Raw genomic sequence first — 144,179 nt, 5'->3', positions numbered from 1 at the left:
TGCTTCTGTCAGATTAATAGCTCTTCTTGGGAATACAGGAAATTATGGTACACTTGACAGTGGTTTTTCAGTGCTCCCATGAAAACTGAAGGAAACTGATGCAAAAGAAAAACCAAAACAATACAAGCCCTACTCCTCCCTGAATAAATGAAATAATAAGCAGAGTTTATTTCATCTCAGAAAGCGCCTGCAAGCCTTGTCATATCAGATATTAGAGAGTAGAGCACATTCACCCTTCAAGGAAAGGCATTTTAAAATTCATTTCAGTCATTGCTTGTAATTGAGTTTAACAGCTGAAAATCCTTCAGTTGACCTCTTGTCTATCTTTGTTTCTTCTTCTAATACAGTTACCCAGAGAGCAAAATATCAACCCAAACAATATGGAATGACAACAGTAAATAAATATATAGATAGATAGATGGATAGATAGATAGATAGATAGATAGATAGATAGACAGATAGATACCTGTATTTGTTGTATACGTGCAAAAATTTCTATATTGAATTGTTTTCATATACATATATAGGTACAATAAAATGTATATTGTTAAATATAAAAAAGGTATATTTATATATATTTAAATATATCAACCATATGCCTACACAAAGAATATTAAAACTGTCAAAGCCATCTGGTTTGGAATGCTAAAACTGATGCAGGCAAATAATTGCAATTGCCTATATTGTTTGGGTTTTTTCCATATACAAAGAAAATTTCAGAGCCACATGGTACAAAAAGTTCACATATGGAAACTAATTAAAATCCTGTCAAAGCGAGCCTATCATCTGGACTGAAGTGAGTGTGCAAGAAAATGGAACAACTCTGCTATAAATTTTGGCACAATAAGTTGCTTTTTTTTGAAAATACCTTGAAAGAATTTAGAAGCTGAAATATGCACTTGAAAACAGTATTTTAAAGCTGGTATTCTTCTTTCTACTATTCTTTCACACCTTGAAGTTTCTAGCTATAAAATACTACAGCCTTATTAGAATAGTATCCTAACATCACAACTTCATCTGGTTTTGACAAAAACTTGTTCTACAGAAGAAAGATATGCAAGGAAGTAGAATATGGACAGCACAAACCAGATGAAAATGCTAGCAGCAATTCTGGGTTTGCTGCCCTTTAAAGGAGAGCCTCCCAAAGGGTCAGTCCCACTGCCCCATCAAACCTTTGGGAAAAGCACCAGGAATTATCTAATTGCCTAAATGGTTGCCAGCTCTATCTTTCTAAGGTTTTCTTAATTTATTTTGGGACATTACTTAATAGTACTGGTTTTGCACATAGCAAATAATTTCATTTCAGCTTTGTCCCTGTCCTACCAGTATTTCTTCTTGAGATATGACCTAGGTATTTGACTAAGTTAATAGCTAAACTACACACTTCTGAGGAAGGCACTTGCAACTACCCCACCTTTGAAAAATAAAAGATGAGGAAAAAAGAAGCCTTTACTACTTTTTACAAATATATATTCTCAGACAGTGTGCAAATTAAATTTCTGCTTATCTTTTTACCTCATTTCTTTCCCAGCTACAAGAACAGCCTGATTCTTACTCATAAGGAAAGACCAAATACAGTTTGACATCTCTCTACTGATGTTTTAATCATCTTTGATAACCTCAGATTGATCTTACTGAACAAAAAAAAAGATTATCACCTAGATTTTCTCTCTCTTTACTCCAGTATTTCATCCAGCTCCATTTCTCATGCAACAACCTCCTCTCTAAGTTATCTCCACCATAAAAGACTTTAATAACCTGAAGTTTTTCTTTCACCAGTATTTTTCCCAGTGCCCTGACCAGACTCACTTGGAACCTCCACCCACACCAGTCATCCCAGGAACTCTATTTAAACACAGTCTGGGGCATACCAGAAATGTTGGAGGCTTCAGGTCAGCTATAACCTGGTTATAGACCTACTGATCCTGACCTACAGACTGCTTTCCTTGCTCTGCCTTGTCAAAACTTATGTTAGTAAGTTGCTGTATCTCATCCTGACCTTGTCCTGACTTGACCTCTGTGGCATTGAATTACTAAAGTTTTAATTTGATTTATTGATTGATTTATTGATTTTAATTTAATTTACTTACAAGATGGAGAAGTAGGAGACAAACCTGTGAGAAGAACCAAGCAAAAGAATGCAATCTCTCCTGCGATTATGTAGGAGAGAATGATGTAGCAGTGCTAACTTCAGTTCAGTCAAAGTCCAATTTATTCTTATGTAACTTTTGCAGGTTTCTGTTTCTTTCATGTCAATAATGAGCACAGAATGGAAAGTTTTGGTTACTAACCTTAACTGTGGATTCTATGTGGGTAACTTCTGCATCATTATTTGTTTGCTGACTGAGTAGCAGAGTTTGGAATTTGTCTTTAGTTCCTGAAGAAGAGCTGCAGATACACTGTTTATGTATAAGTACTATGGACACGGTTTAGGATAGATGAAAATATATTTTCTTAACTAGTATTGACTTATGAATGGTGGCTGGAAATCAAATCAACAAGTGCATTTTTAGATTATTTCAGATGTGAAGTCTGAATGGTGAGTTTGTGTTTGCAAACTGGTTTCTCTCTTCCCATTTAGTTACTGTTAAAAATATGATAATATCTCATTTTTCTTCCTTGGTTGCAGGACTTCTGGACTCCCCATTAACATTTTGAGCACTTTTTGTGCTTAAAGAAGGCAAAACTTGTTTCTTGTAGTTAATATATACTGACTATGTTAATATAGCCTGACTATGCCTAGGAACTCTGGTCTAGAACAAATATGATTAGTTGATCTGTACAGCCTACACTGAATTTGAATATAGTCCACTGAGAAAACTGCATCCTGCTACCCTGTAAGATTTCTCGGATCCAGACTTTGTTCAGCAGTCGCACTGAAGCAGGACCAAAATAAATCATTGAAGAGTCTCCAAGCCAACAGATATCATTAGACTTGGAGTTACAAGCTTAGACAGATGTCCTGAGACTGCAGTATGCATCCATCTGTAGTCAGAGAGAATGAAGAAGAAAAATTCCACTTGCACCTCTACAGTGAATACAGATTGAATCCAAAAAGCCGTGTCACTTCTGTCCACCTCTTTTGAGGAGCTCTGACATTGCTTTATGTGGGGGACCTAGACTGTGTTTGCATATTTACAAGTGATATGCAGATATTAATCCAGGAAGACTATTTAGAAATCTATGTCTCACAGACAGCAGTCATTCAGCGCCGCCCTCATATTCAGGAAGTGTGAGGAGGAAGGAGAGAAAGAAGATTTTATCCTTTCATTACTTTGTGGCTACAGAATATCAGCTGAAAGGTTTCAACAGCTGTCAGAGTTTTTCTTCCCTGAAATATCTTACAAGAAATAAAAGCTCAAGTAACATTGGATTTCCAATTCTACCAGTAATGGGTGCACTGGAAGACCTGCCAAGCCAGTATTTTCGCAACATTTTTATTTGGTTACAGAACAAAGAAACTCAAAGCATACACATATGAGATTAAATGTAGATTTTGTCCTTCAAATTACATTTTCAGTGCCTTTAAATTTCATCCAATCAGCATTCCTGATTTTCAGAGCCTTTCATTATAACCTTCTTGTGACAGTTTCCTGACACCTCTTGCTGTCATCCACATTCAATCAAGATTCAGAGAGAGCGCTTGTAATTTATATTTTAATTTGATTCTTTTGAAAAGTAATTCTGATTCTGTCTCTCAGAAGGGACCGGCACATTAGGCAAAACCCAAACAAACAAACAATAATTGGAACAACTAGTGAATTTGAATTTCTATCACTTTTATTTTGTTCTATTTGATTTTTTGCCCTCATTTACAGAGTCAGACAACATATCCATAAAATTTCACTCTCTACTCCTCATCAAAGTTATTGCTCCATTCATATGTTAAAAAAGCTTCACAAAGCTTTCATATCTTTATAGAACACTGGATAAATTAACTAACACATTACAGTGAATAAATTTATAATGAACTCATCTTGTTGCTATGAGTGTATCTGTCCAATAATTATGTTCTGCTCTCACTGGATTGATTACAAAATCACAGAATTACAAGGTTGGAAGAGACATTAAAGATCATCAAATCCAACCCCTGCGCTAACACCTCAACTAAACCATGGCACCGAGTGCCAGCCAGATCCAGTATTTGTTTAAACACATCCAGGAATGGTGACTGCACCACCTCCCAGGGCAGGCCATTCCAATACTTTATCATTCTTTCTGTAGAAAACTTTTTCCTAATATCCAACCTGTATTTCCCTCCATGCAGCTTGAGACTGTGTCCTCTGGTTCTGTCAGTTGCTGCTGGAGAAAGAGATGAACCCCCAGCTGACTACAACCACCTTTCAGGGAGTTGTAGAGAGCGATAAGGTCACCCCTGAGTCTCCTTTTCTCCAGGCTGAGCCACCTCAGCTCCCTCAGTCATTCCTCACGGGGTTTGTGTTCCAAGCCCCTCACCAGCCTCGTTGCCTCCTCTGGACGCACTCAAGTGTCTCAATGTCCTTCCCAAACTGAGGGCCCAGAGCTGGACACAGCACTCAAGGTGTGACCTCACCTGTGCCGAGGACAGGGGGAGAATGACCTCCCTGCTCCTGCTGGCCACACTATTCCTGACACAGGCCAGGATCCCTTGGCCTTTTTGGCCACCAGGGCACTGCTGGCTCATGTTCAGGCAGCTGTCGACCAGTCCCCCCAGGTCCCTTTGTGCCTGGGCACTGTCCAGCCACACCATCCCCAGCCTGTAACATTGCACCCACCCTTTTTGTGAACAGGTATCACACTGGCTGGCTTCCAGTCATCTGGAACCTCACCAGTGAACCAAGACTGTTGGTAAATGATGGAGTTAAAAGTAATTTAACTTCGATTTCCATAGCATTCATGCCAGTAAAGAGCATTTCTTTAATGTCTGTGGAAAATAAATATTAAAAATCTTGGAATTTGTCTAAATGATTAATTATAATACCAAGGAATGCTCCTAAGAGATTTTGGATTGCTCACTGTAAAGTTCTTAATATTAAGAACTGAGGTTGATCCTGGGCATAACTCGATGCTGTAGTGGGCAAGGAGACTGAGCTGAAAAGAAGTCATTATATTGCATCTTTTGGCCATACTTTTCAGCTTTCATTGTACAGTAACAATTTTTAATAAACTTGAAAAGAAGGAAGATTTCCTACATATGTCTCTGGTAAATCATGCTGAATATTTAGAGCAAACAGAAAACAGTTGCATCGGTTTTTGGACTAATCTGGTTGTACAGGAACGACATGACACTCATTTCTAGTACTGAACACTGAATTTCTTTACAGATGTATTTTTTTAGGTTTTTTGCCCTTCTAGTAAACTTCTTTTCAAATAAAATGAAAGAAATTACGTTAGGTTATTGGAACTCCTTTCTGAAATGTCCTAGGCAGGTTGTATTTTATTTTGATACTGTTAAATTAGAATTTTCTTCTGTGATCTCATGTGAGAGAATATAGAGTGTGTTGATTGAAACAGAAACAAGCCTTATTTCTCATGTTTATTTTATAGCTGCTTAATTGAAGGATGGAACATAAGACACAGAAAGCATTAAATAAAATTTCTGATACAACCTTTAGAATTGACATTCCAAGTTTACAGAAGAACTACCTTTAAGAAGGAAGGAACTGGATAAGGAATGAATGATTTCAGTGGTTTTTAGACTGAATTCATCAGTATGAATTCTTACTGTTGCTGAAAATCATTCTGTTCTTTAAAATTTAGGTCAATGGTTTGCCATTTCCCCATAAGGGCAGTAGTAGCATATCTTTACATCTCCTGTAGTTTACCAGAATGCAATTCATCTCTTACTTCAAAATGCCTTGCTGCCTCTATTTATAACATTAACAATTCCCAAGCAGGCCAGACAGGACTGTAGAAATTAAATGTAGCTATAAAAACACTCAAGATTTTTTTTTTCTTTTTAATTTCATTTGTTTTCTCCCTGTGTCTGAGAGAGTAGACTTTGAATATATCATGGCACTGCAATAAAAGAGGAACAATTTCTGAAGAGAAGTTTTAAGCCAAGCTGATGATCAGCTGAGGCAGCTGTCAGTTCTTGGAACGGGGAGCAGATAGAAGTACTGGGCAACTGCTGAGATGACTAGCAAACAAAAAAATGTTCACATATGTTGGAGTCAAGAAAAGAGAAACATACTTTAAAAATAACAGTAGAAGAAAAAAACCCTACTGATTTACCCAAATTCATTCATGACAGTCTAATTTCCTAAAGAATAATTCCTGATTCTTCTGTTGCTACTCAGGATTGCAGTGGTGTCTGTATACCCTCCAGTAGGAATATATTTCTTAATTCTGCTGTACTGAACTGGAAGGGTCAAGACCTTTCAGTGACAATCATGGGAGACCTGACTCATTGCAATTTCACACAAATATTTACATATTCATATGTATTTAGTCATTTATACCAGAATTCTCATACACTGCTATAACAGATTTCATGTGTCTCTCAGGAGAAAATTAATATTCTAGCTCAGTTTTTAACCTGATACAAAACTTGAAAATAGGTTAAGTATGGAGATCTGCTCAGAAACCTCAGCAAGCAGTCACATTATCTGCCTAAACAATGCCATCTGACATTGAAAATAAACTGGTTTATCCGGGATATTCTTCCCTTAATTTCCTCTTATTGTGTGTTAAATGTTTACACTCAAATGCACATCCAACATGCCCATATATGCATATCTAATGGGTTTTTTTTTGTTGTTTCCAAGGTCTTTGGTTTGAAGAAACCCTTGGATGACAATTTGTGCTATTTTCATCACATTCTTTCTGAAATATCTGTCTGGCTTGGTTTTGACGACATCATCTATTTTGTCCTGTGAGCTTCAGGGCAAAAATTTAAAAGAAATTTGAGAAAAATTTGTCACCAAAGTCTAAGAATGAGGTAAGTAGTATGTAGCAGTGGGAAATCAGACCTCCCTGTCAGTTCCTGTTCAGGATCTTTACAAGTATAACACTTGTTATCTTAGTTTTAATCCAGCCTTTAGTCTTGAAGCCTCAATACATTTTTTAACTATCTCATGCCACCAAATTGGCTTAATGACAGTTTTATAATTTGCTCATTATTGTGAGTTTGCTCTCAAAATGATTAGTAAGCAGTTACATGTGATATATTCTAAATTTATCTTATTTTAAGAAAGAATCAGAATGTATGTTACAGAACAATCAGATTTCTTGACCCTTTCATTACTGAGAAAAGTTGTGCCTCAGATATTGTATCACAGGGGCTTGAATTTATTCTTACCTCTTTTGTATCATAGGATCACACCTGCTATTTTTGTGAAAACAGAGAGGAAAAACTAAAATAATTTTAAATAATACAGTTCTATTCCTTCTCTCTCCTGTAAAGAAAAACATGAGAAAAAAAAAAAAAATTGGTGAAAAATTACTAAGCAAAATCCTGTAGTATGAGTTGTGGTATGGTAGTTTGAGGAGTGATGAGTGAAAGTTGGCTAATTTTTCTTAATTTTAACCAAAATGTACATGGTATGTTCTGATACAAATGCTTTGAGCTATTCTTGCAGCCTGACATATCCCAGCTTCCCCTGTACACCTCTCTGTCAGTGATGCTCTTTCTTTTGCCTCGTGCTTTGCTGGTATTTGGGGGAAAATTGGGAGTTTGTTCAATAACATGAAGATATTGTTCTTCCAGTCCTAAGTAGCCAATGATATGATCTATTTTTTCTCTCTTATCTGAGGGCTCTAAGCAAGTACAACTCTGGAATGTGTTAAGAGATTAAATTGTACTCTAGATCTGCAGTGAATGGTGAGCGACTGGTGAAATATCCTCATTTTAGTTCTGACATATAATTAAGCACCTATTTCATCAAGGAAAGAGGATGTAAATAGATGTATATGCATTTGTGCACCTTTCATATATTCTCAAGGAACTCTTTTTAGATTACTGAGAAAAAACAAGGCTGTACTAATGCTGTTAAGTCAAAATTTGAAAAAAACCCTTAAACTTTGGTTTTTTCTCTTGTGACTCATTGAACCCTAGAACTGATAAATTCCAGTTGGGGAATATATTAGCATGTGTAGTGCCTGCCAAAATTGTTTCTGGGACTTCATAATAAACCAGTCTTTTAAAATAAATTCTTCATGTTTCATATTGAATGGTTTTACAAAAAGAAGGAAAGATACACAAGAAAGTGGTACAATAGGTAAAAAATTGTTGGGTTTTTTAACCCTAAACATTTTTATCATCAGTCTGCCTCATCATCTCTAAAATTAAACAGCAAGATGAACTAATTAATATTAAAATACATCTAAGAAAAATGAAATAGCACACAAAATTTTCAAGAGGAATTCCTTCCTCTCAATGCTACTAAGTATTCCATTTTTAAGGCATAGTAATAAAGCTGAAACAAAAAAGTCAATCTGTTAATTTGAGGCAAATTTGGTACTTGATTTTAAAATGCAGAAGGAAATATGGCATAGAGTTTTCATTGAAGCTAATAACATTGCTGTCCTCCCAGAGATTTCATAATCTCTTCAAAGGTTAATAAACAGAATTGATGAAAGAGCTTCAGAGAAGTTCATCTTCATTTAAAATTTCTAGATAACAAAAAATAATTGAAATGTTGAAGTTTCCCCATATTTGGTGGCTGAAATATTGGTGTCTTTTATATCAGTGAGATCAGAAGTTCATCTGCAAGTTATGAGGTTGCTGTAACAATATCTCTAACACAGAGATATATTTTGGAGTCTTCCACATATTTTTTCTGAGCTATTGCCATAAGTTAGAAAATTCCAGTCAATCTGTATTTAAGAGTTTGTACATTTGAATTATTTTTAAATTTTACAAAAATCTCCTATAATGATCTCCTCTAAAACTTTGTTCATGCAGTTTTTTAGAACTATAGACTGCAATTAATACCGGAAAATCTTATATTAAAAAAAAAAAATTGTAAATTTGTAGATCTTATTTGTTTTGCAGTATTCCCAAAATTATGCCTGTTCAATACTATTTTTAGCACACATAGGCAGAATGAGATGTAACAGCCATGCATTATTTAAAAGTCATACCTTGACAAGTGATGACAATTGAGCATGACAATTTTGGAGATTCTTATTTTTTAAGATTTCATCATAATCACTTCTCAGACTTCTTCCAAAATTCCTGTTGAATAATAGTTTGAAGCAGCTCAGCGACAGTACTTTATTCTTTTAAACTGGAAAATTCCTCCCCAAACCATCTGGGCTGGCAGGTGCTCATCACCAGATCTAGGTTGCTATGAGACAAGATTTGCTTATACTAATTAGTCACGTAGCATGAAACTCCAGTTTTGCTCATTTGAAACAACTTATGTCTGCAAGGGCATATTACCAGTACCTGTAAAGCTCAAGGTGTAAGACCCAAGTTAATAATGTCAGAAAAAGAGAAGACAGGAACTACTCATACATGTAAAACCTTCCAGGTTTGCCCCTAGCTCTCTGACCCGTGGAGAGTAGCTTATTATGAATGATGTGTTAGTGTTTGCCTCTGTGACACAGATGAAGTCACAAGGCCAGCTCAGTCATCCTGTTTAACTAACAGAAATTAGGAGTGTATCTCTGAGTTGGAGCCGTTGCCATGTTGAATTTTTCTCCTGAGAACCTTCCTAATGCTTTCAGGCCTGGAAGAGGAGAAGACAAGAAATACTATGCAGTTCAAATACTCAAGTTATGATTTTTTCATTATTTGCATTATAATGAAGCCCAGACGATTAAGGTAAGGTTAATATAGAATTCAGCAGCCAACATTATAACCCGCCAATAGACTCGCTATGGGATTTTCCATACTAGAGCTGAAATAACCAAAGGATAAAATTGAGACAATCCAAAATCAGCATAATTTGAGATAAATTCAGGCAATATACTCTCCGACCCTGGCAGCATTCTAAGTAGAAGATGATTCCAATTTTGAATAAAAAACTTCCCCACACACTTGCTCACAAATGCTCCATATAACCATCTAGCCACTTAGTGACTGTAAACTACATCAAAATTCCAGGACAGGTTGGAGGATGTATTCAAGCACTGATTATCTTCCCACTCAGCTGAAGACCCTAAAAGGGATTGAGCTCATTCTAAAGAACATTTGTCCAGGATTTCAGAGTCATGGTAGTTTCATTTAAGGAGGCATAATAAATAATGTAATTCAATGGTTTCAAAAACAACTTCTTATGCCTGTGTCCAGGGGTGCATGCACCTATTTTTCTTTAGTACAGTAAGTGTAAAGGTTTCTAAGAGACTAGAATATAGGCCTATATTTAGAGACTTTCTAACAGACTATATCCTCAGGCCACTGGTATATAGTTCAACACAGTCTTCCTTATCAGTTTTTTTTGCCCCATAAGTGTTACAGGGCTTGCAGAAGTGCCTTTGACAGGGAAAAGGCAGATTGTCACAGTCTTACACATAACTGGACAATACTCTAAGTGAGGAATTGAGTCCCCACTGAGTCCATTGAATCCCCATTACACTTACCACAGTTTCTCTGGGTATTTTCAAATACTCAAAAACGAAGTTATTTTTCTCTTTAATGCTTGTTTTCCTGTACTGACACCCAGCTAAGTGATTCCTAACGAGCAGCTTTTATTCAACTGCCAAGGCATCAGAGATCACCTTAGACACGTTCTTTGCCTACCCTTTTCCATTGCCTTGCTGTAGCTGCTCCATGCTAAGCCTGCAAGAGCACTGAATCCCTCTTTGAGGATCATGCTGGATGATAGATGACTGAGCCTCATGCTGCTGAAATTAAGTCAGATTCAGTAGCAGCATCTGTATCTCCTGAGGTCATATATTCCAGATATGTAATTAGTTCAAACAGCATAACAAAATACTTGTTTTGAAGTTTGTTTTTTTCTCTTTCATTCATGTTGTGTTGATTTTTGGTACTCAACAAAACTTGTTTGGACCGACTCCAAGAAGGTGACTCCAGGGAGTTGTAGCTTCCCCAGTGATTAATACTTGATTCTATCTCTTCCAGAAAAAGCATGCATCTGGTTTAATTAGTATATAGGGGCTCAGATTATATTTTCCTTTCTCTTGATGGCACACAGTCACCTTGACAATAAAGCAATTAAAAAAAAAATACTGTATTTAATGTGACAGACCAGTTTATGATGAGCACAAGAATCTGTTAGACTTTTAATTCCTAATGTTAGTAAGCAACAGACAGCTTTCCAAAGGATCAGAGATTTTTAGCGTGTAGTTTACACAGTTTTTATCTTTTTTTTCCCTGATTTGACTGCAGGCTGGTAGTCATTCAACATCCTACTGAGGACCATCTCAAAATCTGTCTAAATTGGCAAGTCATATGCAGAACAGAAGTGGATCCTCAAGAATGAATCACATTATTCTGAGGACTTGAAATCAATATGTGTTTTGGAGGTTGAGACAGGGCTGTTAGAAATGGTATATTTTATTTCACAAAATTCTAATACTTGACTGAGGATGTAATTTTGAATGTCAGTGCATTCATTAATTTTCATTGTCTCAAAATACTAAAAGGCTTAAAACTCCAGTAAACAATGATCACTGAAACTATTGGAATAGAAATAGAGAGCAGAGCCTCTCTATTTCAGGTTGAAAAGAAATGGTCCCTTCTGTCTCCCAACCTTAAAAGTTTTCATAATAAAAAAAAATGTTGAAAAGAATTTAAAAAATAATCACTACAGCAAAAACTGTTGTGGCAAGAGATGAAGCCATGTAAAGTGTCCCGCTGTATTGTTGGATGGAAAAATTTGCTTGGAATCATTCAATTCTTATTCATTCATGCAGCAAGCAAACTGGGAAACATGCTGATTCAAGGGAAATGTGATTATTTCATAAGCATCCTCCTTCAGCCAATTAAGGAGTAGCAAAATTTGGTTCTGTCTTGATGTGGGGGACAGAAAAACAGGCATTTAATTTTCTGGTAGCACATAATTGTACATTGAGAAGGAAAAAATATCTTAAAAACCCCCAAATTTATCCTGACATTTTTTGCTGAATGAAGTACTCAATGTTTTTCTTTATAAGGTTAGTGAAATGTAAAAATTGTGAGATATTGTGAGAATTGCATAAATTATTAGCTTCTTATATTAACTTACCTGCAGTTGTGAGATTGATAGTTATCCCACTGGCATTGCACCATATGCTTTTTTGTTCTTTATTTTTACTCACAGGGAAAAAAAAATGATCTGCAATTTGTGCACAGCATAGTACAAACACTGGTTTTGTCCCTCTATACCTGCCTCGGGTGGTCTGAAATGCATGAGTTACAACAGGACAAGGAAGTTAGTTTTCCAAGCCACTGAACAATCAATTAAAATGAGTAAGGAGGAGGAATATGAGTATCCTTTGCACACAAAGGTCTTTTGCTGGAGAGCATTTGTTCATCAAACAAAGAGTTCACCATGTAGTTGGATAATAAGACAATTTGAAAGACTGGACATGGCTCAACATGAACTCTGTATAACTGCACTCGTGCTGACACAAGGTAATGAGTTCCTGACTAATCTAACCAAAGAGCTGAGGCAAAGGAGGAAAAGCACAAAGAGTTCTTTTCTCAGGAAGTGCAAAACTGGGAAGAAAAGAAGAAAAGGTGCCATAGAAACAGAATAATACTATTTCTGATTTGTGCAGTATCCTTCCAAAAATATGAAGGCTGTTGAACACTTTATCACACTGTCCTCCTGTGTTCTCATTAGCATCTTGTCTTCTGAAGTGCAGGTCACTTAATTCCCAAACAGTAATTTTAAAAACAATATTTGTTACTTTTAAACAAAGTTTTCATGTCAGAATGACCATCCTTACAATTTATTTTCAGAGATGTGAGTACGCATCACTGTAGGCACAAAAGGGCAAAGAAATAATGCCTTTTCTATTGTCCTCTTAGATGTCTTCAGGCAAACATCTTTTCTATCTGTTAAACCAAAGTTAGATGCAGCCATGAAGCTGAGATGCTCTGTAGCTCCAGAAATAACCAGTCCAGACAGCTGTCAGAAAAGGACCTAAAAAGAAAACTTTTTTTTTCATTCTTTAGTAATGAATATATAACCTGGGGCTTATCTTTACTATTACTAACATAGACCAAGACAGCATGTGTTTGAAAATGCACATACATAACCACCCAAGGCAGGAAGAAAGAGCAGGTGCTGAAATAGTTACAATCACAAGAAGGATGAAGAAGATGGTGTGGTGAGTGTCACAAACCTTCTGCTGGGCATAGAACACTGGTTTTGCATAACTAAAAGACTAATGAAATGAAAAGGGGAGACTGGAAAAAAAGTCCTGACCTAAAAGAAGGAAAGAGAGAGAGAAAGAGAGAAAAAGAGGAAGAGAGAAAGAGAGAGAGAACAAAAAAAACCTTGTGAAATATATAGAGCATGAACTTGAAAAGTAAGCTAACAAAACACATACCTAGGAATTTTGCATGATTTTATCAGAAAAAAAAGAATTTGATGGTAAATTAATAGACAAGGTTATAAAAATAGATAGCTTTTTACTTATAGCCCTAATAGTACCTGCTTACAATATGCTAAGCTCCCTCAGCCACCAATTTATAATGGTAATATTTTTATTTAGCATGATTTATTTTATGTTTATCAAGCGTTAAGGATGAGAACTCTTCTGGTAGCTATCTCTAAAATATTAGTCAGGTTTGGAATTGTAAGCACTCAAAATTTAGGAAAAGAGGACAGTTGTTTTCAGATGTTTAAATCTGTGAGATCAACTCAGAGCTGTTTTTTTCCTGCTTGGTGTTAAATGGAAAAAAATTGCCCTTATTTTTTCTAAATCTTTAACCTTAATTTTTCTATGAAATTCCAGAACCTTTTGAGGAGACAAGTAAAAAATTAACATGAAAATATTAATACATTTTAATTACATAATATTAATACATTATAATTACAGTTCAATATTTGCCATGTTGTTAAAATGCGAGGGAATCCGCAAACAAACAAAAAAACCAAAACCACAAACAAAAAGACCATAAATGCAACAGAACCTGTTTTATTTTTACTAACCTGATTTGCAGGACAGCTCTCTCAGTAGTTCTACAAGTTCTGTCCCCGATCTTAAAGGAGAAGCCAACAGTGCAGTATATTTCATGAACAAGACCTATCATTCATAGCTTCAGAAAACACTCTTTTGTGTAGCAGATGTTCTCTAGATGCAAAGTCTCCAGAGAGGTTCATTAGCAATGGAATTCATTAATGTATGAATTCCAGCTTTCATCCGCCTTAGATCATGGATAGATATCAGTATTGCAACTTCCTGTGGAAATGAACAAGGAAACTTTGGGACCCTGTCATCTTTTCTATTTCTGTTTCCCCTTTATATTTTCACCTGGAACTGCTTAGAAAAAATGACCCTAACCACAGATAATCAGATATATAATCAGCTAATCTGGATTGAATGTTATTTTTTTGTATTTAGATTCAGCAAGCCTCTTACAAAGCCTAGCAAAATCATACATGAGTTTATTACCTTGTAGTACAGAAACTTTTTAAATAAACAGAAAAAAACCCCCCACATTTATTCTGCAAACATGTGCATCCTTTTTACAAAGAAACACTATCAAAATGTAAAAAAGAAACATTACTCAAATGTAAATCTGAGGTATGCTTTCATAAATTATTTTCAGGAACAATGTGAAACATAAAGATAACAATCAAAGGTACTAGCTATATGGACTTACAAAACATTTGATCTACATGCAAGAGAACTCCATAGCAAAATGTGTTCATTTCACCACACTTTTAAGTATGGTGCATTAAATTTAAAAAACCCCACTAAGTCTGTGGGAGAAAGATCTCTAAAAATACATAATTTTAGTTCTTTTTTTATTTTTCAATACTTACCTGTTGGTTACACAATTGCATATAAATGCAATTTGATCAAAATGAAAATGTTTTCTTGTGAAAGCCAGAATGATGTTTACAGAGGAAATTTTCTAATTTCCCATCAAAGCTTCACAACAGATAGTAGACTTCCATTGTATGCATACAAGTATTTCTACTCTCTCCTAGAGAGCCACCTTCTCTCATTTTAAAAGTCATCAGAATTGGCATCCCAAAGGCAGGTGAAGATTGAACAAGTTTCTTGATTGCAAGCATGTAGAGCACATTGCTTTGCATCAAAAAAATCACAAGTGCTCCCTATTAGACTAAATACAATTTTCTCCTTCAACTCCTAGGAGGTTTTGAAGATGATTCCATTCCTATAAATTTCAGAGACATGTTAAATTATAATTTTCAATAAATTAACTTTGTTTATTCAAGTTCAATACAGTGACTTTCAGGAACATTTATCTTTGGCATAATCAGTACTCATAAAATTCTACAACAATTAATTAAGCCATATTTAATCACATTTAACCACAAAAGTACTGCTTCTTAATGAAATTAGGTTGCTGGAAAAAGAAAGTTGTACTATTTTGCTATTAGACTTCTAATATCAGTGGTTTTAAAATGGAACTGAAAATAAATTTCAACAAGTTTGACAATGCACATTGGCACACAGTGCAAGCATTGCTGCAGATAACCACAGGAGTCCGTTTTAGGAACTGGCATGTGATTCCTCTTTGGGACACACAGCAGCAAAAGGCTAACATTCACAAATATCTTCTCCAAGTCTTTTGATATGACTGTGGGAAATGATTAAGTTAAAAACACTTAACTCTCATTTTCCTTTGTAAACAAAGACAGCATGTAAACAAAGGCTTTCAGAGATTAAGTGAGATGTGTTGACTAATAGCATCATTAGTACCTCACATTCCACATGCCTGGACTTGAAGAATATATTTATGATTATAAACATGCAGTCAGAGTAAAAATAAGTAAATAGAGTTTACTCAATAGAGTAACTCAATAGAGTAACTCAATAGAGTAACTCAGTAGAGTTAGAGCATTGTTGAATCACTGAGCAGTTGGCAAATTGACAAAGAAAGTTTGACTTTCGTAGCTCTCTCTGACAATGGGAATTTCTGTGGGATTTTTCCCAACACATATTTGTGACAAAATTATCACACCCAATTCTGTATTGAGAAGTATGTTCATCTAATTCTAATTCATTCCAGTTGTGAAGTGTCCCATTAGGTAACATGACAAAAGATGGTGCCCCACACAAGAAAAACTTTACAGCTTGTGATGTTCAATTAAACTAATGAAGAAATGCAGGATGAATTTCATATAAACATTTAGCAATAAAGACAAAACTTTTAATGTTATTCATAGTAATTTTTGATATACAAACACCAGTAGCGTAATATTGACCCCAATTTTCTGCATTATAGAAAACCATACTTACTAAGATAAAAATTCCAGAATTTGTTTTGTATTGTTTTCAGCTTTAAAGAACAACTTTCAAGAAGGTGAATTGGAATTCTTGCATCCAATACCAGGTCATTATCTTAAAATAAACAAACAAAAAAACAAAAAGAAAGGATGATCCTGTGGTTATACCATTTTTTCAACTGGACATGTACATAATATTAATCATTATAGAAAAAGAAAAAAAATATTAATTAGATGACTTACAGAAGTCCAAAGTCATCACTGAAATTAAACTGTATACAGCAGTTGCTTGCATGACAATGTTTTTTACAGATGCTTTTTGATGTGAAAGTTCCTCTGATTTCTTCACACCTGGTTCTGGTGCATGCACCTGGACTTGTGAAGTTGACTTTTGCTTAAGCATCAGTGAATTCTAAAGACTATAGGAATAACCCAAAGGTCACTAGGGATGTACACTGACACCTTTTCCTCATGTGTGATGATACTAACAGGAATGAGGCATTCATGAATGGAAGGCACAGGTTCTTGATACTACACAGTCTACACACCTTAGTGATTAGACTCTCACAGTATTAAGTATATATTTATTTTTCTGCCTTGAAGGGAGAAGGAAAGTCCTAAAATTATATTTCTGTAATTTCTGTATTTCTTACAGAAAAAGGTTTAGTAGACTGAATAGCCTCCTCCTCAGAAAATAACATGAAAAACTGCAGTTTAATTGTTAGACTACTATGTGTCTTCAATGTTAGTAAGGACAAGTCCTCAAGCCCTTCTTCAGTTTGCTTTATACTGCTATTGAATGAACCAGCAACAACAGCAGCAACAACAACATCAACCACAGCAACAACAAAAATACTGGCAGACCAAAAATCCCTTTGGCAGAGAAAGTTAAATATAAAACCATAGAATTTTTTTCTCATCTACTGCCTGCAGGACAAGTGTCCATCATCTCAGCAATTACACAGGAGAGAGAAAACATTCTTAGTTGCTAGATAGTCTTTCTGCTGTAAGTTAAGGAACTTTCTTAGCATGCAGAACTTTGAATCCTAGTTTCCCCTGGAATGCTGAACCAGGGTATCACTCTCATTAACAACCATTTAATTAATATCAAAAGTACAAGCAACCCCCAAACTTCTTGTACCATTTCCATAAAAACAAAACAAAACAAAAAGCAACAACAAAACAAAATAAAACAAAAAAAAAAAAAAAAAAAGAAAGAAAGAAAACACCAACACTAAGGAAACCCCCAAAAACAAAACCCAGAAATACCCCCAAAACCCCACAACAATAACAACAAAAACCCCAAAAAACAAACCAAAAAACCCAACAGATGCATTCTAAGTAGCAATACTCTGAATTTCAGGCTCCGGTTTCTAAGCAGTAGTTTTAATACTTGACATACAGTAGAGTAGTGTCCAGGAGCTGATGAGTAGCTCAGTCTGATCACAACTCTGGAAAGGAAGAACAGTTTAAAGGTACAATAACTGCCTATTTAACTTGAAAGCACCTAAACATTTAATTGGATCTTGTCTAAGAAGATATTTGCAGGACAATCTTCTAACATGTAACCATCTCTGCTTAAATGTAAGGGGCAAACACAGCTGAACGAAAAATTGGTACTACCTTAACTGATAGGTTGCTCAAGTTACTATCCTTTACTATTTTGAGAAAATTATTGTTCTTTTCCATTTGATTCAGCATCAAGTGGAGATTATTTTATGCTTTGACTCAAAGAAAAGGTATTATCTAATAACTGCCAGAAGTAATTCCTGGATCATGCCTATTTTCCTTGATAGTCTCCAGATTGAATGCCTTCACCTTTCCATTCATCCACACGTTAGTTATAAGATCTCACAGGATGGCAGTACACTGTCATGTGGCTGCAGGGCACATAAATGAATATTAAACACCTATGAAGGGAATTTATTTTTCCTTGTAACAGTAAATTTTACAAATGCAAGTCAGAAGATTCTGCAGACACTCCATAGCACAAAATGTGACAGAACTTGCCAATAATCTCTCAAAGTGGAAAAACAGTCCTGAGGCCGGGGCAAGAGCTCCTGCCTCTGACTGGTGCATTGAGATCTGCCCATCATGGCGTTTCTGTGCTATTTCTGGGTCAAAAATTGGGTCTTTTAACACACCATGAGGTTAACATAAGCAGGGTCTGCAGAAGTGCTCAAAGAATGGTAGCACAAAAACCTGCATTTTTCTTCCATCCTCCAAACTGAGGGGGGCACAATTCCAGGTGATTCCATAAAGATTGAAGACTCCCTTTTCTCAGATTTGAGATCTCATTATCATTCCACAAATCAATTTTGCTAACAAGTACCCTTTACACACAGTCTTCTTAGATTAGTTAAAAGAAGAAATACAGTTTGTAAATGTAATATTCTTTTCCTGTCTTCAAAGTAATTTTCTCAATCCCATCAAACACAACTAGTGAGACTGCATTTCTCGAAGTAAATAAAGATTTTATGTTTTAGAGTGTATGTGGAACCCTGCTGGGACAGAAAAGAGTGGTCCTAGAAACACTAACATTCTTTTTTGTCTCTATTTTACATTAGCCCATTCCTTGAAGTGTCAGATAAGAACAGTTCTTTACACATTTTTAGCTATAACTTTTTTTTTATTTTAATAAACTTTTCAATTCTGACATATGCATACTTTATCTGTATGCCATGACATTCTTAAAGTGTTTTATGTTCATATTAACCCTGTACAGAAAAAGCATCCAGATTCCATTAAATATGTATATGTCATTACATTGTTCAAAAGTTTCAGGGTCTCATTAGAGTCAACAATAATAATTAGGAAGAGAGAAAAGAACAGTTAAAAACTCCATAAAAGAAGAAAAAAGAAAAACAATCTTGAAATATAATTATAGACTTAAGGTTGAGTAAATGGGTGAGAAAAGATGAAGCATAAAGCAACAGCCATTTTTGTATAACTATAGTTCACTAAAATTAAAGAAATAACCTGATCTCTTTTTTAGAAATTAGCTGAAAAAAGGCGTTTATACTAAAAGTATTTTTGTGTAGGAGATGTTGCTTAGGATTTTTTGGAGAACAACATCCAAGATAATGTTCCATTATTCATGCTAATCATAAACAAAGGTCATCTCTCAATGGTTTATTTAGAAATACTTGTTTCTTTTTAAATAAACAGTATAGTTCATTCATATGTTATTCTGTTATAATTTCGGATTTAATTCTTTCTGATTATTACAAAGGGAAAGCAAATTGTACTTTGTAAGCACATATTCCCTTAAGACAAATGAGGATTAATTTATTGCTTATATTTTTTGTTTTGAATTGGATAAATTATGAGGGATGATGCAAAGACCAGTGACGGGAAGCACTTTTCAACTGCTAATGTAGAGATTTGAGTTCAGTACATGGATGGCAGTTGCCCTTGTTCTATTTTCTCTAACCCCTCAATCCTTGCCCACACTGCAGTCATTTATAAGTGCCAGTGACAAGTGAGAAAGAATTAGGAACGAGGGAAAACAAAAGGGTTTTTATTCCCTTTGAATTTGTAGAAGTGGCTGAAGTGAATTCTATGATTTGTCTTTTATGATGCCCAATTCAAAAAAAGAAAAGAAGAAAACACAAGCAACAAATAACCACAATATCTCTATACACTATAAAACATCACTTACTGCTGAGAGAATCATTTCAGTGGGACAGAGGATCTAGAAAAAATTTTGTAGCAGAAGATGCATAAGAATAAACTGAGAAAAAAATTATCAACTAGAAAAAACTTGCAACTAAAAAATTAAAGATCTTGAGTCTAATTTAAAGATGCGTATATGAGTCAATTCCTGTTTTTGTTTTAGATTTGATTATTCTCTTATACTTGGTTCAGCAGAATCTTATTCTTAACAATGACCAGGGGGAAACAACAATCACCATTACTTCTCTTTCAGGTCTGAGATACTGTAGTAAAAACCAGCACATACCTGTAGAGTGTTAAAAATTAAGTTCAAAAATACAGAAAAATAGAAGTGACAGGAGAACATGGCTGGGAGAGGAGGAAGAATCTTTGCAAACTGGAAAAGATTGAAAAAGTCATATAGATTCTGGTCATTTCTTTAGTGACTAGTCTTTAGAGACTAGATAGGGTGGCAAGCCATTTTGGTTTTCTTTCTGTTCCTCATCAAGGCTGACCCAATCTCACACTTCCTAATTACATCTCTTTTGTCAGAAAACAAAAGTGCACCTTTGAAGTGAGACTCCAGGAGCCAATTAGGCAGATTAGTTTCAAAGCACACAGGATGCAGCAGCTCTCATTTATTGACTCTTGGATAGCTGTGCTAATGGTTTTGTCTCTAAATCATCAATGTATTAGTTCACTTGCAGCTACTCTAGTTTTTAAAAATGTTAGGAACTTCATTAGCTACCCCAGCCCTGCTGGAATATGTGGGCTGACTGTTGAGCTGTATCATCTGTTGCTCAGTTTAAAAAAAGAGGACAAAGTCAATGAATGGATTGTCAGCTCAAAGTCCAGGTCTAAATGTTCCTAACTGTGATTGCTTTAATTGGCTTTATCAACAGAAATTTGCTATGTAAACAATGTATTGTTTATCTAAGATAGAGCCAGCAACACCATTAGAAAAGGTACACATTTTTCTCTTACTATGTGGAAGTGATGAATGAATTCTAGCTTGATTTATTTTTTTCAAAGCTTTTCATTTCTCTATTTTAAAATTCCATATCATGTTATTTGTAGAAAGATAAGGAATCTACAGCCATCCCTTTCCCTGGTAGCTACGGACAATAGTAAGCTTGCTAACAAAGTTAATATTTCAGTTTAATATTTCAACAGGAATAAGTAAGTATATCATCATATAATACCATATCAGATCATATAATTCATCAATTATATGATAAATATAAATAAATATTAGTATTGAATCTATTTAAGGTCAAGAAAAAACTAAGAACTGAAACATGATGATCTTCAGTAAATACAGAGGAATGTGAAGGTTACTACATCATTTCCATTGTTGCTAACATTGTAGGGAAAAATACTACTACACTAAATTTCTGTTATCACAAGTGTGCTGGTGATCACTGTGCTATGAAATCCATTAGACAGTTCCTGAAGGGAGAAAAAAACAGTTCAGGAAGACTGTTCTTTGAAAAACATCATCAAGGTCAGAGTTCTGTGAAATTTAAATTTATGAACCTCAGCCTGACCTAACCCTACAGCAGGGGTAAACTGGGTTTGTAATACTGAATTCTACTGCTTGATAAATAAATAGGTCTTAACAGACTTTTTACTTTCATAACTTTGTTGGTTTTTTGTTGTTGTTGATAACTCACAAAACCAATGTTTTAATTATTTGTAATGAAATCTGAACACTCTGAAGAAAACCTAAATTTTGCAGAAAGAAAATTAGTTAAAGTGAAGGAAAGGGAGAAGGCCAGGGACATGGAGAGGGATAGGGACTGGGACAGATATTCCACAGTCACAGTGTGCAGGAGGAGACACATCTTGAAAAGTAAGTTACTTAGAGCTCTGAGGACAGCAGAAATCCTCTTCTAGAATCTACGACAACAGAGAGAAAACTGACTTGATGTGTTAAATAGCTGAGGTATCAAATAGTAGCAGTATACTAGTTGAGAGATATTTCCAAAACTAGTTCAGTTACCATAAATATCCATTAGGTTTATTGTTAATAGGGTTACAATGTCAGATCTATCATGTAGCCAATGCATTTCTAGTGAAAATGTTTCATTTAGTTACAGAGCTCACGGGGATTAGAAACTCCATTTATTTTGTTGGAATGCTTTCCACTGTGACTTCTTCAAACTTCATAAATCCCATGCTGTAAACTTTCCTCTTTTTCTTGCTAGCTGGGTGTAATTATTATGTGGGAGAAAAAAATTTTAAAATAAATACATTGTGCTTGTGCTGTGCAGAATTGGAGTAATAGTGCTGATTTACATCAGGCAAAGATCTGAGTTCTCAAATGCCATTACTTAATCAAGCTATGAATACAGTTTTACTTGGATCTATTTTTACTTAAAACATGTGTTGATCTTTCCTGTATATATTCAATCACTTTCACAGTTTAGCATGTGACATATCAAATCCTCTCATTTTTTCCCAAATTGTTTATGACAAATTGACAGCTCTTAGCGCCAGGCTTGTAGTGCTTTATGTGATGTATGACTTAAACAGTCAGTTCCTCAAATGGTCAAATATCAGTTGATACAGCTCTTTTATACAGCAGGCAAATCTCATTTAATTCTGGGAGGGTAATCTTAGCTATTTCTGGCATTCTATCGGCAATTTTTTTCTCCTCATAGTGTTGCATACAAATACCTATGTTGAGTACAAATATCTTCCAGAAATAAGCCAAGAAACTTAATGGAAACTGCTTTGCCTCTGGAGTGAAAAGAAACTTTTACTACATGAGAGTCATGACTAAGACATTTTCCATAATGCTGAGGAAAAAACCTGAAGGATTGCTTCCATTGCACAAGTATTTACTGCAATGCAATGGGCAGCACACCAGAAGACCAGGTTAACAGAGAGGGTCAGAAAGTTGTAGATAGCCATAAAATTGAAAATTCTCATATCCTAACATAAAGAGTTGCTTCAGCACATTAACCTGGTCTTCTTTGATGAGCCTTTTTTTTTTAATGCGTACAATTGGCTGTACTTTAGTACACCTCTTGAAACTACTTAAAAAGATGTAGAGAGTCCCAACTGGACTTCTTACAAGAAGACTTGCATCACTCTTTAAAGATTTAAAACTAAATTTCTATTCTCCTGAACTCAATTCTAAGCTGCAGTTTTGAAGTTTGAGAAGGCCAAAGATGCCTTTCATTTCTTTTGTGAAAGTATGGATTTCATGAACAGAGCAGCAAGTATGCTTTTTGACTTTACGCAACTTTGATTGCCAGAACATTTCAGGGCCATTTCTTTAATCTTCTGAGAAGATTCTCTTGATGACTCAGATTATAAAGATAGATCTCATTTACTGATCCGTGCAAGCAGATGAAGTTTCTGACACTTTCATATATAATCTTCCTAACAGAAGAACTTAAGTAGATGAAATATAAAATAGACAGTTAATTATGAATATAGAAAAACTGCCTGAATTAAATGAGGATTGTTCCCTATGAGCAGAAAAGCTTTAGAAGTTGAGATATGAAACTTTTTTAATGATTAATATTTTAAATTGAAGGGAATCAAATGGAAATTCAGCTGAAAGTTACCTGGAGAGCTCCATAGAAATCGTATATTTAGTATAGCAGATTCTTATGGAACTTTGTGCATACATGCTAAGGAAAATGAAAGTGAGGAGATAAAAGCTGTATTCAGAATGGAGATTTTAATTTGATTGGGATGAGAATTTTTTTGTGTTAGTGATGAGAGAACTTGACTGACTCTTTTTACAACCATATTTTCTTTAAATGTAAAAAGATCAGGAAAATAGCTCTGTAAAGTATTTACTTTCTGAAGCAAACTAATCATTTTTTATGTTTGTGTTTGTTATATATGTATAGATATATACATAATATTCCTGGGGAGTAACTTAAAAATTGAAATTCTCTGCAGTCACAGTCAGTTTCCAGAACTGCTACCTGCATAACAGCTGATAGATTTCAATGGTAAGATTTACTCAAAGAAATATATGCTGGTAGTTTCAAAGCTACTCCTGACATCTCCAGCTGAGAGCCATCAACTCATTTAAATCAAGATGCAATCAAGCAAAAAACCCTGTTGAACAACTCTGAAACTTCTAGAGCTCCATAAAGACTCTTGGTTTTCATAGGTATTCAGAAATTCAGTAAATCCAATGCTTTGGATGAACACTACAATGGCCATGTCCATTCTTGCTCTGTATTAAAAGCTTAACTCTAGAAGGCCACAAGCTGTCTTATTAAAGGTCTATTTGTTTCAACTCTTCTATAATGTAATTGAAATCATATTGCAAATAAAAAGTGATGGTCAGAATTGCACCACAGCAGGCATAAACTGGGCATTTAACCTGTCAGTCTGTCATGTATTGCAACTGAAGGCAGGAGGCTAATTGTGATCTCCATTAGTTCATAAAATGTTTCAGAAACACTACTGTTAACTGAATCAGAGACTGTGACACTTTGCACTTCATAAATCAGACCTTAACTAAGAAACAGAGCTGATTGTGTCCTCAATGGATTGCACTCATTGTTTCCTTCCTCCTTCTTCTTTTTATTTGTGCTTTTGAAATCAAGGCTTTGGAGAGCCGCCTTGCTAATCCTGAGAGGACACCAGCATTTTAGTTGTAGTGTTCCAACCAGCAACTCATTTTTGATTGTCTCACAGGCACATGTGGGTTGGAGAAGCTGAAGCAACCACAGCATGTAGCTCTAGAAGACCTCCTCACTCCCTCTGCTCACCTAATAGTCTTACTAACAAAGCTACTTTGGAGTGCTGCTCATCAGTCCATACTCCTCACACGCACAGCCTGTTTCAGGAAAATGCAAATAGCAATAATAATTTGTGGTTTCGAGAGCTGTTTGCTTGCTGATGTGGATAGCTGGGCTTAAGGATAGCAGAGCAGAGATGGTGTGGGTGATACTTAAACAGAGATAATCTGTTTCTCTATTTTAGGTAATCTGTTTCTCTATCTTGAAGCAAGTGGCTACTGTGACATAAATATTTCACTGAGTGACTACAACATAATGCGTAACAACCTGTCATGCAGAGGCAAAACCATCTTGCAGTAAGAATGCTACTCAGCAGTAATCACATATATTTTCAGTTAGAAACCATTTTGAGAGACACAACAGTGCATTTAGAAAGTCCCTGTGAAAGAAAAATGTGAGAGAAGAACTAGCCAGGTAAAGACCAGCTCCTAGACTCCACTTACCTGCTTTTAGCTTAGATATTACTCACATGTTAATGGGAAAGCAGAGATTTTCCCCTTTGTTGCATCTTATCTCAAGACTAGGAACTATGAAAAAGTAATATAGTTATAAACACCATTTAAAAAAAAGGCACATGAATAGAGAAATGTCTTCAAATTTATCTGATTTTTTTTTTCTGAACCATGAAGATCTTTTCAGGCCAGAGGTGTTAGAAAGTGAGTAGCTATGTTGTACATATTCTTCAGGGATGTAGCAATTTCATGCTGAGAACTTATTGCCTGCACTTCTGTAACAGGGGAAGTGGTTCTTCAGCTGCTAAAAGGTGACATGGAAAACAGCATGTGTTCTGAGAACATAAAAATATTAGTGATCACTGAAATTATCCCTTGAATTCATAGGTTTCACCTTTCTTTACTGAGGTCTCTAGCCATGACTTCTTGTATACTTATAAAGTAATTATACAAGGTAGGAAAAGAGGCCTAGAAAGTTGCTTGGAAATTTCCTGTAATAATTCATAGTACAGACATGAAAAAAAATTAAATTATCTTGCATTTTAATTTCTTTTTATTTATAATGTGATTCTATTCAAAAGGACAATTTTCTAAAGGTATAAGCTATCCCCTAAAGTACCTATAAAAAAAAAAAAAAAAAAAAAAAAACCACAGCATTTTTTTAGGAGTGGAAGAGAGATCTATGGAGGTGTTCTTCTGTGATTTTGTTTTTTGTTCCTTCCAACCAGCCTAAGGTAATTTCAGCATGTGATTGCTAATTTTCCCAGTCACTTGTGTTGGTCAAAAAGTTTTTGACCAAGAATGTATTTTTCCATAAGGCGACCAAACACTTCTTAGCAGAGAAACCCTCCTAGGTACAGACACCTTTATGTGCAAGAATCTATTCACAAAGACCTTTGATTGATTCATGTGAGTTTTTTCATGCTTTTGGTAAAATATATCATAAAGAGAATTCCCCAAATTAAAAACCTTACTTTTTCCCTGTCTATTATGTTCATCCACACTTAAGCTTACAAACACAAAAGAAAGAACCACACAAACTATTTAGCCTGAAAGTTTTGTGATTATCCCTTGGCAGGGTTTGGGCAGAGTGAGGAAGAGTCTGGACTGTGTTTAAACCAGATACTTCTTGATGTACCCCAGTGAGACAAGCCCCTGCCCTGAGCGCCTTGCAGCACTGAGGCAAGGCATTGCTCAGCGGTGTGTTGTGGATGCTTAGCTGTATTCTGGAGAATGTGCAAAAAGTGTGAGGCCAGCAATTTCCACTTCAGGCTCTACAGTCAGCTCTCTTGTCAGCACTCCGGGGAAGGTGAGACAAAGGTTGTCCTGCATGCCTAGCAGTGACTGTTGTTTCAATAAACAGAAAACACATTGCTGAGTCTGAGGACACAGGTGTGGGAGTAAGTTATTAACAGATATTCAAACAGGGGTTATAAATGGCTTCACGGTGATTCATGCTTGTTGTTGATGCCCTACACCAACTGAAGTACTTAAAACTGTTCTCTGGTTGTAAACTCGTGTTAGTGTCACTCTTAAGGACAATGAAGTATATCACACTCTCAATACCTAGGCCTACATCTGCTAACAGCCCACTTGCAACCCTTTGCCAGATGCACTGAATCTCCAGGTTGCTGCTGCTGCAGTTACAAAGACAGAACTTAAAAATGAGATTTAAATACGTTTCCCTTGATTAATTTTAACAGAAAAATCTTTCTTTAATAAACCTGAGTGGAACCCAGAACTAAGACCATTTAATGACACTGTTACTTGTGGGAATAACATTGCCAGGAAGATTAACACCCTTAGAAAATAATTGCTACTTTGAGGCAATTTCTCATTTTCAGTAGCCTTTTGTATCCAGATGAAACTTTTATGCCTCTGGGTTTGTGGGTGGGAAGAAAAATACCTAGTTCTGTGCAGCAGTCATTTTCAATTAGCATGTCCTGGCAGCCAGGAGGGCCAGCAGTGTCCTGGAGCACGTCGGGCACAGCATCGCCACCTGAGCAAGTCCTGCTTTGCTCTGCACTGGTGTGGCCTCACCTTGAATAGTGTGGGCAGTTTTGGGTGCTAGGGATATAAAGCTATGGGAGAGTGCCCAAAGAAGGGCAACAGAGGTGGTGAAGTGTCTGGGCAGGAAGCCTTGAGCAGAGGCTGACATCATTTGGTCTGTTCAGCCTGGAGAAAAGGAGACTGAGGGTAGAGCTCATTGCAGTCTGCAACTTCCTCATGAGGAGAAGAGGAGGCGCAGGCACTGATTTCTTCTCTGTGGTGACCAGTGACAGGACCAAGGGAAATGGCCTGAAGTTGTCAGGGGATGTTTAGGTTGGGTATTAAAAAAAAATTCTTTACTGAAAGGGTGGCTGGGCACTGGAACAGGCTCCCCAGGGAAGTGGTCATGCACCAAGCCTGACAGAGTCCAAAAATCATTTGGACAACACTCTCGGGCACATGGTGTCTTTTCCAGGGCTGGAACTCAATGAGTTGAACTTGATGACCCTTGTGGGTCCCTTTGTGAAATTGTACCTCAAACAAATACAATAAAGCAAATGTCCAATCCAAAGTTGTTCCAGATTGCAAGGCAAGATGTATTCTATTGCCATCTGTATGGCAGTTGTCTGGTGTCAAGTGGGCAATGTTCCTTATCTCTCTCTGAGTGATCATAATTAACAGGGGACATCTGCTGACAGTGTTGTTCTAGTGTATTGCATTGTTGTATTTTATCATTTTATTTTTTTTCCCTTCCCTATTAAAGAACTGCTATTTCCTGCTCCCATGTTTTTTGCCTGAGAGCCCTTTATTCATAGCAATTCGGAGGGGTGGGGAGGGTTGGCATTATCCACTTCAGGGGAGGCTCCTGTCTCCTTTAGCAGGCAACTGTCTTTCCAAACCAAGACAAAAGTAAACACACACACAAAAAAGCCCCTATGGATTTTATTAATACCCAACAACAAGGCCTTTTTATTATTTGCAGTGGACATCAGCTGAGTAAAAAGAAATAGATTACCAATGCCAATCTTCCTTTTTTTTCCAGTCTTTTAAAAGCTGTGGGTATTGTGACTTTTCCAAGCAATGCATGTGCTGTGAGACACTCAGGGAATTGTGAATCCACTGGGGATTTTTGCTGTGCAAAAGCAATTTTTTGTGTACTAGCAATTATTTTTACTGGTGTTCCTTCACTTTGCATAAAATATTTTATGTTGGAAGACATATAGTCCAGATAGTAGAGTGTCACTATGCAAACTGAAATGAAAGATTGCTCACTTCTGTGGCAGGAAAAAATATGAGTAGGAGAGAAACTCAGTCCTGAATCCCCAGCAGCTTTAGAAGAGGGAATCATGGGGTCATTCATGTCAGCCAGAAGTGAATCTGTCTCTCAATATGTCTTATGAATAATGTGATCATTGCTAAACTCTGTTGTTTCATAAATTGAATCCAATTTTCCTTTTATGTCCATTTAGAAGGTTCAAAATGGAATTGAAAATCTTTGTTTTGCAATTAAGGCAAATAAGCACTTTTTCTGTGAGGGAAAAAAAGCCTCTTCATTTCATACTCAACCATTTCCCCCCAATTATTCAGTTCAGTGATTGAACTGACAAACTATGGTGCCTAACTGCTATTCATTTATCATTCAGGCAAAACTGGAATGGCTGTTATTAATCAAAGTATATTATGATGGTTGGCAAAATGAATTAGTGTTCCTCCAAAATAAACTCTTTGTAAGTAAAAACTGATATATGTATGATGTATCAAAAAATGTTGCCATCCCTTTTGGTACCTAGTGACAGCTTTAGGGTTCTACAGGACCATTTCAGAAAATATTTATTTTGTGGCAAATACAAGCAGAAACAAGTTTAGCGACGCCTGAACTAGATTATCTAAGATAAATGTTTTCTCTTAGTGTTCAGTTAAAACTATTTCAAAGGAAAGCTTTGAGAGTTCTATTATGTTTTTATAAAACATTTTCCTAAATATTTCACATTAATTTTTTGCTGAGAATTTAATGCCATATAAAAGTTTAATTAAATGCTTGTGTAGTTTGTAGGTCTTCATGAACTTTCATGAGGATGATAAAAAAGAAACAGATTGTGCTGATAAACTTCTGCTTGTCTTAAATTAAGAAACAAGTAAAGCAGCATTAGCAAATTTTCCATTCCAATTCCGTAAACATTAAAGTATTAATAGACTATGCACATTTCCAGCTTATGGAAAATGATATGAAGGGGAAGTAGGAACAGCAGTAAGAATTAACTTCTACTCTATATCATTTATATACAAGGCATGAAAATTATTCTGCTGTCAGTTTATATATATATATATAAACATATATTGCTTGATTAACTATGTTCACACAATTTCCAGAGATAAAAAATTATAATTAAATTATGAAAAAAAGAAACACATAAAATAAAACAGTTCATAGGTGTTTTTTAATTAAAAAAAAATCCTTGTATAGATATTGCTCTTAAATGCACTCAAATTAAAACTGAAAATTTGCAGGCAATAAAATCTAATTTGATCTTGAATTGAAATAATATTATCAGGATTTTAGGATGATATCTGTAAATGATGAGCAGTATCTCCTCCGGAATGCATTTTGATTCATTTTTTCTTTTTGGAGACTTCAAAATTTTCAAGAAATTTCTCAGAGGTTCCTTTTATCATATAAGGTCCAAACTGTTGGAGAATAAGTTTATTTTTGTGTTTTGTTGTTTGGGTTTTGTTTTTTTTTGTTTTCTTACAGTTGTTGTTGTTGGGAGATGTTACAACTGAGACAGTTGGTGTATGGGTGTTAACTCATTCCGTCATACCCCAAAAAACTCTCTTCCTCTCCCTGACCAGCAGGGTTAGTGTGCACAAACCTGGCCTTGGCAGATGAGCCTGTGGTCTGTGGCCTCCCCCATGAACCATGAACCCAGGCAGAGATGATTTTCAGCACAGATGCTGTTTGGCTTCCCTAGTGTACTCATTCTTCTCCCTCAGCCTTGTTTATTTCTCCTTAGACCCAAGATATTTGGACAGAAGTACCACCTTTATCTCATTTATATATTTTTTTATTTATTTTATATTTATTTTATTTATATTTATTATTTATATATTTTATATATATATTTATCTTATTATCTTATTTCAAGTTCTCATCAGAGTCCAAATTCCTGCCTGGAGACATATGCAGGGAGGGGTGGCCTTCAGTGGACAGCAGTCCCTACAGTGGGCAAAGGTACTTCCACGATCTTAACAGTGTTTAAAAAAAAATCATTGATTCAGTCTCTCGCCTTTGCATGATCAGTATCAGTGACAAAGTTAGGAGGAGAAGAACATATGAAAGAAGGGAAGTAAATTAATTACCTTCCAGGACCATTTACTCTAAATTCTGACTAAATCCCAGAAAAGGAAATCATCTAATATGAATATGAGTTTTGACAAATTACTTTAAATCCTCATATATTAATGTGAAATGTTGATTTGAGGTAATTTTCAAATAATACATAAAATCTGGGATTATAAAACTTCAAACTGAATTCAAGACAGTACAGTCCCAGATGTTTTAAGATCCATTTGCACTAACTGATAAAAAGTGGGTAAAATGTCCTAAAAAATATAAATCTGACTCAGTGTTCCTGGATTTTGTCCAGGTGTATCATCTTTTATATCTTGTGAGAAAAAAACCCAAAACTTTGAATTAGGTCAAGAGTTCCTTTGTACAGAAAAAACAGCAAGACTGAGGTCTCATGCTAGTCAAAAAAAGAACAGAATCATATCCTCACATATAAGTTCTGAGGTGAGAACATCATTATGTTATACAATAGGATGCTGTCAGAAGCTTCCATGACAAAAACAGGCCTTCAGCAAATGGATATATTTTAACCAAGTTTGATTTCACCAGGTATGGGTAATTACAAGGCACCTAATGAAGCCGAACTACTTATTCAACCAGTGGATCACAATCACCAATTATGTGACTCTTGTTAATACACTCTATATGTAACTTAATTTTCTTTGACTTTTGATTCAGACTTTATATTTAAAAAACTATGCTGGTACCTCTGATCTCTGTCTGTAATGTAAGAAGATGAAGCAAGACATAATGTGCTATGGCAAATGCAGATGCTTGCCATCCTCTAGCCACTTGTGTCCTCTTCAGATTCCCAAGACTGTTGAAAAACAGTTGCTAGAGGTCTTGCAATGACATCAGCCAGCACTTGGAGTATTCTCAGATTAATCCCATCAGGTCCCATAGACCTTTAGGGAACCAGCTGGCACAGCAGATCCCACACAAATTCAGGGTTGACTGCATTTAAAAGATTAGGAACTTCAATGAAGGATAATGTTTTCAATGTCCTGATCAGAGGAATACAACTGAGGAAGCTATTAATGTTGAGTTGCAATAGCAATGCAATCTATTTACTTGACTTGGAATAACTAGCAGAGTTAAAAGGGCTTATTACTAGAATAAAATAACATTTGTTGGAAAACAGTAACAGCTGATATTAGAAACAGACTACAGACTGTCTCCATTTATCTTGCCATGACACTATCAAAATACAAATCCTCAGTTATAGGAATGATTTTTCTGAAATCAGTATCTATTTCTCAGCAATGCATTTTAGTCATGCATTTAGATTCAGTGAGGCAGCATATCCTTAGGCATAAAAGTAATATCAGCTGTGTCTCTGAGCAGGGTTAAATATCATATCTTGTTCATTGTTTCAAAGAGACAATTTTACTACTAGATTTTTTTAACTTTTTTTTGGTCTTTTGCTTGGTCAATGCCTGAAAATAGATTTTTATAATTATTAAAACAGTCAGATATGCAAATATTACAAGAGTCCATAATCTAAACAAAATCTAAACATATTTTGGTAGCTGAATCAAAACTATGTATCAAGAAGATTATATGTCTAATTCTTTGAAAATAGATTTTACAGTTATGAGAAATATAACAATCGTTTGCTTTGATAAAGTTATTTCTTTCTTCTTTGATAGTTCATCTTTTATTGCTTTGTTTTCTAGTAGCCTACTGCTCATCTACCTGAAAGGTGTGTAGATAGTATGCAAAGGTGATCTTAATACTGTCTCTAACACCCCCCATAGTACCTTAATTTTAATTATCCAATCATATTCTGTAAATAACAATTTAACTGGAGCAAGCAATCATAGACTGAAGTCAATTTACAAAAACACAGGATTAGATAACATTCAGAGGATACAAAGTAAGACTTATCTACATGCACTATTTCAAGACATGGATAAAATTCTCTTCTGTAGCAAAATGAGTATTGGTGACTAAGGAATAACATTCCATGTACATGGAATATAGGAACACATCCAAGTCCAAGTAACGGGGAAAAGAAACACTGATGTCCAGACAGCATTTGAGTTATGTATGAGAATAAATCCTAATTATGGTGAAATTAGGAATAGCAAGGGGTTGGTACAATGTTCTGTTACTAGTAGTAGCTTTTCTCCACAGGAAATCTTGAAGTTCTCTTTTTGTATGCAACAAGAAGTGATTTTGAGATCTCTGCTATAACAGATTAGTGAATCAATCTAAGTATCTATGAATATTTGCACACTCTGAAGGTGTAAATAATATGCTATTAAGAAGACTAAGAAAATAGAATTTACATCCTTTCAGAAAAACTTTACATGGAAATTTTATTTTCATTTTTCTTTTTTTCTCCCAATTGCTTATTATACACAATTTTCATTGTAATTTCCCATAAATATGTGTGGACAAACTTGACATATTACACAGTAGTACAAGCCTGGAATAGAAGTTAATGAACAAAAATGCATTTAAATACAATTTAATGCAATGCATAAGCACTTTACAGGGTTAATATACATTATGAACAATGAATTTTCTCAGGTCAAAAAAAAGGATTTGGCATCTAGAAAGTTATCATTCACTCATATCTCTTTGGAACATAAATAGCACCTCTAGCTAATAACTGATTGTCAAAAAAAAAAAAATCTAGCCAATATATTCAAGTAAAAACCATACAGTATTGCAAAATACAGAAAGGAAGAAACAACTTTATTAGTCAAAAACAATGGTTACTGCATGTTTAATTATTGCATAGCAATACCAGGTTCTGTTGATAAAACTGCAGATACGGTGAACTTTCCAAGTAGGCTGTAAGTGGAAAATGCATCTGTATCACTCTCTGAGGAAGGGAATTTATGTAAATGACTTATGTACCACTCTGAAAAATCTCCCAGTAATTTTAAGGTATAACTTTTTTCTAGAGTGAGAGCCAAATGTAGACTTTTCATGGGTTTGCCTACTTGCAGACGAATTAAAACCACCAAAACCTGTAAAATATATGATTTATTGTCAGTTTTTAAAATGACTAATGTTTTGGAGAATTTCACATATTAATCTAACAGGAATATTGTTTGCAGGGGCTTGAATATTCTCACTTTCCATACTTGTTACAAAAAATATAATGTCCACCAATATTTTGTATTAACTGGTCATACATACCACATTAGCTGAAAACTCAGTATATTGGTTGCAGTCTGTTCAGAGATCATTTAATTAATGTTTCCACCGCAATGACACCCCACCAACAAGTTCACCAACAATGTAGGTTTTGCCATCTACCTCAATAAACATTCTCAGTGATCTTAGGCTGCTTTGAACTGAGTCATGGTTGGAAACCAGTGTTACATAATACTGCAGCTTTTTGAATTAATTTCTACTATAAATAAATCTAGCAGGAACTGAAAAATAGCATATGCTCTTAAAAAAAGCTTCAAATTTTTCTGCCATTTGTGGAAGTTTTTTATTTGCTTACAATTATGTTTCATTTATCAGGCACAATATGCAACTTACTCTAAAATATTATATATATTTTATATATACATAAATATATATAATATATATAAATTAGAGTTTTATATATAGGGGAATACATATATACACACATACCATATCTGCATATATATTCCCTTATATATGTCCATATATACATTCACAGACGACATAAACCATTTTCTCTGGAAATAAGAAAAATGAAGGTTATACACTGCTCAAAGAAGGCTTGAAAGGAATAGATAATTTCCTTTGGGGTTAACAGACTTGTTTGGATATTTATTCAGATATATCCTCTGTATTTTATAATCTACATTCAGAGTGTGTGGTGGGATTTTTTTAAAATTTATTTACATAGACTATTAAAATAATACATATTGTGCGTTAATTTAGGGACTGATTCATTGGGAATATTATGCAGGCATAGAAAATTTGCCAGCTGTAACAAATCCTGTGTTTGCTGTGTTATATCTGATGGTCCTGAGATTTGGAATGGAGAAAATAAGGCTGAAATCTCCACTGAAGCCACATCACCTCCAATGTCAGGTAAAGCTCTTTGATTGGTATTTTTGTGTTGGCTTAAGTGGACTATGTACTAGGTCCTAGAAGGCAAGAATGGTTTGAAGAATATCTTTGAAGGAACAATCATCTCTGGTTTTGTAAAGACTATATGAAGAATAATCATAATTCCTTGACCCCAATCTAGTATTTTGTAACTACTTCCTTCAACTGCCCCATAAAAGGAAAAGCAAGCTAAAATTTGCTATTATTTCTAAACAGGAAACACTTTTTTTTTTTCTTCAGGGATGCAAAATGCAAAATGTTCTGTAATAATTTGATAAACTGTTTGGATATATTAACTTTGTTCATTTCCCTAACTCAGAAATTGTAAGAAAACAAAAAAGAATAGCGGGTCAGCATCTCACAGAAAGATCATTAGACTTTGGATACCTAAATGACACATTGAGCTTTTAAACCAGATCAGTGATGTAAAAACTTCACAGGTTAGGGTTAAGATTAAAGATATGTGAACTGATGCAAAGATGTGGACACAGATTTGCCCTGCCTTGAAAACAGAAGTGTAAGCAGCTTTAAATATTTGGGAGACTTTCTAACAGGCTGTACAGGTTTTACCATTATGCATTTTGTTAACTCTATTCTTCCAGGGTTGTGCAAGTCTCCAAACTTCAACTGAGAGGTAGATGATGAGAAAAATTTGAACTGCAAAACTACAACATGCAAATTATGTTGAAATCACACAGCAATGCTTTTGCAAATTCTGATCAAAAATGTGATAGCACATGCAAGCACTTTCATTATATATATATTTGCACAAATAACAGAAGTGCACCCACCCCAAAAAATTCCAAACAGCTTTATTAAAACTTGGTAAGCCATCTCTGAAAATAATTATTTTAAAATTCCCTTTATATTCCTCTCTCTGAGTAGAAAAATAGTAATCTATAGAGAAACTAACAAAAATTGCCTGATTCAATTTTGTTATAGGCAAAATTGTCAGCGTCATTTATAGCATGTTCATCTATAAAAGTGGTGACTGGCTTTGTTTAGTGAAATCCTGATAGCAGTCCAAAATCTGGCTGCATGTGGTATCTTTACCTAAGTATCCCAGTAATACCTCTCCACTAATATTCACAACCGGACATGAAAGAAGGAAGTGAAAAATGTTGCATTTGGCAACATAGAAAATGTGTCATTTCAGGAAAAACACAAGAAATAATTAAGTATAAGTCACTACATACCCTGTCCAAAATTTTTGTTACATCAAAATGAAGTATGGGGTGGTGGAGGTGGGGAATGTTTAAAAGGAATGAGAAATCTCTGGGGGGAATAATCATGTACACATTGCCAAATGTTTTTTAAGCACAGTGGATGCTGATATGCATCATGACCATTAAAATTCATGTGAATTCTGCATCCATGTCAGTGAAATTGCTGCAATTCACTTCAGCAGTAAGTAAAGCTGTACCTCCTCTCAATAAGGACAGCATCACTTAAAAAAAACTATTTGAAGATGAAGTAAAATTTTCCCTAGCTCTGTCAAAGCAGTTCACGAAACACAATCCCGAAATAAAAGCATTGTAGTCTTTCATATAAAATGATGCTTGTCTGAACTTCATGGAAATACAGAATTAACAATTGCAACCACAGTTTAATGGGGAGAGATTGGAGGGGTGAAATTTTGATACACTTCTGAAAGAGTACTGAGAATTACTAGCAAAGAGTCCTTCTCTGGAGTTGGAAAGGGCAATACAGGAGAATTCTACAGCTAATAGAGTATATGACATAAAGAAAAAAAAAAAAGAGAGAAGTATCTGGATGTGTACTTTAAAAAAACTTGAAATTTAACCCTGATATGAAATTAGGGAAAATACTTCCTACTAGTTTTAAAATTTTCACATTATTTTTTCTAGAAGAGAAAAAGGGCAATCAGGTTTAGCAATACTGTAGTAGAGACATTAAAAGAATGACGTATACATGAGTATAAATGAGAACAAGACCAATTAAGGGTTTGCTTGCACTGACTGAGACTACAGATTCTTAGAGTGCATAAGAGACACATGTGCTAGAAAGTTGGAGTACATTTCTTCATCACTGATCAGGGGAATGTCTTAGTCCTGACCCTTCAGTGGTTCAGACTGAGGGTGAGGTAATTAAGAGAAACCAGAGCAATTCAGAGAAATTATGTATATACCTAGGTCTAATCTCAAAAGCAGAAATGTAGAGATGAAATGATTTAGAGTACAAATTACAGGTCAGTGCAAGTAGGAGTGATATTCAGGAGTTTGAAGGCAAGTTACACTAATTTCACTACTTTGATGTTCAGAATAAAGTTGATTCAAGGCAATTTATTATTATCATTACTTTTAGAAATAAGAGCTACCTATACTAGGCAATTGCCCCTTTAGGACCTGTTATTTGGAAGAAATGGGTTTTTATTTTGAGGCAGTTTTTGCATAGATACAGTTCCAATTTTCTTCACTCATCTCTAGGTTTTAACTTCTTTAATATTCAGTAGTATCAAGAGTATGCTGATGGGTTTTATTTTGTTGTTATTATTAAGAGAAAGAGTAATGAAAGGGATGTAAGGAAATGTTTAACTTGGCTTTTCCTACTTTATATTGCTCTAGTTGCCTGCCACATCATTTTGCCTTATGGGATTAAAAACTGCACATTGGTAAATTGTGGTAAAGCAGCTCTTGCACTCCTATTCCCTTTTAACATAATGGACCAGAGATGAAAGAGTAGCATTTCTGTAGAGTGTTTATAGAATTTTTTTTCTCCTCTGAGATAGTGAGATAATTTTTTGCTACTAGTGGTCAGATGTGTCTATGGCTCGAGGAACTTTGTTTTTCCCTTATTTCCTATGCCATATTGTTTTGTATTCTGAGATCCTGCATAGAACAGGCAAGTTGCCTGCATATTTCCTGAGAGACTTTTTTTTAACATCATTTTTCTAAATCCCTTATTTACTCAACAGCAACTTTTAACAGCCTTCAGTCAAAAGTTGACACTTCTTGTATTCTACCATTATTCTTAATCATGCTCCTTTATTGCAAAGAGATAACAATAAGCACCTACAATTTTACCTCAGACATTTTGGTTCAGTTCCTGTATTAATCTCTTTTCAAATAATCTCTGCATTTCTATCAGTGGCTATTGAGAGCAGAGTGATATTCCTGATGACCACTCTTCAGCTAAAATTTCAGTTCATCTTTCACAATCCAGTATTTATAACTGATAATCCTCACTGTATGGAATCTTAGTGCCTAAGAAACTCATCCCTTTCTGGCTATGGGCACACAAGGCCTTCACAGCTCCTGGAATTCACTCAGTATGTTTGTACAGCCAAAAAGAGAGCAATGCTTCATGTCATGGGGCGCTGGCAAGGCTAAGGTTCAGGTGGAGGTGCAATGTATTTACTCCCTCTCTGAAGCTGGGGCTTGGGAGAGGAACTGTAATTTTACTGGGACTGAATCATTCCTCTTTGCAAAGCACACGGCTTGAGTCTGAACATGCAATCCATAGTTTATCCCAAAACTCTGAAATGCACATATTTTGATTCTGATGCTCCTAAAAATTTACAGGATTTGTTGGAGAGGTTTGGTTTTCCTGAATATAACTAGGTAAAAAGTAGGTATTAAATTCTGTACCATGACGAGAGTAGATTCATATTTCTCCCCAAAACAGTGATGAGAAAATTTTAAAAAATCAGCATTACTATGGAACTGTATAAAATGAAAAACCAGTGAAACAGAAGCAAGCACTTTCAACATTTTTAGAAGAAAAATTAAAATAATATTGAACAAAAGAATATTAAGAAATTACTTTCTTCAAAGCCCTCCCATATCTACTAGATTTTACTGTTGAGTTTTTAATTTTGTTATTGGCACTTCAAAGTGTGTTTATCACAGTTCCCTCTCTGTCCAATATATTTCCAACTTTTTGAGATTTAGAAGAGGACTAAAATGAATAATTTTCTTTTCCTGGAATTGAGTGTAGGTGTATCCTGCATAAACAGTGCATAAATGTTTTATGAATCAGACCCTTAATTTTCACAATTTTTGAGGCATTTATAAGCATCCCTCCAAAATGAATAGCACCTTTCCTTACCTAAAAATAGAACAAAAATGATTTCACATATTATCTTCAGAAGCTTGCACTTTTAACTTTCAAAGCAGTACTAAATAATTTGTGTAAAGTAAAATTGTAGGTTTATGCCTTGTCTTGTCTAAAGGAAGAGGAACAATTGTGTACATTTTTATTTATATGATGGTCTGCATGAAATTGTAGACACAAGACTAAACATCCTGCATAAAACTGATGTGTCAATTCAAAGCTTCCAGACTGGCATTGTCAAGGTGCCTTGCAGCATTTTTGCTCAAAGCAGCACTACAAAAAAAAGAAGTAGCTTTTCACTAAATTCCTGGGAAAGGGAAGTGGGAACTGGGAAGCTACCCATCTGCAAAGATCTGAAGTTAGATCTTAAATCTCCTCTCAAGAAACCATCAAACAACTAAGGACTTGTCAATAAAGCCAAGCATCTACTTTGAAGTCATTGTCATGAAACTCATTAAGGCCACAAAAGCCAAGGGTTAGTATCCTTTTAACATCAGCAGATTATGAATTTAGTCCCTTTAGGAAAATGGCTTCACAGTCTGATCCAGATCCTTCAGCTACACAGGAATACAAAGTCAAACAAACTGATTGCCACTCTTGTTAGAAATGTAAATCTTGGGTTTAAAACTTTTATGTACAGCAGATTTTAGCTAGTTTGAATTAGCAAGGTGTGAACATTGAATTCAAATGCATATGTTGAAGTACTATGTAATCAACTATCACTGGAGGAAACTACTTCTGGAATATATTATAAATCAACTTTTGATTGCATTTTAGAGGAGTGTTCACCAATTATATGTCTCCTACACAACTTTTATGTCCATAATTGCTTACACAGCCATATTTTTTCTCTAGTGGGTGTACAAAAGAGAAAAATGTTTCAGTATGCTACAGTCAGGTATTATGTCTCTTGAAACAAATTTTTGACTTTATGTTCTCTTTAATATTAATGGTAAGTAGAATTTGGACAGATTATTTCAAAAGACTTTAACCACATCGTAAAGATGAATGCAAGTATCTTCCCAAATAAGAGTAGGAGATACTCTTGCTCTACATACATTTCTGAAACAAAACTGTTTGTCATTGGAAGGCTTTATAGCCTGGTTTATCTGACTCATGATTGTCCAGAGACAAAATTTAATGGACTCATTTGCATTGAGTCACTACCACTGTAATCATAATTTTGTATCACTGAAACAAATAAACTGTAGATAGAAATTTAGCTTTGAGTCTTGCCATTGGGTAAAAATCTGTTCCCATCCAATATTGTGACTGATCATTATTACCACAAAACCTGGCCTGTGTCTTGAAGACATATTCCTAATGGAAGTCATAAATGTCGCCTTCTGAGCTATATTTCAGATTAAATATTGGTTTCTCTTTCTGATGGATCTTCAAGAGCTTTATCAGCTCTGCTGGAAGCATCTTCATTCTCATTGTTTGTTAATGGTTCTGCTTCCTTTGGGTCAGCGTTCTTCTGTGCTTTCTGTTTCTCATCTTCTAACTTCTTTTCTTTTGCCAAAAGCCTGTAGTTGATGGCATTGCCAATGAACAACCAGATACTGGCCACAGTCACAATCACTCCGCAGACAAAATACATGTACTTGTATTCCCCAGTAACATCTACTAACCAACCTGAAATACAAAGATAAGAAGAGAGAAAAAGAGTATTTAGACTAGGATACCAAATAAAATCCACATCTTTCCCTTGGTGAAAATATCTATATATTTTTTCATTTTGAAGTTGGAGCAGAAATGCATTTTCAACATGTTAAATCTGTCTTTCACAGACAGTGGAACTCTTAAAAAACTCCTGTATTAATCAAGAAAGCAATTGCTGTTGAGGACACTGACAAGAATAAAACGTTGAAGAACAAAGTAGGTAAAGCTTAATGAATAATGACAGTTTTTCTGCTCTTTTATTTTCATTCTTTCATTACCTTACTATTTTATTCACCTCCTAATTGTGTTTTCCTATTGTTTGGAGTGACAGTCTGACACTCACTGAGGCTGCATAAAGACAATAGGATGAAGAGGTATGTGCCTTTTTAGGCTGCTGCCTCTGTGCATCAGCTGCCTGCTTTTCACTTTTACTTTCCTCTGACTGGTGAAAGAGATAGAAAGGCTTCTCCCTTCAGCATCACGCTCAACTGCTGAGTTTTAAACTCTGAACCCTGTGCCTAAAACTTACATTCAGACCTCTGAGATTAAATTTCTTTATGACAAGGAGAGAAAAATATAAGTTTTTCCAATTTATGAGACATTCCCTCTAAATTTTCCCAATTCCCAAATTAACATTTGTACATATCCAAGTATTTAGCTCTGAACTTTCCTACACTATAATTGAAACTCACAGGGTGAGCTGCACACTTCAATTTAGTATGCATTTAGATGCTTTTACTGGGCTGAAAGCATAATGCCAGCCTATTCACCTGATACCCGTTTACAAGCCATGAAATTATTCCAGAATTTTCTTTTTTTTTTCACAAACCTAGTATTGGGACAGACTCAAATAGCACTGCAAGTGTACAATTCACTTATTAGTGTAAATAGTGCAATTTGCTGATTTTTATTAATGAGCAGTCTCATAAAAATATATTTAAAAACAAAATTCTGAATTATCAATGCTTCAGCATACTATTTTAAAACATATGAACTAGTCAAAACTGCAGCTTAGCTTTTCCATATATTCACGCCATTTGTTGCCTCTGTTTAACAAATTAAATCAATTATTCATGGTGTTATAGCACAAAAAAATATGCTTTCCAACACTCCTGAAAAGTTTATACACTGAAAAAATAAATAACTGTGTAAGCTACTGCTCCATAAATATTGGATTTAATACCTTTTAAGTTGCTACTGATTTCAGAAGCTGACTGGAAAGGCTGGACTCCAGTGGTTACAGGTTCAGACCCCCCACTAGGTGGCATAGAAAGAGTCTGTGTGAGGATATATTTTGCTCTACCTTTGCCAAAGTGGATTTGTATGTTAAATGATGAGAAAAATAGGGAATGCCTTAAGTTGTATTAAAAATTTACTTGTATAAATATTATTTTACTGAAGTGAGTGGAACTGTTTTGGCATGTTCAGAATTGCACACAACAATGCTATTTTCACAGAGATACTGACAGTAATCTGAAGTATTTTGGTATATATAAATGCTTTTAGGCACACAATCCTGCTGACATCTAAGGCAGTGCTAATGTGGGTACAATGCTAATGCAATCTCCCTATCTTTATATTCTCATATTGTTGGGCTTATACTGCAACACATACACCAAGATACACACCAATGCTTCTCAATAAAATTAGAGCATCTATTTTTTTAGATCTCTTATATCATCAGAAATCTCAATAATATAAAACTTACAATCAGCATTACTGAATACTGAGAAACACAAAATACTTTCTGAAAATACTGTTCATTTTTGCTGCTAGGAGCCCAAGTGTTATGAATATAGTCTAAGTGATACACCTAGGCTCCCTTTAAGCTCCCCTTACACTTGAAAAGAGAAGTTGGTGACACTAACATCTTTCAGTCAGTTCACCCTCTGCATTGCCTTGCCCCCATCTATTAGCTACAGAAACAGGCTAAAGGGCTGGCTGTGAGCAGAGCTGGGGTGTGAAATCCTGCCAGGCCACAATGCTCCACAGCACCCTGATGGACTCCCACCATGTGTGCACCCTGCCTAAAAGGCTGAACAGGCCTGTGTTTCTTCTGACACTTTCCTGATAGTTTTTCCTCTCTGGAAATGCCCATTCTCTCTGTTTAGATAAACTAAAGTGGTTTAAGCAAGGGCAAGTGACCACCCTTCAGGCTGCCCCTAGGTTGGAGAAAAGTAACTGATGCAGTTATATTTTACTATCAGGCTGTTATGGTACAATTCTACTAACAGTAAAAACATTATATTAATTCAATGTTACATTGCAAGATTATGCCCTAATGTCTGAAAAAAATGGAAAGAAATAGATTCTTACCTCCTAGAGGAGGGCCTATGAGCACAGGGCAACATTCCACGATGGTGACAAGTCCCACTGCACTGGAAAATCTGGCAGCTCCAACAAGGTCCATCAATGTCTCAAAAAGAACGCTGCTAACCATTCCAAATGCAAACCCAAAAAATACAGCATATATCACCAAGCCAGTGTAATTTTTTGCCAGAGGGCACAAGATATGACAGACTCCATTGTACAAGACAGCAAAACTAAAAAAATACTGAATCTTTGGCCGGATAAACCTGGAGTTTGCTACAAGTCCCATGGAAGGCCTAGCAAACATGTCTACAAAGGCTAAGATAGAGAGCAAAAAAGCAGCAGAATATTCATCAATTCCCTTGTGCTTGGCATAAGGAGCCAAGAATACTATTGGGGCAAAGAAACCAATAAACATAATGACATTTCCTGACAAATATATCAGAAACCCTCTGTGTTTGAAAAGGGACAGATCTAGATACTTATTCATAGTTTGCCAACAAGACTTCTTGTTGTTTTTGTGCAAGGCAGAATCTCCTGTGCCTTTTTCAACATCTTTTTTCACAGGAGGAACTTTTTTTGGTCCAACAGGTCTCATAAGTGACCCAGCCACACAGCAGTTCAAAAGAAGTCCTCCCAGAATAAGAAAGCTTCCTTTCCAGCCAAAAGCATTAAAGAGGAATTGATTGAGAGGCGCCAATGTGCTCAGAAACACCGGACTTCCAGCCATTGCCAATCCATTAGCGATGGGACGCTTCTTATAGAAATACTTGCCAATCATGGTCAAGGCAGGCTGTAAGTTGAATGCTAAACCCAGACCTAAACAACACATAAAAGACAGTATTATTGCAGATCATGCAGTGAAAACATATCCCAGCTCTTTCAAGTTATTTTTAAAATGACCAGTATCCAATCCAGTGATTCTCAATATTGAAACCAACTAGCATCAGAGAATGAAATACAGCCTCATTGATGTCTATGAATGTTCATACCAAGACTGTCAGGGTGGCATTTGGTCATTTTCCCCTGCAGCAATGCACTGAAAGCCAAAACTCCTTTTTGTGTTTCAGCAATGATAGAGACAGGGGAATCATATACAGAAGAATGATGGTATCCATGCCTTGACTCACCATTTTTTTATTTGCTAAACTCTAATACGATTCTCTCCTGGCTCATTTAACAAACGTTATTAAATGTCACCTCAGCTACAATGAATGTAGGGTTTATTTAAATGCATAAATGTCCTAATTTCCTATTTCCAACCCTAATTAAGATCCAACTTGTCTGTAAAACTGGAACATAAAATGGCAAATTATCTTCCAGCACTTTCAGCTCTCCTTCCCCCGACCACTATTAAGGAGTTGTAAAGGAAACACGTGGGAGCAGACCACCTACCCAGATCAGTTGAGTGTATCAACTGAAGCCAAAGCTGAACTTCTAGGCCTTCTCTCTGCATTAAGACATCTAAGAAATAAACTCTAATATGCCTCTGCTTGATGGTACAGGAGAGAAACTCTCTTCCTTGATAGGCCCATTCCCAGATTCCAACGTAACTCTTTCAGTAGGCATCAAGTTTAGGATGTCAAAAATAAGACTTTTAAGGATTAATCACTGAATAAAACCAGACTCCTTTAGTCCAAACATCAAGGAAGATGAGCCTGAATATATACAGGTATTATCTCATTTATTACCTGCAATATTTCATCTCTTCTTCCTTATTCCGAGAAGGGAGTAAAAAAAACCCCACAACTTTTAATAAGGAGATTCTTTCATTTATTGGCATTACAATGATTTTAAGTCATTGCTTTAGGTGATATCTAGGCCTGTGATAGATAATTATGAATAATTTTATTTGGTGATTGACCCTGGGGGATTTGAAACAAGAAACTTTTGAACTGAAAGTTGTTAGACTTTTCTGTGAGATTATGTGTATGTAACAAATCTACAGAAATCTGGTACAAGCTTTCACAATTCTACTAGAATTTGGCTAGCTTCTGCCACCCTGTTTGCAGTGCAACATGATTGAAAGCTAAAACAACAAATGTGAAATTGTACATAAATGACTGTACTAAGTGCTGTCATGAGCCAATCAATTTTTATACCACAATTATAGTGCAATGTGGAAAAGTACATATGTACAGCATTAATTGAATTAATTCATCAGTTGTTTCTGAATTGTCCTAAGAAATAATTTAACATCATACCAGTTAATTCAAAGGATTAGGCAGCTGAAATTAACTGATCTTACTACCTTTTTGGATTGCATCTCTACGCAGAGAATTTTTGATCAGTGAAGCTCATTTGTAGAACAATAGTAGAAATAGTTTGATATAACATAATATAACATAATATAACCTTTTAAACAGGACTCTTACCTCCAACCACACCAATGCATATATACAGCTCAAGGACACTATTGCAGAAAGAGGATGCAATCATTCCAAACGAACAGAGGATACCCCCTGCTATCATCACAGGCCGGCTACCATACTTATTCACCAAAATGCTGCTTATGGGACCTGTTGGTAGAAAGAAAATGCAATTTCAGCTTACAGATAACTCTATCTTTGTATTTACAGCATGTTGGAATGCTTTCCTCTTCCATTCCAGAAAATGTTAAACTGTTTCTATACCAATCTGTCTTACAAACACCCTGTGAGTTTGCAGACACAAGACTAGATGTGGATATACTGCCTCCATGACAATATAAATATTGATTAGTTATGGAGATGGATAAAAAGATTAAAGACATCAGACAAGCAAGAGGGATTGTTGCAGTTCATGAACAATCAATACCAAGATCGGTCAATGAAAGTTTTGAAAGTGCAAGGACTGAAGAATTTCAAGTATGAGACAGGTATCAAAACTCCACAGAGCAAGAGGAACCTCCAGGCAAGCAAACTAAAATTACTTAAAAGAGCAGCATGGCCTTCACCCCTACATAGAACCACACACAGATTTAAAAATATTGTCAAATCAGAACATAAATCTCTGGCCCCTGTGGCTTGCTTTCGCTTACCTCATCAGGAGGGGAGTATTAATGCACAGTAAGATAACTATAGACTGTCTGGGAAAATCTAAAGTGTGGTTTAGCATAAAAACCTATAAAACTTAAAAATATTGCTCTAGGTCCATTTTTCAGTTTCAGCTGCAATTCAGTTTATGGTATAATTACACCCATACTAACCAAACAGCTAGTGTGCAATTTAGCATGACATACATTATATGCTTTTGAACAACCATGGCTAGAATAGATGGTGTGCTACATATCAAGACTAAGAGGTTGTCAAAGCTCTTTAGGTAAACCTGCATAGCATCTGGTTGCACTATATTTGGTCCAAACCATTACAAACAGTCTTGCTTTTGCAATAATGGAAGTTATCCAAGACTAAAATTTAAAAAAATAAAAGCAAAGAACCCAAAAAACCCAACGTCGTAGAAAGCAATGCATTTCAAACCTAAGAGAGAGCAGGTACCTAGCGCAAAGTGGAATGCCTTGATTTGCATCTGAGTTCACTGCAAGTTATTCCCTTTACTGGTAACAGTTTTAAGTCTCTGTTTTTATGAATATCTAAAGGAATAAATGCCAGAAATTTCATGTAGTGAAAAGCCAAATCAAATGAAATTTAAAAGTGTGCTTTCATAGGCAAAGTTATATTTTAGATTCCAATCTTTGCATTACCTTAAATGTATTAGAGTATTATTATTGATAGGCTGAAAATGCTAATCACTATTTGCATATACACAACAGAAGTCTTAAAAATATGCCAAATGATCAATTTTTACCTTATTTCCTTATGAAAATAGGCTTCTATATAGAAGTTGCCCTGTGCCTTCCTGTCTTTTCTAATAGCTCATTAATACAGAGATCAACTTGAAATTAACTTGACTGGAAAGCAAAGATTTGAGTGATGCTTGAATCTTAGTTTGTGTGTTCATTAAATAGGTTGAGTCCCAAGGAATCTTAAGCATAACTGTATATTGAAGCCAACAGACTTAGACATCCACAGCATGGAATGGACACCCAAATAAACAATAGCCCAGGGATTTATTAAAAGACTTTAGAACACTTATGAAGCACTAAAACATTTAGCTGACAGCTTATATGATGACATAACTAACAATTCTTTATTTCTATTTGAGGGGAGCCACTAAGCAGAACTGTGACAAGCAAGGCTTTCCCCTTTGAGACCATATGAAGAAAGCAGTAAAACATGGAAGAACATGATTTTTTTAATTTATAGAGCTATGTTTGGAAAATTAGTGGTTGGACTTTTGTCTGAGTTAGAAAGCAAGCCCTTTTTTAATATGTAAACAATAGAAATAATTTCTCTGAGTAAAAAAAAAAGACCCTTTTAACTGGAAATCTCTTTTTAACCCAAAGCAAAAAGTTTCATCCCGGTATCAAACAATAGCTATAAATTTGAAAATAAATAAATCTAAGGCAAGTAAAAAAACCTAGTTGTTGTTATTGCTAAACACAGTAACAGTATTCACTTAAGACATATCAAAACAATTATTTAATTTTTTTTAAAATAACTTCCCAGTTCTTTTTCCTGTGATGAGATGGAATCATTTACAAAATTGAAAATGAAACATTTGTTTAGTGTTTGCTAACAGACAGTTCCTTACCAGGAACAGGGAAACTGCATCTCTGCAGATCTTCACTGCAGCAGTTAGGCTGGGACTTTAGGTGACAGTTTTCCAGATCAAAGCACATAATGTTAGCTTCACCTACAAGACCTAATAGCTGAGCTCAAATATGGATGTGTTAATTCAGATAGGTTGTCTGAGCCTGACTCTATACTTTCAAATGAGATAAATTTGGAATGTATCATGAATTTAAAAATCCTTTAAATAGAACACTCCCTTTGAGCTGTTTTCTTTAAGTTAATGTACTTACCACCACTTACATGTACTTACCACCACAGCTCCGCTTAATTTGAGGTTTTCTTGACGTATATTTCAGTATTTTAATTTAAAGTTTGTGCATGTGAAAAATATCAACTGTTGTACAAGCCACAAAGTTAGTTTAAGCTCCCTAAGTTATCTAGGACACTCTTCCAATGTGATAAGAAGGTTAAACATTTTATTCTGACATCTGTGCATATACTTTGTTATCAAATCTCATAAAATAATGCATTTTCATACCTTAAGATAGATGTTTCTACATAAATTCCAGCTGTTTGCCTGCCATCATATGTTTTATAGCCTTGTACAAATTTCATGTCACATCTAACATCTTCTACAATTATTTAAGTAATGCTCACATGGCAGCATAGGGTCTATCTTGTATATTCTTTCTTTTTAGACAAAGGAAGGTTAAGCTGTTTAAATACTATGACACTGCCAAAAGCTTGCCATACATTAATATATGTTAATGCATTAAATGACTTCTGCATCTTTGAATCTACTTTCCCAAAGCCTGAAGTAACTGCATAACAGATGTTAAGTCAGGAGACCCATAAGAATATTTACTCTGGTCTCTCCCTTAACACCCACAAACCATCAGACACAAAAGATTATATTCTCCCTAAAGCAAATTTAAGACCATTATCGTAATATGCTAACACTCTCACAGCTGTATTTTTTTTTAATATCTTTCTGTTTCAGGCAAAGGACCGGGCTGTGAGACAGCAACTGTAACCAGCACCACTGAAAAACAGTTTCAGGAAGGGCTGGGCTTTATAAGACAAGAAAAAAGAGCTGCTTTTCACATTGTTTGTCATTATGCCAAGGGAAAAGTAGCAAAAGTCACTTCAGCTGTGTGAGCAGAGACGGGATCATGCATTTTGGAGCTGTTTATGATGTTTCATACAAAGCCTATGATACTGTGACACCTGTGTTCTGTTTCATTGGCTCAAAAGAGCATTTACTTGCAGTTGTGCACAAAGAAGTTGTGGGTGCTAGGAGCACATTTCGATTAGATGTCATGAAGAAGATCTTTCCTGTGAGGCTGGTGAGGTCCTAGAAGGGGCTGCCCAGAGAAGCTGTGACTGTCCCACCCCTGTAAGTGTTCCAGGCCAGGCTGGATGTGGCTCTGAACAATCTGGTCTACTGGCAGGTGTCCTGTGCATGGCAGGGGGGTTGGAACTGAATCATACCATCAGTCACAGATTGGCCTGGGTTGGAAGGGACTTTAAAGGTCATCTAGTTTCAAACCCTTTAAGGTCATTTGCAAAAAGTATCTCTCCATCCTTCTTGAGGGCTCCCTTCAGGTAGTGAAAGGCCACAATTAGGTTACCCCACAGCCCTCTCTTTTCCAGGCTGAATTCTCTTAATCCTTCCTCACAGGAGAGATGCTCCATCGCTCTTATCATCTTGGTGGCCTCCTCTGGACTTGGTCTAACAGGTCAATGTTCTTTCTGTGCTGGGGTCTCACAGAGGGATGCAGCACTGCAGCTTGCACAACATAGGGGCAGTACAGAGCAGAGCAGAGAGCAATCCCCTCCCTGCCCTGCTGCCCACGCTGCTCTGGATGCAGCCCAGGACACGTTTGGCTCTCTGTGCTGGCAGTGCCCACGGCTGGGTCATGTCCAGCCTCTCCCCCCCAGCACCCCTGAGTCCTTCTCAGCAGGGCTGCTCTCCATCTGTCCATCCCCAGCCTGTGCTGATACCAGGGTTTGCCCCAGCCCAGGTGCAGCACTCTGCACTTGGCCTTGTCAAACCCCATGAGATTCCCATGGGCCCACTGCTCAGGCCTCTCCAGGTCCCTCTGGATGGCATCCTGTGTCACCTGCACCACTCTTGTGTCATCTGCACCACTCAGCTCAGTGTCATCTGCGAACTTGCTCAGAGAGCACTTGATCCCTTCATTCCTGCTATTAATGAAGATACTAAATATTATAATTTATTATAATAAAAAAAAAACTCCCAGTGCAGACCCCTGAGAGACACCATGTGTCACAGATATCCATCAGGACTCTGAGACATTGACCACTATCCTCTGGATGTGGCTGAACAATTCCTTATCAGGCTAAGAGTCCCCTCATCAAGTCCATCTCTTGACAATTTAGAGACAGGGATGCAGGGGTCAGGTCAAAGGACTTACAGAAATCCAGAGAGATGACATCTGTAAACCTTCCCCTGACCCCTGATATGGTGACTCCATCATAGAAGGGCAATAGGTTGGTCAGGCAGGACCTGCCCCTCGTGCAGCTGTGCTGGCTGTCCTGAATCACCTCCGTGTTCTCCACATGCCTAGCATAGCTTCTAGGAGGAGCAGTTCCATTAGTCCTAGTTTGATTTCTCACTGCTGTAATACAGTGATATAATTAGAGAGCGCTCTGTAATTTCTCTCACATACTGCCAGTGCATTCTTGCTTTTTATTTTGCTACCTCCATTAACTTTAGTATGGAACCAGAGACAAACTTTCCGGATAAAAAGGTAATTTTTTTTAACATATACTGACAATGTCATTACAGTGTTCATAGTGCCATCAACCCAAAGCAACATGAAATGACTCAGTCTGAAAATATGACATTTATTTAAATGAAGTGAATTTCTGAATGAAGTTGAAAATAAATGTAGTAATATTTCAAATTACACTAATGCTACATTGTAGATTGCATCCTGTCAAGTGGTTTAAACACATTTTCAGCCATCTGCTCTGCAGAGTCAACTCAGCTGTCTTTCCAGTCAAGGTTTATCTTTTATTTCTGCTTCCTACAAGGCTGGAAAAGCCCAAGGACCTCCAAGAATTAATATTAGTATAAACTATTTGCTAAGATCAGTCCAACTTTTTCTCTCTTTTTTTTTTTTTAATATGAAGTCCACTAAAGAAAGTTCATTCAATAACAAAGGCTTTAAGCAAGTTCTTAGTACTGCTAATGGAATCCTATCTCTGGTATTCAGAGGAAAAGCAACTCGAAATGCTTAAAACCTGTTAATTAACTTAGAAAATACTTTCAAAATATGCTGTTTTTCTCAAGTAGGACTAAGACAAAATATTATGCATTCTGTGACAGTTTAATCTCTCATTCAAAAGCCTTTTGCTAAATTATTTTAGTACTCTTGGACAGGCTTTAGACAAAAAAATTAAAAGTCATGCAACTATTTTTGCATTATTTTTTTCATTTGTATTCTTTATCATATTTCTGGGAATGGTCACTTGCATTTCTGACATATCCCATGTGTTTGTGTAACAGAAGTGAAGTAAATCAGTTCAAGAATCCTTGGAAAGTTTTCTCTGTAGTTCCTCTGTGCATTTGGCAGTAATTTTTTTTCCCGTTTCATATAACATTTACAACTGGCTGCACTGATTCCATAAACCTAGATAATAGAGTAACCTTGATAGAAAGCAATGAGAAAATATGCTCTTGCAGTAAATACCACCAAACAGAAACGTGTAACAAGGAGTTAAAGTTGTTAGGCTATGAGATAGGAGAGCTCAGCAGCTAAAAGCTCAGCCTGCCAGGGAGGACACAGTCAGCTGCTCAACCATCCATCACACTTGGCTCTCCACTTCCCCTGCTCTTAACTACATTTCCTCAGTGCCATTACTCTGAATGCTCACATTCTCACTGCTGTCCTGAAAGAGCCTTGTATTCCATCAAGCTTTTATCTTTTGATCTCTAATGAGCATTAATTTGACCTTCATCTATTCCTTGGAGGTTTATAAGGAATGCAGTAATTGTGTGTGTGGTAACACATCGGAGCCTGACTGATGGAAGAGTGCTCAACTCTGGCTTCTTCCTCACTGTTCTCCTCCCAAAAATGTTACACCTTCAAGTTTTGAAGTGAAGCACTGAAGTCAGAAACACATATGTCTGACTGCAAATATAAGCTGCCTTTTCCTGAGATGTTCAGGAGAAGCAAAATAAGTGATCAGTGGTGCTGGTACTTGCTCTAAATGTATTGCTTTTATGGAGGCATCACTCGATCTGCTTTGGTGTTTGTGCTTTTCTAGCGATACATCAGAGACACGAATCAAGGGCTTTACATATTTTGATTAAAGCTCTTGTTTGGCTTGCAGGTTTTTTTCTTGTTTGTTAGGCCGCAAATGTGTATGGAGTTATGGACCATGTAATTTAGAAAATGTCTTCAAGTTAGAAAATTGCTCTATATCTATGAATTTTAAAAAGCTGGAAAAATGCCCAGTTTTTAATCAAGGAGTAGCCATGCTGATTATTATTTACACGGCTACGTATCAATGCTTTATATTAATTATGTTTTGCATGCTCTGCTGCAGAATTTTTTTTCATGAAAGGCTAAAACACTTGATCACAATGCAGAAGACTTTAAGATAAATTATGACTTTTTTTTGAAATGAGCAATATAAAACTTCATCATATTTAATAGGAAATTAGTGTAATTCTATGAGCTACTGAACATACATGTTCAGAAACCTATATGGTCACTGACTAAAAAAGCTCTGGCCTAAAATTAACTGCCCTAATTTCATATTGACACCTTTATCAGGAAAAGAAATAAGATGCAGAAAAATATTTCAGCATTTTTTAAAAGTATCCTTATATTTGGTTTCCTATTACCTTCAGTATCACTGAGTAGAGTGAAGCCCATGCATAGATATTTTCAAAAACTAGTCTTTCAACTTAGAAAAAGCTAATTAACAATAAAGAAGAAAGGAGGGAACAAGCTAACAATGAGATGGAACACAAACACCTATAGGAAAGTTGTATTTTAACAGAGACCCTGTAACACCAAGAGCATATTTTTCCAAAAACATCCTGCATGCCTCTGTAAAGGGAAATAGCATCAGTGCATGATATGTGCATTGCAAGTAATCTTCTCAGAAAAATGTTCATTTCTTCACAGAAAACCAAAGCAACCAGATTGTAAATTGAGCATGAAGTGTATCAACATGAACATTAGAAAATTCAGCAGCAAATAATGAGGTATTGGGAAAAATTAATGAAAGTTTTCTGCAGAAGAAAAGACTCTGAATTTTAAAGCTAAGTATTTAACAGAAATTAAGTCCTCAGGATGTCATAGGCTTGCATGAATCTAAATTTAAAACAGCTTTTCTGACTCAAATAATATGTTGGGGATTTCACTTAAATAATATTACTGTTAAATGTACAATGAGCCTGTGCCATTAAAAGCTACTTGTTCTTCAAATGAAAAACCAAACAAGGACTTATTCACTATTCCCACCTGGAAATACAGTAAAGATAATAATACTAATATATAAATATTAGAAAATGTAATTAACGACAGCAATATACACTATACAAGGTAATAATAAATTAAAATTTCCATTTCTTTCAGGGATTCAATTGAAATTTCATGAGGCATAACTCAAATGTTCTCATAAAATGTGTAATTTTTTTTTTTAAGAAGTATCATCTTTGGATTGTTATCCTTCTGTCTCTGTAGTTGGCTGAAATGACAGGCTAAGTTCAATTTGGCAATATCTGTGTTTGAGCATGTGAACTGAAAGTATCCCATTTCTGAATATTTAAAATAAATCCTAATAGGTTTACTTTGAGGGCACAAAGGGAAATTAGTACTACTCAGAAACTAGAGGTTTATTTATAGCTAACCAGCATTTCTATCTAATAGTTTTTCTATTTCAAAAATAATCTTATTAAAAAACTGCTATGCCCAGACATGGAGACTACATACTCACACAAAGACAAAACAAAAAAAAACCAAAAAAACCCACTGCTTTCCCTCATCTGATTGATGGACTCAGTAATAAAAACGGGTTGTTTTTTCCAGAGATAATAGAAGATACTTATCCCATATATAAGTATTTTTCACCTGAAACCTTCTGAACTCACTCTTTCACTTTCAAAGAACTAAAAAAATTCTAATTGAAGACTCCGTGTTTAGTACTTTTTGCCTTTCCAAAGCAAAATTTTACAATTTTAAGTATCAAACTTGTCTTTACAGCTTATTAACTATGAACCAGATAGCCAAACAAGTTCTGTATATTCTGTTGTTACACAGGAGCGGCACTTTTCTGCAGATATAAATCTAAAAAAAAAAAGAGGTTACACTATACCACTGTAAAAATTAGAATTATAGCAAATTGAAAATAAGAGATATGTAGTTATTCTAAGAGATAACTGTTGGGAACTAAAAAAGAGCCACCCCCCCCCCCCCCCAAAAAATAAAAAAAAAGAAAAAAAATAACGAAACTGAAGAGTTCATGCAAATTTTTATTTTATTTCTTCATCGACATTTTTCCTAAACCTTGTTATTGTATAGTTACAAATGCTTTCCTTCCTTCCTTCCTTCCTTCCTTCCTTCCTTCCTTCCTTCCTTCCTTCCTTCCTTCCTTCCTTCCTTCCTTCCTTCCTTCCTTCCTTCCTTCCTTCCTTCCTTCCTTCCTTCCTTCCTTCCTTCCTTCCTTCCTTCCTTCCTTCCTTCCTTCCGTGCTCTTTGAGGAATGGCTGCCTTTTCTAAAATTCTGTGTGCATGTACATGTGAACGCAATAATTGTAGATGTTCATTACTCACCACCTTCTATTTATTATTCCCTATTATCATTCACTATTTTTATAACCCTTAAAAAATCCCTGGCTACTTTTCCTGGAAGTCAATTCTGCCTACCAGAATTTTAGAGAGCAAAAAGTCATAACAAATGCAATAGCCCAGGCTACTGAGTAGTTCTTAGGAATGTATTCTCAACTCAAACCAATAAATTTTTCAGATAATACATTTACACTGAAAATCCAGCCAACTTCAGTTAAGATTAATATTGTCATTTGGATTTCTCTGTCTTCTACAAATTGGCTACCATATTAAAGTTCATGCAATATCCCATTTCCATCCTGCACCCCATCCTACAGTTTATTTGTTTTCTTCCAGAATAATATTATAACTAAATCAACTTAGAAATTATTCCTTATATACTGTTGCAGGCAATAATATGTAATTTCTGAGAAAGCACAGGACACTTGCTTCCTCTCAGTTGCTCCTTTATCATATTCCTTTCTGCTCTCAGTTTTGCACTGTATAATTAAACTTCAAATTGAAAATACTGAAACCTATTACCTATGATGTGTCTGTGTTCCTCTTACTGTGAATTATGGATCGTGAGTGGGTCATTAAATCTCATCTACATACTTAGAGTAAATGTGATGAGAAGTATAAATCTGGATGTATGTATTTATAACTTGGAAGTGTCCACAGAAGTCATTGTACTTAGGTCATTGTAAATAACATTGTAAGATTATTTCCAAATGTACTTAACACATTAGTATCATTAGGCTTAAACTCTATTTTTTAGAAAAAAAACCCTAAAGCACTATCTTATCATTTTAATTAAAATTTTTTTACTAATATCTGGTAAAATGCATATGGCGTCTTTCAGTGCTAACATTTAGAAACCTAAGTGTCTCAGTTTCCCAAACTCCTTTACAAACTATAAATTAGATAATTTTGAAATAATTTTATATTTTAATAAAATATTATACAGAGTAATAAAATAAATATTTAATAATACACATTCCCAACATGCTGAGGGAATGGGAACGTGGAGGGAAAAAGGAAAAGGCAAAAGGGAAGAGTGAGGGGAAGAGAAAGGACAAAAGAAACAGAAGGGGGAAGGGAATTTATCTGTGTTTTAAAGATACCATATAAAATGGGAACTAAGCATTCTCATTAGTTTTTGGCACCTATTTAGAGTGTAAGTGGGGACAGTGGCAGTGTATTAATAGAATCATACTAGACACAGAATTTGCATTTTCCCCACTGTTTTTCAAAATACATTCAGTTGCCAATTAAAACTGAGACTTTGTGGAGCTCCATTTGCTTTGGTTTTTTCCCTGTTTTCAGACAAATGAAAAAATAGCACATGCGTATATTGAAAAAAATCTGTTACATTATAAAATTATATGTAAAGTAAAAAAACACTGACTATTTGTCTTTCTTGTCGAAAAGACTAAAAGCAATAATGTTAAGTCCATAGAAACATTAAGAAAAAAAAAATCAAAATTAGAATAATGAACAGCCAAAAGTTATCAAAATAACTCTTGATCAAGAACAGTAACAAGATTTATGTGATCTTTTTCCTTTTTTCAATGCATTTTCATTTCATCTGTACTCAAATTAGTAGCCTTTATTAAACCTTAAAAGAAGTAGAAATTTTGAAGACAACTCAGTCAACATGTACAAAATTCTGAAAGTGTCCCAACCCAACCATTCTATGAGCCTATGATTTCCAATCTGCTTAAATTTAAGAGAACCCATATTTAAATGGGGTTTCTAAAATGTGGTTGTCTGCTTTCTAAAAATAATATTAAGTAAAATATTTACTGAATATTTCAAAATTTAAGAGTGGTCTCTAATATCTTCTCATTCTATTTTCCTTGCATCTCTCTAGCCTTTTATGGACAAATACATGCCTCAGAATAACTCTATGCAATGTAGCTGATGGAGAAATCAGATAAATTTCTTAAATCTTTATATCTGAGTAGATGTCAGTTTATCTTTGTATATTCCTATACCCACCTCACATACATTTTCACATCAGAGCTGAATTTGCCATTGAACTGCCACCTTTAGACTTCCATCTGCTTTAGAAAAAGCTTTACTTGATGCGGTTTCAAATTTTTAAATTGTCCTCCATGTAGAGTCACATGACATTTATTTTGTGGACTCAATCAAAATTAGAATAAATTATGACCAAGTTAGGAATGAGAGAGTCAGGAAAAAATAGTAGAAAAAGCCTAAGACTTGGACAGTGGAAAATAAATATGTTATGAGGGATCTGGACAAAGGCCCTTATGGTATTTGTATTTTGGCTGGACTAGAGAGGAAAAAATGTTCATAACATTGTTCACACAGTCTACAGAGTTCTTTCCCTTGCAGCAGCAGAGGATGCACCTCCATAGACAAGATTTTCTGAAAGTGTGTGGGTGGGATAGTCTAGATTGGCTCTGCTCACATGAACAAGGAGTATCTGAGCTCTGCTTCAAAAAGCAACATGAAGGGCTGTGGTGACCTAGTCCCGTCCTCTTGCACTTGAAGATAATATTTGTGTGGCTTTTGAACAAGGAGGGGTTTTTTCCCTGCTGTAAAGAAATAAAACAACCTGCCACTGGCAGAAACCTTATTCTCCATCTAGTAATGTAAACAGCTTCCTTCTAATGACTGTGATGCATCATAAATTCAAAATAAATTAGTGCCCATTAAAATACAGGCTTTTCATCATTTGTATTACAGATACTGCCGGAGCATCATGCATTTCTGGAGCCACCTTTCCACTAAAGAATTATGTTGACATTCTTCTGCAAGAACATATTAAAATAATCCAATGAAATATACCTACTTCTGCAAAGATTTACCAGGTGTGCCTGTGAGGAGAATATTACTGAGGTTCACTGAGGAAAGTAATATTTTCTTCCCATAAGAGGAACTATGTTTCTTTTAGTAAGTTTTAATATATCTTACTGGAAAGCGATTGGTCAGAACTTTGACTGATCTAGGCAATGTGTACATCTGAATACCATGTCAGGTAATTTTTTTATAACATCAGGTGAAATAATCTGGAAGAAATTCCATAATACAAATTTGTTCTTGTCTTAACCCCATTTGCCACTTCAGCTCTGGCTCTCTGAGCATAGGGTCAAGTGCTTCGCACTCAGCTTACTGTTTACATTTGAGTAAGTAAATATGAAGAGCTTCTAAATCACAGTGGCAAATGTAACCTTGCACACTCTTTCCACAGGTATAAACTATGGTGCTGTGCAAAAGACAAGAGAATCACTCTCACATATATTATGTGGCATGCTAGTTGATTTTTAAGAAGCAATGCAGAAAATGAAAAAAGCAGTGCATGAACCAACTTTATGCTTTAACATCAATTTTATTCCAAAGCTGAAATAAAAATTTCAAGCCTCAGAATTTTCAGTTAAATTAAAACTCTTCAAAACACTCACTCTGAAATATCTCTAGGGTGTTCTGCCAAATAAACAAACAAATTAAAAATATAACTGTGTGGCATTACCAGGAGCTCATTCTTCCTCTTAGCTCAAAATAATTACAAACATTTTTTCCAAGGTTATTAGGTATCATATTGCATATCATTACCAGTCTTAGGGAACTTGCAACTCTACAGTTTCTTATTTTAGTATAAGCCCAAAGTGGTGTTTATTACTGTATATGCAGTCGCCCAACACACGCTGAACCTCTCCCTGAGATGAACTGCCATATCTCATTCTGGGAGGTGTAGTCCTCTGAGTGATTGTTCATGTAAGGGGGCTTCAGCCCCTTACATGACAGGCTCCAATGTCAACATCTCCAATGTTGACTACATTCTTTTCCCATGTGAGAATCATACAATTTCAGGTCACTACCCGGAAATGTTTTGTTACAGAATCTGTTTCAATGAATAATCCTTACAGTCACAGTCCCTGATTCTTTTTTTTTCTCAGAGAACCTTGCAGCACTGGAGCTCTGTGGAATACAATACATTAAAATCGAAGTTAGGAGATTCATACTTAAGGTCAAATTGTACTGTATCCTTATTTTTCTGTTTTCCATTTATGAAGCAGATATCAGCTTACTAACAAATAAGCCAGAAGTTTTATCTAATGATTATTTCAATAAAATGAATACCAACAGCTTTGCTCAAATCCTGTAAATCTTCAAAGCTAGTATTCTATATTTTATTTATATTTTGTTTGGGGAAAAAGATATTAATCATTTATGAATCATGTCTTTTTAAGGTGAATATAAATAAAAATGAGATTTTAATGAATGCCTCTGAAATCATGTAAGTCATTGAAGGTAAGCTGTCAAGAAATCTTGATGTTGCAAACACACCTAACGATAAACATATTTGCATAAATATATAAACATGTTCATATGTTGACTTTAGGTAGGTGAAAAAAAAAAAGAATTGAACTTTATGAGATCACTAAGGTCTTTAAAATGAAGTATTTCTTGTAGGATAGTCACCAATGCCCATACTTGGAATGGAGTCCCAGGCAGCTATTTAAGATGTTTCTGACAAGAGAGTAACCTCATGAATGAAGGTGTTCCTTCTCTCCAGCTTTAAACCCTTATGTTCCTTAATCAAATATTTCACCCATTCAGGAGTCTTGGTTTCTTATGGATTGATTAGTTCCTCTAAAGACCATCTTTAAGTTAAATATTGGAAAGTAAAACCTCCTGTATTTTGTTTATTTACTTGCTGCTCTGAAAATTACAACTATTCTGACGAGGCAAGTAATAGCAGACTCATTCATTTTATTACATACACTTAAAGCTTAGCAATGCCACAGTATGGAGAGATTAATTTTGCAAGTTGGGTACATGCCAGTAATTCAAATAATTTAGACCAGCACTACTCTAGAAGCTTTTCTGAGTGAAATTTTACTTCCAAGGTCATAAAATTACTCCACCTTCTAGGGAAGGCCAAATAGGACATTGCTGCCTTCTCTTGTGCCAGTCCAGTCTTGAAAGCTGGTGCACTTCTTGGGAAATCCTGCAAATCTGGAAGCAATATATGTGGGACAGAGAAGCTCATCTTTTTAAAAGAACTACACATTTCAGTTCAGGTAAGTTCTGTTCCAGGAAAAGCAAAGGATTCCTCCATAGGAGAGCAGCATGAGTAAGGTTTGCAGCATGACAAAGTTGGTGCTGCCAGCTGATACTGATAAGAGGTGTTTGGGGATCTGGTTACAAAGAGACTGAACTGTATTTAACTTTTAAATCATTCCCAGAGCATAAGAAAATATATCAGATCTACAGTTTTCTATCAGCTTATAATCAGTTACAGAAGAATGTAAACCTAGACAATTATTAGACAAGCCAGTTGTGTTCTTTTCTTATCTGCTTATGGAAGAAAGGGAATTACGGGCATGAGGAAAGTCATTGCAAGGTAAGAGAAGATTTACAAGCTCAAAGGTACTGTTAAAATGACCAGGTATTTTTAATAGGATTAAAACTAGTGCAACTGAGTCACTGTCACTGGAACTTGGGAGAATTATAACCCATTCAACATACAAGAGATTAAAGAAGAAATCAAACCTTAAACACAAGCTTAAAACCTCTAACAATGGGTGTGTATCTCTAATAAGAATGTTCATAGATTTCAAGGTGTCTAGGTAGCAAAACATAATGTATTAGTGTAGGGTAACAATCATGTAGGGTGGCATCAGCTTTGATTTGTGCAAAATTTGAACTTTATCTCTAGATTCTCTTAGCATTCAAAAGCCAAAGAAGTCTTTGTATTTGATGTGTTTTGGACATTTAGCTTCAGAAGGAATGAATCAGAAATTCCCATCTTTATTGACTGACAACAGAAGATGTCTAGAGAACTGATCAGATGTAGGTGCCTTTGCTGAGGAAGATGAAACACATGAATCCTGTTCATATTATCTCCAGCTACTATTGCTAAAAAGCTGTAAGGATACCATTACTTTCTTCAAAGTTTTCTAAAAGTTAAACCTCTTAACAGTACGTGTTTCAAAGTATTATGCATAGAAAACCAAACAGGCAAACATTCCCATCATCAGTGAAAAACTGTTAAAAAATGTGTTTGAACTATATGAGGCAATGTCTTATTTCCCAACAAAGTTCCCGTTTTAATCACATACTTTCATTTATATGTCATGTCATAGTAGATATTCCCCCAAACAAAGAATCAGGCAGAACTGCAATGTAAATACTTAACTGTTTCTTGACAATGAGAAAATACCTGCCAAAATTTGTGGAAAAGAAAGCTAAGATTTTCTTTGGCTTCTATGCACCAACAAAACATGTATTACCTACTAAAGATGCATTTGTTTGTATTCTTGGATGTACAGAATCTCAATAGAATATCACTACTAGATTAAAAGGTTTTTGGCTACTAAAAAATGCTTCATATGGTTTATACATTTAAACACATTTGCCATGAGGTCTCTGCAAAAATCTTCAAAATTAGTAAATCAATTTAAAGAGTGCCTAATACAATCATAAAAAATACTCTAAACCATCACTTTTTTATTTCTGTTCTTCCTCTGGCATCACCATAAACCTGTCACAAAGTCTCTGGCACACTCACCCCTGCTAATGACTGCAGAATACATATCTTTATGAATCACAGTACGTCTCAGCTGTTGCCATTTGATACTGGCTTAGAATATCTTCTAAACATATCAGCACAATTCTGTTTTCCTTGAGTATACTCTCCAAAATAAACATGGGAATAGTTCTTAGACATTCCAAAACAATGGACCAGTAAAATTCTATAATAAGTTCTTTGTAAAGTGCTGGGTTTATTCTTTCATTTGAAGTGCTGGGTGACTACAATGGTATACACAGACTTTTCCTTCCCCACAGTTCTTCTCTGGTATCTGCATAAATGTCTCATGATTCCCAGTTGTGTTAGACCATTGTTTCATTACCTTTGAATTACCCACCACACATCACGAACACAGGCATTGTATGATCAACTGAAAAATTATATGGGAACTAATCCAACATTTGCAGTACTCACAAAATAAGCATTCTTTCCTCAAAGTTTTAAAAGCTCAATGAACATATCAAAGGCCTCAGCTTGTCCCTTGATACCTTTCTTAAACAAACCCAAAGTTTTAGACCCTTAGAAAATGATGCATGTTATTTATTATTGTTAGACTTTGACCTATTAATTGAAACTAAGTGGAAATCAAAAAAGCATCATTTTTGCAGATAAAAAAAGCTGTCAATATTTATTTACTCATTGAAATCCCTGTCTGGTAAAACCAAATTAAGATCAAAAAAAAGTCTTACAAAGGTAGAGTTATTAATTAATGCTCATTATGTAATCCACATTGCCAACTTGTATGTAAATGAGACCTGTTTCAGTAAAAGGCTCAAGTTAATTAAATTTAAGTTACCACAAATATTTCTATAGAATCATGGAATTGTTGAGGTTGGAAAAGACCTCTAAGATCCCCAAGTACCATCATTAACCCAGCACTGCCATGTTCACCTCCAAAGCACACCCCAGGTGATCGTGTGTATCAAACCACAACCAATAACCTATGGCTGGAACATCAAAAGAAGTTCATAGAAACACAGTGGGAACTCTGTATCATGTAATGTCTTTCTGAAAATTACTCAAAATTAACACAAGATACAATAAAACCAAAATCTTCATTGTTTATCCCAGTGGAAGCATGTCCTCAGCTTTGAGACTGGCTTCCGAAGTGTATCCAGATTCCAGCAAACCCCTTTTTTCATGAAAACGTGACAAAACTGGATCCCCAAAAGGCACTGAATATTTAGCAATTAGGTCTTATCTGTTCAGCAAAATGTAACAAGTTGCAGAGTAAAAATCCATCTTGTTCCTGTACATAAGGTGACAAACCTGCTTGAAAAGAAAATGTATAAAACCATCTAAAGCAGATACGTTTTTGGGTTTTTTTCACCTTTCTTCCGTTGACCATTTTAGAGTGTTTTCTAAACATCTAGGAAGACATCTCTGTTTAAAACATGCATTGCTTCTGCAGAACACTACCCTACAATGTCCAGTTTTACTAAAACTCAAAGCCTTGCAAGAAATACAAGACCTGGCTGTACTACCCTTCACGGGCTTTAGCATTCAGGTCTTGTTTCTTAAGAACCGAACTAATGTATATTTATAATATTTTGTTACTCTTATCTCCATTTGCTAGTAAGAGTCAAAATGCTCTGTTCTTGTGAAACCTCATTACGACTCCTTTTCCTTTATCTGCGAGTTTCAAATTAACTTGACATAGATGTTTTTCATATATCTCAGGCTAAATGTGAAGTATTCCCTTATGCCCATGAGGAACTCAGAAAGTTAGTAAGTTCTGCTTTCAAGGGCACTCTAAATGAGGTTATTAAAATGCAACACTTTGCATATTCTGATGGGGAAAAACACTTGCCCCTGACAACAAAGGAGACAGGTCAATTCAAGAAAGCTTCTCAATCTCCATATTGATGGCCACTGAATTCCTTGTGCCAGTATTTGTAAAACCGAAATTAGAAAATGTTATCAGGAAGGAAGGAAAGTGTAGGAACCCAGGTTCTGCCCAAAAGTAAAAATCTATAACCATCTGTTGTTTGTGTTACATGGATTTCACAACTGTCATCTCCACTGTGCACGCCATTTCATCTTCACAGCAATATCACGAAAACACCCACTGAGATAAAATCACAAATATTTTGAACATACCATATGATACGTTATTTTCCAAATTAATATTAGACAAAGTCAAAATGAGGACTTGTCTATAGGTTACTTTTGTGCTGTCACATGCAAAATCCTTCTAGGGTTTGCTATTGTTTGGAAACACTTGACTTCAGACTTGAATAACTTGTGCAGTACTGAAGAGAAAGGAAGATATTAAGTGCTACATTTTTAAAGAATAAGCATGTTTTGAAAAATTATAATGGCCACTCCATACATTTATATAGCATTTTCTTCAAAAGCAGTCTAAAGATGTACTTTCAACTATTTACTCAGAAACATTATCCAGAATTTAAATGAAACTTTCATGTTTTCTGAACTTCAGGCCAGCAAGGCTGTCCCACATTTCACTGGATGGGTAATAAATCCTTCAGGCTGGGTATGGCTTGAAGGATTTATCAGCTCTCAAACTAATCTTCATAACCCAATGTTACATCCAAAAAGTTCTTTTTGAGAAAAAAACAAGCAAACAAACAAAAGAAACCAAAACCACAAACTGAAACTGTCCTTGGAAAAAAGACAGAAAAAGAGTTAAGGACCAGCGAGTGAACAAACTGCTTTTCCCCCGAGGAAATCTAAAACTCAAGGTCAGCTCTGTCTGAAATCACCAGACCTGTCACATGGCCTTCATAGCTGCCACTGTGGCTCCTATCAAACACACACTGAAAGCAATGAAAACATTTTTACTGGAAACAGATCAAGCTCTGATAAGAAGCTCCTTAATCACCTTTGGCTGATAACGCTGCACAAAGTGAGAGGTAAAGTTTTGAAAAAGAGAAGAATGAACTAAGAGAACTTGAGGTCAAATGTATTTGACCTTTTTCTTTAATCCCTTGATTTCTCTGTGTGTTGGAGCAGAAATATGACTCTGTAAGTATATGGATACATATTTATTTCATATACATAAGAATACATACATGTACATGCATTTTATACACATATCTATCTATTCATACACATGCAGGAACGCAGATTGTGCTGTCAGGATAACTCAACTAATTCCACTTTATCCCAGCTTCTGTCCTCCAGTAACAAAAGTCTGGTGGTCCCAATCTCAGTCCCTTGGGTGTAGGAATCCATCACAAACCCATCACCCTTAATTTAATGCAATTGACAGTCTCTGCTCAAGAGAGGCAGAAGAAGGAGTTACCATGGAGACTGAACGACTGCTCTTCTCCAGAGGATGCTTTTATCAAGCATGGCCTGAACAGTAGAGGCTGTGCAATGCTTGTAACCTTAACCACATCACTGGATCATGCTTTTTGGGACACCTTTTTAGTAAACTCTAACAAACATCAAAAGGTTGGGGGGTGGGGGAAGAAGGAAGAGAGAGCTTAACAAAACAAACAAACCAACCCCCTAAAACACAACAGAAAACAGTATGAAACTGCATATTGTGCCAGACTGAGAGCGAAAATTAGTTTCATATTGATTTGATTTATCAGATTTGTCACCTCTGCCTGGTGCTTTCCTAACAGGGTGAATGCTGTGCTTGACCTATTTGCTGGAATTAACCAAGACTGCAGGAGACCATATGGATTGCCAGATGGTCTGCTATAATTTAATGCCATTTATTCTAAGTATGAAGTAAGTGATAAATATAATTAACATTCTTTTAGCTCCTTAGTGAAGCTTTTTTCTGAGGCATTGAAAGGTAAGTTAATACCTTGTTGCAGAAACACAGATGCCAGCTAATTACTGCAAGAGGCTGCAGCCTCCAAAGCAAAAAGTGTCTGCACATAGTCTAACTTATTCACTGACCCCACTGTGATGATTAATAGGTTGAATGCTACGCTGTAATGAGGATGACAGATCTTAGATGTTTTCAGGTTACCTTCATTAGTAGCATGATGAACAGTGTTCATTGCAGGTGCACGTATCACACTTCATAGTAAACAAGGCACCTTGTACTTGTGCCCTGTACGTGTGTTTCACATTACAGCACATCAAATGTGAAGGAAGAATCAAACTACCTTCAGACAGTAAAAACAATGAAGTGATTTCCTTCAGAAATGTTTTTCCGGATTGCTATTTCATATTCTGCCAGTGATTGTTTAAATGGCCTAGATTTTAGGAAGTGGTCCTAGAGAAGCTTTGGCTTCAAAGAGTGTTTATATCAGGCAGGGTCGTCATTCTTAGCATTTTAAAACCAAGAGTCTGTAACAAGATGTCCAAACAACTCTGTTTACTGTTCCTGTGCTGATAATCTTTGTAGTAAATGGGGTAGGTGTTAGCAGAATGAATAACAATTTTGTAGTTTTTAATGTCAATATAGAAGCTCAGTTCGTAACTGGTAATCAGAACAGTCAAAGAAGTATTAGAGAAAAGGAAGAAATACCAAATCTTTTGTATTTAATAGGAAAAGTTGTGCACATTGAACCTCACAGATAAAAATGACCACAGCAAAATGTCCTGAGATTTGCACGTGTACTGTTAATGCAACCTGGGTGAACTTTGACCTGACAGAAATGGCATAAGTGAAATGCTATGCAGAGAACACAACATAGCAGCACCTGCACTATAGAGCAAACCTGCTTCACATTGTTAAAGGAGCTCAGGGTCAGCAAGTCAGAGTATACAGAAAGCAAAAAAACTTTTTTCCAGCTTTTCAACACCTGTGTTCTTCCCATACAGATGGGAAGATGGGTTCAACGCTTGTTCAGGGGTTTCCACAGTTACTCAGGTACACTCCACAGTGCAAGTACTGATGCACCTTTAAGAAAGTGCTCCATTAGGGGGGCTTGAATGTGAGGAGATACACCCTCTTTCACTTCACTCTTGAATGCTTCAAGTTATTTCTTCATCTGGTGAATTTTGGTGAATTCACTTGATTATTGCCACTGGTCCTATAAAATCCTTTAAATTTCTCCACCAGCTTGTGAATAACTCATAATTTTCTATTAGTATATGAATAAAAATAGTATCAAAATATGTCAATAGCATACTTTTGTTGATACTGATACCATTTGTCAAGACATTTTCATTAGGTCTCTGTGATTGACAGAATTTGAAAAAAGATCCATTTTTCCATCCCATCAACTGAGGTGCAAAAGCTAATGCTATGATGGCTCCAGCTTCATGATTGCAGTCAGACAGGGAAAAAGAGGCAGCTGGAGAGAGCAATCCAGATAGCCTGATCCTCTTTGTAGGCATGCTCCTTACTTCCCTGACTGCTAAGTAAGGTAGGGCCATTCATGTGCCAGAGTTTAGGGAGAATAAATTAAGAAATAAAAAAACTACCATGCTGGAAATGACACTTCATTCACCCTTTAATAGATCATTTGTGGGACCTGACAACACTGGACTTTACTGTTACACAGACACAAGTAAGAGTATTCTGAAAAATACTGGAGTGACACTCTTCAGTGATTAAAGAGTTTCAGTATCTGTATGCTAGCAGCACAGTGTTTTCAGTCTCTATGTCTATACATTCACACATATGTACATATACATAAACACATATTTGTAAATGTATGCATTTAATTGCTCCATCAGTGCAAATAGTCAGATGCTCCAGGTGGTTATTGCTTAACATTAAAAGAAAGGGAAATGCTGGATCTGTTGCCTGAATTAACAGAATTCACACCTTTGAACTGTCAAAGTGTTTTGCCTAAGCAGCAGCTAGCACTCACCAGTACTTAAAAGAGAAAAAAATTCTGATAAAATGAAGAAACCATGCAGAATTTAGCAAGTTAGTCTTTGGGATTGATAGACACAAAGCCTGTCAAAGCAGATTTGACACTTAGTTCTTAAACATAGCTTTATACTTTAAAATCCTTTTACATCTGTCTTGTTCTTTACTTGCTTGCTTACAAGAAAAAAGGTATCAGAGAATTTATGTTCACTGTTCAGTTCCAAGAATAAGATTGTCTGCATCTTAGCTGTCATACAAATGGCATGTTTGAAACATCACTCTTAGGAAAAATAAGGACCAGATATAAACCCCCTGCCTACAGAGAAATATCTCATGAATGAACCCTCATTGCCGTAATAATTTTCTGTGATTAGGCTTCATCATTGGATGTACTGAGAAATCTCACCAAGGCAGTGGAAACTGACCAAATTTACCGCCAAACCCAGAAGAAATTATTTGGACATTGATTTGTTGGGGAATTATACTCTCAAAAATTGTGAATTTAGGGAAAGATTGAAAAATCTTTTTTTATCCAAATTAACTAAATCTTAGGTAGAGGAACAAAGAAAAGGCCCAAAGGGGAAAAAAATGCTTTAAGACCATATGAAGAAAACAACCAAGCAAAGTTATTTACTAATTTCAGGAATATCTTACCTCCTGCATACATGACAGCAAGCATTATTGATGATATCCAAGCTATCTCACTATATGATGTGTGGAAGATCTCTTGTATTTCTTTGAAGAACACTGTGATGGCTTTAGGGAAGGCATAGGAAAATCCAATGGAGATAAAAGCCCCAAAAACCACAACCCATCCCCAGCCCCCATCAGGAGGTGGGTAATCTGGCGCTCCTGTTGCAGGTGGCATTTTTGGTCTCTGTCTCTTCTCCAATTAGACTGAAAAACAAGGAAAGAAACAGATTGTCAAATTTTTTTTTTCTTTTTTCCATATCAAACTGCATTATTCAATAGTCATCTGCAGGGAACATAAAAAGCCCTTAGAGCAAAGATCAATTTCCAGCTTTCATGGGACCACAGAACAAGAGTACCTGATTTTAGAAGCAAAAGCTGTTCTGCCAAAACACTGGTAAGAATATTTCCAATAGCCTAGTCAATATGTGGGAATTGTTAAAAATCACTCATCTCAGTCACTGAAGTTGTATTTGCAATTAGTCACTTATTGCAAAGGGACTGGTTTGTGTGGGTTAACTTCTGTAGCTCTACAATCTACAGTGTGGAAAAGAAACAATGGAAAAAATTTACACCTAAATTATAACTAAATGCTATAAATAAATTTTAGTGAGATTTATTGGTACCGCAGCAAAATCATCATCAACAGAGAGGAACAAATTGCGACCATCTGAAAAGCAGAGATCTAAGCAGAGATTTAAAATTTGCTGTGTATCCATAAAATAAATACATAATATTAAAATTCCATATTTTACTCTTAAGATCTTGATATTTTGATGTTGATATTACTTGCAGGAACAAGGTGGAGCTTGTTGCTATTAATTTTGTTGTTTGCACATATTAGAAGACATCAGGAAGCTTTCTACCGCTCTTCTATAATTTAGAATTGATCTTAAGAGCTGCCACCAAAAGGATACTTTACAGTGGTTCTAAGAGGTGTAGCCAACACTTCAGGCAGCCCAAATCCACACAAAATTTCTAAGGCCTGAAATAAATTTCATATTGCTAATATCATCCTGATATCAAAAACTTTACCTTTTTTACATTCTGCATTACCTTTTTTAGAAAATATGTAGCAGTGAAAATCAATTTTTTCATTTCTGAGATTGTTTCCACTAACAAATCCCGTAATAAGAATAATTAAACACTGAACTGGAGTCCACTGTGGTTTCTTCAGCCTACACATACAGTATGAACTGCAAATTTTTCTTTCCTTCCTGTTTCTTTCTTGGGCATTTAGGCAACTTATTACTCTTGATTGGTCTCCTGCCATACTAGTATCCAAAACTGTGGAGGATAACAGCGAGTAGGTTGCTGTTATGGTTATGATTACCAGCAAGCCTCTACATGATTTCTTCTGTGCCGCTTAGAGCACAGAAGAAATCAGCACAGAGAAATTCCAATTTCTCACAGTAAACTGCATTAGCGGTGGGAGTGAGATGATTACCTTAACAAAAACAAAAAAACCCAACTGTGTCAGCTTATACTTATGTCTTGGGATAGTGCCTGGAGTACTTTTAGGGTAAATGCCACGTAGCACTGCATGCAATATATGCCACAAAAAAAGCAAAATATTGTTTTTAAGACTACCTATTACTGGGCTAGCCCTGTGATAGAAACCCAGCGTACTTTTGATTCTCCAGTTCACTGAAGCTGACTGTAGACAGCAGCTACAATCCCTTATAGCTGGCACACCTCTGAGGGAAGCTAAATCAATGACTAAAACATCAGGCTTTTAGGCAAAATTTTAAAAGCCCAGGTAGTTTGGCTTCTGCACCAGATAACTGAGATTTCCTACTGGCAGCAATAGGTATCAATTGCTCTGTATACAGAGCATATAAATCTTTTTATATGCATGTCCAGAAAGAACCTCTGGTATGTACTTTGTTTCTGCTTATCCCAGCCTCAGTTTAATGTTAGTTCACTGAGAAATCTCAGAGAGGAAAACTTGGGCCTGTCACTAGAACAAGTTGGACAAACAGAAATAGTTCTGATTGCTGAGACTTAACTTTTTGAACACCGTTAAAAACTCCTTTCTTTTTGCTGATAAAGATCCATTAGAAGGAAGAGTATCTCAGAAAGCCCACTGTAACTTAGACCACAAATAATAGTGATCAACTGCCTGTTCAAGAGCACAAAACCCCAAATTTGCCATAAAAAGTAGAATTCTATTTCTGTGAGTTAAGTGGAAGTACAGAATGAGTTTGCCATCTATCCCAGAAAAGCTGTTGTTCTGCTCATCTGAGAAAACTTTTGGTTGTTTAATGAAAAAAGGTTAACTATTGTTTTCTTACACTTAAAAGACTTGAGCATATTTGTTTTCATATTTAATATTCACATGACAACACTTCTATCGCTATTATGAATTTTTGTGATGGCAAACAACATCAACACATTGCTCTTCATAAAAATGGAAGGGGCTTATCAATTTACTGAGGAAGCACTCCTTTTCCTAAAAATAATACAAAAGCACTTTGAAAAATCACAGCCACCACATTAGTTAAAAGAATGCTGAAGCTTCCTGAATGTCACTAATAGTTTGGAGATATCCCACTATATCCACCCCTTTAGGGTAGAAGAACAGGCTCTGACAGTTCAGTGCTTTCCTCACTTTAAAACCTTCACAGTAAATTACAGGAGAATTAAAGAGACAAGCCAAGGGGCATTGGCTGCTCCTGTGCCTTAGCCTAGAGGCAAATTGTTGCAAAGGCCACTGCAGGGTCCTGTCTGCCAACCTACAGTGGGCATTCTGCAGTCACAAAGAAGAGCCTGGATCATAGTATCTCACACCTCCTGTTTATTCCACAAGGTAGAGCTAAGAATAGCTTCCCTGATATTCCTTTATGATCATCATGGCCAATATTAGCTCCAGTCAATGAAAAGTGAAGAGGAAAAAAATAGCAAACACGTTTGTACCAAGGTGAAAATAAGTGTTCATTTTCTCACAAACATTAAATCCAACATCTCATACATGCTCAGGACCCAAAGTGGTATTCTCCTGTAAAATCTGCATTTAATGTCCTCCTGCAATCCCTGAAACTGAATCCCTCCTTAAGAAGTCTAACCCATTCATATACCCAGCTCTAACCTAAGCCTAACTAGTAATTGAGTAACATAGGTAGTGTTATGACAAGTGCAAAATCCATCAGCAACCAAAAAATACCAGGATTTTACATTAGTAGACACAAATGTGGATAAAGGAAGAAGCAAAAGATGGAGGAATGAAGCAGTGATAATCAAAATGCCTTTTCAGAAACTCTTAGAGGTTATTATGGGCTGTGAAGAATAAAAAGAAATATGGCAGAAATCATAAGAACAAGGATGTGTGATGATGCTTACGTGAAGGACACAGTACTAGACCAAAATAAGAAAAAAAGAAACAGCACTTGAGTAAATAAAGATCACCAGCAGTGTTCTTAGTCAGTCATATGAATTCTGTCATGTGCTGTGCTTAAAGCTAGCAAGAGTGCATTGCCCATACCTATGCCTTTATAGGCAAACAGTGGGCGAGGAACGCTGCCTGCCCCCTCCCAGGGAAGCAGCAGGGGAATGGTGACTGGAGTGGGTCCTGAGTGAAGCCATCAATCTCACTTCTCACTGTCAAATACACAGAGATTCCTCAGCCTTTACATACCCTGAGTGAGATGTGCACAAGGATTTTCTCCTAAGCTCTTTCTAGTTCCCCTGTATAAATCCGATCTATGTAAGCAGAGAACAAGAATGCAGTTTACTGTGATAGGAGCTGCATGTGTCTGCTAACTAAGAATAGGAGAGAAACAAGAGGACACTTTTATAACATATGATAAGCAACATTTTTATTGCCATTTTCATCACATTTGAACTTAATTAGGCATATAAGAACTAGTGAATAAAAGAGAGAAAGAAAAAAAAGGAAGGAGGAAGGGAAAAAGGATAGATGTGAAAGAAATGAAAAAAAGGAGAAAGAAAAAAGGAAAAAAGTAGCAAGCAAGCAAGAAGGTCAAACTAAGAGCAAATGCTACAAACAAATAATGTATCTTGATACCATGCATTGCAGACTTCAGTCAGTTATAATCAACCTGTTTAAAGTGCTCATGTGCCTACCAATGCTTCATTAATATTCTGCAGTTGCCAGCTGCCAGAATCAGCTATCAATACAACAGCTTGTCAAAGACCCTTCTGAGAAGGGTTTATATTGTTCTCTTGTTTACTAAGGCTCAGATTTTACTGGGAGTTTTAGTTTTGTTTTTCTGCAAAGTTAGAGTAACTGTTTGTTTTCCTGCTGGCATTTTGTCTGCCTTGTCCTTAATGTGCCCCATCATCACTTGACTCAGCAGCCACATGTCCCAGAGTATAAGAACTGGCATGTGAAAAATCTGTCCCCAGCTGCTGTTAGGATAGTAGAAATACTTTGCATTTGTGTACTGCCCTACAGTTCCAGACAGTAAGCCAAGAATTGCAAAAAGCTTTGCAAAATCAAGCAAAATCAGTCTTATAACATCCCTGTGAGGTGACTGAGAAATATAATCCACTTTTAGACATGGGAAAGAAATGTGAATACAGACTGTGACCTAAGTCTCATGTCCTAAGATCAGTGTCAGAGCTGGCACATAGACTAATGCCCAAATAAGATGTGAGTTATGACTGAGATCTTTAAATATGTGCGTATTTTAGAATCTCATTAAGTAGCCAATGCAGATTATTTGTACTGCTTAATACTAGAGCTAGGAGCTCAGGTGGGGTACAATGTTTGCTTTATAGGTTTGAATAGTCTGCTGCTCCAGCTTAACGTGTTAATTACACTGCTGTATTTGAAATAAATTACTTTGTAGAAGCACTAAAGCATAGTGAGTTAAGAACTATACTCATATCAAAGATCCTTGCTTAAATGCTGTAACTTTTTCAATTTTCATTAACCCCTCTTTAATGAGTTTTAAGCAGGATGGCAGACTAGCAGGTACCATCTCATCAAATGGTATTGCCTCACAAACTTCTCTAAGTTATTGTCATAATCTTGGGAACAAGTTTGAGCCTTTGAAGAAAAAACATATCTTGTTAGTTTTGTAAGAAGGCTTTGCTCCTACTTGTGATGGTGGTTTTTGGGTTTTTTCTGAAGAAAGGGAAGATGGACAAAGACTGCAAGGTAGCAACAAAGTCTGTTCTCTGCTTTTAGTTCTGACTACTCTGATCTGGAGGCAAAGTAGCTCCTAAGGAGCTCTGGTACCTAGCCTTAAAGAACTAATTATCCTGAAATGGGAAAATAGTCTCCTTTTTGGTCTGTGTTCAGAGACTAAGGGGTATGTGATAAATAAAACCCAGGTGGATGAAAGATGCACTCAGAGTCAAAACTCACTGCCTTTTTTCCACTAGGGTTTAATCTTTAGGACAAATATACCTTGTGTGAGACCAAGACTGCTAAAAGTGTGCCAAGGCTAGACAGCATTTTCCAAAGATGCTGGGTTTTGTAAAGTTTCTCCTACAGGCTTGAATCTAAGGGTCATGGCTGTAAATGCTTTCCAGACAATAACATAACTTACATATAATATATTACATTAAATTGTACTTACAGGCCTAACGTTAGAGTTTGCTACTCTTGCTAAAAGTCAAAGCAAAAATAATCCCCAAAATCACTATTGTTACTTAAGCCTATTTCACTTCATTGTTAAAATTATATCTACAGGTATTTTAGGTCTAAATCACTAGCTTGTTGAGAAACAAAATATTTGTTTTTTCTTGAAGAGCAGATGAAGGAACTAGCTCTAAATATTTGAATCTATGAAAAAATTATGTAATAATTTGCAGTTCAGAATCAGTATTGTTGTGTACTTGTCAGCCCACTGAAGCAGTAACAAAACAAGTGCTTGGAGCAGTGTAGGAATATGAGAGCCCCTCAGACATCCAAGGCAGACATATGCAAATCATTCTTCCAGCTGTCTAGGAGGTTGGCAGAGGCAGGCTCCATGGAGGGAAGCAGAACAGAGGGAAAAAGCTCATGCTGTAAGATAAAAATAAATGAGAAATCCCCCTAACTTTCTTTCTTCTTAGGGTCTAGCATTTCAATGGACTGATTCTTAGGAACAGCATCAACTGGACTGAAAATTGGATGTTACAGCAAAAACTGTTTGCTGAGCTATACTAGGATAATCACAGATCTGAGTTCCCAATGGCTGTGGGAGTATTCACTGAGTATGCTGAGCTGGAAAGGACCCACAGGGATAATCAAGTCCAACTCTTACCTCTGCACAGGACACCCCAAGAGTCACACCATGCACCTGAGATTTTTGTGCAAATACTACTTGAACTCTGTCAGGCTGGTGCTGTGACCACTGCCCTGGGGAGCCTGCTCCAGTGCCCAGCCACCCTCTAGGTGAAGAACCATTTTCTGATATTCAACCTAAACTTCCCCTGACACAGCTTCAGGCCCTTCCCTCTGTCTTTCACCTGTCAACACAGAGAAAAGATCAGTGTCTGCCCCTCCTCCTCCTCACTGTTGGAGAGCACAAAGGTCTCCCCTGAGTCTCTTCTTCTCCAGGCTGAGCAGACCAGGTGACCTTGGCCACTCCTCAGACATCATCCCCCCAAAGCCCTTCACCATCTTTGTTACCCTTCCCTTGACACTCTCTAATAGTTTAATGTCTCTTTTATATTGTGGTGATCAAAGCTGCACACAATAATCAAGCTGAAGCCACACCAGTGCAGAGTATATTTGAAAGTCTAATTCAGTTTGACCAGGAAGAATTCCTTTCTTCCTCTCAGAAGACTCAAAATAGGATTACTGACACAGAAGTGAGTCCTGAAAGATATTGCCCTATAAAAAGCAAAAACATATACATTACGCCGTTAGTGTAATTAAAATTCCATTTGCACTACAGCCAAAAGTTATTACTAGGTCAGTAACTAAAGTGAGGTTTTTTACAGCACTGGAACCTCCATCTGGGAAAATTATATTGTAAATATACTGGAGTTGTTACATCATTGAAATCAGGTTTTGGACATTGCTAAGTCAGTAGTGAGATGACTAACAAAATGTGTCAAAACTAATATTAATGCAGTATTTATAATTAATTTGATTTTTGTTGCTGTGTTTGGTTTTTTAGTTGTTTTTAATTTTAAATGTCATATGTTGTACTGCCACATTCTCCTGGGAATCCATGATCTGCATTCACAGTCACAGTCATGAGCTGGACTTCCATTCATCATCTCTTCTGTTACTACATTTTTCCACTGTTTTTGAGGGAAACCTATATGACAGGCTTACTCTGGATGACTAAACACCTACATAACTAGAGTCAAGTGAAATGAATTCCAACCAAAGTGATTGCAATTCTGTTTTAATTACTTCAAAAAGACAGTCAATAGAATATCTAACCTAAAGAGGTTGTCACTCTGCCCAAATTGAAATGCACTGAAGTGAACTGTTGATGGCTAAATTGAAAATGCCAGTGATCCAGTCTGAAGAATTAATCAGATTTACCATAAGTTGATTGAAGTTGATGAAAAATTCTGCAGATTTGAAAAAAACAAACCACCAAACTAATCAACTTTTCAAAAAAATCCACACCCAAAACTCTCTTCTGTCATTGAATAACTAGCTTTAATAAGCCTAGCTAAACCCTTTATAAGTCAAAGTCTTAGCTCCCTACATTGCAAGAGTATTGATAAACTTATTAATTAATTTTTAACCACTCTTAAATTCTAGCACTACTCCCTCATATTTAAGTATGGTGGTTACCAGCTTGACAACTTAGAGATGCTTGATATTTTAACTCTTTTTAGACCAATATTGAACAATATTAGTAGGATTAGCCTTTCAACTACATCAGCACACTCGTCTTCTCTAAAATTCACATTGAATAAATGTTTTAAAAAGAAGACTTCCCAGAATAACAGAAGTCATGTAAATTTGCAGCTGTTTGTTTGATATGTATTTGAAGAATTCTGATGTTTGGAAGCAGGGAGTTATATATTCATGCAATTGCAATATTTTATAAATGGAAGAACTAAGGTTTTAAGTCAGTGTTAATGGAGTTATCTGCACAGCTGCTGAACATTGCTTGAAAAATAAATAGCATAATCTCTCTAAAACAGCAGATTTTTTATTATCAAAAATAACAGGTATTCATTTTAATACCATTCTTTCAAAACTAAGCTGCAGGAAAAAATATCAATCATGGGAAAAGCTAGCATATTCTTAGGCTGCACCACTAGTTAATATTTTCAAAATCTAAATTTTTATCTTTTTACAAAAACATGTTATTTGAAAGTGGCAATATTTAATTCATTTATTGCTGAAGATAATATTCATATTCATATATGAGCTGAATATTTGAATTAGGAAGATGCAATAGATTCTGATTGAAATTCTGCTGCTATAAAATTTTGTAAACTTTATGAAAGTTACTCTGGGCTCTGGCGATCAGAATCCAAGAATTGGATCCAGTTGAATTGGATCCAATTGAATTGGATCCAAGAACTGGATCCAAGATTGAACCCAATCAGAATTGGCTGTCTTCTCTGCTCCAGTATTATGGCCCAGCGTATTTTTGTATATGTCCTACCACACATTTAAATCCCAGCCCAAAAGAATAATCTCTCACATACTGGGAAAATATTTTTCTTCTATCCTTGCACAGCACATGACTCCCATGGGTGGAAATAGTTACTAATGTTTAAGTCTCAGTGACAACTACTTAGATTATGTAATAGGAAGTAAACTGATCTGCATTCTGTCCCTAAGAGCATATGACAGGGAATATATAAAAGGCCAAGACTGGAAAACAACACCAGACTGCAGAAGTTTATACAGGATTCACTTTTCGTTTATTCCTGCCAGTGTGGAAACTGTTCCCAGTTTAAGATATTTTTCTCTATTACTAATAAAATGGACAAATTTAAGAATGCTTCTGATGATAAAGCCTTTTAGAAGTGTGAACTAGGAAAGCTAATGAATGATAAATCACCTTTTCACAAAGTTACAGTTATCTTACATACCATATAGAGAAATAAGTAAATAAGGCAAGAAGGAAAAGGGCAGAACTATCAAAACTTACAATGAGGAAAAGACCTTTTAAAAGAAATTATTTCGGGACCACTGCATGTTCAAAAAACCAGTAAAAAATCTGCAATTCTGGATATCCAGTATGAAAACCTCCCCAGAACTTAGGTAATAAGCAAGAAGTCATTTAGTTAATATAGATTTTAAAAGTTGTGTGAGAGTAGAGGAAGTAAGCCATCTATTTGTCTGAAATAAAACTAAAAACATATAGATAATTGAAACTGCAAAATCCAATTGATTCAACTCTGCCTTTAAAAGCTTGAGCTCTTTCTGCCAGCAAGAGTTAAAATGTGAGCCGCTGATTCCAAACATACTATAGCCAAAATGTAAATTAATCCAAAAGACATTCTGGAATTACTAAGACATATTAGGTTACATATTAGGTTAGAAAAAAGAAAGAGAGAAAGAGGGAAAGAAGAAATGAGAGAGAGAGAGAAAGAGAGGAAAAATGGAAGAGAGAGAGAGAGAAAAAAAAGGAGAAAGAAAGAAAGAAAGAAAGAAAGAAAGAAAGAGAAAGAAAGAAAGAAAGAAAGAAAGAAAGAAAGAAAAAGATTTTTCCCACTTACAGAATTTAGAAGAGATGAAATTTTTTATGCATTTATAAAAAAGGAGTTTTAGAACTAAATGAATGGGGCTTTGCAAAACGAAGTGGAAGAGTTTCGGAATGTCAACATTATTCTCACAGAGACAACTAACCAAAAGGTTTTTTCAAATCAGAGGCACTAATTTTCATTAATTTTCATCTCATGACCAGTGATAGCCATAGCTCTGAAAAAGCAAAATATGACAGCAAGTTATGCTGTCCTCTCCAACAGTTTCCAGTTCCTGGCAAACACATAATCACACAGTATCATGTCAGGTATACTGACACAGCGCTTGTGCTTGGGCCCAACCAGGGGCCATGCCTAAGGATGCACTTTCCATTTCTTAAGTGCAGAAATCAGATGCTAATAGCACCTTGAGAATTGTGCAGGGGAATTTAACTTCTCTAACCACCTATCATTATACCTATGTTCAGCCCACTCAACTTTCTGTCTTTCTTTTGCTGATATTTATGCTGGTAAGAGATCATAAAAGAAAGTCTATTCCTATTTAATAACCCACAACTTTGAGCAAACAGCTAAACAAATGGGGAGGCATACATTTACATGGGACAGTGTAGTACTGCACAGACACACTTGCTATCTCTTGATGACTAAACATGGCTAGTAGGAACAGAAGAGCTGTGTTAGCTCAGTATCCCATTGAGGGAACTTAGCTCTGTTTGAGTATCATGGCATGGTGCTACATAAAATAAGTACACGTATGATGTTTATTTGTCCAGTCTGGAACATAATGATAAAAAATTCATTTGAAGTATGCACCAAAACTAACATAATTTAGGCAGTGGCAATGTTCTAACATAAACAAATACAGGGAAGGAAGAATTTGTGATTGTATTTGATTTCCATGGGAAGGAAGAGGATGTTTAATTACAAACTTACTATGTACTTTGTCCAAGTGTTAATGAGATGACCTGCTGGTGTATATACAAAACAACTTTAAAGACCAAGATGGTTTAATCAAATTCTGACACGTACTCCTCCATCCATTGTAAGAAATTGAGCATGGGGAGATCAAAAACCCTCTCTTGATTATTACAGAGGAGACTTTTTCCTAACACAGAAAGTACACAACATCCACAGAGTACAATATATTGCTGTACCTCTTAGAGAACAGTTCTACAATGCAACAACATAAACAATCTTCAACCAATTTCCAGCAAGCTTTAGAACTTATCAACGGTTTTATGTAAATATTATTGTTTATACATTATCATTTGTAACTTTTTTACTCTGCCACTTACTAACTCCTCATAGAATACCCAGAATATATGCATGAAGCCCATGGTTCTGCTCTGGCACAGTGGCACTGAAATGTTGTTTGGTGCTTTGTCAACACACTCAAGGAGATGACCAACCAGTAAAGGATTCGTGAGAAGTGCCAGACCTTTCTGAAAAGCCTCCCTTCTCATGCTGACATCAAGAATTTCTGAAAAATCTAGAAAGCAATTTTTTCCAATTTTTTTGGTCATCTTTTCCATATTTGAATCTCCATTTAATCCCAGCACTATGGGTTAAGTTAATACCATCTATTTTCCATTTTATTTACGATGAGAAATAAAAGCCTTTTTACCCGAACTTACCAGCTATCTCAGCCTGGTAAGAAAATTCTCCTTTCAAATGTTAAGGCAAGAGGAATTCTTTTTCTTGCTATGGATAACCCATAGGTCACTGCCTGGATTGCAGACCCAAAAGGTAGACCTGAATGCTGAAGCCCTGAAGTACCACAGCCTGTTAATTATGGGATATGAACACGCTTATGCATTAGCTGTGTTTTAGCTGGCAAATGTCTTGTTTTGCTTGACAGAGAATATGGGGTAGCATGGCTTCATTGCTCAAAAGCAACCTGATAAATCCACTAGAAGATTCATTTTTCTTGAGTTATGCTGGACTCTTAACTGTGAAACTTTTCCCACATACCAAAGTGTTTTGCTCTATATAACCCATCTTTGCCAAAGCCATACCTATGTAAACGGACTCACAAGCATCAGCTCTTAAATTTCTGCATCAACACAAGAATACTTCAGATTATTTTTCTGCAAATTGAGATAATATAATACTCCTTATTATTGAGAATCTAGAACAATAGAATTCAGAGCCTCAAAATTTGACTATAATAGTTGCATAGAAACAGTAGTAGAATTTACAAAAATATATAGCAAATGAGACAAGAAATATAAAGATCTCTGTGGCATTTGCATCCTTGCAATTAGCAAAAGGGCACAAGAAAAATATTCACAAAGGGACTAGTTAAGTCATATTTACCAGGAAGCTTAATAAATCAAGACTAAACCATATCCAGCGTAGGGCAACAAGCACATCAATCTAAGAAATGAGTCTGTTGTCCCTTTCAGGACAGACATTTAATCAGTTCAGAGGCAAAACACTGAGCTGTATTTTTCCTTGTAAAAAGTAGATACATGTACACATTTGGTTGTTCATGAACTCTGCTGAAGGCCCATGTACTCATAAGAGTTTAGACAAACTTTCTATGTGCAATATTGTTTGCAACACATAGAAACATGTACAGCACACTCCACACACCTATTCATTTTGTCTTGATAACAAGACAAAGAAGTGGTAGTGGAGTTGTAAGTCTCAAGGCTTTTCCTTGAAAAGCAATACAATGCTGGGATTCAGAGCATAAGCATTATAGTCCCCTGAAGGCCACTTGCAGTCTTCAAGACAGTAATATTCTTCTTTGTGTACAAAACAACTCTGGAGTTTGTGTGTTTTTCTAATGCCTTTAAAGACACCTCTTTTAATTATTTTCACTGAAGTCTTAAACTATTATCTACCCATGCATAGGTATGCATAGACTATGCGTACACTTCCTATACGTAACCTTTCACATAAAGCCCAACTGACTTCAAAGAGGAGTAAATTGATTTGAACTCCATTCAAGTTTTATTTAACTAGATCCTTTCCCAGTCAATAGCTGCAGATGAAACAGCCACTCCTTCTGGGACAACTGGGTTTAATTACAATTTTGTTCCTCCGCAGATTCTTCTCCAAACACACTTTTCAATGTTTCTCTTACTTCTCCAAATATTACTAGATACACTGTGAGGTGTTCCTGAGGGCAAGTCATTCTTGTAATCTGATTCAAGCATAAAATATATTTTCTATTCAATCCTAGCATTATTATTTCAGTTTCATTATATTTTGCAATTTGAATATGAAACATGGAATTTGGGTTTGTCCTTTTTCTTTTCTTCCCTTGAAGCTAAGCATTGTGAGATTCATCACTCAACAAAATGTTTATATGAAAAAAGAAACATTGGTTAAAGCAAACTCTGCCCTAATGAGCTCCAAATAAATCTGTATGGCTTTCATGTATAGAAAAAGCATGGATTGTTTCTTTCCTTTTTCCCTAGTATAACTTACTGATTCATAGTACCTATGGAATGACATTTCAATGCACATATTTTTTTACTTGGCCTTTGTAAGAAAAAGTGTGACTGGCCCCTGCATAATAAAGATGACTGTTAAAGATACAGAACTGATAAATCTTGAATTTTTAGGAAAATAAAAAGGACAGTAATAGAATGTACGATTTCCAGAGCAAGTATCAGAGAGCAAAAAGGTGAAGTAAAGAGTGTTCTTTTCATCTTCAAAATGTGAGTAAAGATATAACTCCTCTGCAAAACAACACAGGATTTTGAGGTGGGAGTACACGAGATGCTATCTGGCTCTGGCTATCTGAGTCTTTCAATCGTCTCTGCCTTCTATCTGTTCTGCATCAGACCCAAACCTGCTGTGTAGGGTTAGCTGAAGTCTTGAATATATTTCCAGTTCATATACATTAACAAAATAGCTATTACTACTACCCATGACAGCTATGAATATTTAAAATGGTACATTAACACAAAGCACTATTTAATTTCCACCAATCAAATGAAAAGCATAAACTTTTTCTAGTACCATCCCTAAATAAGACTATCTTTTTCATATCCCAGTTCATAGATTTTTTACAACCACTAAAAGGAAAAGAAAAAATAGAAATGTAAAGATGATGTACAAATTCTGAATGTAAATGAATAAAGTATTTTCTAATACAGACTTCTTCATTCATATTTCTAGAAAAGACAGAGTGTGGATTCCATACCTTACACATCAGTACAATAACAGAGAAGAAAAGCAATAATATGTAATGCAAAAATCTGATTCTGAACGATGGCAAACTTTTAAGTACTTTTGATACTTTTCACATCCCGCATTTGAATATGCAGGTAAGCGGTGGTTTCTAACAAGTGGATGGTTATGCATCTACCTGCTGCAAAATAAAGCATGAGTGCTCACTGAAGTTTAAAAACAAAAAGCTACCTTGAACTTAATTTGGATTTGACAATTAATTCTGATCTGGAAGGCTGTCCCACAAAAACAAAGATAAAACCTTCTTAAAACAGAACAGGTACTCTAATAATCAAATTGTTCTTAGATATAGAATTAATAGATTGAAATTTTGCACTTAGAACATTTATACTGTTTGCACTTAGAACATTTATACTGTTATACTGAATTTGTACTATTAGAAAAGCCAAACAGAGAGCTACAATATAGTTCTTAATAAGAATACTTGACCAAAACTGTGACCAGAAGCACTGTAAGAAAACATAAATACACAACCAAACCAACAAGCACTCTTGTCATATAAACTTGCATGCCTTTTGTGATTCAGGAAAAAATACATAAAACAAAGCACCTCCTTTGAGGCATGTAGGACAAAAAACACACGTAAAGCTAAAGCAATACTTCAGTAGATTTAAGGTTAAGACTGAGTGATTACTCATTACTTAGTGCTGAGCAAATCTATTTCAGTCCAGTGGGAGAATCACCTAATATAAGTTTTTCTTTTATAAATGTTCTGGTTTCCTCCTTATTTCTTAAAATATCAAGAAAAAAAAATCTCCAGGACGATATACTACATCTATCTGCATTTTTCATTGCTATGGGTTGCTTCTAAGTAAGTTTTGGAAAAGTCCATTTTCTGAGCCTTGAATCACTCATGTTTACCCTGTGCAACACTTTTATATCATTCACTGAAATTCACTGTATTTTGGCTTCTGCATAAGGAATGTGTCCAAAGTTCATTGGAAAATATGTTAATGCAGACACTGTGGAATTATTTAGTGGCTTGTTTGTTTGGTGATTATAATAAAAACATATTTACAAGTTAAGATAGCTTGAAAGAAAATCTTTACAAACAGTATCTTCCTCTAAAAACCTAAGAGAGCAAAACAGGACAATATCCTATGTCGATAATGATTATATAATATCAAAAAATCTGTCAAAATTGTGAAAATTACTTAGCCATTGTAATGATGCTGACATAAGCTAATAGAAAAGGTTGTACTTAGGCCTCTCTCATAATCACATAAGGAAAAAATAGCTTACCATCACATAGTTCACATTCCCAATATATGTAAAAGTCTTTATGATTTACCTATGCACACCTACACCTTACTTCAATAATTTTTTTTTGCCTGTTAACAGAGCAAAGTGATGGTTTATTAACTTTAATATATTCTACATACCTGCTCTGATGTGAAATAATGTACTATCACCCTGCCCTGTGCTGCCAAATAACTACAAAATCATTGGTAATTGCCAATAAAGCCTTTGAAATAAAGTGCTTATTTAAGCACAGCAAAGATGGCTCTAGGGCATATTTGCATCATGGGACTGACATAAAATGGCTCCCTAACAATTCCAGATGGAGTCTTTATCCCTATCATTCACAAAGAAAAGATGTATTTTATCAACAAAGCATTATCCAAAATAGAATTATTATCTGTATTCCAGGATATTACACTTCACAGAAAAATGTGCATATAGGTAAATATAATTTAATATAATAATTAGTTGTAGATTTTTGTTTTATCTGGATATCAATGCTGAGGAGCTGAAAGTGAAAAATATGCAGCCTTTCTGAACTACAAAGTTTATTTTATAAACAGCCTAATGTACCCAGCACAGGACACATGGAGCAGAGAGATGTACTAAATCTTTGAAAGTGTACGTCAGCTCTATTTTTTTGTAACATATTTCCACTCCAGTATGAGTTGATTGGTTTGTACTAAGTTGATTGACACATTTCTTTCCTCCTTTTTTGAAAATTCTTGCTTTTTTATAGATTCCACTGTATTTATTCTTTTATCTTAATGATTAATTTTTCATTATCTGTATTTGTAAGTGTACCAATAATATTAAGTACAGACCTGAAAACTTTCAATTTAACATATAAGCACAGTCTTCCAATCAAGGCAAGGACTTGGGTTTCTGGTGACCTGGACTCATTCTCTCATTCTGCATCAAACTTTTCTTCTATTTTTAGGTAAGACTTTCATCTCTCAATTCCACAAAGAGCTTAATAATGTGCATATATCTCTTGGTATTTCAAACAAAACATTTAGGCTCAAGACCTTTGCAAGCTGGTTGTTGATTACAGTCTAACGCCTGTAAAGGAGAGACAGTCACTTCAGGAAAACCTAAAGTCTACATAGCCACCTCCAAAGTGGTAATTTCTCCTGCTTAGAGTACATTTTGTTAGTACGTGTATTTTTAGCAGCCAAGGAACATGAGAGCATTTCTTTCAAAATAGAACAATTTTATCAAGATCAACTGACAACATCCTCCTGCATAGTCTCAGAATTAAAATTCTCTCCTGAAAGGGAACAAATGTTGGCTAGAATATTCTTGCATAGAAAGCGAACTTAAACATTAAGAAATGCCCTAGTTGTTGTCCAAGTGCCGAAAAAAGGAACTACCCATGTCACTTAACAAAACCAAGTGTGGCACGCTATTTTACAAGTAATGTCTAAAATGTAGAACAGTCCAGAGCTAAAAGATTACCTCATGTTGTTTACTAAATATACCCAATGGGAGCAAAACATCCATCATAATAAAAGCTGGGGCATTTCTCATCATGCTAGAAGCAGAACTTTAGCCATTTAAGCCAACTATGAAAAGAAATTTAAGAACCCTCACTATTATACAGCAGTTCTTTGAGGTTCTGGTTACTAGGGTTTATATATATGCTTATTTTTATTATCTTATACCAAGCTTACATATGAAACTTATACTGTTTTCTGTAACAAAATTTATTATAGTGAACGAAAGGATAATGAGATCTGGTCAAACACGTCTCCAATGCAAATAGCAAACAAGACCATTTTCTCCAACTATGAAAATCTCACAGTTTAAGTGCCTCTCTCTCTCTGTATATATGTGTGTGTGTATATATATATATGTTACTTGTGTTGATATCTTTGTTCTGGCCATTACTGTATTGCCTATCAGCTTCTTCCCTCCTTATGCATTTTTCAGTGAGAGCCTATGTATTCTACTCTATGAAAGGTCCCTAACACTGTATTATTTTTGCCCTTTGAAGCCGCCTTTTGCACAGATCACTGTCACTACTTACTTAACCTATCTGCATTTTTGAAGTGTTTATCACTGTGGCACTGCCACCAGAGTGGTGTCAACGATTAAAAAACAGCAGGCAGGCTGTCTGCAGGTAGGCAGGGGAATCTATGTGTTCAGAATACTGTAAGACCACAAAGTTTCTCTTGAACAATCAAGGGCAACATAAAAAAAAAAAGTTCTGCATAAAACTTTCCAAAATGAGAGTGGTGGAAAGGAATCCCAAATTTCACATTTTTTGTAATGTATTTATTTTCCCTTATTCATGAAAAAACCATCAGTGCTTTGTTTATACAAATAACCTTACCTCAATGGAGAAAAGGTTATTTCAGAAACTTCTCTGTCTTCCAAAATAAAATGAGATAAAATGAAAATGAAAATAAAATAAAATCTACAAAAAACATGCAAACTTCCTCCTCCCCCCCAAAAAAAAATCATAAAACTCCCCTCTTTTAATGAAACTTTGTCTTTCTGTTTAGTACGCTCTTTTAAGATTTATACTTTGCAGGGTGAACAACTCTGTTTTTAGCTGAAAAAGAGACCAAAAAAATCATTACAGCAAACATTTCAGATGAGAAGTTTTAGTGATATGTGAAACCATTTCAGATTAAAGCTAATACTCCAGTTTTTGAAAAAATATTCCCCTTTGTCTTCAGTACAATCTTGGCGATAACAATGCCAATCATATTTTTAATTGCAAGCAAATGAAGCCTAGTGGCAGTGTTAATTTGTTGACTGTATGCTAGCAACAGTCCCTCTGCTGTGCTGTTCATCCCACATTATTTTTCTTAGGCAAAGAAATATATATTCTTGATTATTCTGAATACAACAGATTCCATCTTCAGCGGGCCAAGTGGAAATCCAATATTCAAGTCATTCTACTGGAAAAATATGACATCTTGATTTTGAAAATCTGGAATAAAAATGTAGCAAGAATCCTTTCTTTTTATATATTGCAAATGAAAGAAGCAATCTGTAAAAAAACTCCAGCATTCATCCTGAAATCTACTGATTTATTGGAAAAATTGAAATCAATGCTGGCTTTGGTGTTACACGTAACTTAGTTGAAACTGTAAATGCAAAGTCCACATATTCAGCACTAATCTATTCAGCACTAAGCTATTGCCTGTTTGTATCTTCCAGCATGAGCAAGTCCTTCTTTAAAAGCCACACACAGAGAAACAGGAGCAGATTAGCATTTTTCTCTGCCAAAGTAAAATTTACTCATAAAAAATAAAAAAAATTGTCATGAACAAAACAGGAAAGCATTACGAGAGATTAGCATTGCATACATAACATTTTTTGAAGACTCGGTTTCTTCATCACACTGATCTTATTTAAACAGTCTCCTATTTCTCCAGTAGTTTAGTATTTGTGCTCCCAACTCAAGGATCTCTCAGGAGACCTCAGCTGAGATTTGGCACCACAGCACAACAAGGTCACCTTTTAGTCTCATGACCAGAGCTTTTGGTTCACCCTCACTGACCCTGCCTGCACTATATTCTGAGTTAAGTCATGCAAGGAGCTGGAAAGGATTATGCAAGAAAATGTGGGCAGGCTCAGTAACATGTATAACCTTATGCTCTTCCTAGAAAAGAAGCACTCCACTCTCCCCTCTCAGCATGGTTTGCGTATCTCTGTGGTCAGTTGTCATTTTCTTTCTGTCCTTTTCTAGTCAAGCCAGATACAAATCCTGTGCTTTCACACAAAATTAAAGGCATCTTTCTTTTGTACCCTGTGGCACAGTCACAGGTATTTTAGAGAACTATTTGTGGCTTGCTGACACCCTGAAGCACTTTTTCAAATAGCCATTCTCACCTCAGCTGACCAGCACAGAACAACATGCCAGTTCTGGAGAAGAACTGCCATGCCAGAAAGCCTTCAACTGTGAAATCATTCAACAGATATAGGAAACAATACAGCCAACTGGGCAACACAGCTGGGTTTTATTTGAAAAAAAATATAAATTTATGAAACAGAATTTCAGGGATATTTAATAGTTGATACTTTCTTCATCAAATGGTATGAATAAAAACTAGATTTAGGTAATCTTTATTTTCTGTAACACTTTTCTTACTCTTTGTCTCCTGGCATCCAGCATATACCCAGTTCCTTCTTTACAGTTATCAGATTTGTTATTTCTTGCTAGAAATACAGATGCATGCGCCTCTCCAAAACACTGCTGGCCAACAGAGTAGTAAGAGCACAGCCATAGCTATAATGAAGAAAGCACAGCAGCAAAGTTGTTTTTTACCTTTAACAATTCAGATCCTGAACCACATTAGGGAGGAACATCAAAAGGAGTTAATAACTAGGGCCAGAGTAGAGAAATATCTACCATAAACCTTTTTTTCTTCCCTTAGTTTCAGAAGTATTAAATATAGGGCAGGGGGACAAAGAGGGTAGCAAACCAACCAAAAAAAAAAAAAAAGTAAAACTTTTCACAGATTCTTTTAATAGCAGTGTCCAACAATTAAACCTTTATGAAACTTGGGCTGTGGATTTATTTTCTTCACCAATATGTCAGAGAAAAACCTTACATGAAACATTAATGTTGATGCCAAAGTAGTTGAAAATAAAAATTGAATGAAATAGATAAAGAAAAAAAAATTTAAAACCTGTTGAATCAATTCTCCAGTTTCATTCTCTATTTGATGCCTGTCTATCTCATCTGTGTGTGCAAATGTTAAAAGAAGCTTCTCTGGAAAAAAGAATATTTTTCAACTGTTTAGGTTTCAATGAGGACTCAGAAATTATTTTTTAAATCAACCAGTTATTTAATGAATCCCAATTTCTCAGTGTTCGACTCATGTCATGTCAAAGAAAAGACTTATTTTCAGAAACTGCAGAAAACACATTCTGCAAAGTAACATGGTACAATTAGGATGTAAGGCAACAGAAACATGATTCCATGTATGCAAGACACTGAACAAGTATTTTGAAATTATCTCTCAAATCAGAAATCATTAAGTAGCAATGATGGTCATTTCACTTTCCAATTTCAAAACTGAAATTTTCATTTTAAGAATATTTATGAAACTTATTCTTGATAATGCAAATGAAGAATAGGATCAGAGTATTTACTATCCAACACATTGTTTTATGTGTACCAAAACCAATTTAAGCATGTCATGTAGTAATTTAAGCACGGTGTGTAGTATTTTTTGAAACATGAGCAACAAGGAAAATAAAGCACAGTGAGAAACATTGACAATTATATTAAAAGGTATAAAAGCAAATCACAACCAGACTTATTTTAGTTCTGATCCACATAAGCCCAGCAATAACTCTACATCCTACAAAACCTGCTTCAAGTACAAAACTCTTTGCTGCTACCTGACAAGAATACTTAATGATCCATCAAAAATGGTGTGGAAGTAAATTTTATACTAACAGGAAACATGCTGAACCACTCTCAGTTGCCTGAATCCAGACAAATGAACTAAGGCATGCTGTACTACAGCATAGCTTAAGTACAATTTTCCTACTTGCATGGTATGCCTGGGACAAATACAGCCTGAGGTTTCCAACAACAGTTATGTTGTTATTATGGCAACTGCACAGGGTAATAAAAGAAACCTTGTGAAAACCACATGTGACAAAAGTTGAAAGGAAAGTCACAGGAAATAATTGCTTCCCTGAATCTGGGCTTACTGCTATTCTTTTAATTACTTTCATGACTGCTTGTTATTCTAAAGATTACAATAATTCTACAATGAAATTATTTTTATTAACAGGCATGCACATCCTATTAAATGCTGAAATGAGAATTTTGTAAAGCAAGCTTTAGGCTCAAAAATGTAGTGACAATTGATTGCTATATCATTATAGCATCAGTCCATTATCCTTAATGGACTTCACCCTCACTTACAGGGCAAAGGTAAGAAAAAAATTTGTTTCTCTACTCATAAATATTCTGAGATGATCAAAAACTGAAAAAAGTTATATATGCCCTTGATATTTCAAAGACAAATTTTATCCTAATAACTGTTTAAACAGGTAAGGCATTTCTGATTTTTAATACAGAGATGTGGAAATTTGATGCAAGAGAAATCAAGGTGAAAATAAATCAATAAAGAACAGGAGACAAAAAGATTAAAATAAGTACCAAAAATTTTTGAGGAAATGTGCTGATGTAACAACAGGTGTCTTTGTGGCAATATTAATGCAATCCAAATAACTTTTATAACTTGTAATGCTTTCAACACTTCTTCCTGACATCTCCTCCCAAAAATACTGCCCATAGAAATCTAGCACTTCTAATGTTGGACATACTTTTTCAGTTCTGAACAGGCAGAATCATGTTTGTACAGCTCATACCATGCAACAAAAGAAAAGATTAACAAGTGGCTAAATGCCAGTACCTAGGCACCTCTAATCAGGCTACAGGTTAAGAAAAATCCTCTTTCCAGTTCATTATAGAGTCAAACATACTTCAGAAATAATAGTACTCACCGTGAAAAAGCAAGCAAGCAGCGCTTTCAAAGCAAGTTCAGACACTGTCCTCGTAAGAAATGAGGAAATATTGGAAGTAAGCCTTCGTGTGAAAGAACACCTCTCTCTTGCCTGCCATTTTGAAATACCACAACGAGGTATCTCACAAACCAAGATCTAGCTCACTAGTTTAAAATTACCCTCAGATTCATCTGCAATGTTTTTTGTGATGCCCCATCATCTGTGGCCATCAGGATACAGACATCAGGACAGTTATTCATACAGAAAAATATTTTCAACTTCTTAAATGTTATGGGTAGTGGGAAAAGAAGGATGAGAACTTCATATGTACTTAAAAAACTACATTTCTCATGAAACATAACAAAATTAATGCATACCTACTTTTCTGGGAAATTAAGTCTGAATTTCCCTTCAGCAACCTGCTAGAAATTAAATGTTCTGCAAGAATAGATATCAACAGTTACCCCAGGTTTTAGAAGTGATTTGGTCCCTCGTAAGATATAGATGCCATAAGTAGTAACTAATGAAGCTGCATTTCTGACATTGTTCTCTTTCACTGTGGTATCTATAATGCTTCTATTTAGGAAGGGCTTCTAATTTCTCTTCAAATCTTCTCTTTCAATACTAAACTACTTGCCAAATATGAGCCTTACAGCATGATTTGATTGCACACAGGGCTAGCAGCACTATTTTACTCGGTTTGCATCAACTCATTTAATTACGGTAACTTTTATTTTGGAACTAATGGTATTTTCTCATATATAAAATGTTTCTGCTTTGTCAGTCTGTTTAATCAGCATTACACAAGAATACTGGCCACTTGAGCCTAAAATTATGTATATCTGCATGCCATTTTCTTCCTTTACTTCTATCACACAACTAATTCAGCTGCATTATGTGGCCAGATGTTAGTACATACTGTTGATCTATATCATTCTTGCCAACTTAAAAATTAATATCATGAGATAGTTTTGAACAAATAAAATACTTACCAAGGGACAGAAAACAACGTGTTTTATGTGAAGTTTGCAATGCATCCCACAACACATTTTTTCTATAGACTGTAATTAACTTTAATATTTTCATACATTACAGAAAGTTTTCCTCATAAGTCGGAGATAAAATATTAAACAAAGATTTCAAGCCGTTTAACTTACAGAAGTGGACACCCAAAAGCCCAGACAGCCCAAAATGGTTGTTTAACTATATCCTTATTTTAGTACAGCAATGGTCTACTTGTGATTAGTGATTGAAAGTGTCTGTAATGCCATGATTTGTTAAATTACTCTTTAAAGATTCCCAATTCCAGCAGGTGGGAATTTCTCTTTTCCATTTTTCTTTATTTCTCTACTCAATATCTTAAAGTGCCTCTTTGGTGGGCATGAAGGTGAATGAAATGAAAAACTGCTTCTTCCTCATACTGTGCTTATTCTTCTGATTTGCACAAGGTGTAATTTTGTCCTGAAAAAATAAAATTTTTCAAGTTGACTTTTAGCCTTAAGATGAGTGATTTTAGTAAAAGGGAGAAGGGTAATGGCTTTCCCTCTTGCAGTTTAAGAGTTTCTGCATTGAAATGGTTAAACTTGGCTAACCATGCCCCCAAAAAACCTGTTTTTTTAATCTGGTAGTCCCATCCCTTTGTCCTAATCCAGAAAACAACAATAGGAAGGGATTTTTGGCTGCTTCTCATGGAGACTTCTTAATTATATATATCACATAATTCATACCAGTTACCTCCTCAGTTCTTTTGCCTTTCAACTGCATATTTCAAGATTCCACCTGACTTCATGTCTGCCATCACTCCCTTTAAGCAAAAGAGCCAATCCTAAGGGGCTCAAAAAGACTTTCTTTCCCAGACCAGCTGTCCTAGTTTTGCTTTTGTACCCCCTTCTCTTGACCTAATGCACTCTCAGCACACACTGCTTGAGTTGCACACCACCATCAGGGACTCAGCCGAAGTTACAATGACCTCAGGCTGAAGTTGTATGAACCAGCCATTTTCAGCTTAGGTTAGGTTTCTTTTTTTTCTGGTGCCCAAATTCAGATGTTTTCATTCAAGGCCTAGCCAGCAGCAGAGATGTGAGTTACCTCCTAAGTTCTAGAAGTACTGGCTGCAGTGCCCAGCCTGCCAGGGGCTTCCCTTCTACCACAAACCCGGGCACCCCGGCCATCTGCACCAGCAGATCTCCACTCCTGCCTTCTCAAGGAAGTGCTGGCTGCAAAGCAAGCACACAAGTCAAACCCACTCTGTTATCTAATGAGTATCAGGTTCTTTTGCAATATCACATATTGCAATCACATTTCTATCATGCTCTTCTTTCACAAATACCTGGGGTTTGCTGTCAACCGCGGAAAGCGCTTCAGCTTTAACAAATCTGAAAGCAGTGAGGGAGGGTGGGAAAATGAATTAACACTTGATACAGCCACCACAGATACCCAGAATAAAGTGAAATACATGAAAAAGCTCCTCACACTCAATCTAAGGATGATGTAATGACATCAATCACATCCTCTTGCTGCTCAATGTCTGTGACATAGTAAAAACACAACGATGTAGAGAAGGATAGTAGGTGACAACTATGTGCTATTTCTCACAACACAAGGATGATGAGCTACTCAAATAAATGATAAGGCAAATTCTTTAATGATGCATGTTTTTAGACAAAACTATGAAGATTGAATTATATTTCATTATATTCCCCTAAATAAACTTTGAACTTTGCCTAAAACCTAATGGGGGGGCGAGGGGGGAACCAACCAAAAAACGATTACCCTTTCCTTAGAAATCCAGCTCCTCAAATAATCCTAAAAGCCACGTCAACATTCTTTTCTCTCAAAACAAATATTAAAGGGGTGTTTTCATGGTATTTTATCCTGCTCCCACAGGTCTAAATTTCAGAAGTCACTGTGAATTACCCTTTTGCAGTCATTGTCAGAGCATTTCCTGATTATATTGCAAAATTAACCATTTTGAAAAAGGGAGAGTAATTCTTATCTGCAAATGTGGGAGTAAGTCCTTAGAGACAGTGATGTCTCTTGAAACAAGGCAATAGTATATTTGATGAAATATAAAACAGTTGGTTAACTACCAAGCATTTTAAATGAGTGCTTACCAAGAAAGCACTGATTTCTTCCAACAAACCTCAAAACCCAATCTCATTATGAAGCCCTAACAAGGCCTTTATTCTTCTCTCTAAGAAAAGACTTCTCAATGATTCAGTGACACAAACACACACTAAATATTTTTCTGGGTCAAAGCTAGAAAGCCCAACACGCCCAAGGACTGAATTTTAGACAGGAAAGTGACTGTGAAGTGCACCTACCCCTTGTGATTCATGTTTGCAGCTCAGCTGCATGATGGCTCAAGAGCATAACTACTGCTGTCAGGCTGATCTCATGAAAAGGAGGGGTATGTACAGGACAGCTGGCCAGCAACAGATGGGAATATGCTGTTCCATCTCACAGGTTGGTAGACTTCCTGTTGCAGCACATGCTGTCCAGAAGGAATTCTAATTCTAATGCAGCACCGGTCTTCCAAAGGAGGCCTGGCTTTAAGCCACAGTCAAGTCCTAGAATTCAAAGAACTTCTTAAATTGTCTATCAACTCCTTAAACAGTTCAGTCATTCATAGTTCAGATCTGTCATCTGTCTGTGTTGAGAATTAATTAGTCAGTTCTTTTAATTCTTTTTGTTTGTTTTAAGGTGAAAGGTTTTATGACCAGAACTTGATGTAACAGTTGACAGCTTAAAATTTTTTGCCCTTGGAGAAGAAAATTATTTTCTAATAACATGATAGATGCAAAAAGGTCATCATCAGTTGTAGTCACTACAAGGATTACTGCTTTTGCTCATTTTCCTTTATGGTAACATTAGTTTTGACCACCAATTGACTTTTAAAATAGTTAAGCTGCATTAAAATCAGACTGTTGTTATTGCAATTTACAAGGTAATTAATTTATCTTTCATTCATTCTCTTAACAACAATAATTTAATTTTGTTTTTTGATGTTTCAAATTAAATATTACTTAAAAACAAAAAAAAGTTAAACTCATTTGAAAACTTTGAGAAACAGAAATCAAGAAACCAGTTCATTCTGACCTTCTGAGTGGAAAGAAATGAATAAATTAAACATTCATGCCACTTCTCATTATCAAGGTGTCTGGAAACAACTGTAGGGAGCTCATTCCATTACGCAAACTCACCCTGACCCAACTAGTCATTGTGTGTCAATGTAAAGAATTATCATATCATCTCCTAAAAATAGAGCCCTTGTTGTGTATAAGGTAATCTATACCATAAAAGACAGTATTCATTTGTAGGGCTAGATTCAGACCAGGGGTTACCTTACGAGACAGTAATATAAATTAATGGAAAAGCAGGTTAAAGGGGATTACAAAATAGGATTTGGTTGAGAAATACTGCTTTTTTGCATTATCAACTGTGGCACTGTGTACAAAGTGATACAAGTTCACAGGGTACAACAAGACACCTTGAGTTCATACTTTGCAGATGATTAGAATTTCTATGCCAAACAATTCTATACGTACACATAAATGTTCAATAGCATAATTTTTTCCTTCTATCTTTTCAAAAGGCTTTCAAGTAAAAATTGCAACATATTAGCAGTGATGTATAAGCTTAACTCTGTAGTAAATGCTTTTTAAGCACACAAATTACAAATTAGAAAAATGGGTATGGTCTAATATTCATTAAATACCATTTCTGTATTATGTATTTCCCTTCTTTTAAACTAAAAGATCGGTTCACAGAAATACATATACAGTCTGACATTTTGAAATGCCTCCTGACTTCAAAGAAAATCTTCCTAAGAACAACCATCAATGTTTTACGGTTTCTTCCTCATTCTCAACAAGTATTTCAGTATTCAAACTAAGGGAGCAATTCTTGTGAATACTTATACACAGCATTTTAGTACTTGAGCATATTCTTACTAAACCCCACAGCAATGTATTTCACTCTGCTGAGCTTTAAAGAGGGTTTTGATGAAAAAGAGACATAACTTTGCATAATATGGTCTACAAAAAAAAAGCACCTGGATACTCTGAGTACTCACACTAATAAAATTAATATTCAGTCTAAAGGTTAAACAAATGCAGCAAGGTAGAATTGAGTTTAACTCACTCTCTAAGCCACTAATTTGTCTTCAGCACAAACCAGAACATTAATATGATGTAGTTCTACTCAGAAAAATAAGTTGAACTTGCTGAATTAAATACTGCTAGTTTAATGTTTTCTCTTTTTCTGCAACTTCAGAGCCAACCCTTTTCCTTTTTAATGGTCTCTCCAGTCTGAAATTTGAGATCTACAGAGCACCAACAGCTTATCAACTGTCAAATATTTTTAAATTATTATTAAAGGAATTAGAATTATTCAAACCTATTATTCTCTCTAATTTCTTCACATATCAGATATTATTATTATTGTTTTACAACCATGAGCTAAAATATTAATGCAAATGACAAATCATGTATCACAGTTCAAAATTTAATGTAAAAGGACAAATATAAGTATACAAGCATAATTTCCATAATTCATATAATTGGTGCATATAGTATATATAGCTTTTGTATCAGCAGACATCATATACACTGACATTTTTGTGATTACTGCAATGCATTAGTTATGATCTACTGTTGCTAAACATATAATATTAATTTGCTGCAGTACAATGAAAGAATAACAATTTAAATGGATATCTGAAAATGGAGATAGTGGAGTGTTTTGTCAGTTTTAAGAATCTTTAGAACCAAACATCACAGATGGCAATTTTATCTGTGGTCGATGACCACTTCCATTTGTCATCTCCTAGAAATTGATTCCATCATTTTTTGCTGTGAATCACCAGATGGCACTTCTCCCTACTCTTAAGAGTTACCCTCTGAGCATGTAGGAGTTAGATCTGGGACAAACATTTCCAGCTGAACTGAGATGCTGTTTAGATTTTGAGATCCTTACCAGAAAAGAAGCACTTGTCTTGTTTCAATCCCTCTCTTTAACTGAACATATTCTTTCTCAAATTAGTTGCTGTAGACAAGCTATGTCTACATAAGTGGGAAAAAAAAAAGGATTAAACCCCCTACACACTTTTGTCAACACATAGGCACTGCCCTGACCAGGGACTTTTTTTAAAGAATTCTTTCACATTCTCCACAAGACTATATTTAAAGCTGCACTTCTAGCTTGAATAAAATAATATTGACAAAGCAGAATAAAAATGTGGTGAAAAGTTTGTCCATTTCTAAGCTGCATTGTAATTTCCCAGCTTCTATTTTGGTTATGTTCTTCAAATAATTTCTCTCCCTTGTTTCCACGTTCATTCCACAGGAAGAAAAAAAAACAGAAATGTATGCAGTCATGGCAAGAGCCCTCAGTGAAGTACAACCATGATGGATTATCATCACATACTAATGGGGTATCTCGGTGGAAACACCATAAAGCAATGTTTAAACATCAGACAGTGATTATTTTATGTCTGTAACTACACTGCACACACATCTTTCACTCTCCTGCTTTCCTCTGTTACATGGGTCAAACACAGTGCTTCCTTTTCTCTGGGACTCTGGGGAGAAGAGACAGGCTGAATTGGATTTTTTTCCCCCGCTCAATTTCTTTCCTTCTTGTAGCTGTTTAACAGGATAGGGAGTTGTAAATAAATATTGTGTGAAAATCTGAAAAAAACTCCAGGTTTTTAGGAGAAAAGTTAAAGCAAAAGGAATTTTCTTCATATTGAAACTTCACTAAGGTTGCATACAGCATCATGAAAAGTCATTTGTTCAAGCCTGGCTCCTGTACATAAGGACTTGGGGACCTCTCCACTATTACCCTGTAGCAATACCTTTCTGTTATCTCCTGGTTTTGCTAATAGTCAAGGCAACATTTTTAGTGTTGGAGAACTACAGTACCTCAGTTCTACATGAGAGTGGGACTTTGAGAATATATGCTGAAGTCTCAACCACTGGTAAAAAAGAAAATATTACTTATTTTTCGATCTCCCAACTAATTTTTAGAAACTTTTTACAAATAATATTTCATGTAGATTGACTGAGAATTATAAAATAAGCAAACACGAATGAAAAAAAAAAATAAAGCAAGGCATAAAATATCCATTGGAAATGTTTGAGGACTCCATTGAAGAGCTTTCTCTTTTTTCTTTTTTAGAATTTGACCCACTTAAATCCACAGCCTTAGTGTGTGATAAGCCCCTACAATGCTTCTGACATCAGAAGATCTGTGAAGATGACAGCCAAAACTCCAGCCTCTAAGCCACCAGCCTACTCTGGTGAAATCAAAGACAGCTTTAAACTCAGTTTTGAACTCAGTAAACAAAGATTTAGACTTTAAGCTTTGATAACAGGGATGACAAAAAACAGCCCCAAAAATCACCAGGTTATCTCCAGGAAATAAACTCAGCAAGTTTTCCTTCAAAATAATGTATAATCAGCCATTCTAAAGCTCGTGGAATATTTGCAGAACTGTTTAGGTTGCCTGGAGATTTTAAAGGGGTTGTTATAGTGAAAAAAAACCTAATTGGAAATTATTTCTGCACTTGATTCTAAGGAATCTAATAATTTTTAAGAACCTATATCTGAAACGAGGTATACAACACTGAGTTCTGACATTGCAAAAGACTGAAAGGGAGTTATTTGTGGCAGTAAAATACACCCCCATATTGTTTGCTTTAAAGCAACCCCTCAGCCTTTATTACAAAAATTTCTGGTGTTGCAGAAGAACTGTCTGTCTAAGTGCTCAGCAAGGATGAATAACCTTCATTCCAACACTTGGTTTCATGCAGGGGGATTATGTTATTGCTTCCCTCCTAAATCCTTATGAAAATAAGATGTTTATCATGAAGACTTTTCTTGTAAGCAAAATTGATGTTGCATTGATAAATGCATTGATGTTACATTCAATAAAAATCAAACCACATGGCATTAATTCTCCCTATCTGACCTAAGCAACACTGATGCTTCCCCTTCTTTTAAGTTTCTCTTTAGAAACTCATCTTTGAAGTCTCTATTTTCTCAGAAATTTTGGCAACCTATATGAACAAATATGTCCATCAAATCCATATTTGGTTATACTGGGAATTGTCACCATTCAGTTTTTAATCCTTGCTATAACCTTTCAGGACTAGACAGAGTATAAGAATATTTCTTCTTTGAAGTGCTTCACACTGTTTTGTCAATACACGTTAGATAATGATTAAAAAAGCCAACAGCAAATACTGTGCAACATGTGCTGGTGCACTGACTTGTCTTGCATTTAATTAGTCAATTAGTTTTGCATGGATTACCACAGTAATCTGAAACGACCTATTGCTACTAAATAAAGTTAAAAGGAAATAGAAAAACAGCACATTACCTGGCAGACAGCTGCTGTCCAAGACAATAATCAGAACTTGAGAGATACAGAGCCTTTGTTCAGTTTGAACATTTAAAGACTCTTTGGAGACCTGATTGGCTGATTATCACACATGATGTTTGGACAGTTTATTTTGTGTGACCAATTGCTAAACCAACAAGCATCTCAATTTACTGCGGCACAAGAGGTTATGGAGAAGCTCGGCAATCCCTCCGAAGGATATCCTTGGTTTATTAACATTCCATCACCTGTTTAGGCTTTCTCTCACAGATTCTTTGTCTGACATGAAGGATTTTTCCTAAACAACCTCTGTTCAGTTTCAAAATTCTATTTAGGTGTTATATGTAGCCTTTTAAGTGAGTGCTAATGTCTGGGGACACCTTAACATAGTTTGTGTGTAATGCTCTAGGAGTTCAGCAGTATATAGTGAAGCTGGTTGGGAAACTGCCTTTTATAACATACACTAAGATCAACATTAATATTATTTCGTTTAATGGATAAAAAGTGTAATAAAAATGCTCTAAAGATCATCAGTAAAAGCTTAAAAGGAAAATTAGAGGCACTTAATGCAACTATCATGTTGCAAAAATCCAATTTTTTCTCATTTGGACAAAATTGCCCAGCAATTAACAGTAAGTGTGCAATTAACTTAGATGTTTTTAGACTGTTCAATTAACAGTGAAACTATAAAATACTGCATAAGGCTTTATACAGTAATTAGAAATTTTGTATTAATAAGCAGTGTTAGCCATGACAATATTTAAAAATCTGTGTTTTGCTGGAGATAATGCAGAATTTTCTGAAAAGGTCCAAAAATTATTTTCCATTATTTCTTAAATTTTAAAAAAACCTCACTATTTTTTGCATAGGAATCATCTGTAGAACTGATGATAGAATAAATATATTACAAGGTAGGTTGTACCTAAGACCAAATCCCACCTTCACTTAAAAACTCTGAACAAAATGCTTTTCAAAGTTCACATCAAAAGCCCTTTCTTTGTAAATGCAAAAATCTTCTGAACCATATTGCTGAAAATCCAGGCAACAAGGTGTGTCCTCACAACTGTTATTTTTTATCAGTCTCACACACCATACTTGCCTTGACCTGAAGAATGCTGGAAAGGATGAAACTGCCTGGCCAAAAGAAACAGAAAAACAATGTGATGACTCAGGCTGGAAAAAAAAATTAAAACTTTCTCTTGTCCTAGATATTCACTAAGCAACTGATGTTAAAGCCTCAAAGCTCTTCCTAGTGCTTTGTTTGGGAATTTCCGGCTGCCTCTGGGAGAGATTTTACAGGCAAACTGCTGTAACTTTCACTGCCCACCACTTCAAATGTTCGTGGGCAAGAAAGCAATTCTCAGAATAAATTTCTTAATTTATCTGAAAATAATGGTGCTAATGACAATCTGCACTTCTAGGACGTGTGGCAATCTCACATGAAAAGTCAAACAAGGTCTAGAATTACTGAAAGCTAACCCAATAGGAGACCTGCTTAAAGAAAAAGACCAGCCTAACCATGAGAAAATATCATTTAATTGATCTCTGTATTGTCTAAAACTTTAATTTAAATCTGAAACAGTTCTTTTGGGAAGAATGAAACATACTGGAGATAATACATGGCAGTGATAGGTGAGCCTGTAATGCCAAACTGCAAGGGCTGTTCATCTCATCACTGAGGACAACAGCAGGAAGGGAACATGTTTGCTGACACAAGCACACAAGAAGGGGACAACAAAGGAAGTAAACACGGGTTGGTGAACTCTGACAAAGACCCTGCAGTGACAACAATACCACATTTCCCATAATTGGAGTGAAGCAGGAAGGGAGGCATTGTTACTGCTGGACACCTTCTGTTACACTTTGACAGCTTGTGTTTAGTCCCAGGTACAGCTTCTCACTTGTGTCAGCAAAGCTGCTCTCCCCCACTGCGCCCTTCGGCGGCAGCCCCTTCCTTCCACAGCATCCTCCTCCCTCCTTGGGCAGGGGAAGAGAAAATCACCTCTGGCCCCAAGATTTCTGCACCTGTGAGAAGCAGCCACAGAAAGGCAGATTAACAGCAGGCACCACTGCAATGCCTCAGGGATGCTGACCACAAAGGCCACATGAGCCAGCACAGCACAGCACCAGCCTGGCATCACGGTGGGACCACAGCTCCTTTTGTCCATTGACTTCAGAGAGCAACGAGGACTAAAACCTGTGCCTATCCTGGGGCTGGGCTTTTTTAATTCAGGGAACAGAGCACGAGGTAGAAGGTCAGAATTGCCACTGAAGTGTACTTCTAAGAGACAGAGCTAATTGGCATGGGCATGCCAGTGACAGACAGCTAGCCTGCAGTCCACTGTCAGCTTGAACTTGACAAAAACAAAAGTTAATACAGTCTTGGACCATTGTCTATACAAAAACATATCAATATCAAGAGGGCTGTTACTCAACTCACCATGAGACTGTATCTAGCAGTGTATTTTGTGAATAGCAATGCCAGTAGAATTTTACATATAATACAAATCTAGCTACTCAAGAGCTCCTCTGAGAAGGGTGCCTAGAGCTGGCAAAGATATTGCACCTTGCTGCCCCTTCACACATAGGCACATATTAAATGTACCTATTCCTCTCTGGAATAGAGCCAGACACCAAAAGGAGAATTTCTTTTGGGATCTTCAGATTAAACTGTTAAAATTGAAGTAAACTCATCATAACCATTTAGTCTGGCTGCTGATGTGAACTTCAGCTCAGGTATTCTACACACTAACATCTGCTTCACTACTTCTTTTTAGTAACAGACACTTGAAAAGAAATAATCTTTGCTGCATATGGTCAAGTGCTATCATTTATACTGCAGCACAATTTTTCCTTCTGTCCCAATCCAAGCCTTCTTGAAAGAATGCCCTACATTATCAGTGGCAATAAAACCTAAAGCTATATAGCAGCTTGCTCTAATAATGGATGTTTGGTCACAAATTGTTTTCTTTTGGTGTGAATTTTTACTTTTTAATTTTTTATAATTCCCTGTAAGACCTTAGGTATTGGGTGATAATTTTCTTTTCTCCTACTAGTATATACTCAAGATCTACACATTTTAGAGAAGAATTAAGCTTGTGATATAGATCTGCAAGATATTTTTTAACTTATACATAATTTGACGTTTTCTCATTTAAGGGAGCAATCCATCACAACAATATTTTGACATTAAGAGTGCTGACATCTGCATGTGAACTGGATATGTAGGTTTCACTTAAAATCAGTGGGCAGAAACAAAGTCCTGGGATATCTCTCCCTGACCTGTTTTAGACATGTAAGCTATAACAAAACAAAATGTGGCCTGCAAGTGCCTATATCTCTCCATTATTTAAAGTACATCTGGAAAAGTTGCTCAATTATAGATGCATATCCTACTGAAGTCTGTGCTTGGATGAATCCAGCCCTATATATAAAGTTGCAATAAAATTTTTGGTATTGCAGTGGACTGAAAAAAAATGACCCAGTCCCTTCTTCCATTTCAGTATTTTTAAATCTTAAGTACTTTGGGGGAGGTAGGACAAGGGTTATCCTGTTGGTTTATTTAGCTCTTACAAAATAAGAAAGTGAAAAATGTATGCTCTAGATTCTAAAAATGTTCTTTCCATCTTCTTTGAAACTGATCCACAGCTTAACAGCATGATGTTGAAATCTGAAATTCTGCAATCTTTTCTGTACTGTTGAGAAAAATATGTCCAGTTTAGCTGAGTATTGCGTCTCTGAAAAGCATGTGCTGCAAGACCCATATTTTGTCTCTGTGTTTATAAAATGTGCAACTCAGGACTGTTGCATCACAAATATTTTTGTGGTTGTCATGGCTTCATAGAAGACAATTTATGGAAGGTGCAGACAAACTATCTTGTGCTTTGCATACCACAGACAATTATCTTTTTGAAAGTAAATCTTCAAGTCTTATGCATAAAAGCTTAAGAAAGAAAATCACTGCCATGCAAAGCAAAATAGTAACGAATTTCATATGTGCAATTTTAATTGACAATTTACTCGATTAAGTCACTGGACAAACCACTAAATTAAAACTTGAAAGACTGTTCAATGCTCTACAGAACAACACAGAGGACAGCTTACCCTATGTAAAGGCTGGACATTTGCCCAGATCCACAAAATTGGGGGCATCATTTTTAGAGCCAATTTGTGACTGCACTGATTAAATTACTAACAAGACATCAATTTTTATAATGTCTCATATTTTTGTGATATTTTGTGAGATTGTATTTCATAATATCTGAATAATATATGGCATTCTACAGTTCTATAAAAGTACTTGGTATTAAATACAATTTCTTCCAAATGTAAAATAGAGGCAGCAAAATAGATTTGATTCAGGCAACAAAACAGGCTGTCTTTGATAATGTAGATACCAAATATGCATCAGGAACTGCTCAAAGCTTAAAAAAAACCCTAATTGTTTGCCCAAGATACTGCCAAATCTTTTTGAATACGTCCAAGAATTCCTTAGAAGATCCCTTTGCAGAACTAAAAAAAAAAAAAAAAAGCAATGCTAACTTAAAAACTACTCTCTGTGAATTATTTGAAAAGCACTATAATGCAGCCTGAATTTTTTGTTGGCTTGGATAACTGCAGATACACAAGACCTTGAGTAATGAGACATGCCATAGGGTGTGCCAGTACACAAGTTTGAGTGTGTTAGGTATGAAGGAAATACAAATCTCAAAGGTATGTTGCACATCACATTGCCCAACGTCCCAGCTTTTTGGTTGCTCCACAGTAGTCTTTCAAATGAGCCAGACACACTGATGGGTTAAAAACCACCTGGGCACAAGTCAAAAACACAGAGGTTAAAGAGAAATGTCAGTGCCTTCCTTCTCAGCCACCAGGACTTTAATGCTCAGTGCAATGGTACTGTAATGAAACTCCCCCACCAGCCCTTTAAACTGCAAGCCCTCTCCAGTCTGCCAGCCCTCTGCACCGACAGACACTGCTTCAGACTGCTCCACAGATTGCCCACTGCCCTCCCTCCACTCTTCCTCCCCAATCCCCCAGCTTCACTCAGCTGCCTAACAGCTCAAAAACATGCCAGCATACAAAGTCCAAGGTAAGGAAAAACTACTCTACAAATGACTTACAGCCTCTTCACACAAAACTGGTACTTTAGGTTTCCCTGGTTCCTTGATTTCCCTTCAGTTGTTCTCACTACCTGGTATTTAAATGTATCTGTACAAATGTATAGATAATCATACAGAAAATAAAATAATGCAATACCTTAGAAGTAACTTTTAAGGCTACTCTGTCAGGGCATAGTTTTGCTGTGATTATTTGAATATCACTTTCTACCTTAAATAAAGAAGTATAAACTTAGCCACTAGCATTCTTACTTTTTTTTAATGCTGCAGTAGCTCATAAAGACCAAATATGTTCAACTCATTAATATATGATGGTAATTTTCCTCTTTTGATCAGATCGCTTTAAATGCTTATATGAAATCCATTTCTTTGTCTTTTACAAATTATTTGTGGGAGAGTGTATTTTTTAGAGCGTAAAATCTTTTTTCTAGTCAGATCAGTCAATGTATGTGAGCCTAATTCAGTGGAACTGAGTGTGTACATGAGACTGAGTATTAGAAACTAAAGGGTGTTTTTCAGAGGGGAGAGGATGCTGTCAGGACATTGCAAAATAAATGTGAAAAGGTTAATGAGCTTGAATGCAATAGTACTATTGCCTTTACTAGCATTGTAAATTTTAATGGTATGCATCTTTTGAAAACCTGTACCTCTTACTTTTAACTCAGTGATCTTTGTCATTGCACAATTATAAGGTTAAACAAAAAATACCTGTTTCTCACCTGTAGGAAAATGCAAGATGTTCTCCAGCTTGAAAGTTTATGATTTATGTACAGATATATAGGTTGGTAAATATTTACTGTATTTGTTGGAGGTTCACTCAGATTTTCATCTGTATTTGGACCCTGACTAAGAGAGGCATTTAAAACAAGTAAGCAGTAAGTGTAGGTATATGCTGTAGTGGGAAAATTACAGTTGTACTTAGGTATATACTAAAACAAACATAGTGATAAAAACATTCAGCAATTGAAAAAGTAGTTTTGCTTATAGACAAGAAGAAGATACAACTCAAACTGATTAAAGAGTATAATATAATGTATTTGTACTTTGCCTTAAAGGGCAACTATGCTGGCAGAAATTTTCTCTCCTGCAGGATCAGCTCTTGACTGTAGCGTCTACAAAGCTAAAGCAGATTTTTTTAATAGGTAAAAATCCACACAAATCCTGACAACTTAGGGTACTCAGAAGACAGAAACATTTTATGCAACCCCCAGCAGGCCTGAACACTGCAACAACAGAGCACCTTTCCCTTACAACTCACTTTTCTTTTTTGCACTCTGGACTAATCAGTTCCTTCCAAGCCACCCCAAGTAGGTCTATTTGAGATAAATACAGCATTTTTAACTGCCACAGGTGAAAGATGCAGATCACTGTACAGTTTCACTGTAGCTCTACAGCAACAGGTGATTTTAGAGATGGTGTCCTGGTAACCTTAGCAGTAACACAAACCACCTCCCAAAGGCCAGTCCAATGTCCACAGCTCCAGCTATTCAACTTATGCTGCAGCATTTTAGGATTAAAATTAAAGGCAGTGCTTTGACAGCCTCCTCTTTGAGGCACAGTGTGCATTTTAGGTAGCTCATGCTGCCATGGCTTTCCTCAAAAGCAGAATATTGCATTGCTGGACTGCCCGAGAATTAAAGCCCAGTAACCTGATAGTTTATATCATTCCCTCCTTCTTCCGCTACCTTCAAGACCTTGTGTCTTTTCACTGCTGTGAAAAGCCTTCCTATTCCTGCTTAAGGAATCCCTGCAACACTCTCTGGATATTATCAGCTCTCTGAGAGATAAAAAAAATACTTAGAAACCATCTTGAATATGCTTTTCTCTCTTTAGGACAAGAGTCTTTCTTGGTTCCTGCTTGCAGAAGAAAGTAGGCAGCCCATTTCTATCCTCAGCAGGGCCCAGATAAGCAGCTCTACCAAATTAAGAAACAAAGAGGGATTCCCCCTGTCAAAATCACAGAGGCAGAATAAAATGTGCCTGGGAGCATGAGTTCAACCAAATATAAAAGGTGCTGTGCTCAGTGGGGTTTGGTTAAATAAATCAGGTCCAAACTTTTAGGAACGCAAACACAAACCGTTCCCTTCTCAATGGGGCAACAGAAACAAACACACCAAGTTAATGAACACAGCAGGGATTGACCAAACAGTCCAAACTCCCCTTTGGAACAGTGTAAACAGCTAAGAAACAAGCAGTCTTTGCCTCTTGGCACAGGAAAACAGAACATGCTCTGCTTTGGTTGGATGACTAAAAACTTCCTTGATTACAGAAGTCCTCCATTCTAAAATGAGGAGCTAAATTTACTATTAAATGTCAACTAAAGATTCATCCATTCAGTTCTGGCAGCTCACATGCCAAGTCAAAGTAGTGGCACTGAAATGTCTCCTCCAGGCATTTGTGTCTGTTGTTTTTGTAGCTGGTCCAAATTCTGCATCTCCTCTCGCTCCTGTACTGCCAACATGACCCATCAGTACCCACTACTCCTTCTGTGCACCTGGTCATAGAGGTGCCAAAGAGCTCAAAAGGATCATGTGGAAAATACATACACATGTATATATGGTATTTATGGCTTACTACAGGCTGCAAATACCATACTGCAACACTAGAACTTCCCAAATCATCAGAGCAATATGATTGCAGCCTTCCAGTGGGCTTTCTTCATTTGCCCACTTCACCTCCTAGTATGCAACATGTTGCATAGTTCTTCCTATTTTCACATCACCTTGTGTATTTGTGTATACACATACAATTATTACTATTGGAAAACTATCTACTCACTCACGTATATTCAGCTACCATATTGAGAAGTAAATGCTTCCTTCAGACTACACCAGAATGGAAGATTCTCTGCATATAAAACAGCTGTAACTGCTGTTCAAAGTACTTATAGGACAGGGTGTTCAGCATACAGTTATAACTTCTGTTTTCATCCAGTACATGTTCATTAGTAGATGGAATTGATCTAAAAGTAGGATTTAAGCTTCAGTTATTAACAGATAACAACCTACTTACCCAGGATCCACTAACACAAAAATTAGAGACCCTAATTAAGGTGGCTAATTTAGGTATCACAAGAGTATAGTCCTTCATTAAAAATTGTTGCATCTATATATCTGGGATAAAACTGGTAAATGGGGGACAAGAAAAAAAAAAAGGAAAAAATTTGCAACTACCTTATTAAAGTTAAAAACATATTCTGGATACTTAATAAAACATATAATTCAGTGCAATTAAACTATCAATTTAAGTAAAATAATTCCAAAGTAAGCTTGGATATGACAACTACTACAGCTTTGCTAATTTTTCAGGAAATACATACAAGAAAAAAAAAATTCTGGCCCCATAGCTAAAATACATTTTCATTGAGAACAATTTAAGTCACCATTTTACATATACAATATTTCAGCAGTGCTGAAGTTATCCAGAACTGCATGCTCATTACCCAATTAAGCAACAACATTTCATTAACACCTGTCTATGCTATTACACTCAAAAGAAGAATCTATTTTAATTGTGGAAAGGACAGGCCTCTGTATCCTATTATTATACTATTCATCAACAACAAAAACCTTCCTATGACCTACAATTAGAATAAAGAAATCATAAAAGCAAAGGGAAATATACTCTCTATTCCTTTCTCAAAAAAAAAGAAAAAATCAGAATACAACTAAAACCTGCTCTGACTGAAAATATGACATGTCATTCCACTTCTGCTAGGTTGAAGATATCTGCCTCTGTGAAACTCCTCAAAACACTGTTTCCTCAGGTTAATGTTTTCTCCCATCCACTCTGTTTTCACCTTCTAATGTGTCATTCTTCCAATGCTACATTTTCTCTGTATCCTAATAATGACACTGGAAAGGCAGAATTAAAAGCCATAAGGATAAAGAATGCAAACATATGTAACTCTACATATAAAAATAGCATGGTAAAACATCAGTACTGGCAACTATGGAGGAGCATCATCTGCATCCTATGAAAGGTGTCCTACAAGTGACAACTGCCACTGGCAGTTTCAGTTTTAACGTGGAAAACCCAGTATGCAGTAGGATGAGAAGAGTAGAGCACTAACTTGCTACTGTATCTTGGTTTTCATTCTAATAAACGGGGAGAAGGACAAATTTCTGACCAAAATAAAAAAGGGGAATGGCAGAGAAGATGGACATATTAAAGAACTTATCTGGAAATAGAGATATTATTTTGGTAATCATTATGAGAAATAATTTCCATTTAACCTAATCAGGCAAATCAAAGCAAGCAATCAAAAAGACTACATAATGGAGTCTTAAGAAGCAGTCAGAGTCTCTTCAGCCATTACAGGGTGCAAACTGTGAGTAATTCCTTATAACCCAGGAGAACTACACCACAGGAAGGGAGCTCAAGCATGGACCTGGAGTCACAGAAATAGAGGAAATGCCAATCAAGCAACACTGACATATTAATTGACTGAGAGCAATCACCACGGTGCTTTTAGGTGTCACTGAAAAATGCCCTTCCTGGATTTCTATGCCTCATGTGATCTTGGCCTTTATATTCATTAGCTTAGAAATCCCTTTCATTATTTTCATGAAGCTAAAACTGAAACAGATCAAAGGCCATGCAAGGCACTCATAATGTTCTAGTGTTATTTTGTATGAATGAGGAAATGAAGTAAATTGAAATAATGCACCCCTATTTCCAGCATAACTACAACAAAACATCTCTTTTTGAATAACTACATGAGAAAAACATGAGAAAAAAACCCTACCTTATGTCTCTAGCCAACATAATTGTATCTGCACAAGAAAAAGAAAACAGGTTCTCTTTTTTCCTATTCTTCCCAAGTATAAAGCATACTTCATGCCCCGTAAATACAGGCTATTATAGCATATTCTTTTCTACCTATATTCTTTATATATACAACCTAGAGGTCAAAAAATACAAAAGCTTTTTTCATTCCTCGCTAAAATATGTTGTGGTTTCTAATCATGTGCTATTGAGTTCCCTGATTCACCTTTTGTAGTGTTGGTGAGAAGAAGGGAAAGAGGCTGCCTAATGGAAGATAAGGAGTTAGGATCCCTGTGTGATAAAATGAGTACAGCTCTTACCAATTCCTCAGGGCAGAAAGGGATCCTTTAGTTTAGTACTATGTACAAATTATTTTAAAGAGGTACATTCTAGGGGCTGGTAATAAGATGATAGGCCCATTGCCACATTCAACTTCCAGCAGCGATTTCCTTCCATAGTCTATTCAGCTCTCTCCACCTGCTCTCAGATGCAACCTTCTTGCTCAGCCTCCTTGAATCTTTGTCCTAGGCACACTATCTTCTGTCTTTGAAACCAGTCTTCAGTTCCAGTTTGCAGCATATATCTCACAAACTTTCATTTCTACCATCAGCAGGAGGCACTGCTGGGAACACAGGGTCCACAATCCAGATTCAGACCCAAAGCCATCCCCAGCAGAGCATGCAAAAGCAATTAAATTCTAGAAAAGATCTGTTCAGTGGAAAGTATACTTAGCAAAGGCTGAATTATCAAGGAATTTAGCATATAAAATTCCAATTGTTAAGAAATCAGACACTTAACATTACCAAGGGGAGTTGATTTGCATCATTAAGTTGTTCTTTTCTTGGCTTCTTTTGTGAACCTGCCCTGAGGGCCATATCAAAAATGCAAACCATAGAAGCTCAGTCTAGTAATGACAACTCCTATGGCATTTTAATTCAATAGCACAGGTAACTGTTGAAATATCCCATATTTTTATCCAATTTCTATCTCCCAATAAGATCAGCAAAGAAAATCAGCTATGTCTCTCTCAGAAGCCAGATTGTTAAAGCTGGTAGTTTGAACACAGTCTTGTATCACTCCAAAACTTTTCATCTTCACCACCAAGTATTTATTGTTATTCCAGAGATTTGAAAAGAATACCACACAGAACCTAATTTCTAATGTTTAAAAATCACTCTAATACAATTAATTACAAAAGCATATGCTGGAATCAAGCATATGCTCATTTCTCTGTCTGAAATACTAATCAAATACAGTGCAGTACTAGCTATGTTAAAAAAACCAAATATGCATTTTGCACATATACTTTCACCATTTTAGTCAGCACAAAAAAATGGGGATTTCTATTTGTTTTCTTTCTTCACATGTTTTTAGTACTTTAAAAGAAATACTTGTTCCAAACAGTATTTCTTGATTTCAGAACACACAAACTGAAAAGTAAAGCTCCAAAGGTGACACTATGAAGTTAAAACTCACACAATGGATAAATTGAGATTTCATCTTTTTCTGTCTCTATTTTGCTTGTACCATAGACTCCAAGAGTGTTGAAGTGCTGAGTGTCAACCATGAATGTTAAAACCTTAATCAACCTATTTCTGTGGGGAAAAAAGAAAAAGATTGTATCTTTTGGGATGATGTGCTGGTGTTTTGTGACTGATTTTACTAATTTTGATTAAAACTGTAGACCACATGGAAAAGGCAACGCACCTTGTTGCACTATCATGAAGCGACAGAAATGCTGAAGTTCTTTGAGGCCACATCTTGAACACCATTACAACTCTTTGTTGTACGCGCTTTCCCTGGGTGCCAAAGTTGGGAATGTTGCCAATGGTTTGCTAATCCTGAGGCCACAGGATGGAAGGGCACTACACAATGGTCACGCCTGAGGCTGCAGCAGGAGTCTGCTTGCAGGTATGGGAAGATGAGCTACCCTGAAGGACCAGGACTGGCTTTAAAAATATATAAATAAAAAAGCTATGAAATACAGTCATTCTGAGTCATCTTCTGTGCAACATGCTTTCTGAACCTTGATCATCATCTACACGAGTCTTCCACTGGAAAACCTTAAAGAAAGATAAAAGTGAAATAACTACCAAGCTTGCGGTCAAAACAACTGGAAAGTCTTCTTTTGGAGGATACAAATATTCATGCTGAAAGAAAAACACTTTTTAACTTGCATGTTTGGGCAACTCTAGTCTGCACAGTTTTATGCTTTGACTTTTTTGTGGAGTTTGATACTGCCTTTATTTTTCATATTAACCATATGAAAATAATGTCAAATCCACCTATTCTCAAATATTCCAACTCCTACAATATTTGGGCATCCCGTGGTTTGTTGACAGGTGACTTAAAAGTACAAGTTTCCTACAGTATAAACCTCATAGCAAATTTTATATGATTTACACTATTATTCAAGGCATTGGTTTTTTGTTGGGTGGAACTGAAATACATTTAAGAGCTAACATTTAATAAACATGACACCAAGTTGAAAGAAAATGCATCAGCATTAATTAAAAAAAAACCAAAAAACCTGGCTTAAGTTTGTTCTCTAGTGCTCCCTGCCTTTATAAATTAAAATTAATTCCATTTCTTAAGATCTTAAGTCTTACAACTACAAAGGAAAAGAATATATTGTGATAAGGTTCAATTCTTTTCCATTATTTTCCTGCTTCACTTTTGGGAACCTCCTAAAGTGGCCTAGTCATGTTCATATCCTTTTGGAAATGCTTATTCATTTTTATCAGCTCTTCATGGAAACCTCTTCATTTATATCAAGCTCTTCATATAAGTCATAAGACAGAAGAGCACTGTGATCCAAAAATAAAAAAAATATTAGCATGGAACTGGAAGCTTGACCTTGAAAACATACAAATAAAGGAACTACTTAAAGACAACACAAAAACCAAAACTAAGATCTACAAAAGGAGCTAATGATGATGAATCTGCCTCCTCACCATCACCACACCCCCAACCCCCCAAAAATAATATGAATTAAAAATCTTAAGATTGCAAAGATAAAAACCAAGCAATAAAGACTGTGACTCTTTCTAGTTCATCAGGCACTGTGACCTAGTTAGATAACCCTTTGCTCTTCAATAAGAGTTTAACAAGATTTTTATTGCTTGATCATAAGATGAAGAAATACAAAAAGATATTGGATAGATTGTAAAGCCAAATATAGCTGCACAGTCAGTTTGTCCAACATCTTCTATTCTTTAAGTCATGGAATATTGTCTCCTTACTCCTGTAGGCAAAATACTTTTGTTTGAATACTGCAAACTTTTCTTCAAATGTTCCAAGATTTACAATAAAATTAGAGAAGTTGGCCCAACAGATCACAAATACATGTGAGTCAAGGAATGCAGGTCTGGACTGAGACGCATTTGTGGGACTCAGCCAGTTCCTTGTGTTCATTTGACACATAAAACAGTTGGTCAATGACATCATATTTTCCTATCTAACCTCCTCCTTGGTGCTGTGCAAACTCTTTATGCCATATATATATTACACAAACAGACAGGGAAACTGGTAACCTTCTTATCAATGATTTATAGCTATGACCTAACCATTGTAATAAAACTCAAAAGATAATTACATTTTTTGCAATTATACCAACTATACCAACCCTGAAACATAAAATTCATTTAACAACATAGATTATTAGCATGGCCCAAGAACCTTCTTCTTGATTCTCACACAAGCAAATTGACAGCTTAAATTCTGGAAAATGGTATTAAGGGATACAATTTAATTGAGAATTATACTCAGGCACCATCCTTGCTAAAGCAGACTTGTCCTCAAGAAAAATGCAACTCTTCAAAAGCATCATGTGATTCTGCAATGGGAAATAAAATCAGGTAAAGCATAACCTCTTTTCTTGAAATGAAATGGGTCCAATAATAATCATATTTACTGGAAATAAAGCCACCTCCTCATTGCAAAAAGAGGACGAGATAATTTACTTAAGAAACAAAGGATACAAGAGAGAACTTTTTTCTAAAATTAAGAAAAAAAAAAAAAAAAAGGCACTGAGTGCCAGGAAAAAAAAAAATCAAAAATCAAGAAATAGAAGTAAGATGTAGTGAACCACATCCAAGAAAGAAGAGCAATGAAAGAAAAACATTTTTAAAAAACACTAGCTCGTGAGTCAAGAAATGTTTTTTCTCTCCCTTAACTTGCCTGTCCATAAATTTAGGCTGCATAAAGATCTCCTACCCAGATAAAACCTGGTTTCCAGAATAAGAATCCTGCCATAGAAAGAGCTGAGTTAGCTTAAAACACTACAGAGAAATGACAGATTAAATTAGGTTAAAGAGCTGGAAGGCAGCTTTTTAAATATACTATAACAAAGCATTTATTTACAATGGGAATTGCTGAAAAAGAATTTCTTCACTCCTTACTGCAGCTGCAGAGCCACAATATTTAACAACAGTCTGGTTTCTTTCAGATATTTCCTTTTGTAATATTTCAAAGTCCCCCCCTTTACGCATAAAATACCTGTTCAGATCACGACACTATCCAAAGAGTTTTCCTATCTATAAAACGCAAGAATTTGGTTTTCCACCATGCATAAAGACATTCCATGAGGACCACAGTTCATATTTAGGCTATTCTACATCTCCATAATATAAATAAAATCATGTTTTCTTCACCACCAAAATTATTTAAAGCTGCAATAAAATAAAAACCATAACCTCCAGCCACCCCTCTGCCTATTCAAAATGATCAGCTGTTTTGCTTTGAAGCCACTTACATTGTAAACACTGTGCTGCAAACTAAGCTAGCTGGGCCCTTGCAGACACATGGAGTTACAGCTCTGTAATGAACTGCACAAATAATAGAACCATCTCAAGTATAATCTCTTCTCTGAATGTATTCCATCATGTAGAAGGAGTTCAGCACTCAGGCTCAAGTACACTATTCAAGGTTAGTATACAATAATGCAAGGAGAGAGGAGAGAGCTCCTTTAAAAATAAAAAGGGAATCACTTATGCATTATTCCCATATTTACTACTTGTACGTAAAAGTATATCTCACTTTTATTGAATTATTTGTCAGTTTCCTCCTTCTTTGAAATAAAGGTGTACATCCCTCTGTCTCAATGACTAACTTTTCTGTCATGATTCATCTAGACAGAGCTAAAGCTCTCGAGTTGTTGGCTCAGTAGGGTGTGTGATTAAGTTTAGGGCCCCATTCCTGCACTGGAAGCCACAAACACCTTTTCATTACTATTTGATCAGTAACTTGAGAGCCACGGATGGGAACCACTATGGAAACATGAGCAATTATTACGGAGACCAACAAAACTAGAATGGACATCTTCATGAGGTACCAGCTTTCTTTAGCTTCTCTCTTTTTACCAAAACAGCTTTCAACAACAATTTCAGTAAGACTCCTTTACTGAAAGCTCAGGCTGGCACTGGAAAATCCAGGTATCTGCAAACGTTTCTCTGCTTTGTTTTGTTTTCCTATCGACCTCACTGGAAAAGCAGTGGAGAATTTGTGTCAGTTCTGTGACCCTGCAGGACTGAAAGGTAATGTGCTTTCCCAGAAGTACCAGGGGACATTCTGAAACGTGAACAGGGCAACTCTTCCCACTCTCCTAAGACTTACTGCCTTTTAGGGGCCGCTTCAACAACGATGAACCCTGAACTCCCTGCCAGGGAGACAGTTCAGACCACTCCCTTCAAGAACTGTGTGCTAGCAGAGGTCAAGAGAATTATGGAGTTTTCGTGGCTCTGGTACTACTTATACCAGGACCTCTGTACACAACCATTAACTAAAGCCAACACCGTTTCGAGATAATAACGCAAGAGTCGCGGAACTCGGAGCAGCCCAGAGCACGGAACAGCGGCTGGCACGGAGCAATAGCGGCTCCATCCAGATCCACCTTCTCCAAGGTCACCTCGCTCAGAGCTTCTTGCAGGCCGGTGTCTGATGACGGGAAGCGCGGCGGCACGGCTCGTGCTCCGCTGCTCTCCGCCCACATTTCCCGGGAGCTCGCCGGGGCGGGGGCCGCGGCTCGGCTCGGGGTGGGCGCGCTGGCAGGCTCGCCGCCCCGCGGGGATGCGCGCAGCGGCGCGGGGGCGGGATCGCGCCTCGCTCCCCCCCGAGCTGCGGCCTCGGCCCGGCCCCGCCGCCCGCCTCCCTCCCTGCCCCGCTGTCAGAGCCGCCCGCCCGCGTGGCAGCGGGGCACGGCGGGGCGTGCGGCGTCTCCCTGCGGTGGCTGCTTTAGTACTGGGGGACGACCGCTGCGTCCCACGCGGTGTCCTTCCGTCCGTCCATCCGTCCATCCATCCATCCATCCATCCATCCATCCATCCATCCATCCATCCCTGAGTGGGCGGCGGCTCGTGTGTGTGTGTGACTGACAGGGAGGCGCGCACAGCGCGGGGGCAGCCGCTCGCACGCAGCCCGCCGGGGCCACGCCGGCGCGCCCCGGCTGCGGCAGCCACTTCTCCGTCCCCCGGAGCCCTCCCCGGTGGGGACAACCTCAGCGGCCTCGCTGCTCGTCCTCCTCCTCCTCCCTCCTGGCGGGTAGGTTACATTACCTGGTCTCTAGCTCGGACTGGATCTAATCCCGCGGCCGCCGCCGGCTCGTCTCCCGGCCGCGGGGGTGAGTGGGGGAATTAATTTATTTATTTTCCATGAGGTGTCCTCTGCAGCGGAGTAGCGGCGGGAGAGCCCGGGCCGGGCGGCAGGGAGGGAGGCCCGGGTGCTGCTGTCCCGGGGGTGCTGCCGGGGAGCGGCCGAGGCGTTCAGCACCGGCGCGGGGGGGCGGGGGCTGCAGAGGAGACGCCTCCCGGGCTGCCCAACCCGGCTCCGCGGGGCTGGCGGGGGCGCGGCGCCCGGCCCGGGGAGAAGGGGATGGAGCCAGCGCCAGCGCGGGAGGTGGGACAGGACGGGATGTACTGGGCTGGGGCGGGCGGGCGGACAGCGGCGGGCCCTGTGTCCCCGGGGCCAGCCGTGAGCGCTCCCCGCCCGCCTGCCCGCCCCGCCGCACCCGGAGCCCCCTCGCGCGGAGCTGCGGCCGGGGGACGGGAGGGCACCTCGCTTCTGGCAGCGCGAAACGCGTCCATCCCCCTCGTCCCACCCCGATCTCCTCCACTTCAGCGCCGAGGGTGCCAAGTATTTCACATTAAAGGCAGTTCGCGCTCTCTGTTCCACCGAAAGTCTAAAAGTGTATCGGTTTCCTCGTGTTAGGGGAAAAATAAAAAGTAAATTAACCGAATTCGTTTTGTGCTCAACGCAGGACCTTCGCCTTCTGAAACGGGAACCGAAATTTGGCTCGTCAGCATCGAGTTGCTGATGAAAATCTTGGTCACCTCAGCATTTGCCGTCTTTTTGTCTCCTTAAGAAAAAAAAAAAGTTATGAGAAGTGCTTTGTACGTATGATAAACATATTTATGAAAGTGACCGCTAAATTATCCAGAAATCCTGTCCTCAAGGCTAAAATCCTGTAAGGAAATAAACATAATCATATAATTGCATAATTAAAGCCTTTACCATAATACCTATTCTTGTCTAAAGGTTGCACATTAAGTGCAGTACTTAAGTACTGTGAGGAGACTAGAGAAATTATAGTTGTTGACATTGTGTTGTGAAATGTACAAAAGGAAATATTAATATCATATTATAAAAAAAAGAACTTGATTTCAAGCACTTTGTTGAAAGGCATCTTAGGAACTGAGACTGTGCATGGACAAGAGGAGAACTTGGGCTGTATTTGGGAGTAATGTAGTTTCCTGAGCTGCTAGTAAAGGAAGGAAAGACTTGAACTTGTGCAGTTTATTTTTGTCTGTTTGTTTTGCATTAATAACATTTGAATCCCTTAGGTAGAATCAGCTGCAATTAACAAAAAGTTTTGAAAAATAATCTGGAGAGGAGCTTATCACCCCTTAAAAAAACAGCGTCATGAATGGCAATTACATGAAAGAATCCATCCACAGACAGCTGCTGTCTGAAGCACAAATTAATAGAAATCATGTCTCTTTGTCTCCTTTTCTTAATAATTGATTTGCTTTTGTGTGAGAAGTGTTAAGAACTTTTCTATGTTTTAAACCGTAACCATTAAATCAGAAGACACAGACCTGGAAATATCAGTAATGTAACATTTAAGCATTTCTTCATTCTTTAGGATGTTATTGTTATTATATATGTATCGTCCATTTCCAGGCCAAGTTTTTCAGATTCAGGAGGGAATACTTTGTCACATGTCTGTAAAGCAGCCAGCTCTCTACAGTCTCTGGGCAGATTCTGGCAATGTACTCATAAGGAACAGTAAGTAGTTCACTGGTAGAGGGCAAACTCTGTTCTTCCTGAAACAAACTGAGCAGCGTGGAGTCAATTTGTGACATTGCAGAAGCTGAGTAGTACTTGAGTTATATATCTGAGTCCAGGGGCATTTCTAGGAGCAAACATGGTGACTGCCAGGGCAGCAAGTGGAAGTCACAGTTGCATTATTTAGGTAGCAATATCAGTCATCTCTTGTGCAAGTGTGTCAAAGGAGCCTGTGCCCAGCACACTCACAGTCACAGTGTCTGTCCTGGCAGCAGGCTGCACTACAGGCTTTGGAAGACCAAGGACCCATGAGGGGCCCACCAATCCAGCTGGAGGGGAGAACAGACACTAAGCCATGACTCTTGGGCATGCAAGCAAAGACAGCTTGGGTACTGATGACCATGGTCAAACTCTTTCAGGCACGCCCACAATTACAGGGTAAAAAATGTTGAAATTAGGATGAAATTGGATGTAAAATCTTTTGTTTAAAAAAGCTTCCGGTGCTGAAATCAAAGTTGTATACATGGCATTACAGCTGTTTAAAGCTGTCTGCCATATTCAAACACTTTTTATGCCCTGAAGAAAATTGTAGGCCATATAGGACCTCAGACAGTTCCTGTAAAATGCAAAGCATGTCTACATTGCCCTTTACAGTGAAATAATAAAGTTTGCATGCTGTTTTATATCATTTTAGGAAAGTAATTTTCAAAGAGAGCTGAAAAATAAATACATGAAGATATAAATGATACCTGGTTTTCATTGCATACTTCTATTTCTTCCATGGATATGCCCTAACTAAAATAAATACATATTTATGTAGATATAAGTATATATTTTTAATTTATAAATGTATACTATATATTATGCACAATTCATTTACACAGTGTAAAATTGATAATTTTACACTTATATGTGATAAGGTGCATCACACAGACAGTATTTGCTGTACCACAGAGTACATAATGCACGCTGTATGTAACAGTGCTACATACAGTGCCACTTGATCTATTCTGTGCTTGTAAATAAATTTATATTTATATTGTACTGCATATATTAACATCTATATAGAAGTAGCAGATTGTATTATCATGTGTTAACCATTACAGGCATAAACATCTTCTGTATATACCTATGTGCCTCATGCAGCTTCTTTCAATACCTCTTTTCAGAGCACTCTCTGTAGGAAAGGTGATCTTATTTGACTCACTGTTGCTGTGTGCATCATTGCATTTGGTGTTTTCCAGTGCAAGGCAGTGTCAGAACATAAGCTAGCTGCAGGTGTAACAGTGTGGGATCCTGGCCTACAGTTGGCACAAGTTCAGATACAGCATGCTGCTTAAAGGCACAAAGATTGCCCTGAGCCTTCAGACTAGAAGTTGATGTATGAATTAATTCTTTACTTGGGTTTTGATTGCAGTGATATCATGTTTTTAAGTGAATACACTCCTCTGTGAGTGTCTGTAGAGTGAAGGCACTGAAGTGATTTGGTTCTCAGTTGCAGATTGAAAAACCCTGTTGGCATTCTGCATCTTTCCAGTCTTGGTGCACCTTTGCTGTAGGAAGCCCATTATTCAAATTAAAAATGTTTAATGAGAGGTAGCAATTAATAATTTTTGAGGGAATTTTAAGAAGCTACTAAAGGTTCAGAGCTCTGTGTGCATGTGTGTGTCTGTGTATGGGAGTGTGGCATTCTGTATTTTTCAGTGAACTAATTGTTAAGAAGAAATTACATCAACTAATATGTGTATGAAAAGAGCCACATCTCTGGTTGTTAATTTTGTGTCCACTTGATAGATAGATTTCTGTGGGGTCGTATGTTAAACACTATCATGTTTTGGTTGTAACAGCTTGAGGTTTTTTTTTGTGACATTAACATAAAAGTCTTTTAAATACTCTTTTTTTTCACTCAAGAAAAAGAAAATGCTACAAATGTTGAATATTTGATGGTACTTTCTGTAAGCCTCTCCACTGACTGTATGGGTAAGTCCCCTACTAGAATAGTCCCTTTTCCCCACATGCCACTTGTCAAACAGTTTTAGCTGAATCCAGAATTTTACAGGTCCTCTTCTAAGCTTAGAACTTCTCTGCTACATTACAGGTTATGTTTTCTTGTCCCAGAGTCTGAATCTAATGTTTACGATCATGTGTTGTTCTGGCCTACATCAGATTGCATTCTGATTATGTTCTATTTTTGCTGCACTGAGTTTGGTTGCATAAATACACATCTCAAACTTCTCTCATGTCGATAAGCAGGCTGGTGTGGTGTGTATTCTTGTCATCTCCAAGTGATACACGGATAATAACATGAGTATTACATTTGCAAATCATCTAGGCCACCTTCTGTAAGCTTTTTTATCAACTGCTAGTAATTGTCAGCCTGTCTCACTCCACCTTCACTCATACACACAGATAGCTCTGTCACCAGCATAGCATTTAATCCTAGTCCTGTTAGTGAAAGACATACATGTACTCCAAGTTTTGTGATAAAATTCATATAAATGTAACTAGAACATAGAATTCTATGATAATATATAGCCAGAGCATGTCTTTCCATTGAGGTTAGTTTTCTCTGTAACCATCAACCATGCCCCAATCAAATTGTTTTCCTTTGCAGCTCACGGTGACACAGAACACAGCACATTGTAACTACAAGAACAGACTCGACTGTGAAAGATCTCTATCAGGCATCACAGAGAATTTGAGGCAGCTGGCAGCTATCAGCTGAAGCAGTTAGTCAGTAGAACTGTACAAGATAAATAGATAATTGAAAAGCCATCTGGAAAACTGGGAGAGATAATAAGCCTCTCTTCTAGAAGTGAGGTAACAACTCAGGTAGGTCACAGATGAACTCAACTCCCAGATCAGTGCTTTGCCTAATAACACTGAAAAAACAGCAGAGGTTCATGCCTGTCAGTTCTGAAGTAGTATTGAAGTTGTTGTTGGAAAGGCAGTTTGGCATATTCAGTTATACAAATCATTATTGCAATAGAGTGAAAAAGGACTGTACTGCTGAAAGACAGGTGACCAAAATCCCAGGACCAACTTGGCCCTTTGTTAAATTACAGTTGCCAAAATAGAAAACTAGTTGCACACACTTTTTACTCTCCATGCTACTTTGTTTATACTGACGTGCAGTATATTCCTGCCACTCTGACCATGGTTGTTTGTGGGGCAAGTGACTTCTTTTTTTGTGAAATTTGTATTTATATTAAGATAATGGAACTATTTTTGTTCTATTTACCATGAGCACAGAGAATGGAGGGGAAAGGCCAAAGTCTGTGAGTGTTGATCTTAGTAGCTGCATTTTAAAAGAGTCCTAAAGAATCTTTCTGTTCAAGTCACTCTTATCATTCTCAAATTTCTGACTGCAAATCTTGCATGAACATGCAAGGAAACTGATACCATTTGGTAACTCCTCTTGCTAGGTTCTGATCTCTTATAGAACTATATTGATTGTAGGGAAAGAACATGAGACATTTTTGTGAGACTGGGCACAAAAAATAAGTTTTGGGCCTTTTTCAAAAAAGAAAGTGGCATCTTTCGACCAGAGAATTGCTTGAATTGGTCCACTAGCATCTGTCTATTTTGTTAAACCACCCAGGTGGATCACAGGAAATAACTGCTGCCAGTGTAATAATTCTTGTGGAGGTGAACAAAACAAACAAACAAACAAAAAACCCAAACCACCAACAAAAAAAACCAAAACAAAACAAAACAAAAAAAAAAAAAGAAAAAAAAGAAAAAAAAGGAAGACTTTTGCTGCTCCATTTATTTTGAAAGATGCTTTTAAAAATCTGTATCCAAAAATTCTGTCTAAAAAATTCTGTGCATTTACACTGAAAGAGCATAGAGCAAAACACATGCATCAAAGTTTTTTACTGTACTATTTGCTACAATTACAGTGGCAGTTACAGTATCAGTTGCTACAGTACAGTAGCCAGGAAAGCAACATATTAAATTCTTAAAATCCTTTAGCAAAAATTTGCACGTGTCCTTGTTGCTGGCTGCAGAAATAATGCGATTCATTTGAACAGTCTCTGTAAATCTTAAAAAGTAACTGCTGTTCTTATTTTTTAGGTATTGTTCTATTATCTGTTTTACTATGGTACAGGACATTAATTAGTGGTGTGCATATGTAAATTCTGCTTCTATGTATTGACTGTTGGGGGTGTTTTCCTTTCATATCTCATTTTATGAGTGCTAAAACAAAAAAATGGAAAAGCTTTAAAGCTTACAAATGCATGAAAAATTTTAAATTACCATTTGCTGTTTTGAGGTCTGATTCATCTTTCCATTATAATCCTAGTGATAGGCTGGAGTCTGGAGCCATTTTTTTTTATCAGTTTCTCAGTTTAGACACAAGTATACAATTGTAAATTACCATTCTGTTGTAAGATATGCCTAACTTCATTAGATTATAAAACTTCTTAGGTAGCAGGAGAATTTTCTTTCTGACTTACTTGTTTTTATTTTCTTTTAAAAGAAGATGAAATGAAACAGCCAAAACATTGCTTTTTAGATAAAATTCCAGAATCTGCCTAAGTGTTTATTATATAAAAATACAATGTAGCAATAATTATAATCTAAAAAGATGTTGGCAACATGCTGTTATAAACACTGCAAATAATACTTAGAATAATATGCAGAGTCAGAAGTGAGAGAGCATCACTCAGAGGAAAGCATCCTTATAATTAGGATAGAAACAGATCTGTTTTACTTTTTTCTCTCTCTTATGAATACTTTTAGTATTTCAGTCTTTTTCTGTGCTGTGATCCAGATTCAGGAAAAGTGAAGAATAAATAGTTCAGCTCACGCTCACAATATATAACTGAGATTTAGGCTCTACTGTAGGAGGTCTGAACAGAGGAAGGTCTTAGAAACTCTTTGTAGTCAAGTTCTCTAATTGTGCATGAAGGGAGAGATCCTCCATTATCTGGTTGTGCTCAAATATTAAGTCAGTGCTCTAAATCTCGGGGGATGAAGGTGTCTGTTTCATACAGGCACATGACTTAGACTAACTGTTCAGACAAACATCATGCCTGAGTGTTTCCAAAGCTCTTTGCTCTACCATCAGGAAAAAGAAAAAGGCTTCCCCAAAGGGTTCTGAATTTCATCATGGAGGTGCTTAAACCCCTGCTTAAACCCCCTTGAGAGCTGGCTGCCTAAGGAGTACCTGTGAACCCTCCTGCAGCTATAGTACTCTGAATAAGGCCCTTGAGCGTAGATAGGTTTGCAGAAATGTGAAACATCAATGAGCATACTCTGATGGGATCATATTCTGCACTCAAGAAAACATGACAGTCCTGAACAGATTCACAGAACATAATGAATTTCTTGAATTCCATGAGTACGTTGAACTAATCTTCAGTACTTCACTTGTTTTCCGTTGTGATGAAGGCACTGGAGTGTATGATCAAAATCATACATGAAAAGCTTTCACTTCATGTCATTATGACTTATGATTATAATCTTGGTTTACTTTGCAACTCACTTCTGGGATAATCACATTTTTACAGAGTGGGTAAAACTTCAGAAATAGAAGTATGGTTGGAATACTAGTGCTTGGCATGCTTCAAAACTGTAAAAATCATCAGAATATAATGTATTTACATTCTTTACTGATTAGGTAAAAAATGTGTGTCTACATTTGAGGGGACACATACCAAACAAGTTCTTCTCCTAACACACAAATCAACACCCGGAGACTTTTGAAGAAGAAAACACACAATATTTACGTGTGTGGTTCTAAAGTGCACTATAAGGAAGAGAGGACAACTTTCTATTTGGGGAGGATCTCAGATTGCTAATCCAAACCTTGTTTTCCCAACAAATGGCAATGGCAATGTGTTTGCAGGTATTCCCATATGTCCATTACTTTTCTGTGACTTTCTTGTTCTTTAACAATAAGGCCTGATGTAACTTCTGCTTGTGCTCCAGGATCACACTGTTTTGTTTTGTTTATTCCACAAAATCAGTAATGATAGTTTCGTTTTTTCCATTTACATTTTTTTATCAGTCATTATCTTATTGTCAGTAATGTCTTTGGATGCACATGTCTGATACTGAATTGGTATTCAAATATCTACTTCTTATCAAATAGCTTGAATTCTGCAACAATTTATTATGGTCTAGGGTGAGACTTAGGTGCAGATTGAGACATCTTAGGCATCTATATGTAAGAGCTCAGCTGTAAACTATATGTGTAAACTTGTTCTAGGCAAGAGTCAATGAAATCTGTGGACCCTTCTTGGTGCTTTGTCAGCTGATGAACTGCTTTGCAGATGTTTCAGAGGGAACTGAGTTGTTCTCTAAGCTCCATCTGAACCCAGACAAAAATTATGGCATCATGTGAAATGTACTGTCAGTTTCTGTCTTGCAGTTCTCTACAGGATGAAATTCCCAGAAACTGGAAAAATACATTAAAAAATATATTTTTATATCACTAAGTTCCTGGAAAAATAGTAAAAAAAAACTTTCCTGAGTTTCCCCCAAAGACAAATCAGGATTCCATTAAATTGTTGGATCTTCGCTTGTTATTTGCTGTGACTCGTGCTCATCATACAACAGTACCTGAAGCTATTGGCCAGGTAAAGCAGTCTTGGATATCTTTGTGTGCTCTTGTTCTGAAAATGTGTATGTATGTGCATCTTGGATCTCTCAGGTTTATTCAATGCATTTAGGATATTAAAAGGATTATTGAGTTGGTAACCTGAAATAATCTGACACTGCATTTATTGATGCACAAGATTATTCCGAGTTTTGTGTCCAAATGTCTTACCTTACAGTTCCATGTGAATAAAATACTTTGTTTTAAACACAATTTTTTGTTTCCTTTGTAGTGATTCTGTCTACTGTGGAGTTATTTATCCCCTGTCCTAGAGATTTTTGCTTCTCATAACATCAACACCACAGGGTTTTTTAGAGCATTAATCTGAAGATCTCCAGCTAATATACTATGGAGTAGGTTGGAATCCAACCATAAAATAAGATCAGAAAGCAATAGCAACAGACACAGTCCAAGTTATGGTCAAACTAAGGTTACAGAGTGTGGCTACTGCCTCAGCTACAGAGACAGAGCCTAGACAGCTGCAGGGCAGTGGCAGCCAGCCAGCATGCCTGAACAGATGAAGATGAGGCCAAGAGGAGGAGGACTTAAATCTCAGATATTAGTTGCTCTAATATAGAATGAACAAGCTATATAAGAACCTTACATACCCAGAAAACAACTAGAACAGCTAGCTGGAAACAAAATCCTTGAAGTTCCTTGTGCAACTTTTCAAATAGAAATTATCATAGAAATGTAATGTATTTTTCCCATTTTATTTATGGAGGATATTATTGCTTTATGGGGTGGTTGCAGACCCTGAAGCAAAGATATGGCAATTGAAAACTAGGCAATTAAATAGCTCAAAAAAGGAGAAAAAAAATGCAATTCAGAAAGATGTATGCAGAGAACCCATAGCTGTCTGCAGCCCTCCCCATTAGTCCGTGTAGGTAGTACTCAGGATTAGCTATAGAGACAAATGACGTCAGAACCAGTCCTCTAAATCTTTTCAATTTTCCAATATGAAAATATCCTGTGGAACTGTGGTGTGGTGTTGGATATGAAACAAATGGTTTGGGAATTTTTTTAATGTCAATAGAATATTTTTCATTAAATTTTAGTTCTTCTGTGCTGTATATTGTGTATATTTTTTGTTCCTATTAAATAAAAAAAAATTTCCTGATAAGGACATCTTTTCTGAAAGCACCTCTTAAAATAGGCTAGCTTGATGCTGCGGGTAGTGCTTTGACATTGAAGAAAAACAGTGAGATGCAAACAAATTCTTGCAAGGCTGGAATTGATGCATGTATACTTTAGAAATGGTTTGAGTCATTAGTAGATTAATAGGCTGCACACAGAGCTGGATCTTTGAAAGAAGTCAGTGAATTAAGGACAGACTATTACCCTGTAGCTCCCATTAGCCTGCACATTAACCATCTAGATCTACAGATATTTCTCTCTTATACAAATCACTGGAATAATGGGTACAGGTTTTATATAAAATCATCATGACCATACAATGGAATGTAGGAACATTTTACCACTACTGCAGTTAGAATGGCCAAAAATAACCATACGTTTGAATACAGCTTTGTCAGGATTTTTATTCTCAAGAGCCCGCCTATTCACAAATCTGTGGTAGCTGAATATCAGAGTTAGGTTTCCTGCTATGGTTTGGTTTTATTTTTTCAGTAATAGTTCATAAAATCATTTAACTACTTTCATAGAAAAGTGCAGTTTGACAAATCTGATAGAAAATATACCTGCTCTTGGCTGAGGACAAAGGAATGGCTAAGTGTGCCTGTCATCTCTGATTGCAAGATACTCTTCCTATCCTTTATCTTTCAAACAGTGATGAGTTGTGGTGACAGACACAATGAAATATAGCAGCCCCTTCCAAAGGGCTTAAAGTGTTCTGAGTGTGCAGCAAGGTCATAGGAAAGTTCAGCAAGGTCACAAATATTCCACATTAAAGAGTTTCATCGTGGAGAGGAGCCTTTGCCAGTGGCATTTGGAATTTCAGTTACTCTAGGTTTGATTCATAAAACCTAATGAAACTTGCAAAGCTAAGCATCTTGGCGTATTCTCAGTGATTAGAAATAGGTACCTGAAGGCCACAGTTAATTTCATCAAAAAGGTCTAAAATGGGTCGATGGAATTGTCTTCTGGAACTACCCATTTGTCTCTATTGACTATAAAGACAAGCCAATGTGTTGGTACAAGTATAAACAGCAGCAGTTTAAAAATCTAAAGGTCAATGAAATTTCTTTATTTCAGGCTTTCCCCTGATTTGCATATTGTCATCCTTTTTTGTGTGAAAAGCAATCAGTGGACTCAAAACATATTTATCATAATGCCTTTAGCTGACTTTTGACTGCTCAATAGTTTGTTATATCCACCCTATGTCCTATAATACAATAACTTGCAACAGACTCCAAATTTTGGGTGACACTTCTGCATTAGATAAGCACATTTTTCATCAAGCTGAAGAAAATAAAGCTAAAAGCCATGTTATGCATGCTAACTTATGAACTTCCAGGGTAATAGACTTTCTTCTACAGTCTTCAACATTGAACAGTGACAAAAATGGAAAAGATGAGGCTTGCAATATCTTCCCTGATTTTATTTTAGATGCAAAGAGAGAAATTTCAGCCTGGTCCTGCCTGCCCACCAATGTATGCACCTAAACATAAAGACAAAACTTTGTTGGTCACTTCACTTGACTGCAGGTTGCTAAGGCGCTCCAAAGTTTCTGATGGGCTCCATTTGAAAAGTGTGCTTTGGAAGGATCCTATAGTATGGATATAATATCCAGAAGATGCTGAAAAATGGCACAATTTTGCTGTACTTGTATTCTGTGTAGGATATAAGGACTCTTATAAGATGGTTATAAGATGGTGTGAATGCCCATAAAGCTCTGCAGGAACAGGAGTGCTTTATTCATTGACAAGCTTAAAGCTATGGCTAATGAACCCAGGCCAGCAATGCAGCTGCTGCAGACCTGCCCTCAGCTGGCAACTGAGCTGGGATATTCATGGAGAAGATATATTTTTGATGGGTTGTTCCAGATTGCAAGGTTGTGTTCTGACTCTGACGGTGTTGTTCTGGTGTATTGCATTGGTGTATTTTATCATTTTATATTTTTTCCCTTCCCTATTAAAGAACTGTTATTTCCTGCTCCCATATTTTTGTCTGGGAGCCCCTTATTCATAGCAATTCGGAGGGGTGGGGAGGGTTTGCATTCTCCATTTCAGGGGAGGCTCCTGTCTCCTTTAGCAGGCACCTGTCTTTCCAAATCAAGACATGGGTGTAGCATCTCTTTGCTGAGTGTGTTCAGCCTTAGCACAGGTAAAAATGTTTAATGTTCAGCTATTTTCTGCTTTGATAGGAAATACTGGTGTTCAGTGTATTTTTTCTCCCACATACAACAGCTATATTCTCAATTTCTTATAGACTTCATAAAAAATTAGCTAACCAGAGTTACAAAAATACAGTAAAAGAAGTAAAAACCCTGCCCACCAATCTTCCTGTAGTGATATGGATCATTTAGAATTGTCAGATAAAATAAGGCCATGACACCCAAAGGATGTATAAGGCAAATTGGATGCATGTATAATGAATTCAATTTCCATTCATTTCTCAGTGAGAATTTTTAAAGGAGAGAAAGTCGGAAAATTATAGTCATGTTTTGAGTAAACACAATGAGACTGATTTCTTGTTTATAAACCAACACTCATGTTTTGTTATGCATATATGACTATACAGTTAATTTTTTGTCTTAGAGAAGTGTGTTATTTAGTACTTTTGTCATACATTTCTGTCATTATCCTGAATAATAGGGGTGAAGATATTGTGGCTTAAAAATTTTTTAAAAGGCCACCCAAACAAGCAGCTCACCCTCCAAAAAAAAAAAAAAAAATCCAAAAATTCTGATGGAGGAAATCTCTTTCTATATTGGAGTAATATTTGGGGTAATTAATTGGTGTTTTTTCTGAGTAGGTAATTTTACTATGGGTATGGTAATTTTTTTTGTTGTGAATGAACTGAGAAGTATTCAGATTAGCAAATGAGTGCTTTTCTAAAACTTAATAATGAAAGATCAATGAGTGATTCTAAAATTGCTTGTGACAGATCTCAGCAATAACAGATCTCAGGAATATAGTTTTCAATTAATTTGTGTACTTCAGGGAAATTATGTCAATTGGACTGATTATATGTTATGGCTGTGCTAGGAATTGATTTTTTAATTTAGCTTCCAAATTAAGCAATAGAAATAATTTTTATTCTAAAAAACAAGTGTTCTGCAGTTGGAGTTTTATTTATCCACTTTAGTTCCAAGAGTAATGAAAAAAGAATCACTTAGTTTGAGACTAAAATATCTTGTGGCCTTATATTAACAATTTTCTTGAAGCACAGGTAAGAAAAAACAAAGAAGATGGGCCAGATCCAGACAAAGCTGCTGGAAAAAGCCAAATCATTCTTTCTATTTGAGTGTTATAAAATCCATTTACACTGTGCACCTTAGACTTAGTTTTCAGTTCAGCTTACAGGAATTAAATGTTAAACTTCTCTGATCCTAAATGCCAAGTTGTGAATGGTTTTGAAAAGAGGACAATTCTACCAGAATTAAGAGAAGTCTCATCTCCCCTCTTCTCTGCATTATTGTCAGAATATCTATAGCCCCAGGAGAAATTAACAATTTAAACTATGAAATAAACTGTTTCTCATTCCCATCCTCAGTCAGAAAGAGAACAAACCTGAGTTCAGGCAAGAACCATAAGAGGTGGGATGTGGAGAGTGTGAAGGCTGGGAAATTTACGGATAGGATATCCGCATCTTGGGGATTCTCCATTTTATATGAGACATCACTGAGTCAGAGAGAGCAATAGCTTGATAAAATGTGGTTCAGAAAACCTTTCCAGAACCACTGGATTTAAAAGCACTAATAAAATACAACAGAGTCAAAGCTAAAAATGGTCTCCCATTTCTCTTTGTATCCTCAAGTTAAGATGCTAACCTAGGATCTGTGAGAAAGCTGGGAACTCATTCACGTACTGCCATATTTTGTATGAATGTCAGGAGCAAGGACTAAACAGGCATAATGATAGTCCTACATTTTTGTGTATGTAATGAAATTTTGAAAATTCTGGTAATGAGCACATTTGGCTTGTGCTCACATAATTTTGAAGGGTCTAAAAATGCGTTTTGTGGAAGAATTTATAATTTGTCAAATTATCATCATCATCATCACCATCATCTCTACTCATGTCTCCTCATCTGACATCAGACTTAGCTGCAGTCCTTCAATGGATGAAGACAGGGCAGAAATAAACAATACATTGGGAACACAGCACAATGAGGGTGTTTGCTATGGAGTATTTCATTTTGCATCATGCTACTGAATTACTGCAGTTACAGGAAAGGGGGGAAGAACTATTTCTAGTTTGTCAAATGCACCAAGTGTTGGGCTTACAGAATAAATACATTTGACTTTAAGAACTGAAAAGTTTATATGCAGACTCAAGAAAAAAAAAAAGAAGATACTGATGCGTTGCAAATATGGAACATGACTGTATGAAAAAGGGCAGTTTGCAAATACAGCAGCAGCTCCCTCTATTCCTATGCTTATGGGATGTAGTGACCTCCTTAACTCTATTAGGACAGATTTTTTTATTTCTTTGTCATGTATCTCAGTATTTTGTAGACTGAAGAAGGGAACATCAATCAGAATTACATCAGATCCTATTTCCTGCCATGTTATTACTTTACCTCCTTAATACAAAAGTCTTCTTTCTCTCTGTCCCACCTTCACATACATACTTCCAAACAGAAAATTAAGAGTAAATGAATATGCATAATCTGATGGTCTCAGTTTGTGAATGAGAGCCTAAATTAAATCTAAATCAGTAAGAGGAAACAAGACACCATTTTAACATATTAGTGCTATATAAACTTTTTTTTTGAAAGAAGGAACATGAATGATGTGAATTATATTTGTTTAAACTAAAGTTACTCTTAAATATGCAGTTTTGAAGTTTCTAGGGAAGTCATGAAAGTGTCTTACTGAGAATCTAAAATGTCTTGGGGAGGAAGTGTGCATGCACAGTGCTATCAGAGGTTTCTTTCTGTAAGTCTCAGAAAGAGGATTTCAAGGGACATTTTTGGCAATCAAGTTCAATTTTCTGCTATTTCTGACTACGTTGTTCCAATCATTTATAAGATTTGGACAGATACATTAAAATGAACATTCCTTCCCAGAGTTCCTCAATATTTTCTTCCCAAAGCTCCTCACTCCAAATGGATGCATTTTAGAGCTTCTCTTATCTGATAAATGTTATGATCTCTTTCTACTGAAATGGGATACAGTATTAGCCACATCCAAGGTTTCTGTTTACTCTCCTTACTCACATATTTATCTTTACCTTATTTTGACATTGCCTTAAAATTAAGCTCTCAATAAACTTTTTGATTATATGTCTTCTTTTTTTTTTTTTCAAGCTTCAAGTTGCTCCCTGTAGTTATTGACCTATTAGCTATGTATTGACTCAAGAAAGGATAAAACTTATTCATTCAAAGAACTCATGATGTAAATTTATGGGTGAAGTATTTTCTTTCCCTGCACTATGTAGTTAGATAAAGCTGTCCATTAAGAAGTGTATTGACACAAGTATTTTCATCAATCTATGAAGTTTACCCTGGTTCTTAATTGAGGCCATTACAACAGTAGGCAACCATTGATTTAACAATAATCTTGGGATGTCTCATGCAGAGAACAGTTTTTGAAACACACCATAATAATTTTGCCGAAAGACAAGTAGTTATCCTCTCCAAAGCTGATCATTTTTTGCTCCATTTGCAGATGCTGGGCAGATTCTCTCCCTGCTTCTTTCCCCTTCAACTTCCTACTAAAAAAAAGAGTATAATTCTTAACTCCTTCAGCACTGAGTTCCTTACTCCCTACAGCTATTCTAATTCAGATAATATCCTTTTTTATTATTTTTATGGAACAATGCCTCTTGCTAAGACCTTTAAAAGCGATTTTCTGTGATGCACACATATTGAATTTTTGGTTCTATGCTTTCCCTACCTGAAACTGATCAAAATGTTTCAGAAGACATATACTATTCTGCTATTCTGAGTCTGGAGATGTCTGTATGTAATGAGCCCCTCTTTTTCTGTCTAGAGCTTTGTAGCAATGTATATGATTGCAGAATTATTTTGTCTTGAAAAATTTGAACTCCATTATGTTTTAGAAACCTAAAGACCATTTCCCAAAAGATCCAATCTAGAAACTGCTTGTTGGACAGTCTCATGAACTGGTAAGAGAGAGTTCAATCTATGACAAGACACAAGTGCTTCCTCCAGAAACTGTTGCCTGAAAAAATGTGATTACTGGGGTGAATTCACTTGTCACACTGCTTAGAGGTTAGTGCTTCCTGGTGGAAGGCATTATACATAGGTTTAAACTCTCCCTAGATAATTTATGCACATCACATTTAGTGTAGGATTAAAACAAAATAATAATACCAACAACATTATTCACCCACTATGAAGCCTATCCAAAACTAACATTTTTAACTGGATGCTTTGGCTATCACTGTGAGCCCCAGCTAAGCTACAGTTTTTACTGGGAGGCAGTTTGCTTGAGATATGAAAGCTGTTGATTTAAGCTTGTTGGAGTTGAAGGGAAAGACATAATGCTCTGCAAGATATTTGTATAGCGAGCTACATTCAAAAGGTAGCATCTGACATGCTTTAAAAAAGTTGAGCTCTTCTTGAGTGTTTATGTGTTTAGCCCAAGGAAAGAATTTAGCACCTGAATCCAAAATGCTTAGTGAAATGCTTAGATTAAAACAAAACAAAACAAACAAAAAAAAAAAAAAAACAAAAACAAAAAAAAAAACCACAAAAAAAACAAAAAAAAAAAAAGGAAAACTTCATATAAACTCTCTCTCCCTCCAGGCCCTCCTACTAAGAATGTGTGACCCATAAATAGTTAAGCCTTGTCAAGTTCAGTGACTTTCTGTGTCAGCAGTAATGTTGACCTGCATCTTCACCCCTGCAACAACTGCTGACAGCTCTTACTTGTAACAGCCAGGGAACTCTCTTCAGCTCTAAGGACTACTGACACAGAGTGGCCACAGCCACGTAATATTCTTAGCCTTGGGCCTGTGCCTGGGACAGTATCCTTGGATCCAAAGATACAGTAATGAATTTTCATTTTCTTTATATGTTAAGTTCATATGTTTGAAATAATGAAAGCATGTTGAAGCCCAGAATGTTGTTTTCATTGTTGTTACTGAAGGAATCTGTTACAGGTTCTGTCATAGACAGGACTTGTGGGTGTATTCAAGGTGGAAGACTTGCTGGAATAATGCTGGAGGTGAGAGTAGGTTAGCAGGGGATTGCAGGGTGGGGGAATGGCCCTTGGTTCTTGCAATGCCAAGCATTTTCCAGAAAATAGGAGGGAACTTGTGAAAACCATGCCAGAGAGTATGTAAATTATTAAGCAGAAGGGTTGGGTTAGGAGTATGAGCTTGCTCTCTAGTCCTTTATTCAGCAGTGTAGACATAGACAAATGAGATAAGGTTTTACTGCTGGGGTGATTTTCCCCTAATCCAAAAAATGTTCAAACACTAGTAGGTAAGGAGATGATAGAAACAGATAATGTCAGGCTGGTTTCAATAACAAGGACAGGGCAAAGGTTGCACAAAAGGCTTGGTTTTCCCCTTCACAGCTGAAGTAAACTTTTCTTTTACTCTCTACTACACATACACGGTTAGCAGATTTTTTTTAGAATGGGAATGCTGCAGGGACACCAGAGCAGAAATGAAAAATAGAAGAAGGAACCAGATAACAGAGGTGCAAAGAAAGAACTATGAATGTGTTATAAACCCAGAACTACAGGAGTGAGTAAAGAGAAGATTTGCACAGGACTTTCATAAATACAACAGATTGCAATGACACCTTCATCCTAGGCCCACAACAGATCTTTGGAAGCACTATTGATGTCACTCCTATGGTATCACATTTTTTTCAGATATTTGTTTTAAATAGCAGTTCCAAGTAATAAATTAGTCTAGAGATATGTCAGCAAAACAGAACAGCTTCTTGAATTTTAAAGAGGAACTGGTACATCTTTGGACAACCCTGGCACCCAAATCTATTTCTCTTAAAAATATTAAAGTGGAGATCATCTTTTGAAACATTTTGAGACAGTATACATATAAAGTATGAGAAATACATACAAATAAAATGAGAAATACAAAGACACATTCAAAACATAAGCATGGAAATATTACCATTTATTTCATTCTTTATAGATTTTTTATATTATTAGCTAATCCTAAATGATAATTTTGTAGCTTTCAAATTTACTTAAATTCCTACCATTAGTATAATTTGTGAGTCCTTGCCTGAAAATTACTGTAGTCAATTTTTTAAGGGCAACAGAAACAACAAGAGATTTTTCAGTTGGCAGGTTTCTGAAACATAATGATACATAAAGAAAAAAATTCTAACTGTATTAATTTCAATTAATTGTAATTATATTACAATTTAGTTGTAATAGTGTTTTTAAAATACAGAACACTGTTGTTGCTTCTTGAAAAAGTTTCTTTTGTAATTTCCTCACCACACTCCATGCTGATGGTTTCGTGATGCGTTTATTTACAGGAATGTTAAATAACTTTTTTAAACATTATAGGTGATCATCTCATTACACACACTATTTATTTCAATAAGACAAATTTAAATACTGTGACTACATCCTCAGCCAAGTGCATGGACTGCAGTAGAAATGTGGGTCTGTAAAGGGCTGAACTGGCAGTCATTGTCCAGGAAGTGCTTTTACCTTTCAGTTTCAGTGATTCTTGAGACTTAGAATGAGAGGTACTTCACAGAATAATGGCCTGAAGTGAAGAGCAGCTGATCAAGCCTTTTGTCATTGAAAAGTAAATCATCAGCCTGCTGGTTTTAGAATCTCATGGACATGGCTTTAGAGTGTCTCTCTGAGAAATATTATTTCTAATTTTTCAAGGGGATAAGCAAATCTGTAAGAAATGTTTGCAGAGAAATCGAGAACCCAGGTTGGGAGAGAGGAATAAGATATAACTGTAACACACTTGATTCCTTTGATGATCCCCCACTATAACTCTCTCTTACTTCTGGCAGGAGCACTAACCTATTATTTTTCAGTGCATTGACAGCCATATAAAGCTGCAAAGGTACTGAATCAAGTACATTATTTACTAGCAAAGATGACAGTGGGAAAAGCTTGAATGACAGCTCTATGCTCTGCATTACCATCTAAAGATGAAGATCTGAGAACAAATCTGTCATAAGGGCTTTGTACCGCAAGGACTTCTCTTTCAGAACAAAGCCCAAAGGGCTGCAATCACCTACTGATGAGCCTGAGAAATCCACATCTCCTTTGTGACTAGAAGAAAAGATGCTGTACTGCACCTTCCAATGGCCAGTTACAAGCACAAATCCCAATAAACTTAAGTAGACTGTGTATATACTGTAATAAAAGGTTTTTAAAATGTCTTGCTTAAAACATCTCTGATCTGCATAGATGAGATGATGGTGATCAGCCTTAGCCATGCAGTCAAGTAATTTATTAAGAGTATGGATTTTGTCCAGATTTTGCTTGCTACTGTTTTGTGAGTTGCTGTGCTGGAAACCCTAAATCCTGAGGAAACTAAATTAATTTTCTCAACTGTCTACAGTTCTCTACCTCATTCAACAATGACAAATATTGACCCTATGTGCTATAAAACCACCTTTTTTTTTTCATTTTATATGAAAGAAATCCATCTTGGAACTAAACATCCTGCTGCCAGAGTTGTTTTTTTTTTGTTGTTGTTATTGGACTTATACGATATTTTCAGATAGCAAGAGAGGCTGCCCTGTACTGTAATCAGACACTCTCTACAGGTGGGATTATTTGACAGTGAAACTGGAAAAATCTTCTCTGTCCTTGCATCTTAAAAGGCAGGGAACATGTTCAGATGAAGTATACTAATATGATTGTGGGTGGAGTGAGAAGGGCAAAATGCACTGAGAAGGACTGGAAGGGGCTGCTGTAAGCTTTGATGACAACATTTGCTTTGCATTAATCCTCTTCACCAAGGAGAGAACACACTTCATACGACAGATTGATTCAGGATGTTTGGGAGAATGGGAGTCCCTTGTCAAGACAAGTGTGAATCATTTTTGTGGGAGAAGAATAAAAAGGAAAGGAATAGCTCAACATCAGAGAAATGTTTCTCTGAGAGGCAGAGAGCCACATTCAGTGTTGTCCTCCTCTGTGTTATTTAGAGCAGAAATTAAAATGCTGGTCTCATTCTGCATTTAAGAACTGAAATCCCATTTTGAGAATCAACAATGAAGTGAAATTGGTATTATGTATAATTGTGTAAATAAGCCTGGTTATGCAGTAGCTGTAGTTTATTTAAGTAACTGCCATATTTCCAAGTTACTGGGAATGAATATCTGAATGCAGATATTTTCCATGATGACATAAATGTTTCATGCCTAATTTTCAAGTAGTTGTGGTAAAATAACTGGCATTTTTCCTGCTGATGTGGCTGGATTCTTGTAGCATTCTTTTGTGAACTGGTAAATCAGCTGAACAATCCATTGCACATCACAGGTGTTTTTATAGTTTATAGTCATACCCAAGGAAAGCATTTCAATGGATATCTCTTGGTAAAAAAAAGAGTGGCCATCTCACTTCAGAAATGTAAGGCAAAGCTTTTGTTTGTTTCTTCAGTAAGATAACAACATTCTATAAATAGCCTTGATTTTCACCTCAGAGATAATAGATTTACCATTATCTTCTAGAACTTATTTTATAATTTAAATTTTAATTTCATTGTTAAGGAAAAAGTGTATGGGATCAGTAACAGATGAACCCACATTTATCGAATAAATTTTGAAAACTGTAAAAACAGTAATTTATATCCAAGAAGTGCCTAATTTTTCTGATTAACAAGTAAAAATATCAATTCCCAAGGTTGTAATTTCTATCACTATAAACTATATTAATGAAATAATTATGTATTGTAAAATTAGTAAATGTAAAACTCCATGTTAAGGTCTATATTTTATGGTATAGCATTTTATCAGTATACTTTGTAATATGGTAATGGAGCTTGGTAATCATAAAAATAGCATTTTGCCAGATGGGTAATTAAACAAACAAACCCAAACAAAAACCAAACCAAACCAAACAAACAAAAATCAAACCAAGGGACAGGTGCTTGGATAGAAACATCTCTGAAATAAACATTTGCATAGTACTGAATTTAAATAAACAATTCCAACCCATTTTTAAATTTTTGTTTGTGAAGTATTTCCACACAATAAAAGCTCACACTTGTAGGTGGATGAATGTTGAAAAACTGCAGATGAAACTCAAGACTGATAATAGCACAGAAATGCACATAGAAAGAAAAGCCAGTCTTAGCTATAGATGCAATCACATGCATCAGTGTTACTGTTTCCACATGAAAAGAGACCTAGGGAGGTTTTGTGGTCAGGTCCCCACAATCTGAGCCAAGCAGGGAATATAAATATACTAATGTGTAAAAGTGGTATGTGCAGATAGTAACTATTTTGTTAATTTCTGAAAACGCAAACACATAAATACAATCCAAACACATAAAACCTCCAAAATCGTAAAAAGCATTGAGAAGGGCATAATGAGGTAAAAAACTGCTTAGGGCAAGTGGAAAATCAAATTAAGATTTTTAATGTTTCAAATTCTGACTGCTTTCCCTTTAGATATGTTATTTCCAGAGCATGTGCTTGGCATGTTTTTATCAAAAGGACAAATAATTTAGTATATTCCAGAATGCTCTTTAGGATTGAATGTATTTTTTTCTAAAAAATTGTTTAAAAACTAGATACTAAATTTAGTCTTAGCGATATCCACCTTAGCTATGCCATCTAATCAACAGGGAAAAATAGATGCTACAGAAAAGTTTCAGCTCACCTTAATACAGTGATCCAAAATTGCTCAGGTGAGATGCCCTTGAGGTGTCTAGTTTCATCCATCAATTCTAAAGATGTTTTTTTAACTCAGCTACAGTAATGTGCTACTGGTATTTCTGCCATACCTGCTTCTGCCACCTCTTTGGCCTACAGCACTGACCTGAAGAAATCCTCTATCATGATGGAAGGTCGATCAGCTTTCACTTCACTTCTGTGACAGCTAACCTGTCACAGTCTGTTGGCCATTACTTTGTCATACAAATCTTTAACTGAGCAGTAATCAACTAGTTAGCAGTTTATAAAAGAAAAGCCTGAAAAAGCCCCATAACCATCCGTCGGGGCTACTGACTGAACAAACTTCTTCTGGTGCAGCACTGGGGAGGAGGGAGGAGAGTTTGCATGCTGCATCACTACCTGCCTCCCTGCAACACACACTTACTGCAAGGCTTCTCCTGTTCCAAGAGTAGTTAGTAACTACAGAAGAAAACAAATTTTCAGTGGAGTGTGGTGATTGAATGGAATGGGAACACATGAAATACTAATAATATCTAACAGGTCATGAATTAGTGAAATAGTTTTTTAAGTTTCCTTGCAGATTGTGCTGCTTTGCCTACCCTTGGAAAAATCAGAATGCTTAAATCTGATGGCAAGGAATTGTTTGTAAAGATGTAATTAAGTTTCAAAGCCAGTTGTAGCCAAAATATTGCAGTGTATATATTTATAGGAATTTTCTGAATTATTTTATCAGTTAAGGCTGTGGTATTTCCAGTTTTATTGTTAGCTGAGAAATCTATTTCCAGTATAGTTTACTCATGACAGTGCTCACCCATTGTAAGCACATAAGATTTGTCCTTCAGACACTGCATAACCTTCCTGTCAGTTTTTGGGATGATTTAATAAAATCATTGTTGGCTTTAGCATGCTTAATGGTTTGGAAAATTTTTGTATTAACAATTTGCATATTCCTAATGAAAACACTGTGAGGTATTTCACTATCAGCTGTTTGCCAGTCAGAAATATCACCTTGCAACATTTGGACAGAAAAGTTGTTTTTTTTTCCCATGTGCCCTTATTATATGGGGTTTTTCCTTGCTACTTTTTGCTTAGCATTGAGGCTGATGTGAAATGAGGCGCATAAATAAGCCTTTTCTTGTATGTTTTTGCATAAGTCAGTAAGGTGTCAAACTTGAACTTTCTATGTTTAGTAGCACAAGTCCACCTTAAAAATACAGGAGTTTGATGTGGTTCAGTGAAAGCATACTCATATATTGAAGGAGAAAAATAAAGGTATCAGGACTAAGTAGAGATTTAGATACAGAAGACTATTCAGTAGAGTTAATGAACATTATCCTTTTATTCTTAAGCACTGAATGTAAGAGTTATTTTATTCCAGGCCATTATTATTGTCTGTATCCAGCATGAGCTGTGGAAAATGTACAGTGATTTGCATTTTATAAAAGAAAAGTTATGTTTGTGTTAGAATTGGAAATTCGAAATATGTAGCAATTTCACTCTTGGAGTGTCTCTTTTGATATGGAAACTATTATATTTGGTTTTTATTAAGTAAGAAAGATTATCTTTTATCTTAACAAATGTCTTGCACTTTACTTTCTAATGAGACAAAATGCCTTCCACAGCAAATTTGGTTGTAAGTTTTGTCAGTAGAATCCTGTCCTATTTAACATTGTTCTTTCCAGTACTTCTCTGTCCTGAGGTTATTACAGAATGCTATAGTTTTGGGGTTTTTTTGAGTGACATTATTAGTACTGTGTCAGTACATATGACATCAACACTGGAGTTAGAGGAAACAAAAAAAGAAATTTTTTTTTTTCTCTTCCAAAAAGCTAGTGCACTGTCATGAATTCAGAACTAAAATTTGGGCACTCAGCAGAACAGAAGAGGATCATTCTGAGGAAACAGTTTATTGCCAATTTCAAATCAATCAAAATAATTTTAAATTACATACTTTCCAGATTTTTCCTCATGGAAGTGTTTTTCTTTTCCAAGGTGAGACCTTTTCATGCTCTATTTACTAATATTTTTTTAATCTTGGCTCTTCTCTCAAATTAATACCCAAAACATGAGAAAACTGTGCAAGCAGAAAAGGTCTGTCTTTGCATCTCCTGTTGCAATTATTTTCCATATAGATTTAGATAATAACTGAAGAAGAATATTCACCTTTACTGTGGTTTTTCACAGGGGTGCATTTTAGTTGCAGAGCACTTAGTTTTCTTCTCTCTAGCAAGAATTTATATGTCATTTATATGAAGAGAAGCAACTATGTGAAGATATTGATGTTTTAGACAATCACCTGGCATGTACAAAGTGCAGGTGAGTTCAGAAAAGTCTCTACATTTTCAGTAAATATCAGACATGTTCTTAAATCTAAGGATCCCTTTTCAGGCAGATTATCCACAACTTCCCAATGTCCAGTACTTCGTCAAGAGTCTATCACATGGCTGGGTGGCATATCTTATGCTGAATTTCTTCATCTTCTAAGTTCAGGATACTTAAACCTTTCCTGGGATCTTTATTTTCTTAAATTTTTTAGGAGTTTTCTCTGAACACCTGACATTCCCACTTTTTTTTCAAGCATTTTTTTTTCATAGCTATATTAACTTCTGTATGGCCACCATTCTTCAACTTCCCATCATGCAAATAAGCCTAAAATACCCATTGAAAAACCAGACTGATCCAGTTTTCTCCCAGGTCCTATGTTAAACAGACAATTATCCTTACTTGAATTAAGTTACCCTTAATTGAATTCTAATAATTTCTTCCTGTCCTTGACAGATTGCTCCATCTCTACAACATACTGAAACACATGTGCTTCACAGCATGGACATGAACAAAAGTTTGTGGGTAGGTGTTTTCTTCTCCTTCCAAGGAAAAGGACAGGCAAGACAGGAGCATAATTTGCAATCCCTCTCTTCAGAAGGAAGTTTACAGCTCTAGTCTTGAGTTAGAGGGACACTTGAACAGCTGAGACATGGAGGTCATAGCTCTGCCTCTTGTCTCGGGGTGTAGGGGTGTGTGTACCTGTTCCAAAAGAACAGTGCCTGCTTTAAAAACCTTTTGTTCTGTCACATATTTCCTAACACAGGACACACAGGTAGTTTCAGTAAGAAATAATAGCTGTCTTTTAATATTCAGTTCCTAAGCTTTTGAACATCAATTTTTCCTCTATTTTTCTGAAAATTATTATTAGCAAAACTGAAAGCGAAAAATGAGTCTGTGAAAAATAACACCAGACTTGCTCCTAAATATAATTTGCTCTTAGCATGCTGGCATTACTGTTATGTCTATTATGACATTTCTATGAATAAATAGTTCATAATATAAGAAGAGCTATTCCCATTCCAAGTGATACGTTTTCATTTTTTCCCTAGAAATATTCAACCAGAACATGGTTTACAAGTATTCCCTAGTTTTTATGTTGCAGGCTCTTTTTTCCATTATATATTTACATTCACACATTCATACATGTATAAGCATACATATATTCATATATACTTTTCTACAGTTTTGAATCTGCCAATTTGAATTATGAAATCATACAACTGCTGCAAACAGAGCAAGCAATTCTTGTTGCAAAAAAGACTCAATATACAGACTTATGATGAATATAAAAACACTTCTTTACAGTGAAAAGATTACTATTTCAAATATTAAGTTACAGTGACAAGGTCCCCTTTGCAATGTAGCTTTGTATACTTCTTCAATCTTTCATAATCTCACCATTCTATGGAACTGCTGTCAAAGAAATGAATGCAGTAAGTTTTTAGGTAACCATAGAATCACTATGTGTACAGCTCAGAAGCAGACCAAAGGAGAGATACAGAAGTAAAAAAGAAAGGAAATCCTTATGTTCCTTCTACATATGGGACTCTAGGAAGCATATGCTTGAATGAGTAAGAAAAATCATGCTGCAGTGATTAAACATCAATGCTATTTTAGAGCAGCCAATGCAGACAAACAGAATTTCTGTAAACCAAGACAGGCAAGCACTTCAAGCAGGCAGGTATAATCACAGAGGAAAAACTGTGCCTCATAGAATATTTAGCCTTTTGCCATCATGAGAGTAATTCTTCTGTTTTCCAGTTCTGGGTGGTGAATGCCATATTCTTATAGAGATTACATGGAACTACAAAATTTCTAAGCAATTGGGTTTTGTGTCTACATGTTCTTATACAGAAATACATCCATTCCTCTAAAAAGGACCTCTAAAGGTCTAAAAACCTCTAAAAAGGTTTGGTGGCTTTTTCTTTCATAGGAAAACATTGCATTTAAAAGGATAAACGTTGCATGTTTACACAGGTGAATAAATGTTTTACAGGAGAAATATTAAGTTTTTCATTGAAATGGTCTGGAATAGTTGGAAGACATTTACATTTACATTTACATAGCATCCTCCCTCTTAGTGAGTGGGAGGGATTGTAATAGTGTCAATTTGCTGCTGATAAAGCTGTATGCTTTGACAGAACTCCGTATGCTCTATTAAGAGCATAAGTACAGAGAAAATGTCACTCCAGAAAAACATATTTTAGCATATAAAGCTTTCTTTTGTGGGTTTTTGTTTGTTTGGGTTTTTTTTGTTTGTTTGTTTGTGGGGTTTTGGTGTGGTTTTTTTTTTTTTTTAGTGAATTGTTTGTTGGGGGTTTTTCCCTTACAGACATTTCTTAGCAATAGGAAGAGTAACTCTGATACTAATGAGGATATCTATTCTGGCAACAGAAAATATAGTGGAGTCAGTGTCTGTTTCCATCATGAGTTTCCTAGGGTACCAGCATGAAATTAACCTAGTTAGCAGCCATAGCCACTGCATAGCAGGCTCCCCTAAAATTCCCTTTTCAATAAAAGCAGCCTCATCTCTTGACAATATCACTGGGTTCCATAGGAGATATGAAAGTCAAATGCATTGGATTTTGTTGCTGAAATAATTTTTATCAAAATATTGTTACTGTTATTATTATTGTCTCTCATAAGTGAAGACTAGGCCATCTTTCAAGTAGCAAAGTATTGTATACCATCTCTCATTCTATGCATTTTCATGGTATAATTTATAATTAAGAATTAAGAATTAGATCAAGAGTTTGACCTAGAATAAAGTTTTTGTTCTTAATTTCTGTCCTCAGGCAAAAGTAAATAATACAGTTCAAACACTGAATTTCCTACTAGATTATTGCAGTATCCTTTTAAAGTATAAGATGTTAGAGCTCAGAAAGGCACTACAAAACTTTTCTATGTAGATATCGTGGTGTAACATATTTTGATTTATCAACTTTTTTAAATTCCAGTTTGGGCAACCAGACTCAGAATAAGAAATTTCTGTGTTTTGACCCAGAATTTCAAGGCTGTCAGATGAAGTGTGGGTCTCCTACTGACCAAACTGGAGACTCCTGGACTTCATTAGATACAGAATCTGTAGAGAAACAGGCACGTTTAGAGATGGTATCTAGAGGAATGGCTCAACAGGGAGAGATTTGAGTTATGCAATGATCAAGGCCATCAGGATTAGCAGGATAACAGGGTGCAAAGAGAAATGTGGTTTGCTGGGTTTTTTGAATTGAACAATTCTTTCATGAAACTCAAAGTATTGCAGTAAGTAATTCATGAATCAACGTTTACAATCATCAGCCTAATCTGAGGCAAGGGAGCAAATCAACAAACAAGGCTGTCTAAAATGTGGGTATCGTAGTAATTGAAGGACGTGACCCATGGTTTTGATTTTTTGATCATCATACTTTCAACTGAAATATATTCCTTGATCCTGGGTAGTAGAACTCGGATTAATAGTTGTCAAATATTGATGGCATCTCTGCCATTATAATCCAGCTTTATAAACTGAGGGGAAGCATCATTTAAGTTTATGACTTGGCAGTTTCTAATTCACAGTTGAATATTCTGCTTTAAAAAATCTGGGGCTAAACTTGCAAGCTTTTGAAATGCATCTAAAAACATTACATCATGTTCCATACAGAGATTTCTGTCTTAAACAGGGAAAGGTGTGATTAATTTCCAAAAATAGTGTGAAATAGTTGCAATTATCAGTTTGTGTGAGCACAGTTTGCATCGTTTACAAACTATGGCTTGGTCCAAGTTGAATTTCACATTATGAAAAATAATGATGGATAAATTTTGGTCCAAGGATTTGAAAACTAATCTCTTTTTTACTTGATAACACAGTTGTTATTAAAAAGATTAAAAGCATCCTCAACATAGTACAAGAGGCTAAGCTGACAAGATAGGAATGAAAGAGAGGCTGGCTAAAGGTTGCATGTGGATTGGAGTGACAAGAGTAATAGAAGTTTCAGGGTTTTGTCAGGTCAGAACCTTTGGCAGCATGAAGGTTACTTATCCCTTCAGTCTTACACTACCTGCAGTTTCTTAATCACTTGCAGTTCCTGTAAATCAGTACTTTTCATACTCGTCCCTGAAAGAAACCCAAAAAACATGGTGGATAAATAGAAGCATTATGAATAAAGAAAGGATATTTGCCAAGCTTATTTTTATATTTTTCCCTGGGTCCTTTGCACAGTTTAATGACTAGAGGCATAATTCTTCTGATATTTTATGAGAAACTTGATATAATACTTCACTCTTTTTTGGTTTTATTTTTCTGTGTTTACATCTAAATGTGGTTACACATGACTGACACCACTTTTTCTAGGACCACTAGGACCACAAAATATGCCACAGAGCATCCATAAAGAGGCTTTCTCCCCTGAAGACATTTTGATAGATTTATGTGCATGATGCACATATCATGCAGGAATAACCCAATGTTTTGAGAGACCCAGTTTGGTTACTTCCTTATCTGAGTATTGTTTAACCCATACTAACATATCTTGTTACTTAGACCCGTGGACTTTCTCCTTCCTGTTTTGCACATCAAAGTACAAGGTTCCACGTGTTACATTTAGTTGTATTTTGACCAAAAAATTCAGGTGGGGGCATTTTAGCACTGAGGTCCACAATTTAGGAAAATACTTTTTACAAGGGTCTTTTACAAGGCTAGTATTTTTCTAATTATTTTTGAAAGTTTCAGCTTATGCAAAAAATGTGCTTGCTGTACTTTAAAAATTAAAAGCTGACCCCTGAAACAAACTGATAAGAGCTGATTGTGAAACAGATGATCTAGACAAGACTTTAAAATACTTCCAAGTGTTCTGCTCTAATGCCTGTATCAAAGAGCCCTTGACTTCAGCAAAAAAGAAAAAAGAACATTCCACAAACAGGACCTTCTCTTTTGGACAAACTGTGAAATCTCATGGCTTTTCCATCTGATATTCTTAGTGCAAAAGATAGGCTACTACTATCTGGGAATTTGGATAGAGTTTATGTATTTTAAGTTAATCTTTGTCCATATTTTCCCTGAAACTGTTAATTAATGTCTATATAGTCCATGGCACTGGAATAAAGTTGATTTCTGTCACACATCCCTTCTGGTTCTCTCCAAATTTCCCATTACTGCACATCTTTTAAGCATGCAGATGCAATCATAAGGTAAGCATAAATCATTATGAAATTTATCAATAGTAGTGTTGGATAATGACTGAAATCTACCGACAGTTCTGCTCATAGGTAAATTTGTGGTGAGATTTCCCAATGGAAAAATTTTTCTGAATGTTGAAAAGAATGGCAGCAGTTACCTAACCACATTTCTGCTGCAGATGGATTTACAGGCCGGTGCAACTTCAATTTTTATTAAACAGGTGCCATGTTTGTCTTTTAAAAGGACGCTCAATTCAATGTAGACATTCTCTGACAAAAGAAAGTTTTTCATGAAATTTGGGTTAAGATTGCCCATGTATTTGTGCCATACCTAAGAATTAAGATCAGTGAAGTATAACATTTTAAAATCAGAAAATTCCAAATTGCAGGACATGGAGTTGTTAATCTGCCACCTTTGAGCAATGTCTTTAGAAGACCACAGTTATACAGACTCCCATCTAGTCTTGGCCAGCAAGGTCGATTTGAGAACAAACAGAATGATATCTAATTTTTTTTTTACTTTTCAGAGGTAAAATTGTGGCTAAGTGAACCACAGTAGGTTGAATCTATCCCCAACAGCTGTAGCAGTGGGCTACAACTAGGAAGTAACCCCAAATAGGCAATGTTTTACAATCCCTTTATATATTTCCATAAATTAAGTTGATTTTTCTGCTGGATTTTTTACTCTCACAGCACTGAAAGATCTATGTCAAGGGATGGCTTGATTTTTTTGCACTGATACTGGATTAAGACACACACACATATCTCTTTCCTTGAATAAAGGCAGTACAGGCTCAGACCCAGATCTCCTTACACTGCCAAGCTTCTCCAACTAATCCCTTCGCTATTCAATATCCCTGCACTTAGCACAGTGAATCCAGTTGAAATTTATATGGATTTTTGCCAGCAAGGGAGGAAGAATACAGTCAATATTTCACTCTCATATTTTAGCATTCTGTTTCTATATATTCACAAATTTAAGTTACATATACATCAACTCCTTGTTTTCTGGCTTTCAGATATCTGAAAGTCACTGGATTAAACATTCTGGGAAGGAACACGACTGTACTGATATTTTAGATCCTGGTAAAAGACATTTTTGTCAGGCATTTGTTATGTACCACACGCTTCAGATCCAAACAAATACGATTTTACTGCATGCCAAGGTAAGTTGCCAAGAAATGTTTTACAGAGAGTGTGGAAAAATAGGGAGGAGGGATTATGTAGCTGTTAGGAGCTGCTGTAAATTCTTGAGGTCATGAAAAAAGTTTGTGGAATACAGTGAAGTAAAAAGAATGCACAGGATTCAGTAAGAAAAATAAGGTAAAGTCAGAAGATATTTTCTTGATTTAAAACCCTGGAGTTGGGATCTGAAGTAGATAACAGACAAAAAGGGTTTCTCTGTAGTGCTTGCTGCTGGCAGTGATTATAGGTGCCCTGGGACTAAGCAGTAGGAAACAGAGACATTATGAATACCAGAGGGAACAGGATCAAGAGCAGAATCTGCAAGAATTTCAGCAGACAGTTTAGCCCAAAAGTAAAATATAGTTTAATGGATTTCTTTTGAACTGGGTGATGTCTGTGGCATTGTTTTGTATAGGAAAAATGAACAGCTTTGTTCTCTGTTTGTCCTAGAAATCTGGGACTTGGGAGAGAAAAATACTGCCAAACCACCAGTCACCCAGGAAAATATGAAAAGAGACTACGATAACTCATCAAGGATCCAGTAGGGCGCATGGAAGCAAAACCAGAATAAAGGTTAGAGAAAATGCATCATTCATCTCTGGAGCAGCTACACTCATGCAATGACATTGTACAAGAGATGATTACTGATGAGGTGATAAAAGGCAGTAGGAAGCCATGAATAAATATATCCAAGGAAAGTCACAAACACATGATTCATCAGAAAGGAGTATCTTTAGAAACATTTCTCTGTTCAAACTGTTATGCAAGGTTTCCTTTAGGAAAAAAATTCTAAGCATGAAATCAAATCAGTTCCTTGTTCCTTTCTCTTAACAAAATAATGCTCTGACTTTTACCT

The 144,179-nt window shown here is 36.2% G+C and overlaps 1 protein-coding gene across 1 annotated transcript; it reads right to left on the bottom strand.

Moving 5' to 3' along the window:
* Positions 1-32,812: 32,812 nt before the first annotated feature.
* Positions 32,813-113,572, bottom strand: SLC16A7 (solute carrier family 16 member 7). Its single transcript, XM_084206183.1, has 5 exons — positions 113,373-113,572; positions 67,001-67,243; positions 44,986-45,129; positions 42,617-43,429; positions 32,813-40,273 (listed from the first exon to the last, which is right to left on the bottom strand). Exons 2-5 carry the CDS (start codon positions 67,212-67,214, stop codon positions 40,002-40,004), a joined length of 1,443 nt encoding a protein of 480 aa, XP_084062309.1. The 5' UTR covers positions 67,215-67,243; positions 113,373-113,572; the 3' UTR covers positions 32,813-40,001.
* Positions 113,573-144,179: the final 30,607 nt, after the last annotated feature.

Source organism: Fringilla coelebs (assembly GCF_963513975.1).
Source record: "Fringilla coelebs genome assembly, chromosome: 5".
Lineage (NCBI taxonomy): Eukaryota > Metazoa > Chordata > Aves > Passeriformes > Fringillidae > Fringilla > Fringilla coelebs.
The sequence above is the reverse complement of the archived record's forward strand: the minus strand, read 5'-3'. Positions and strand labels throughout refer to the sequence as shown.

Excerpts from the sequence above, each read along its gene's own strand:
- SLC16A7 (XM_084206183.1), bottom strand. The coding sequence starts at position 67,214 with ATGCCACCTGCAACAGGAGCGCCAGATTACCCACCTCCTGATGGGGGC. Across the intron at positions 43,430-44,985 it reads ATGCATTGGTGTGGTTGGAG|GTCTGGGTTTAGCATTCAAC; the intron begins GTAAGAGTCCTG and ends TGTGTTGTTTAG. Across the intron at positions 40,274-42,616 it reads CATAGGCCCTCCTCTAGGAG|GTTGGTTAGTAGATGTTACT; the intron begins GTAAGAATCTAT and ends TTTGTATTTCAG.